Source organism: Callospermophilus lateralis, chromosome 4, assembly GCF_048772815.1.
Source record: "Callospermophilus lateralis isolate mCalLat2 chromosome 4, mCalLat2.hap1, whole genome shotgun sequence".
Classification (NCBI taxonomy): domain Eukaryota; kingdom Metazoa; phylum Chordata; class Mammalia; order Rodentia; family Sciuridae; genus Callospermophilus; species Callospermophilus lateralis.
In genome coordinates, this window is record NC_135308.1 from 108227016 (window position 1) to 108371194 (window position 144179).

General features: G+C 33.5%; 4 protein-coding genes, 1 non-coding gene and 5 pseudogenes across 5 annotated transcripts; 9 read left to right on the forward strand and 1 right to left on the reverse strand.

Annotated features, from left to right (window-relative positions):
* Nucleotides 1–22319: 22319 nt before the first annotated feature.
* On the forward strand, nucleotides 22320–23261 carry LOC143396953 (olfactory receptor 6C2-like). Its single transcript, XM_076852960.1, has one exon. It carries the CDS (start codon nucleotides 22320–22322, stop codon nucleotides 23259–23261), a length of 942 nt encoding a protein of 313 aa, XP_076709075.1.
* A 24210-nt stretch (nucleotides 23262–47471) lies between these two features.
* On the forward strand, nucleotides 47472–48408 carry LOC143398468 (olfactory receptor 6C2-like; annotated as a pseudogene).
* Nucleotides 48409–64994: 16586 nt separating this feature from the next.
* Nucleotides 64995–65957, forward strand: LOC143396954 (olfactory receptor 6C6-like). The gene has a single exon (XM_076852961.1). The coding sequence runs from the start codon at nucleotides 65001–65003 to the stop codon at nucleotides 65955–65957; it is 957 nt and encodes a 318-aa protein (XP_076709076.1). The 5' UTR covers nucleotides 64995–65000.
* Nucleotides 65958–86736: 20779 nt separating this feature from the next.
* Nucleotides 86737–87535, forward strand: LOC143398470 (olfactory receptor 6C1-like; annotated as a pseudogene).
* A 6029-nt stretch (nucleotides 87536–93564) lies between these two features.
* LOC143396955 (olfactory receptor 6C3-like) lies at nucleotides 93565–94493 on the forward strand (annotated as a pseudogene).
* A 2287-nt stretch (nucleotides 94494–96780) lies between these two features.
* On the reverse strand, nucleotides 96781–110196 carry LOC143398471 (ubiquitin carboxyl-terminal hydrolase isozyme L5-like; annotated as a pseudogene).
* LOC143396956 (olfactory receptor 6C3-like) lies at nucleotides 97895–99034 on the forward strand (annotated as a pseudogene).
* LOC143398688 (U6 spliceosomal RNA) lies at nucleotides 110144–110252 on the forward strand. The gene has a single exon (XR_013091295.1). It is a non-coding gene; the product is annotated as a U6 spliceosomal RNA (small nuclear RNA).
* Nucleotides 110253–111622: 1370 nt separating this feature from the next.
* LOC143396957 (olfactory receptor 9K2-like) lies at nucleotides 111623–112597 on the forward strand. The gene has a single exon (XM_076852962.1). The coding sequence runs from the start codon at nucleotides 111653–111655 to the stop codon at nucleotides 112595–112597; it is 945 nt and encodes a 314-aa protein (XP_076709077.1). The 5' UTR covers nucleotides 111623–111652.
* Nucleotides 112598–131292: 18695 nt separating this feature from the next.
* On the forward strand, nucleotides 131293–132249 carry LOC143398472 (olfactory receptor 6C1-like). Its single transcript, XM_076855385.1, has one exon. It carries the CDS (start codon nucleotides 131293–131295, stop codon nucleotides 132247–132249), a length of 957 nt encoding a protein of 318 aa, XP_076711500.1.
* Nucleotides 132250–144179: the final 11930 nt, after the last annotated feature.

A 144179-nucleotide genomic window follows, 5' to 3' on the forward strand; every position in this document is an offset into this window, starting at 1 on the left:
GCATTGAAGGTTTTTGGGACTCGTGGTTGCCATAGGATTGTGTGATTTGATTATAGTGTTTAATTAGTGTGCATTAGATGCTTGTTGGTGTGCTTCAGTATACCCAACACTTTTGCTTTAATTGTTTATATTTGATGATTGATGTGAACAGACATATATTTGCATTTAAAGATAAACTACCTCTGAGTAATTATGAATAATGCTGCTCATGACATTTTGTAAACCACAATTTAACTGTATTTCCAAATCAGCAAATTGTCCCATCCCAGTCAACATCTCTAAAGTAATTTGAAGTCCATGTCTTCTGTTAGTTTCTTCCTGCTCAGACCAAAAATCCATCCAACGATATTTCCAACCAATATTCACCTCCTGAAAGAGAAGCCTTAGCAAGTGTAATCCAATCATAAGTTGGCAGGGCTTCATTATCTATAGATTCCATCAAGTTTTGAGCAAAAGGCAAGTTTGGGCCATAGGTGGAGCAAGCAAATGTTAATTCTTCTAATGTTTTAAAAGGAATAGCTGCATGAACTCTTACATTTTGGTTTTGATGGTCTAACTGCTCAAATATTGGAAATAATTTAAACTCTGATATATCTTCTCCTAGGTTCAGATAGATCTGAGACTTCATAGGACTGGAGAAATACTTGTAGCAGCTATATTTAGGACTCTGAGTCTTAGACATTCTCAAGAGACAGAATGGATCCCTGGAAAAGGACCATTTAAATGCTAATTACAGAGGTCTGTTGCCAATTTAATGTCTTCCTCAGAGTGAAAGTTTTTATCCTCCAACAGAGAATATTCCAGAGTGAACCTTCCTGCATCTTCTTGTTTCTCTCTTTCTGATGAAGTGCAATCTGGGCTGTTTCCCTACCTTTTATGCACTATAAATTAGAATCATGTTCTGGATCTGCCTCCAGGCTTTTTCCCTCTCACTTGCTATGAATGAAATATGCTTTGGTTGTGTTCTTAGATCATCTCTTTGGTTTTCATGAACTACAAATGGGTCCTGCTGCAGTTCCACCCTTGACTCTTCTCTTTGTCTTTCATGTGTTTCCTGCAAACAGAGAAGTCCTAGAACTGGGCAGCCCTGTTATCTGGGTTTAAGACTTTTGACCACATTTCTGAGGCCCATGATTAAATCTCCTAAGAACCATCATCCAATATCTTGGTCTGAATATAAGCAAGTCTCTATTACCATGCATATTCTTCTCAATAGTATCCTTAGTCTTGTTAGCTGAAATACAGACAGCATGCAGCTCCCTGTCAAGTTTTCCCCAAGTATAAAAACCAAGGGATTTCTCCTCACAAAACTGTGGACAAACTTCCCTAATCACCTCTAGGAACTGAGAGAGTTGAGCTCTTTACATAGGCTTTCCCTTTTGCCTCATGATATCCTTGAGAATAGAAAATTAAATTTCTCTCTCTGTAGATAGTGAGTTCTTTATGCTTAACATCATGCTATAAAGAAACTTTCTCTTTTCTTTCTCTCAACCAGCAAGTTGTCCACAAGCTTCCTGCAAGAGAGGGCCCATGTACTCACCTGACACCTTTCTCTTTCAGTTTCCTCAGGAAGGTGTTCCTGTTCTGGGTGCCAATTCTCACCCATGTCCTGTGTGGGCAAAGGAAAGCATTTCTCTATAGAGGAATGGGCTGGCTGAGAAATAAAAGCTAAGAAAATAGAACTATGAAATAATCACAGGACATAGAAGTATAATTTCAGAGACAGGGCAGCAATAGGCCAAGCTGACAAGATGGGTGCAGCTTCTAACAAAGAAAAGAGCCTGCACCTGGTTTATTTATATCAGCACAGATCAAAGGGATTCAATGGAAAGTTGTTCACAAAAATGATGAACCCTGCCTAATTCCATATTAAGACTGGAAGCATTCTTGTCACAAAGTCATGAAAAGTTCATTTCTGATTTACTGTAAAATACTAAGATTTCTATTTTTTCTGACCATATATTGATGTTTAAGCTTGTTTAAATTTCTGCCCATGCTCTGAACTCACCCATTCCTGGCTATCCCTGACCAGATAACAATCTCTCTGAAACTTCAGTGGCCCCTCATAAATTCTGACTCACCTTGACCAGGTAAAACCCTACCTAAAACCTCAATGGCCCCTCATAAATTCTGGCTCTCCTTTACCAAATAACAACCCTCCCTGAAACTTCAGTGGCTCCTTATAAATTCTAATGTTGAAATCTAAATTTAATCTCTACCTTAAAATGTTAAGCCATGTAGATCATTTACCTTCTATCTGCCCTTGTACTACTCTTGCTAAAACCCTGTTCGTTGTAAGTTCCCAAGACACCCACCTTTGTAATATTTTGTGTTATAAAAACCTTTTCTGATTTTTTGGATAAGGCAGCCACTGTTCAGCTCTCTTGAGTACACATTATAAGCTTATTTTACTTTGGTTTAAAATTGGAGTTTGTGATCTTTTTTATTTTTTTAATTTTTTTGTAATGTAGGTTCAACAAAAAACAGGATACAGGTGGGGGCATGTAGGCTGTTAAGTTCCTTGTGGGTCACACCCATCTATGGATTTGCAGGGGACCTTTGGCAGAGCTGGGTAAGAGTTCACAATGTATTGGACCATCTCAAAAACTGTAGTAGAGGTCAGACTGGCCAGGACACTGAAGATAGCAAGAAGCAGTTTTATATGACTGCAGTCAGGTTCAGAGGGTATAGCTTTCACCATAGTCATTTAGTCTGCCTGAACTCCAAGTTCAGGCAGTTTCAGAACCTTTTTTTTTTTCAGAACAATTTGTAAGGAGAGGGCTCCAAATTTTACAGACTGCAGAAGTTCATACAAAAAATGCTTTTTATTTCAATGTTCTGGGCAAGTTCACCTCTCAAGGTCAGTGCATGAGAAGGGGAGAGTTTCTTCTCCCCTTTTTTCCCTCCCCCTGCCATAAGGTACCATGGAGCCCAATTAATCACTTCTTCTCTTTATCTTTGAAATATAATCTTCTCCATGAAGCCCTAGCCCAAGGCCATAGGCCTAGTTAAAATAATTTGTTTTTCTTATCACACTCTGCATTTTTAGACATAGTTCCCTTGAAAACATTTACAAATTACTTATAATTTTAGACATAGTTCCCATTACAAATTACTTGTAATTTTAGACATATAATAGACAAATAATTTGTAAATGTTTTCAAGGGAACTATGTCTAAAATTACAGAGTGTGATAAGAAAAACACACACACATAAACACACACACACACACGCACACACGCACACACGCACTTACTAGACAGTTCATAAATGTTTGTGAAAAGCCTAGCAAAGAGGAGTTCAGCACTCCAGGTACTGATCTCTTTCAAGACCATGGCCAAATTTAATTATTGTAATATTCAGCAACAGGAAATAGAAAGCTCAACTACATTAAACTCATATGTAGAGATTCTTCTGCTCATAATTCTAAGATTAGTTATGGTGAAGATTTCTAAAACTGCTTAATTAAGTTTTCTATGGAGAAAGAGTGCAATGACAAAACAAGCAGGGGTGCCAGTTGGAGTTTCCAGATATCAGATCTTCCCAGTCAATGGCTTTCATGCCAACCTGGTCCACACACATTTCATGTGTGACTTCCTGCAATTTCCTTTGCTTAGAAGAAGTTTTTTGTTTGAGGCTTTCCCACTCATTAATTCTTGATTTTACTTTTTGTGCTTTAGGAGTCTTGTTAAGGAAGTTAGATCCTAGGCTGACATGATGAAGATTTGGCCTACTATTTCTTCTATTAGGCATAGGGTCTCTGTTCTAGTGCCTAATTCTTTGGTACATGTTGAGCTGAGTTTCATGCTGGGTGAGAAAGAGGGGTTCAGACACTTAACACACACACACACAATACAATCAATCAACAAATATATGAAAAAAATGTTCAACATCTCTTGTAATTAAAGAAATGCAAATCAACACTACTCTATGATTTCATCTCACTTCATTCAGAATGGCAATTATCAAGAATACAAGCAACAACAAATATTGGCAAGGATGAGGGGGGAAAGATACATTCATACATTTCTGGTGGGAATGCAAATTGGTGCAATCTTTATTGGACCATCTCAAAACTGTAGAAGGGACAGATGAGGAATTTATGGGAGTTTCTCAGAAAATTTGGAATGGAATCACCATTTGACCCAGCTATCCCACTTCTTGGTTTATATTCAAAGGATTTACTTTCAGCATATTACAGTGACACAGACACATCAATGTTTAAAGCTGTTCAACTCATAATAGATAAAACATGTAACCTACCTAGGTGTCCTTCAATGGATGAATGGATAAATAAAATGTAGCATATATACACAATGAAAAATTACTCAGTCTTAGAAAAGAACAAAATTATTACATTATAAGGTAAATGGATATAGCTGGAGAATACCATGATAAGCAAAACAAGCCAATTCCAAAGAAAAAAAGCTGCATATTTTCTCTGATATGCAGATGCTAATTCACAATCAGAGGAGGGGGGCTTGCTAAGAACAGAGTTCTTTAGAGAGAGGAAAGTGAAGGGAGGGGTGAAGGTACAGGGGTAGGAAGAATAGTAGAATGAATCAGACATTATTACACTATGTACATCTATGATTTCAAGACCAGTGGGATTCTTGTATCAGGTACAACCAGAAGAATGAGAAATTATGCTTCAAATATGTGTGATGTGTCAAAGTGCATTCTACTCTCATATATAACTAATTAGAACAAATTTTAAAAATAAAATGTTAAAAAGTAAAAACAAACAAACAAACAAAAAAACAGTGCACTTGCCAGTGAAACAAAAAGGAAAGAAAACTTCAATTATATGGTAACTGTAAGAGGCACACCACTGAGGCAAAAAAAAAATTTCATAGGCTAAAATTAAAAGACAGAAAATGATATTCCATAGAAATGAGGTAAGAGTAGCTCCTCTGGTATCCAACAAGCAGATATCAAGTCAACATTAATCAGAAGAGACAAAGAAGTTACCTTCACACTATAAACAAAGAAATCCAACCAGAAGATGTCATAATACTAAATATTTATGCCCCAAGAAATTTCTTATAGTAATTAATGAGCCTCTAGATTTCACTGATGTCCTTCTTCATCTCTAAGCGTATCTTTTATCTGTCTTTTTAAAAAGTTTACCTAAAGTTCTATTAATCTTTTTTATCTTTATAAAGAACTCAATCTTTATTACATTTTTTGTACGTTTTTATATTCCATTTCATTAATTTTATCTCAGAGCTTAATTATTTCCTTACTTACACTAGCTTTAAAATTGGTTTATTCTTATATTTCTAGGACCTTAAAGCATCTTTAGATTGTTTATTTGGGATCTTGCTGAGTTTTGTTTTGTTTGGGTTGTTGTTGTTTGTTTATAGGCAATCATAGCTATACACTTCCTCTTAATGTCCCAGAGATTCTGGTATGTTCTATATCTATTCTCACTGGATTCGAAGGATTTATTTGTTTGGTTTTTTTTAGAGAAAAAGCATTATAGTAACACCCACATGGCTCTGTCATGATAATCATGGCAACTTCTCATACTAAGAACATTTTTTAAAAATTTAATTTATTTTCTTCCTGCTTTTAAATTATCATGACTTCATTTGTTCATATTTTGTTTGAACAAATGTAGTCATGATATTATTCTTTTTAAGTCAATAGTCATCTGTCACATAATAAGTAACACAGTTCTCTGCTGACCCAAATTCACTCACTTAAAAAAAAATAATTCATTACTTTTTTTAAAAAATTTGTTTTAGCAGCTTTATTGACATATGCTTTATATAAAGGAACTGCACATATATAAGGAACAAAATCTGATTTGTGTTTACATTTCATATACATCCATAAAATCATCTCCATATTAAAGACATCCAAGATAATAAACATATTTATAACCTCCAAAAATTTCTTCCTACCTCTCTATTCTGAGTTTTCAGTTTTTAACTTAGTAAGAGCACATTACATGAAGTTCTATCGTCTTCACAAAATTTTAAGTGCAAAATACAGTATTGTTAACTACAAACACTTTGTTATTTATTAGATATCTAGCACTTATCCATCCTACATAATTGAAACTTTTTATTCATTGAAAAGTAACTGCCCATTTCCTCAACTCCCCAAACCTGACAACTTTCATTACTTTCTGCTTCTGAGTTTGACTATTTTCAGTTCCTGAAAAATGTGACCCTATTTTCAGTTCCATAAACATATCATTCTGTGACTGGATTTTATCTTAGTATAATGTCTTTCAAATTCATGTATATTGTGGCATATGGCAAAAATTCTTTCTTAATTAGAACTGAATAATATCCTAATATATATATATATATAAACACACTTTCTTTGGTCACTAATCTATAGATGGATATTTAAAAGAATGCTTTCATATCCTGGATATTGTGAATAATTAAGTAACATGCATAAATATTAAAAAATCTCTAGAAGATCTGCCACAGTCCAGTTGCAGCAAAATAACCGGGGGTTGGGGGTGACGAACAACTTGTGTAGATAGATACAGCAGGAGTAGGAGCCGTTTATTGTAGTAATGGAGTGATATTTATATATTCCATACAGCTTATCTAATTAGCATAAACTAGATACAGCAGTCAACCAATAAGGAATCTCCACACTTAATGGCTCGCTGGTGTTACTTCATAAATTACTCCCTCTGGCATTTTGGCAGGCCACATCCAGACTTGTTTACAGACTCTAACAAGATCCTGGTTTCAATACTTTTAGATACATATCTAAAAATTGGATTTCTTTCTCACAGGGTAGTTCTAGTGTAATTGTTTTGAGGAAAAATTGTACTGTTTTCTGAAATGGCTGTATCATTTTACATCCCCATAAACAATGTACATGAGTATCAATTTCTCCTTCTCTGGGAAAAATTTTTCATGTTTAGTTTTGGGGTTTGTTGTTTTGTTTTTGCTCATATAATAGCCCTCATAACAGGTGTAATGCTCTACTCTTTTTTCTCAGGACTGATTGAATATTCAGAGTCTTTGGATATTCCATTGCAATTTGATGTGTTTTATTTGTTGTTGTTGTTTTCAGTAAAAAACTGTTCTCAAAATCTTGACACAGATTGTGTTGAATGTGTAGATAACTTTGTGCACAGAAATATTTAATATTATTAAATCTCCCAATATATAAACATGATATCTTTTTATTTATTTGTGTTACTTATGTCATTCATCAATGTTTTATAGTTTTCAGCATGAAAGTAATTTCTCCATTTAGTTAAGTTTATTTTAAGAGTTTTATTCTCAGTTACACTATTATAAATTAATTCATTTTCTTACAAACTTTTCTATCTTTTTTTTGTTAATGTACAGATACAAGAGATTTTTGTATATTGGTTTGGTATTTTGCAACTTTACTGGTTCATTTGTTCTAACAGTTTTTTGATGTTTGTGTGCATGAGTATGTGTTTCTCTGTGTGTTCTTCAGCATTTCTTCATGAAAGACCATGCTATTAACAAACAGATAATTTGTCTTTTTTTTCAATTGAATGCCTTTTATTTCTTATTCTTTTATTATTGCCCTAGCTGTCTTTTTTAGTCTTATATATAATGAAAGTGGTGGGTATGAGAAAATTTGTCTTGATTTTCATCATTAAGAATCAAGTTTTCCATCACTGAATATTTTAGTGTGGTAGGCTTTTTAAACACTGTCTTATTATGTTGGGATTAAATCCTTCTGAACTTAGTTTGTTCAGAGATTCATTTTAATCATAAAAAGGTGATTGGACTGGGGACTTGGGTTAAGTGGTAACGTGCTCGCCTGGCATGCGTGGGACGCTGGGTTTGATCCTCAGCACCACATAAAATAAAGATGTTGTGTCCATGGGAAACTGAAAAATAAATATTAAAAAATTCTCTCTCTCTCTCTCTCTCTCTCTCTCTCTCTCTCTCTCTTAAAAAAAAGGTGATTTATCATCCATCCACACCAACCTGTGCAGGTCCCAGGCACAAGGCATGCTTGGTCCACCACTCCCCCTGCAGGGCAGACACAACAGAGCAACACAGCAACATAGCTGTCAAAAGACTGCCCCTTCTGGCCAGCAGACCACTGAGGTAGGTCAAGCCCGGTGGCTGAGATCCACCCACACCAACTTGTGCAAGACCCAGATCCAGGATGAAGTAATATTTATTGAAGGAAACCAGCAGGGTCTGGAAGCCCAACATCAAGGTGAGGTACAGCCAATCTGCATGGGTACTACAAGGATTTAGGAAAGAAACTGTAATATCTCAGATCCACATTGCAAGAAAGGAAGACACATAGACAACATGAAAAAAACAAGGGAGGAAAGTGACCCAAACAAACCAGGACACTATAATAAGAGAACCCATGGACAGCGAAGTTGATAAAATGTCAGAGGAGTCAGAAGGTTCATAATTAAAATGATCTGTGAATTAAAGAATGGCCTAAATGAGCAAATACAGGCAAAAATTGATCACTCCAACAACAAGATAAGAGAGCAAATACAGGTAGCAAAAGATTACTTCAAGAGAGAGATAGAGACTCTGAAAAAAAAGTCAGATACTTTTTTTATCCTTGAAATGAAGGATACAATATATCAAATTAAAAACTCAATACAAAGCATAACCAACAGACTAGATCACTTGGAAGAAAAAACATCAGATAATGAAGAAAAATATACAAGATGGAAAACAAAGTTGATCACACAGTGAAGATAGTTAGAAACCATGAACAGAACATCCAAGAATTATGGGACAGCATCAAAAGACCAAATCTTAGAGTTACTGGGATAGAGAAAGGCACAGAGTTTCAAACCAAAGGAATGCACCGTCTCTTCAATGAGATAATATTAGAAAATTTCCCAAGCATAAAGAACAAATTGGAAAACCAAATACCAGGGGCTTACAGGAGACCAAATGTACAAAATTACAACAGATCCACACCAAGGCACATTATAATGAAAATGCCTAGCATACTTAATAACAATATAATCTTAAAAGCTGCAAGAGAGGGAAATCAGATCACATATAGGGAGAGACTAATTCATATCTCAACAGATTTTTCAACCCAGGCCCTCAAAGCCAGGAGATCATGAAACAACATATACCAAGCTCTGAAAGAAAATGAATTCCAACCAAGAATCTTATATCCAGCAAAACTAAGCTTTAGATTTGATGATGAAATTAAAACCTTCCATGATAAACAAAAGTTAAAAGAATTTACAACTAGAAAGCCTGCATTACAGAACATCCTTAGCAAAACATTCCAAGAAGAGAAAATGAAAAATAATGATGAAAATTAGCAGAGAGAGATATTACACTAAAGGAAAATCTAATTAGAGGAGAAACCAAGTTGAATACCAAAAAATAAACAAAATGGCTGGAAATACAAATCATATCTCAATAATAACTCTGAATATTAATGGCCTAAACTCACTATCAAAAGACATATACTAGCAGGTTAGATTAAAAAAAGAAGACCCAACAGTATGCTGCCCCCACAAAACTCAACTCATAGAAAAAGACATCCATAGACTGCAAGTGAAGGGTTGGGAAAAATCATACCATTCACAGGGACTGTGGAAGCAAGCAGGGTTTCCATCTTCATATCAAATAAAGCAGACTTCAAACTAAAGTCAATCAAAAAGGATAAAGAAAGACACTACATACTGCCCAAGGGAACCATACACCAACAAGACTTAACAATTATAAATATATATACCTCAAATAATAGAGCCTCTATGTTCATCAAACAATCTCTTTTCAAGTTCAAGAGTCAAATAGACCACAACACAATAATTTTGGGTGACTTTAACACATCTCTTTTATCACTAGATAGATCTTCCAAACAAAAGCTGAACAAAGAAACTATAGAACTCAATGATACAATAAATAACTTAGACTTAACTGACATATATATTTCATCCTTCAAGGAGAGAATACAGTTTCTTCTCAGAACACATGGATCCTTCTCTAAAATAAACCATATACTATGCCACAAAGCAACTCTTAGCAAACATAAAAAAGTAGAGATACTACCCTGCATTCTATTAGATCATAATGAAATGAAATTAGAAATCAATGATAAAATAAGAAATAAAGTCTACTCCAACACCTGGAGACTGAATTATATGCTTCTTAATTAACAATGGGTTTCAGAAGACATCAAGGAGGAGATTAAAACTTTTTAGAGGTGAATGAGAACACAGATACAACATATCAAAATCTCTGGGACACTATGAAAGCAGTTCTATGAGGAAAGTTCATTGCATGGAATTTATTCCTTAAAAGAAGAAAAAGTCAACAAATAAATGACTTAACATTACATCTCAAACCCCTAAAAAAAGAAAAACAAATCAACACCAAAATAGCAGAAGACAGGATATAATTAAAATCAAAGCTGAAATCAGTGAAATTGAAACAAAAGAAACAATTGAAAAAATTGACAGAATAAAAAGTTGTTTTTCTGAAAATAAACAAATAAAATTTATAGACCCTTAGCCATGCTAATGAAGAAAAGGAGAGAGAAAACTCAAATCACTAACATACGTGATGAAAAAGGAACTATCACAGCAGACACTACAGAAATACAGAGGATAATTAGAAATTATTTTGAAAGCCTGCACTCCAGTAAAATAGAAAATATTGAAGGCATAAACAAATTTCTAGAGTCCTATAACTTGCTCAAATTGATGATATACAGAATATACAGAATTTAAACAGATTAATTTTAAGTGATAAAATAGCAGATGCCATCAAAAGCCTACCAAACAAGAAAAGCCCAGGACTGGATGGATACACAGCCACGAACTAATACCAATACTCTCCATTTTTTTTTCAGGACATAGAAAAAGAGGCAGCACTTCTCTTCTAAACTCATTCTATGAGGCCAATATCACTCTGAGTCTAAAAGCAGGCAAAGACACATCAATGAATGAAAACTTCAGATTAATTTCTCTAATGAACATACATGCAAAAATTCTCAATAAAATTCTGGCAAATTGAATACAAAAACATATAAAAGATTGTGTACCACAATCAAGTGGGATTCATCCCAGGGATGCATGGTTGGCTCAACATATGGAAATCAATAAATGTAATTCATCACATCAATAGGTTGAAAGATAAAAATTATATGATCATCTCAATAGACACAGGAAAAGCATTTGACAAAATACATCACCCCTTCATGTTCAAAACACTAGAAAACTGGGGATAACAGGAACATATCTCAATATCATAAAGGCTATCTATGCTAAGCCCCAGGCCTACATCATTCTAATTGGAGAAAAATTGAAGGCATTCCCTTTAATAATTAAGACAAGACAAGAATGTCCTCTTTCACCACTTCTATTTAACATAGTTCTTGAAATACTAGTCAGAGCAATTAGAGAGATCAAAGAAATTAAAGGGATGCACATAGGAAAAAAAAAAACCCAAATTGTCACTATTTGCTGATGGTATGATTCTACACCTGGAAGACCCTGAAAGTTTCACCATAAAACTCCTAGAACTAGTAAATGAATTTAGCAAAGTAGCAGGATATAAAATCAACACCCATAAATGATCAGCATTTCTGTATATCAGTGATAAATCCTCAGAAAGGTAAATGAGGAAAACCACCCCATTTTCAATAGCCTCAAAAAAATAAAATAAAATAAAATAAAGTACTAGGGAATTAACTTAATGAAAGAGATGAAAGATCTATTTAATGAAAATTAAAGAATACTAAAGAAATAAATCAAAGAAGACTTTAGAAAATGGAAAGATCTACTTGCTTTTAGATGGGCAAAATTAATATTATCAAAATGACCATACTTCCAATACTATACTATACAAATTGACCATACTTCCATAATATACAGATTTAATGCAATTCTGATCAAAATTCCAATGACATTCCTTATAGAAATAGAAAAAGCAATCATGAAATTTATTTGGAAAAATAAGAGACCCAGAATAGCTAAAGCAATCCTTAGCAGGAAGAGTGAAGCAGGTAGCATCACTATACCAGAGCTTAAACTACACTACAGAGCAATAGTAACAAAAACAGCATAGTATTAGCACCAAAACAGACTGGTAGAGCAATGGTACAGAATAGAGAATACAGAGACTAACCCACAAAACTACAATTATCTTATATTAGACAAAGGTGCCAATAATATACATTGGAGAAAAAATAGCCTCTTCAACAAATGGTGCTGGGAAAACTGGAAATCCATATGCAACAAAATGAAATTAAACCCCCATCTCTTACCATGCACAAAACTCAACTCAAAATGGATCAAGGACTGAGGAATAAAACCAGAGACCCTGTGTCTAACAGAAGAAAAAGTAGGACCTAATCCTTATCATGTGGGATTAGGCTTTAACTTCCTTAATGAGACTCTTGTAGCACAAGAATTAAAATCAAGAATCAATAATTAGGATGGACTCAAACTAAAAACTTTCTTCTGAGCAAAAGAAACAATGTGAGAGGTGAATAGAGAGCCTATATCTTGGGAACAAATCTTTATCCCTTACACATCAGACAGAGCACAAATCTCTAGGGTATATAAAGAACTCAAAAAGCTAAGCACCAAAAAACAAATAACCCAATCAATAAGTGGACCAAGGACCTGAACAGACACTTCTCAGAAGATGATATATAATCATTCAATAAATATATGAAAAAAGTGTTCATCATCACTAGCAATTAGAGAAATGCAAATCAAAATCACTCTAAGATTTCAACTCACTCCAGTCAGAATGGAAGCTATTACGTATACAAACAACAATAATGGTTGGCGAGGGTATGGGGGAAAAGGTACACTGCTGGTGGGACTGCCAATTGTTGCAGCCAATATGGAAAGCAGTATGGAGATTTCTTGGAAAATTTAGAATGGAACCACCATTTGACCCAGCTATACCTCTCCTTGGTCTACACCCAAAGGACTTAAAAATAGCATACTATAGGGATACAGCCACATCAATGTTTATAGTAGCACAATTCACAATAGCTAAACTGTGGAACCAACCTAGATGCCTTCAATAGATGAATGTATAAAAAAAGTGGCATATATACACAATGGAATATTACTGAGCAATAAAAGAGGAAAAAAAATGGCATTTGCAGGTAAATAGATGGAGTTGGAGAAGATAATGCTAAGTAAAGTTAGCTAATCCCCAAAAAACAAATGCTGAATGTTTTCTTTGATATAATAGGCTGATTCATAATGGGGTAAGGAGTGGGAGCATGGGAGGAATAGACAACCTCTAGATAGGGCAAAGGGTTTGGAGGGGATGGGAGGGGTATGGGGTAATTAATGATGGTGGAATTTGATGATAATTATTATCCAAAGTACAGGTATGAAGACACAAATTAGTGTGAATATACTTTGTATACAGAGATATAAAAAATTATGCTTTATATGTATAATAAGAATTGTAATGCATTCTGCTGTCATATATAAATAAAGAAAAAAAAGTAATTTATCCCTGGGTTTGAAGGATGGCTCAGCATGGGCAAATCAATTAATTAGATAATCCACATTAACAGGATGAAGAATTAAATCACATCATCATCTCAATAGATTCAGAAAAAAAATTAACAAATTGGAATACTGTTTTTTCATATTAAATACAATTCATTATTTTTGATTTCTTATAGAAAGGCAAGAGATTCACCACCATCAATTTCAATTAAAATGATAATTAGATGGTGTTGATTGACATTCTTTGAGTAGGTAGCAGTCACTGAACTATCACTTAGATCCAGGAGGCTCAGTTATGTTTCATAGCCATAATGTGCTGCTTAAGAGTATGAGTGCTTGGATTAGGTTGCCAGGGTGTGTACTTGGCTTTGTCATTTACAAGCTGATGCTTTGAAAAACAAATTATCTTCTCTGGATTTCAGATTTGTTCATTTGTTGTAAAGGAGAAAAACTAATTGTACTTAATTCACAGATTTTTTTAATGATTTTGTGTAGATTAACATGTAAAACACTTCAAGTAAAGAAGTAAGTTCTCACCAATGTTAATATTCATTATTTTAATTGTTCTATTTCATGGCAGCACTGGTCTCATCAGGCTGAAGAATCAAGCACACATCGACTGAAACTCCTAAAAACAAGCCACATTTTGCTGAACAACACCTAAATTTACGCTGACCAACACAACTGCAGATTTGGGACAGATAGTATATGAATCGCCATTTAGTGCTGAACCAATGAACACATCAATAGCAAACATGCAGCAAATCTGGACTTAGGACACTTTCTATTGCCGAAATAGCAGAAGTGACTATAGACTCACAGGAAAAAAAAAAAAAATCAGGCCACTTAAAATTTCTAGAAAGGAAGGCATAATCAAGATAGTTTATGAAGATTGGAATAAACACCCATTTCTTCAATATTATTGTACAGCAACAAGATAAGCATCAAGAACTTTCAGGGAACTACAATAAGGTATAGGAAGAAAACCAGGTAATAACCACAATGGATGTGAACTCTTGAATGAAGAATTTAAAAGAATCATTTTTAAAAACTTGATAAACATCAAGAAAATATTTGGAAATAATCAACTCTAATAAAGAAATAACAGAAATTGAACCAATTGAAAATGAAAAAAATGACCAGAAATCCTTGCAGCACAAAAATACAATAAGCAATATTTTAAAATATGAAAGAAGGCATTATAGCAATATTGATTAGACAGAAAAGTGAATTAATGAGCTGAAAGATTTTTAGAAAATGCACCGTTGGAGAAGAAAGAAGAAAAAGAGGAATAAAGAAAGCCTTTGGGAATTTTGAGACACCATTAAAAGAGCAAATAATTGAGTTATTGGGGTTCAATAGGGACTTGGTAATTCCTAAGGGATAGAAAGCTTATTCAAAGAAGTAATAATGGAAAACTCTCCAAACATAGAGAAGAATACATATATTCAGGTATAGGAAAACTCAGTAACCACCAGAGAGATTTAACTTGACCATATCTATTCTAAGACATACTATAATAAAGTTATCAAAATGAAAGTTAAAGTGAAAGTTCTCAAACTGGCAGGAGAAAAGAAACATATAACACACAAGGGTGTCTCAATTCACCTGACAGCAGTCCCTTTAGCTGAAATCTTATAAAGTAAGAGAAAGCAGCATGAGACTTTTATAACAGTGAAGGAAAAAAGGAATTATCAGCAAAATAATTGTAGCCATCAAAGTTATTCTTTGAAATAAAAAGATGAATGTATGTTTAACTAAATCCTGGGAGAATTTGTCCCCACCATAACTGAATGCCAAGATGTGCTAGAGGGAGTTATTTAAATAATGATGTGGGATGTGATGATCATTATTATCCAAAATACAAGTATGAAGACACAAATTTATGTGAATATACTATGTATACGACCAGAGATATGAAAAATTGTGCTCTATATGTGTAATAAGAATGGTAATAACATTCCGCTATCATATATGAATAAAAATAAAAATAAAATAGAAACAAAATGAAAGAAAGTGATGTTGAAGATTAAGAAGGAAAGATGAGAAGATTTGAAACTCAAGACTAAGGGTAACCATACAGACAAATTCACAATGCCTTAGTGTTCCAAGGTGGTATGTAGATCATTTATGTCTTTAGTATGAAGATGACGAACAAAACAAGCCTAAACCCAATAGCTACATTTATATGTTTACTTGAAAGATGTGAGGCGGGATATTAAAATTTGAAAATATGGAGAGGAGTGGAGTGTGAATGTAATATTTTTATTAGTATAGTTTCTTTTTCCTATATTTTCTTTTTCTTACCTTTATAATCATGGTATGCTGTAAACACTTAAAAATAACTTGTTATAATCAAAGATGTGTTTGTTACCCTCAGAGTAAACACAAAAAAATTCTGTAAGCCAAAAATAATAAGCAAGAAATCAAAACACAATCTCAAAATAAACCACTTAATCACAAAAGAAGACTGTAAGAAAGGGGAAAGGAAAAAAAAAAAAAGAAATGCAGTAAAACCAGAAAGAATTTCCAAAATGGCTATAGTAAGCCTTTGTCTATTGATAATTCATTTAAATGTAAGCATGTTAAATTCTTCAATTAAAGTTGCAAAGTAGCTAAAAGAATAAAAAATAAAGTCCAACTATAAGTTTATGACAAGAAGTTCAACTCACCTCTAAGACCCACATAGACTGAAAGTGAGTGTATATAATAAGTTTTTCCATTAAAATAGAATAAAATAAAGTGAGAGTAGCCACAGTCACATCACAAAACACTATACCCTAAATTTTAAAAAAAAGTAGGCCAGAAGTGTAGCTCAATGCTAAAGTGCTTGCCTAGAATGCAGGAGGCCCTGAATTGAATTCCCAGAACCACCAACCACAAAAAGAGAAATAAAAAAAAATACAAGGGATGTAATTAAATAGTGATGAAGAGTTAATTCCCTGATAGGAAAGAATAGTTTTAAATGAATTCAATATTGGAGCACACAAATATATATAAATGAAATATTAATAGATTTAAAGGAAGAGATAGACTCGATAGCAATAGTAGTATGGGACTTGAACACTGCACTTTCAGTAATGGGCAGAATTATTCAGGAAGAAAATCAACAAAGAAATAGCAGAGTTAAATTGCACCTAACAGACATCTATGGAATACTTCCTCCAACAACTGAAGAATATACATTCCTGTAAAAACGTGGAATAATTTTCAAGAGAGATCATATGACAGGCTACAAAACAAATCTCAATGAGTCTTTCAAAAAATGATATGATATTAATTTATCTTTTCAAAACATATCATGACACAATTAAACTAGAAATCAACAAAAAGAAAACTTTGGATATTATATAAATCAATGGAAATTAAACAAACTCAATCTTGAACAACCAATAGGTAATGAAAGAAATCAAGAATAAAGTTAAAAAAAGGCTTGAAACAATTGGAATTGGAAACACAACATACTAAAACCTATGGTATACAAAAGAAGCACTACTAATAAGAAAGTTTATAGCAATCAACAGCTGCATCAAAAAAGTAAAGTCTTTTCCCTATTGCAGAGTCATGTCCCTTCAATAAACAGGTATCTTGAGGCACAAGAAAAAAAAATAGAAAAGTCTTTAAATAAAGAACCTATCTCTGCATTTCAAGACACTAGAAAAATAAGAACAAAAAAAATTCAAAATTAGTAAAAGGAAAGAAATAATGATCTAAGCCAAAATGAGTAAAATAGTGAATTTTAAAAACAATACAAAATGACAAGTTAAATAAAGAGCTGGTCCTTCAAAAAATAAAGAAAATTGAAAATTCCCTAGCAAGACTAACAAAAAAAAAAGAATATCCAAACAAATAAAATCAGAGAGAAAATGAAATTATTAAAATTGGCACTGAAGAAATATAGAGAAAGATTAAAAATTATTATGAGTGATTATATTCTCCAAAATTCATAACCTAGAAGAAAGAAAAAAGTACCTGGAAACATACACCTTGCCAAGATTTAATCATGAAGAGATAGAAAAACTGAAGAGGCCAAGAATGAATAATGAGATTGATTCAGTAAATGAAAGTCTCCCTTCAAAGAAAAACCCAGGACTAGATGGCTTCATTACAAAGTTCTACCAAATATGTAAGAAATATTAATTCTGTTTTTTTATGTGGCTTTATAAAGTTGAAGAAGAAGAAATTCTTGCAAATTTATTTGATGAGTCTAGCATTAATATTCCTGATACCCAAACCAGAAAAAGACATAATTAAAAAGAATACTACAGACCAATGTCCATGATGGACATAAATGCAAAAATTCACAACAAAAGCTAGCAAACTAAATGCAATGATACATTAAAAAGATTATTCACCATTCTTAAGTGGGAATCGTGCCAGGGATGCAAGGACGGTTCAAAATATGCAAATCAATAAACAAGGTATACAGCATCAACAAAATGAAGGACAAAAACATGATCACCTGAATAGATGTAGAAGAGTCATTTGATAACAAACTCAACAACCCTTTATGATAAAAACAGAACACATTAAGTACAAAACTAATGTATCTCAACATAATAAAATCTATATATGATAAGTCAACAGTTGCTATCACACCGTATGGAGAAAAGCTGGAAGCTTTCTCTCTAACATCTAGAACAAGAATGCCATTTCTAACACTTTCATTCTAGCAGGAACAATCAGGCAAAAGAAAAAAAAAACATTTAATTTGGTAAAGAGTAAATCATATTGTCATTGTTTGTAAGACAATATGTTCTTATATACAGAAAATCCCCAAAACTTTAATAAAAAGCTATTGGAACTAAAATTAATTCAGCAAAGTTGAATGATTCACAACCAATGTACAAAAATCAGTAGTGTCTCTGTGCATTAATAGTCTATGATGTGAACTAGAATTTGAGAGAGATTATTCAGCCGTAAAAGTAATGATATCATGTGCCACAAGATGGCTATAACTAGAGAACAATACGTTAAGTAAAATAAGTCACATGGAGACAGACAAATATTATCTATTTTTTCTTTTATATGGATGATAAAAATTAAGTTCATCAGATTGTAAAATAGTGATTTCTAGAAATGATAATGAGGAGATAATAGGGGTAAGAAAAATGGTACCCAAACATATTAAGATAAGAGTCTATAGAAAAGGGGGGGCTATAGTTGACAATAACTTATTTTATGTTTTATGAATAACTTAAAAGAAAGAAGCTGGAAGTTTCCAAGCACAAAGTAATAAGGAGATGCATTGTTTGTATATAGAACAAATAATGCCAATTTACACATGTTCTCCTGTTTTAAAATGTAAATTCTGAATAACAAAATGATTGTTTTTATAATATATCTGTATAAATAATATTTGTCAATTAGAATTTTCACATGTAGCAGATATTTTACAGAACATATTATCATGAAGGATTCAATAAAATATTTTATTAACATACATAGTTATATCCTTAGAAACTATAATGGTGAGCTGAATCAGGCTTGTGCTTTTTTTTTTGTTTGTTTTCTCCCATTAAGTTGAGCAACTGCTGTCTAAATGATTTTGGTGTTGATATCTTACTGTCTCAAAGGAAAGTGTCTCTGTTGCTGCCTATTAGTTGCTTTGCCAAGGCTAATTACACAGAAGTTTCAGTAAGTGATGTTTGAACATGGACACTGAGTATACTTGACTATTATCTCAGGTAATCCCAGTATGCCTCCTGGATACAGAGCAAAAACATAAATATCATTATTTTAGGAGTAGAAATATTAACTGCCTGTTCAGAAAATCAGAACACCACTCTTCTCAATCCAAATAAAATTTCTTTTTTTCTTCTCCCTCTTAGATTTTCTTACCAGCTGAAGGAGATCAAAGAAAATATTTCCAATATTCAAAGTAAGAAAGTTTCTAATGATATAAATATACAGTGTGAAAATGTGAAACTACGAAAACTCAATATTCTCCAAAACATGTCTACAGATCAAATTTAGATGATGGTGCTAGCCCTGGACAAGTCACATCTTCCATAACACAAACAATTAAATCCACTAAGGAGCTGCCAACCAAAATTATCACGAGTAAGTAATGTAAGATAGACGTGAGAACTGCTTTCTCTTTTGAGAGATAAGGGAAAGAAATGTTTGTTGATATTTTCCTGTAATTTTATTAAGTTTTGCTTAAACTTTTTACTATGAAAAATTCTAATATACATGTTACAATCACCTAAATGTATATTAAATTATTTCTTCAAAAATTATTGAACTTGGGTTATGCACTAGATTCTATTTTTGTAGCCACAAAGAATATAACAGAAAAAGAACAAACTCCTGGTTTTTAGAGTAGATTTTGTATTGCCCCCAGAAATCTAATAATCTTGAGAATATTCAGGTACTCTTTGGCTTCTTCAATGCATTTGTTCATATTATCTATGTGGATCATTATTGATTTTTTTAAGAAAATACAAAGTCTCTTTGGCTGGGTGGTGGCTCAGCGGTAGAGTGTTCGCCTAGCACATGCCCGGCCTTGAGTTTGATCCTCAGCACCATATAAAAATAAATAAATAAAATAAAGGTATTGTGTCCAACTACAACTAAAAAATAAAATATATTTAATTAAAGAAAATACAAAGTCTCTCTTATCAGATTAAGTTTTTATACATGCAGTAGGCAGTTTTATAATCAATAAAAAATAAAAACAGAATGTGAAACTATTACAGTCCCAAAAAATGATATATGGGAAGCAATTGTGTAAAATAGAGGCAAATCCTAACTAAGTACCTAAAAAGGAAGAGATCAGGAAAAAGGTTATCAGAAAGAAGAAAGCAAATATCAGCTGAAGAGAGGGAAATAATTAATAAGGGTAAGGAAGGAGTAGTTCACAGGCAGTGGAAAATCCTGGAAAAGGAGAAGCTTTACAGTTTAGAACTGGGCATATTCAGGCCTTTTGTTTTAAAAAGTATTCAAAATAAAAGAGTAATTGAAGCACATATGAAAATAAGAACTTAAAAGCAACTGAGCAGAATAGGCATTAAGAAATATAAATTTCCCCAGTATACAGATAACATTGTTTTGTTTTGTACCTAAATTTTACTATATAACTCCAAATATAAAGATATTTAAGAGCATATAAAATATTATTTTTACTTTAGATAAATTTACAGAAAAGAAAAGGAGAAATGTAATTACAGTGCACAGCATAATACAATGTGATATAGTCCATGACTGAATAAACAACAGGGACTTGGAAATACCACAGGAGCACAATTTCATGTGCTTTAGGTTCATGAGTAAAGATTTCCTGAAAGAACTGATACATAAAGGGATCCCTGAAGGACTAATAGGTATTATTCAAAAGATTAGCCTGTGCGGAGGAGAAAGCATGCGGAAAATATGAAGAATTTCAAGTAGTCAGTGTTAGTGGAACTCAAGCCCTAAGGAAGACAGGTAAAACAATGAGAAGTGTTGAAGTGAGAAAAATCAAAGAAACTACTTTCCATAAAGAGCCTTGCAGGTTAAACAAAAAGATAATTCATTCTATATCAAAAAGTAGTTAACACTAGAAGAAGATAAGAGCATATGGAAACTGAGATATGGACACACAACTTGTAATGTTTAGAGCATTCTCAGATTTGGCATCCTTGGAGGGTCTAGGAAACAACCCAGAAATAACGTAGTTAATGATGTTTTCATAGAGGATAGATCTCATCTTTGGAGTACATCATATAAATGATAAAGCATATAAATTGATGAAATTACTCATGGAGAGCATAGATAAAGAATAACAAACAGAACATAAAAAAGTGAGAGATCTGAAAATAGAATATTGGGAAGAACCAATATTTCACACGTGAAGAGAAGACTAAAAAGAGAGATACTAAAAATAACAATCTAAAGCTAGGAGGAAAATGAAAAAGTTGGCATGGGACTCATTTCAAGAATGATCAAATTTTGCTTTTTAATGCTGTGGTAGTTTCAGGAAACTTAGGAACTAAAATGTGTCATTGGCTTCAACAAAAATGAACTTGTTGGGGTGTTAGGAAAGCTATAGGGAGTTGCAAGTGAAGTCCCAAAATAACTATTTAAAACCTCAATGGAATGAAGATGAGCTGAGGAGAAATTAATGTCTTTTAAATGAATTTAAAGTATCATGGAAAAAAAAGACACATCCTAGAAGACTATATTTATTGATGTTAAATTAAAAAATTAACTTATGGGTTTTGAGAGAAAAGGGAGAACAATCAAATAATTGGTCAAAAGTCAATGCATAATAAAATACTTTATAATTATAATTATAATTTATTACAATTATATTTTCTTGGACATAACATTTATTCACATTATACATAAAGTAGTTATACACTCAACCATCTTTTAGTCTCCACTATAAGAAATCCTGTTGTGGTCATTATCCTTTATTTGTTTTCTAGGAGAAATATATCTTACCCTTAAAAAAATCCCCAAGTAATAACAGTAAAGAGAATCCATGTTCCTAGTTACCTCGATATGTATTGTATACAAAGGGTTTGCCCGGACAAAGAACGATTAGGCACCCAACAGACGACATCTTTCTGTAACCAATATGGAAATCTAGTTCACCTAATGATTTGTATGTGACCAATCAACTACAGTTTTAAATTCTGAGGGGAACAAATGATTAAAGAAAAAGTGGATGTTTGACAATAACAAATCTCCACTACTCATACACATAAAATACAAGAAGGCTATTGTAATAGTAAAAATATTGATTATGATATAAAAAGGGAAAATAAACATACGTTGATTTGTTTGACTTCTATATGCATAGTCTTCTGCTATAGAATTTGAATATCTGTCTCTTCATAAAATCTTGATTTTTACACAAGGATTAGATAAATATCAATATTCAATGAAGAGGAACCACACAACAATAACCACTTTCTTCCTCCTGGGACTGACTGATGACCCAAAACTGCAAGTTCTGCTTTTTATCTTTCTGTTGCTCACCTACATGTTGAGTGTAACAGGGAACCTGACTATTATCACCCTCACACTGGTGGATCCCCATCTTAAAACACCTATGTACTTCTTCCTCAGAAACTTTTCCTTCCTAGAAGTTTCATTTACTACTGTCTGCATCCCTCGATTCCTGTACAGTTTATCAACTGGAGACAATGCTGTTACCTACAATGCTTGTGCAACTCAGATATTTTTTGGTTTTCTCTTTGGAACAACAGAATTTTTCCTCCTGGCAGCCATGTCCTATGATCGCTATGTGGCCATCTGTAAACCCCTTCATTATATGACCATCATGAACAACAGAGTGTGCACCTTATTAGTCCTCTCCTGCTGGGTAGCTGGCTTGATGATTATTGTCCCGCCCCTTTGCTTAGGCCTCCAGCTTGAATTCTGTGATTCTAATGCCATTGATCATTTCAGTTGTGATGCAAGTCCCCTCCTAAAGATCTCATGCTCAGACACATGGATATTAGAACAGATGGTTATCATTGTGGCTGTATTTGCCCTCATTATTACCTTAGTCTGTGTGGTTCTGTCCTACACATACATCATCAGGACCATTCTGAGATTCCCCTCTGTTCAGCAAAGGAAAAAGGCCTTTTCCACCTGCTCCTCCCACATGATTGTGGTTTCCATCACCTATGGCAGTTGCATCTTCATCTACATCAAGCCTTCAGCAAAGGAAGAGGTGTCCATAAATAAAGGAGTTTCAGTTCTCACCACTTCTGTAGCACCCTTGCTGAACCCTTTCATTTACACCTTGAGGAACAAGCAAGTGAAACATGCTTTCAATGACTCCATAAAGAAGATTGTGTTTCTCTCAAAGAAGTAGAAGTTGTGACAAATAAAATAAAACATTCTGTAATTCTTTTATTACTGCTTCTAAATTACTTCATTGTTTCCTTTCTACATTTTGTCTGATTAGCTTTCTCAATGACATTTAATATTTCTCAATGACATTTAAGCTAATCAAACAAAATCTTTATTAAACTCTCTATTACTTCAAATCAAATTCATACTTTGTGTTGCCTTCATTGTGAAACTAAAATATATAATTTCTAAGCAATTACATTTTTCTCTACTTCTGAGCTAGAGATGTGGCAAAAATAATATTGCTCTAGGGAATATTGCTCTAGGAAGTAAAAAAATATTTAAAATGTATAAATTATCTATGTGTAAATTATATGGCAATAGTGGTAGTTACATCTTTCCTGTAATACAAGGTACAAAATGAATATCACAAATGCAAAAATCAAAATTAAAAAATTAAAAAACAAAGACATGCTAAAATACATTACCAAATAAGGCATTCAGGCCCATTAAAATATTTGGAAAAAACGATATCAACAGGAGTTAATGATTATTCAAAATTGAAGAAATGGAGAAATCTTCAACATCACTGATAAGACTTATTTGCTATCTCCTTATATACAAAACCAACATCAATTATAAATATATATTTAATGTAAAACAATATAAACATAAAATCACCTATTATGGGTTTCTAATTTGGAATAGATGCATGAAAGTGAATTGGAACACTAAATTCTACATTCCCACAAATAGGAATTCTAGTTAAATCAACACAAACAAATATGAACACTCAGAAAAATGAGAAATTATACCCCATTTGATTCAAATGTATGATATGTCAAGATCATTGTACTGTCATTTGTAACTAATAAAAAAAAAGAATTAGGAAATTGGAAGAAAAAACACAAATATGAAAGATTTTTAAACGATATTAAGATTAAGGGGTGATAATAAGAGGAAAAAATAATGAAATACATATTCTAATATAAATTGAAATTAAGATCAAGGGAATAATATAGAAAATACTCAAAAATTAAAGAGCTTAGAGTTGAAGCTCTTAGAAATGTACTTGTTGAGTTCATTAGTCCATTTATTGACTGGGTAATTTTTTGGGTTTTTTTGGTGTTAAATTTTTGTGTTCCTTATATAACCTGTAAATTAATTCTCTATCTGTGGTGAATACAATAAACACTTTTTTCCCATTCTGTATGCTCTCTCTTCATGTTTTTGATTATTTTCTGTTGCACACATAGCATAAGGGCGAAGGAAAGTTTTTCCTTCAGAGGGAAAACACAAGCATGTTTTCTACCCCACATTATCACTGTATATGGTTCATTCCACTGTCCTGTTTTAAGTGTTTCCACCAAACTAGGCCCAATGGATCTGCTGCAGTGGATGACGTGTGTATCTCCACAGCAGTGTGACCTATAGAGTCACAGTTTTTAAAAAATTTAGAAAAACAAATATGATTAATGGTATTTTATTGGTCTTACTTCCCCTTTTTTGTTTAAGTAATTGTTGCTTAATAGAAAAATGAGTTCATTCTACTAGGGCATGACCTTGATGTTATAGGGAATACTTTTTTTTTTAGATCAATACAAAATTTGTGCAACATTGTTGAAAAGAATAACTAGTATAAGCTGGGGTTTTATCAGTTGTCAGTCTGTAAAGGACAGCCTAATATTGTACAAGCAGGTGGGCAATGGCAAAGATAAATTGAGAATAAGTATCAACAAAAACATGAACATAACAATTTTTGCCAATATGAGGGACGTGAGTTACATCCATTTGCTATAACTGATTTGGTGATAAACCATGGGGACTAACCCCAGTTGGTAAACATGGAAAATGTAGAACACATTGTGGACATAGGTGAACAATTTGATGAGCTTTCTCCCTGGTAGTATGAAATTTTTTATGTAAACTAGAAACATTCTGATGATGTAACTAATGTGAGCTTTATGTGCAATCATATAAAGAAATTTGTTGACAGACAACAACAAGTATCAATCTTATCAGTACCTGATACTAAAGAACCTGGAAGATTAGAATGTGCTCTGGTATGATGAATGAAACAGGATATTGATAAATTTGAATTGCCTTATGTAAATGTGGCACAAATGGAGCAACTCCTTTGATGGTGTATTTCCAATAGCAACTGTTTCAATATGTTTTCCAACTCCAACCATATAGGCACTGTCACTACAGACATTAATTGGCTCATTAGTAATGTGAAATAAAATGCAAAGGAAAGCATGAAATTCTGCTCATTATGCAGAAATATATGATGTCTGTTTTATCTCAGTATGAGCGTGGCTCTAGAAGCCTGCTTTTCCTGAATTGAACCATCAGTAAACACTGTTATTGCTCTATTAGTTGAGCACATACAATTTTGGGAAAAATAAATGAACTTACAAGAGCAAATTGAATAACCTTATCCTAAGTATGGTGACGTTCTACTTGACCAGAAAAGTTACCAAAATCCATAGGCCACATATTGGAAGATTGCCAGAACCAACTATGGTTTTGAGTAGATAAAGGGGTTACAATAATAGAAGGATCTACTAATCTCTAGGATATATAAAGAACTCAAAAAGCTAAGCACCGATAAAAAACAAATAACCCAATCAACAAATGGGTCAAGGACCTGAACAGACACTTCTCAGAAGAGGATATACAATCAATCAACAAGTATATGAAAAAATGGTCATCATCTCTAGCAATCAGAGAAATGCAAACCAAAACTACTCTAAAATATATCATCTCACTCCAGTCAGAATGGCAGCTCTTATGCATACAAACAACAATAAGTGTTGGTGAGGATGTGGGGAAAAACTACACTCATACATTGCAGATGGAACTGCAAATTGGTGCAGCCAATATGGAAAACAGTATGGAGATTCCTTGGAAATCTGGGAATGAAACCATCATTTGACCCAGCTATCCCTTTCCTCAGACAATACCCAAAGGGCTTAAAAAGAGCATACTACAGGGACACAGCCACATCAATGTTTATAGCAGTATAATTCACAATAGCCAAACTGTGGAGCCAAACTAGATGCCCTTTAGTGGATGAGTGGATAAAAAAATGTAACATATATACACAATGGAATTTTACCCAGCATTAAAAGAGAATAAAATCATGGCATTTGCAGGTAAATGAAAGGAGTTGGAGAAGTTAATGCTAAGTGAAGTCAGCCAATCCCCCCAAAAAAACAAATGCTGAATGTTTTCTCTGAGATAAGGAGGCTGATTCATAGTGGGGTAGGGAGGGGGAGCATGGGAGGAACAGATGAATTCTAGATAGGAGAGAGGGATGGGAGGGAAAGGGAGGGGGCAGGGGATTAGCAAGGATGGTGGAATGTAATGGACTTCATTATCCAAAGTACATATATGAAGACACGAATTGGGTGCCAACATACTTTATATACAGAGATATGAAAATTTGTGGTATATATTCGTAATAAGAATTAAACTGTAAAAAAAAAATGGCAAAGTACATGTATAAAGACATGAGTTGGTGTGAACATACTTTATATACAAAGGACAGAAATCCACAGTAGTTTATTTTAAACTTGGTTGCAGTCAGTTAATATCACCTAGTAATTTCTGAAAGTCATTAAGAGTTCATGAACTATCAACTCTGATTTGTAGATTTTGTGAACAAATTGTTCTTCCTTTGATTAAATTGCCTAAATATTGAAAAGGAGAAGCCTTTTGCACCTTTTCCAGGTGCTATGCATAAACCCATTGCAGTAAGTGAAGTGTCTAATTGAGCAAAATATTTCAAAGCACATCTGAACTAGTGTGACCAAAAAGAATATCATCCAGGGGAGAGCCAACATGGCGGCGGCCGCGGAGAGCTCAAGTCTCTGACCTCTTCAACTGCGCGGGCATAGGGAGTTGTAAACTGTCTAAATGCTGTTTGCTCAGGATCACTAGGCAATGCTGAGCTGATGTGGATCTGGGGCGAACAGTCTGGGCCTCTCAGAACACACACCGAGCCCGGATCGGATGCATTCAAGCTCCGGTTCGCCTGCTCCTTGCAGCCATACTACTGTGACTCAGCACTAACGATCCCGCTGAAACAACTGCTCGGCCCTTCTGAACTTCCGAGGTAAAAGCCAACCGAGCCTTCATAGGCAGTGGCCACAGGATTGAAACGGGGCTTGGGAGAGACAGTCAGGACCCACCCGTTGCCTTGGTAACCCGGCAAAGGGAACTAACTGTCACCATTTGCATGGGATACCACCATGGCAGAGAACTGACGTCACCAAAATGCGGCGAGGAGATAACTTCATTGAAACCAGTGGCGACAGGTGTGTAATCCCCTAGCCTTCCCTCTCCACACAGTGGGGAAACCTTAAGGGCCCCTCCCAGCTCTCCCGTGAATGCAATAGCCAGACTGAGGGAATCAGGAGTGGCACAGGACCCGCTGCTTGGAACTCCCGGCTACCGCTCCCACCAGTGCTGACAACTGAGGTCTCTTGCACCAGATACTGGGGGCGTGGCTACCGGAGGGCAAGCAAACTCGCTGGGGGTTCTCAGCCCCAAGCTCTACAAACTTAGGGTCTGAGGGGATAGCAAACAGGGAGAGTGCGCCCAGGAGTTCATGAAAACAGGGCTCCCAGGAGCAGCAGACCTGGCGTGTAGCCAGTATTGTGGTGAGCGTCACTGGTGAGCAGGGCCTGGCTTGAGGAAAAGTGGGGAAGTGACTAGACACAAGAGAAGGCCCTAGGCACTCAGATTGGAGACCCGCCCAGTCTAGGAGGAGGAGCTGCTGCACAGGGATTGGTTCCCGCCTATTGAGAGAAGAAGCTTGGCCCAGTGGGCACAGCTCCACCTACTGGAAGAGAAGTTAATCAAACTCTAAGACTGCATTTATTAATTTTTTTTAAATCTGTTTTTTTTCTTTTCATTTTCATTTTTTTGTTGTTGTTTTTTAATTTTTTTTACAATTTTTTAAAAATTTTAGCTTTCATTTTTTATTATTATTATTTTTTTAAAATTTTTATTTTTATTTTTTTCTTTTCTATTTTTTCTTTTGTCTTTTCATTTCTTTTCACTTTTCTTATTCCCCCTTCCTTGAATTCTACCTTCTTACTCTCATTCTCTTTAGTGACTTCTTCCCTTCCCTTCTAATATCTTTCCTCCCAAGCATCAAATAAATTTATAAGAATAAACAGTAACTCAGCAGTCAAACAGAACAAGAAGTAACATGAGCAGCATGAAAAAGCAAGGAAGAAAAGGAATACAAACAATGCAGGACAGCCTAAATATTCAGGAGGACCTAGAGTCATCAGAAAAATGGTCATATAAAGAACACAAGGAATACCTTAGACAGATGGAATGGAACCTTAAAGAGGATATGAGACAGCAAATTCAAACAGTGAAAGAACTCATTGAAAATGAATACATAAACAGATAAAAGAAGAAGTTAAGCATCTTTATCAGGAGATAGAGATTATTTAAAAAATCAAACAATAATTCTAGAAATGAAGGAAACTATAAACCAAATTAAAAACTCAAATGAGAGTATCACTAACAGAGTGGAGCAAGTAGAAGCCAGAACGTCAGATAATGAAAACAAAATATATCATCTTGAAAAGAGTCTAGCCAACTCAGAAAGGCTGATAAAAAATCATGAGAAAAGCATCCAAGAGATATGGGATAACATAAAAAAAAACAAACTTATGAGTCATCGGGATAGAGGAAGGTATAGAGATTCAAACCAAGGGAATGAGTAACCTGCTGAATGAAATAATTACAGAAAACTTTCCAGAAATAAAAAAGGAAATGGATATACAAATTGTAGATGCATACAGGACATCGAGCACACAAAATCACAGTAGACCAACGCCAAGACACATTGTTATGAAGATATCCAATATACAGAATAAAGAGTAAATATTAAAAGCTACAAGAGAAAGGAGGCAGATTACATTCAGGGGTAAACCAATAAGGTTAAAAACGGATTTTTCATCACAGAAGCTGAAAGCGAGAACAACGTATTTCAAACACTGAAAGACCATGGATGCCAACCAAGAATTCTGTATCCAGCAAAATTAAGCTTCAGGTACGACAATGAAATAAAAGTCTTTCATGATAAACAAAAGCTAAAAGAATTTGCAGCCAGAAAACCAGCATTGCAAAGTGTCTTGAGCAAAACCCTACACGAGGAAGAAATGAAAAACAATAACCAAAACCATCAGTGGGAAGTGCCTCGGTAAAGACAGAGGGCGGGGGGAAAGCTAATCATGGAGAAACAAACTAAATTTAAAAAAAAAAAGATAAATAATCAAACATGGCTGGAAGTACAAAACATATATCAATAGTAACTCTAAACGTTAATGGCTTAAACTCTCCAATAAAGCGACATAGGCTGGTAACATGGATTAAAAAAACAAATCCAACATTATGCTGCCTCCAGGAGACACATCTGATTGGAAAAGACATACACAGGCTGAAGGTGAAAGTTTGCGAAAAAATATAAAGCTCCTATTGGTTCCATAGTTCAATTAATAGCTCTGAGATCTTGTAACTATCTCCATTTGCCAGATTTTTTTCTTTACCATAAAATCTGGAGTATTCCAAGGACTTAGAGTACCCTCAATATGACCATCTTGAAGCTGTTCTTGAAGAAAATTATGGGCTACTTGGAGCTTTTCCCATGTAAGGGGCCATTGGTCCACCTGACATGATCATCAGACAAGTAATTTTTTTCTGCTGTTTACTGGGCTGGTACACAGATCAATGCCTCTGTTAAGATTTTTGATTAGATGAATTCAATAATTTAAATTGTCTTTGTTGAGAAGACTGAGGAATAGGTAAATACCTTTCCTGTTAATTTCCTTTTAATACTTTAGTGGAAATAGATCCTTGATTAAACATCTGAGATGTCACCATGGAATTAGGTTTTTAACAAAACTCCTAGGCTGCTCAAAATATCTCACCCCCATAAATGTACTGACAAAGTATTGAAGACATAAGTTATAAAGAGTCCTGAATTGCTATCTTTATTTTCCCATTGAAGGTATTGAGCACTTTGAGCAGGCTAAGAGATCCAATGCCTTCTCCGTGGGCAGGTGCTGTGTGTAAAGCCCAATCTCAGGTCCAGAATTTACTGGAGGTTATAAAAGACATCTGCAGCAGTATATTTAACTCCGTTGAAAATTTTGTAATTAATTTTAGGATCCAAGAGAGGGCTCTATTTCTTAACGAATTGAACCATGAATGTTGTGTCTGGGGACCCAGAAATCTGGATGTCATGGGGTCCATCTGATAACTCTTTCCCTGTGGAATAACAAGGCAAGAAAATAATTTACACTATGGTGTACTTTTGAGAAAGCTGAATAATGGAATTTGTTTGAATAGCAGCTTTAATTTCCCCATTAAAATTTACATCAAGAACACCTGGTAGTACATGAATTCTTTTTTGAGTTAAGTTGTTTTTATCTGATATTAAACCTATTGTATCTCATGGTAGAGTTCCGAAAATGCCTGTCAAAATCATTTTTGAACCCATCTCTGGTGTTAGTATGATTTTTGAGGTGGAACAGAGCTCTCAGCTCCCTATTCCTGAGTGGAAATTATCTTGGATGTAATGTGAGACTGGTCCTGTACATAAGGAGGCTGGGATAGAGTGAGTGATGGTTGACCCACAGCCAATAGCTGCTCTTGAGCAAATTGTGATGCCCCCGTTATTTGGCTGAGCTGGGGCTGCCCCTACCTCCAGTTTCCCTGATGTATAAGCAGAGGTGTTCCCTTTACAACCTTCTGGGCATGGCATGCCCGTACCCAGGGGTTACCTTTCTGTCATTGCAGACAAAGACCTGTTACACTCCTTTGTACTTGTGACTGGTTTGCAATTTGTTGTCATGTGCCCTGTCTTGCCCTGTCTTGTCTAAGCATTTCCTCTTAGAATTGATCTCCTTTAATGGAGTTTGTAAAATTTGTTTTAATGCAGTCACCATGGATACACCCTGGAAATAGGCTGGTCCCAATACTGAAAAAAGATGTATGCAATCTGATATCATTCCCTTTTTGGGTTGGGGCCAAATGATCTCTTCCCAAACTTTATTAGCATTTTCAAAAACTAGCTGTTTAACTAACATCTCAGAGGCCTTCAAATCTCTGATCATACAGTTCACAACTTGATAGAAATATGCTACAAAATCTGAGAAATATTTCCTCAGGCCCCTACCTGGTTTGAAAGAAATCTAGTTTTTCTCTCCCTCAGTATGTAATTATCTCCATGTCCTTCTCACACATATATTAATCTGAGCTTAAGTTTGTAAGTCATAATCTAACTGTTGCTCCAAATCAGCAAATTGTCATGTCCCAATCAACATTTGTAAAGTAATTTAAACTCCATGCCTTCTGTTAGTTTCTGCCTATTCAGAGCAAAAATCCATGCAACTTTATTTCTACAACAAATATTCAGCTTTTGAAAGCCAATCCTTAGCAGAGCTAATCCAATCATGAAGCTGCAGGGCCTCATTATACACCAGTTTTATCAAACTTTGCACAAAAGGAAAGTTTGGGCCATACATGAAGCAAGCAAATCTTAATGTTTTTAATATTTTAAAAGGAATAGCTGTATGAAATATAACATTTTGGTTTTGTTGGTCTAACTGTTGGGAAATGTTTTAAATTCCAATATATCTTCTCTCATCACTTGGATGTCTCTGAGACCCCACTGGAGTGGAGAATTTTGAGGTGGTCATATTTGGGAGTCTGAGTCTTAGTCTTTCCTGAGGGACAGGTCTTATTGCTGGAGCAGGACCATTCAAATGAAAATTATGGAGGATGCTCCCAAGTCAACCTCTTCCTTAGACTGAGAATTCAACCTCTTCCTTAGACTGAGAATACTGCAGAGCAAACCCACCTCCCCATCCCCATCTTCTTGTTTTCTCTCTCTAATGAAATGTGATCTGGGCTGTTGCCCTGCCCATCAAGAGCTACAAACAACAAATCCTGCTCTGGTTGTGTTCTTAGATCGCCTTTCTGATTTTCAAGAGCTACATACAGATGGGGCAAGCTCTAGTTCCCCAACTTGAATCTTCTCTTTGTCTTTCATGTTTTAAGTTTACTGCATACAGAGAAGTCCTAGAAGCTGGGCAGGCCTGTTTACTGGGTCTAAGACTTTGAACCACATGTCTAAGGCCCATGACTAAATCTCCTGAGGACCATCATCCTGATGAACCCAGCCTAATTCTCTTTTAAGAATGGAAGCCATCTTGTCACAAAATCATGAAAAGTTAATTTCTGTTTTACTATAAATTACTGCAATTTCTAAACTTGCTTGGAATTCCTGCCCATGACTTGAACTCACCCATGCCTGGCTTTCCATGACCAGGTAACAACCCCCTTTAAAACCTTAGTGGTGCCTCATAAATTCTGGTGTTGAGATCTAAATTTACTCCCTAACTTGAAATGTTAAACCATGTAGATCATCAACCTCCTATCTGCTTTTGTATTATGCTTGTCAAAATCCTGTTATCTGTTATTTCTCAAGACACCCCCCTTTTGAAACTTTTTGTGCTATAAAACCATGCTGCTAGAGAGCTGTGGGATGATTCTCTAACCCAAGGATTTTGGAAGAGACAGTCCCGGCTGGTCAGAATTAGAAGCTTGCTTTAATTTGATTTAAAATTGGAGTTGGTGGTCTTTTCTTTGCCTCTCCTCTTCTGGCCAAAACTTGCTACTTTTAGTTTGAGGGTTTGTTGTTTCTGCTTTTGTTTATATACCAGTCATCATAACAGGTGTGATGCCTCACTGTGGCTTTAATTTGCACTCCTCTGATAATTAGTGATGTTGAAAACTTTGTACATTTGTAGGTTCTCTTTTGAAAAATAAATATTCAGGTCCTTTTCTCATTTTTTTTCAAATACATAGTTCATTTTCTGTCAAGTCTACAGTTTCTTATATTTTGGATATTAATCCTTTAATATGTTTATGGTATATAAATTATTTTTCTTTCCATGAGATGCCTTTTAATTCTGCTGTTTTCTTTGCTGTGCAGAAGATTCTCAATTTGATGTGTTCCCACTTGTCTATGTCTGTTTTTTTTTTTATCACCTGAGATTTTGATGTCATTGCCAAGATCACGGCCATGAATCTTTTGGCATGTACTTCTTCCTAGGAGTTTTACTGTCTCAGCTCTGTGTGTGTGTGTGTGTGTGTGTGTGCACGTGTGCGCGCATGTGTGTACATCCATTGTCTCAGATCTTATGTTTAGTTTTTAGTACTTTTTCAGTTTGTGTATAATGGAAACTAAGGCTCCAGTTTTGGTATTTTGCATGTGAATATGCCATTTCCCCAATTCTATTTATTGTATAAATTTTCATTCCTATTGTGAATTTTTAGACTTGTAAAAGATCAGTTTTCTGTACCTGCATGAGAGTATTATTGAGCTCTCTATTCTGACTTGTTTGGCTATTCAAAGTCTTTGATTATTCCATTCCAATTTTAGACATTTTTATTTTTCTGTAAAAAAAAGTTCTTGAAATCTTGAAACAGATTGCATTGAATGTGTAGATAACTTTGTACAAAGAAAACTTTAACAATATTAAATTTTCCAATCCATAAACATGGAATTTTATTTATTTATTTGTGTCCCTAAAGTCATCCATCAGTATTTTATTGTTTTCAGAGTGGAAGTATTTTCTCTATTTAGTTACATTTATTTTAAGTATTTTATTCTGTTATGGTTTCGTAAAATAAATTGTTTTCTTACAAACTTTTCAAATAGTTTGTTGTTAGCACATACAATGCAGCGGATTGTTGTACATTGGTATGGTATCTTGCAACTTTACTGGTTCATTGGTTCTGACAGTCATTGTGTGTGTACCTTCATTGTGTTCTTCATTGAAGACTATGTTATCTACAAAGAAAATTTGACTTTCTTTTTTCAAATTAAATGCCTTTCACTTCCATATTCTTGTCTAATTGATCTAGCTCTATCTTTCAGTCTTATATTGAATGAAAATGGTAAGTATTGGAAAATGTATCTTGATTTTGATTATTACGTAACAAGTTTTCCATCACTGAATATGATGTTAGTGGTGAGCTTGTTATACACTGACTTATTAGGTTGATACTAATTCCTTCTGAATCTAGTTTGTTTTTACTTTTTTTATTATAAAAGATTGATTATCCTTACGGTGCATGGATGGCTCAATATGGGCAAATCAATTAATTAAAGAATCCACATTAATAGTATGAATGATAAAATTATATCACCATCCCAATAGCTTGAGAAAAAAAATTGGCAAAATGCAATACCTTCTCATAATATAAAAAATACAATTCCTTATTTTTGATTTCTTATAGAAAAGCAAGACATTCACCACCATCAATTTCAATTAAAGGGCTAATTGGAGGTTTTCATTGACATTTCTTTGATTAGGTATCAGTTACTGACTTATCTTGTGGATCCAAGAGGATCAGTCTTGCGTTTCATAGCCATAACGTGTTCAAGTGTATGAGTGCTGGGATTAGGTTGCCAGGGTTTGTACTCTGGATTTGTCATTTACAAGTTGACACTTTGAAAAAAAAATTACCTTCTCTGGAATTCAGATTTGTTCATTTGTTGTAACAGAGAAAAAATAATTGTACTCAATTCATAGATTTCTTTGTTATGATTTTGTGTAGGTTAGTATCTAAAATAGTACAAGTAAACAAGTAAATACTCACCAATATTAACAATTATCCTTCTAATTGGCTCATTCCAGTGAAAGTCTTGTTTCAGCAGGCTCTGGGATCAAGTAACCATAGCCTGAAACCTCTAAAACCAAGCCAATTTATACTGCCCAACACAACTTCAGATTTGGAACAAACTGTGCTTGTACTGCCCTCTAGCGCTGACACAATGAGCACATTAAGCAAATGTGTAGCAAACCTGGACTTAGAACACTATCTAGAGCTGAAATAGCAGAAATGACTACAGACTCAGAGAAATGAAGCAGGCCACTTAAAATTACTAGAAATAAAGGCATAAACAAAGATAGGTTATAAATATTGGAATAAACACCCAACGCTTTAATGATATTGTACACCAAAAAGCATCAAGAACTTTCATGGAACTACTAACTGTCCAAATAAGGTACACAAAGACAACTGGATAGTAACCCACCTGGGTGTGAACTCTTGAATGAAGACTCTAAAAGAATAATTTTAAGGAACTTAATAAGCTTCAAGAAAATATAGGGAAATGATCAACTGTAACAAAGAATTAGCAGAAAATTTGAAGCAATTGAAAATGAAAAAATGACCAGAAGTCCTTACACCACAAAAATACACTAAGCAAAATTTTAAAATATGAAAGAAGGCATTATAGAAATATTAATTAAACAGCAAAGAGATTTAATGAATTCAAAGCTTATTTGAAAATGCACCGTTGGAGAAGAAAGAAGACAAGAGGAATAAAGAAAGCCTTTGGGGATTTTGGGACACCATTAAAATAGCAAATAATTGTGTTATTGGGCTCCAATAGGGACTTGAGAATGCCTAAGCGATAGAAAAATTATTGTCAGAAATAATAACAGAAAACTCCCCAAACTTATGGAAGAATACAAATATCCAGGTATAGGAAACTCAAGGTTCACCAGACAGGTTTAACTTGACCAAGTCTATTCCAAGACATATTTTAATGAAGTTATCAAAGTGAAAGATATAGAGAAGATTCTCAAGATGGCAGAAGAAGAGAAACAGACGGCACATAAGGCTATCTCAATTTACCTAACAGCAGACTTTTTAGAAAAATCTTATAGGGTGAGAGAGAGGGGCATGAGATTTTTAGAAAAAAGAAAAGCAAATTATTAGCAAAAAACACTGTACCCATCAAAGCTATTCTTTGAAATGAAAAAGAGGTAAATGTATGTTTAGCTAAAAGCTGAAAGAATTGGTCCCCACCAGAACTAAGTGCCAAAAAATGCTAGAGGGAGTTATTTAAAATGAAAGAAACTGATGTTGAAGAGTAAGAAGAAAAGATGAGAAGATTTAAAACTCAAGAGTAAGAGTAACCAAACAGAAAAAATTCACAATGCCTTAATCTTCTAAAGTGGTACATAGATCATTTATGTCTTTAGTATGAAAATGATGAACAAAAGGAGCCTAAACCCAGTAACTACATCGGTACGTTTACGGAATATGTGAGGTGGGATTCTAAACATTGAATATGTGGGGAGGAGTGGAGTGCAAATGTAATGTTTTTATTAGTATAGTTTCTTTTTCCTTTGTCTTCTTTTTTTTTACCTTCATAATAATGCTATGTTGTAAATATTTTAAAATAACTTGTTACATCAAAGATGTCTTTGGAACCCTCAGAGAAAACACAAAAAAAAAATCTGTAAGCCAAAAATAATAAGAAATAAATCAAAACACATTCACAAAGGAAGTAAATAACTTAATCACAAAAGAAGTCTTGTAAGAAAGAAGAAAAGGAAGAAAAGAAATATAAATAAAACCAAGAAAGAGTTTCCAAAATGGCTGTAGTAAGTATTTGCCTATTGAAAATATATTTAAATGTAAGCATGTTAAATTCCCCAACTAAAAGATGCAAAGGTAAATGAATAAAAAATAAAGACCCAACTGTCTGTTACTGACAAGAAGCTCAACTCTCCACTGAGATCCACATAGGCTGGAAGTGAGAGTATGTAATAAGGTGTTCCATAAAAAGAATAAAATGAAGCAAGAATAGCCACAGTCACATCACAAAATATTAGACCCTCTATAAAAACTGTAGGGCCAAGGGTGTAGCTCAGTGATAAAGTCCTTTTCTAGAATTCATGAGTCCCCAAGTTGAATCCTCAGCACTGCCAACAACAAAAAAGGAAATAAAAAAATTTAAAAAATATACAAAGGATATAATTAAATAGTGATGAACCGTCAATTCCATGAGAGGAAATAAAAGTTCTATGTGCATCCGATATTGGAGCATACAAATATATAAAGAAAATATTAATAGATGTAAAGGGAGAGATAAACTCCAAAGCAATAATAGTATGGAACTTGAATACTGCACTTTCAGTAATAGACAGAATTAGGCCATAAAACAAATCTCAATAAGTATTTAAAAATTGTGATTATATTAATTTATCTTGTCAAAACAAACCATGACACAATTAGAAATCAATCAAAATTAAAACTTTGGAAATTACATAAATCCAGGGAAATTAAACAAATTCAGTCTTGAACAACCAATAAATAATGAAAGAAATCAAGAATGAAGTTAAAGAAATGCTTGAAACAATTGAAATTGGAAACACAACGTACCAAAATCAATGGTATACAACAGAAGCAGTTCTTAGAAGAAAGTTCATAGCAATCAACACCTGCATCAGAAAAGTAAAGACTTTAAATAAAGATTTTATCTCTGCATCTCAAGGCATTAGAAAAATAAGAACAAACAAAATTCAAAATTAGTAAAAGGAAAGAAAAATAATCTAAACCAAAAGGAGTCAAATGGAGAATTAAAACAACAACAACAACTACAACAAAGGCAAGTTAAATAAAGAGCTGGTCCTTCAAAAAATAAAGAAAATTGACAATTCTCTAGCAAGACTTACAAAAAGAAAGAATATGCAAACAAAATCAGAAATAAAAATAAAATTATTAAAATTGGCACTGAAGAAATACAGAGAAACAGCAAAGATTATTATGAATAGCTATACCTAAAAAGTAAACCTAAGAGAAAAGAAAAAAATACCTGGAAATGTACACCTTGCCAAGATTTAATCATGAAGAGATAGAAAAACTGAACAGCCAATAGTTAACAATGAGGTTGATTTAGTAAATGAAAGTCTCCCTTCAAAGAAAAACCCAGGACTAGATGGCTTCACTACAAAGTCCTACCAAATATGTAAGAAATATTAATTCCATTTTTTATTTGGCTCCACAAAGTTGAAAAGAAGGAAATTCTTGCAAATTTATTCCATGAGGGTAACATTAATTTCCCTGATACCCAAACCAGAAAAGGATATAATTAAAAAGAATACTACAGGCAATGTTCTTGATGAACATAGATGCAAAAATTTACAACAAAAGCTAGCAAACTATATGCAATGACACATTAAAAAGATTATTCACCATTCTTAAGTGGGAATCATACCAGGGATGCAAGGATGGTTCAAAATATGCAAATCAATAAACAAGATATACAGAATCAACAAAACGAAAGACAAAAATATGATCAACTGAATAGATGTAGAACAGCTATTTGTAGATGTAGAATAGCGAACTCAATAAGACTTTATGATAAAAACAGAACACATTAAGTATAAAACTAATGTATCTCAACATAATAAAATCTTTATATGATAAGTCAACAGTTGCAATCAGTCTATATGGAGAAAAGCTGGAAGCTTTCCCTCTAACATCTGGAACAAGAATGCCATTGCTAACACTTTCATTCTAGCAAGAACAATCAGGCAAAAGTAAAAACATCTAATTTGGAAAAGAGGAAATCATATTGTCATTGTTTGTACAGATAATCCCCCAAATTTTAATAAAATTCTACTGGAACTAAAATTAATTCAAAAAAGTTAAATGATACAAAACCAACATACAAAACTCATTAGTATTTCTGTGCACTAATATTCAATTATCTGACTTAAAAATTGAGATTATTCAGCTATAAAATAATGATATCATATGCCCCATGATGAATATAAACTAGAGAACAATATGCAAAGTAAAATAAGTCACATGCAGACAGACAAATATTATCTATTCTTTTTCATATGTGGATATTAAACAAATTAAGCTGATAAGATTGTGTAATAGTGGTTACTAGAACTGGTAATGGGGAGGATAATGGGGGTAAGAAAAGTGGTACCCGAACACAGTAAGATAATATTTTATAGAACAGGGAGGGGTATGCAGTTCACAATAACATTTTATGTTTTATGAATAACTAGAAGAAAGAAGTTGGAAGGCTCCAAACACAAAGTAATAAGGAGATGCATTATTTGCATATAGAACAAATAATATCCAATGTATACAAGTTCTCCTGTTTTAAAATGTAAATGCTGATTAATAAAATGATTGTTTTTATAATATATCTGTATACATAATAATATTTGTCAATTAGAATTTTCACATGTAGCAGATACTTTACAGATCATTTCATCATGAAGAATTCAATAAAATAACCCACATAATTATATCCTTAGAAACTATAATGGTGAGCTGAATCAGGCTTGTGCTTTCTATCCCCCTCATTAAGATGAGCAACTACTCTCTAAATTATTTTGGTTTGCTATCTTACTGACTCAAAGGAAAGTGTCTCTGCAGCTGCCTATTTTAGTTGCTTTGCCAAGGCTAATTACACAGAAGGTTTAGTAAGTGATGTTTGAACCTGGGCACTAAGGATACCTGACTATTAATTTGGAAAATCCCAGTGTGTCTCTTGGAAACAGAGCAGAAAACATAAATATCATTATTTGGGGAGTAGAAATATTTACTGCCTGCTCAGAAAAAAAAATCATAACATCACTTTTATCAACCCAAAGAAAATTCTTTTTTTCTTCTCCCTCTCAGTGTTTTTTTTTTTTTTTTTTTTTACCAGCATGATGGATAGCAAAGAAAATGTTTGCAATGTGGAAAGTAAGAAAGAGTTTTCTAAAGATATAAACATACTGTGCGAAAATGGGAAACTAGGAATACTCAAGCCTCTCCAAAATATGTCTACAGAGTAATTTAGATGATGGTGCTAGCCCTGGGCAAGTCACATCTTCCTTAACACAACACAGTTAAACTCAAAAAGGAGCTGCCAGCCAAAATGATAAAAAAATAATTAAGAGTAAGTAATGTAAGGTAGACGTGAGAACTGCTTTCTGTTTTAAGAGATAAGGGAAAGAAATATATGTTAGTGTATTTTTCTGTAATTTTATTAAACTTTGCTTCAACTTTTTAATATGGAAAAGTGTAATGAACATGTTTTTAAATTATTGAACAGATCCTTGACAAGACTAAGGACTTGGTCAGGGCATATTTAAGCATCAATCTGTAGTCACCAATCCAGTAATTTGTTATTCACGTTATTTAATTTAAAAGACACGCTGAGGTATGCCTTCCAAATTCTTGGAAAATATACCACAAAGAACATTACATTGCTGAAAATTTCAACATTTTCTAAATTGTAAACATTGTTTTACTGTGAAATATCGCCTATTAGTTTAAATTGTTTCCTTAAAGCTAAGTGAGACAAATCACTCTCTACTGAGAGAACTTTTAGATGTCCACCATTCACCGCACAAGATCATCAAGGCTAAGATTTTCACCAAGATGGTTTTTGCCCAGTATGTGTTCAGAGGGGGAATATGAAGAATGAGATGACAGAAAGCTTGTCAACTTTTAGTTACTTCATAGCTTATTGCACTTTTTTATTGCCCTGAAATAGTTGAGAGACAATTAGTTCTTAGATAAACTAAAATCCAAAAGGAAGTTATATTGAAGTATTAGCATATGATTTACCTGTATAAAAGAGAAACCATTAATGTATTGATTTTTGTCTATCAAAGACAAAATAGAATTTGCATTTAAAAAGATTGAGGGTGAAGTAGAAAACCCCAGCAAATTTAAAAACAAAAACCTTTTTTCTTTTCCTTGAATAAGCTGTTGGTTAGCCTGAGAGGCTTTCAAAGAGATCAATCTTGAGGTGGGGGTGGTATATCATTAAGTGTAACAGATTTGGTTTTACGGATTTCTTTGAAAACCTGAAGTCTCACTCAGAAGTAAATGTATGTGACAGACTGTCATTGTACAATATTGTCAGTGTGTTTTGTTAGCATCTCCATCCAAGTTATACCAGATCTGCACCATTTCTCTTAGTTTTCTGCTTATTTTCCTTTGATGATACTCTGAAAGTAAAGTGAGTCTTACCATATATACCACATGGGATTTTCTAAGGCACATGGTCATAGGAAGAAAAAATTCATTTTTCCAGACCCATAGGACACATGTTATTTACAAAAATTTGTAAAAAGCAAACTGAGTTATTTTTTTTCCTAAAACGGTTATCTCCTGGGGAAATATCAATGATAGAAAATAGAAAACTCCAAGAGATTGTGTTTTCAGATAATGCATGTGTTCATTGTTAGCATTATAAATAATTATTGCTGGCTGACTAGGGGAAGTTATTGCTCCTTGAACAGAAGCACAGTCTGTTCCTCTATATGAAGACTACACATAATGATCAGAGATTACATCAACAAAAGAAAGGCTGTAAGGCAGGTAAAAGATCTCTATTAATGTTTTCGTCATCCTTCATTTGTGTCTAAATTATAATGCAAATATATAAATTAAGTGATGATTTATGGCATAAAGAACAGAGTATGTAGATGACAATGTCAGTGTTGAACACTGTCACTTAATTGCCTGGTTGATTCTTAAATTTTAACATGTATATGAAAACTCTTAATCATTATACTAAAATTATTTTAGCTTCTAATTTCTCCACTAATGTCTAACCTTACTCCCCTACTTCCTGGTGAAAACTTTTTATCTTTGCCTAATTCCCATGAATCTATATTTGAGAAAAATCTTTGATAATTTTAATTCAGAAGATGCATGTAACAGATTACAGAAAATGACAGTGAGAGTTTTAGTACAAATTAAATGAGTTTCATCATATGGAATGTATCCTGGTGCCTGGGAAATGGCAGATGCTACATGTCATAAATTTATTTTAAATAACTTGCTTCATGTATACCAACAGCCAGGTTCAATCAATCCCTGAAACAAAATTAATAAGAGCAAAGGGGATGAAAATATCCAGAACACTTAATTCATTGGGAAGACTAGGGCCAAGAGGATGTCAGAGTGGCGCACTCTGGCAGAAGGACATTGGGAGTTTGGGAAGATGAGTATGGAGAATGGACGCTTTGGAACAATCATTACCTTAACACAACGTCCCCTAGCCTGCACTGGTGGAAAGATTTATGAAAAGGTAAAACTCAAAAATATTAGGAGAATTAAAAGAATTCTTATGAAAAAGGAGAAAAAAAATATTTACTCCTTCTCAATAAAATATAAAGACTGAAAAGAGAAATGAAAGTGATGTTGTGTTCTGAGGAGAAAAATAGATGAAATTGAAAGTTTGGGTAGGGGATCACATGAGAGGCTATAAAAGTATACATGGAAAAACTACATGTCAAATAATTAAGGAGGCAAATTTTTACTTTAAAATAGTCCAAATAAACATGTTAGGTCTTTTCCAAATGATACACTTGACCAAATAACTTTAGATGTGATTCACCAATAGCCTACCCACAAAGAGTAAAGATCAGTTCGAAACTACTGCCAGATGCCATTTGGCAGAGTATGCCACAACCTGTTCATAATTATGGAAGTGACACTTCATTTAGATATTGTAATGATCTCCAGCATATGCTTCTTTTTGACAGCTTTATAGAGGTATAATTTATAACATAAATTGCATATACTTGAAATATTCAATTTGATGTGATAGGATATATGCATACCATGAAGACATTATCAGAACAGAGGTAATGAACAGATCCATCAGCTCCCAAAATTTGTTTCCCTTTTAGCTTTTGGTTTTCTTTGTTTGTTTGTTGTGTTTAGTCCTTTGTTTTAGTAAAAACACTTAACAAGACATATATCCTCTTTAATTTTTTCAGTGCTCAAATTAGCAGTGCTAATAATGGCACCATGTTGCACAGCACATCTCTAGACTTACTTATCTTCCATACTGAAATTTTATAGCATCAGAACAACTCTCCATTTCCCCTTCCTCTACTTCTGACAACCACCCTTCTGAATCTCTATTTCTTTCAATCTGACTATGTTAAATACTTCACGGAAGTGGAATCATGTAACATTTGCCCTTCTGTAACTCATTTCACTTTGATAATATCTTCCAGGTTATTTATGGTGTTGCATATTGCAGGGTTTCCTTCTTTTTAAAGTTGAATAATATTGCATTGTGTGTGTGTGTGTGTGTGTGTGTGTGTGCGCGTATGTGTGTGTGTGTGTGTGTGCCTGACACATTTTCTTTTTTCTTTTTTTTTTTTCTAGCATCAGTTACCTTTATTTCTCCTAGTAAATTTGAATCATACTCCATTATTGATATTTGTGGAATCCGAGGACAGACTGGATTGGACCACAATTGTGAGGCAATTTTTAAAGAACTATTGAAAGATTCACTATGATTTCAAATCTATAATATGCTTGTTTTAAAGTCTATCATTAATGCATTTTAAATATTCATTTGTGTTTTATTTTCCCTCCATGAATTACTTTACATATATTTATCATATAAAAATCAACCATTTTAATCAAGAGTGTAGGGATTTTTTTAATGTTAAATGGACTCTTTTTTTCTTTATATCATATTTTATACATGTATTAATTATATGCAGTTTTGTGAACATTTCATTTGTATTTGAAAAGCACTTTGATAACTGGTAAAATAAGATACGACTAATTTCCATTTTAATGATTAGTAACCTGAAGTTTATTTTATTTTTTTTATTTTTATTGGTTGTTCAAAACATTACAAAGCTCATGATATATTATCTTTCACACATTTTCTTTTAATCCACTTATGTGTTGACATAAATCTGGGTTGTTTCAATGTCTTTGCTGTTTTCAGTTTTGCTACAATGAACACAGGGATGCAGATTTTTTGGGGGGATACTTATTTTTATTTTTTATGAAATATGACAAAAAGTGGGATTCCTAGATTACAGCTATTCTATTACTAGTTTTCTGAGGAAACATCATAATATTTTCTATAGTAACTATACCAGGTTACATTCCCACCAAAAAGGGGCACAGATTCCAATTTCTCCACATACTCATCAAAACATATCTTAGTTGTTGGTAATAGATATCATAAGAGATATAAGGTGACATCTGATTGTAGTTCACAAGTTATTATTAGTTGTTAGAATTACTTTTTTTACTGTGTGACTCCAAATACCCACAATTCCCAGGGTAACAAAGATTTTAAATGAGGATCACACCTCTTGGAGGATAGAGAGCAAAATCACCAGAAAAGAGAAGTCTAAGAAAAACTTTAACTTTTCCCACTCACTCAGCCTTTATGTCATCCTGTATGTAGTTTCTGTTCACTGCAAAAAAAAAAAAAAATCAACTTCTATTGTAGTATTGTGTTCCTTATCTCAAAAATGTTGGATCCTAAGAAATTTATAATTTAATAACATTTTAGGTGACTTGATGGACTGGAAGAATGGAGAAAAGAGAAGGAAACCTGGCCAGGCAAAGAAAAGTTGAATAAGAGTTTTTTAGACTGTGAATGTTGTGAGCCATAGAAATGTGATGACATTTTTTTTTCTCTCTTACAAAAGGTAGGTAGGTTTATTTATTTATCTCTATAGTAAACATTTTTTTTTCTCTAGTAACACTACCACTAAATTTTATTTTAAAAAATACAGAAAACTAGGCAGCTACAGGAACATTCTAATATGGATATATAGAGATGTGTAGAATCAATACATGATCACGAAAAGTCTGTAACACTAGTTGCATTCTGGTTATATCAGCAAATGTACTTGGAGTGTCATTATCAGAGAAATGGTTTGGGATATAGATAGGAAAGTAAATTAAACAAAGAAAAATAATTCCATTGGTTATAGTCACAGGATTTTATAGAAATTCTAATCTTACAAATGGAAGATATAAGAGAGCCTTTTAGATATGTGTTATCTGAAACATTCTCTACTTTTTGAAAAATTAAAATACAAGTTACAGTTACATAAAGGTATATTAAATTATTTCTTCAAAAATTATTAAACATGAGTTATGTATCAGGCACTCTTTTATTTAGCCATGAATGACATAACAGAAAAAGAACAAACTTCCTATTTTTAGAGTACATTTCCTATTGACCCTAAAAATCAAATAATCTTGATAATATTCAGGTAGTCTTCAGCTTCTTGAATGTATCTGTTCATTTTATATAAGTGGATCAATATTGATTCTAGTAAAAAAAAATACAAGGTCTATTTTAGGAGATTAAATCTTTAGACATGCAGTAGGTGGTTTCAGAAAAAAAAAAAACATCAAGAAGTGAAACTATTGCAGTCTCAAAAAATGATATATGGGAAGCAATTCTGTAAAAAGGTGGCAAATCCTAATTAAGTACCTAACAAGGAGAGGTCAGGAAAGAAGTTATCAGACACAGGAAAGCAAAAAGCAGCTGCAGAGAGGGAATTAGTTACTAAGAGTAAAGGTAGAGTCGTTCACAGGCTGAGAAAACCCTGGGAAAGGAGAATCTTTACAGTTTAAAACTGGGCATAATCAGGCCTTTGTTTTAAAAAGTATTCAAAATGAAAGAGTAGTTTGAAGCACATATGAAAATAAAAACACTGAATCAAGTGATCAGAATAGGCATTAAGGAGTACAAGTTTCCCCAGTATGTAGACAATGCTGCTTTGTTTTGTCCCTAAATTTATTATATAAGCCAAAATATAAGGAAATTTAATAGTTTATGCCATATGGTTTCTACTTTAGATAAATTTACAGAAACATACAGGAGAAATGTAATTACATGCACAGCAAAATACAGTGTGATGTATTCCATGACTGGATAAACAACACATACTTGGAAATACCACAATTTCACATGCTTTGGGTTCATGAATGAAGATTTCCTGAAAGAACTAATACCTATGGGGAATGTGGAAGGACTAATAGGTATTAATCAAAAGATTAGCCTGTGCAGAGGAGAAAGCATATAGAACGAAGACTTTCAAGTAGTCAGTGTTAATGGAACTCAAGCCCTAAGGAAGACAGGTAAGAAAATGACAAGTGTTGAAATGAAAAAAAAACAAAGAAGGTACTTTCCATAAGAGCCTTGCAGGGTAAATAAAAAAAGATAATTTTTTATATATTAAAACTTAGTTAACACTGGAAGAAGATATTGTAAATCATTTAGAGAATATGGTAATTGAGATGTGGACACACAACTTGTAATGTTTAGAGCATCCTCAGATTTGGTACCCACAGAGGGTCCTAATACAACCCAGAAATGACCTATATGTTTAATATTTTTATAGAGAATAGATCTCATCTTTGGGGTAGGTCATATAAGGATAAAACAAATGAGTTGATGAAATCATTTGTAGAAAGCATAGAGAAAGAAGAATAACAAACAGAACATAAGAATTGAGAGGTCTGAAAACAGAGTATTGGAGAGAACCAATATTTCACATGTGAATAGAAAAAAGAGAGACATTAAAAGTAGCAATCTAATGCTAGGAGGAAAATCAGAAAGATGATATAGGAACCACTTAAAGAATGACCAAACTTTGCTTTTTAATTGCTGCTGCAATTTCAGGCAAGATAAAAACTAAAATGTGTCATTGTCTAACAGAAATAAACTCATTGGGGTGTTCGGAAAGCTATAGGCAGTTGCAAGTGAAAGTCCCAATATAACTGTTTAAAGCCTCAACGGAATGAAGATGAACTGAGGAGACACTAATGTCTTTTCAAAGGAATTAAAAGCATCATGAAAAAAAGACAAATCCTAGAAGGCTATATTTATTGATGTTAAATAAAAATTAAATTCTAGGTTTCGAGAGAAAAGGGGGAACATTCAATAACTAATCACAAATGAATGCATAAGAAAATACTTGTTTTGTAAATACCTTGGACATTTCCTTGCAGTATGTGTAAATTAGTTTTATATCAAACCATCCATATGTTCTAGAATTTCCACTATAAGGAATCCTGTTGTTGTCATTATCATTTGTTTGTTTTTTAGAAGAAATATATCTTATCCTTAAAACAATCCCCAGATAATAACAGTGAAAAGAATCCATGCTCTTTGTTACCTGGATATGCCCTGTATCCAGAGTTTGCTTGGACAAAGAACTATTAGCCTTCCATGAAATGACATCTTTGTGTACCCATCTGGAAATCCAGTCAATGTAATAAGTTGTTTGTGACAAATAAACCACATATGTAAATTCTGCAGAAACAAATGATAAAAGAAAAAGTTGAATGTTTTACCATAATGTGAATCCTTAAGGAAATCTCCACTGCTCATACACATATAATTCAGGAAGGCTATTGGAAAAGTAAAAACATTAATTATGATGTGAAAACAGAAAATAAACAGGCTGATTTGCTTGGCTTCTATATGCACAGTCTTTTGCTGTAGAATTTAAATGTCTGTTTCTTCATAAAATTTTTATTTTCTTTTACACAAAGATTAGATAATTGTCAAATTTCTGTGATGAGGAACCACACAGCAATAACCACTTTCATTCTGCTGGGACCCAAAACTGCAAGTTCTGCTTTTTATCTTCCTGTTGCTCACCTACATGTTGAGTGTAACAGGGAACCTGATTATTATCACCCTCACATTGGTGGATCCTCATCTTAAGACACCTATGTACTTCTTCCTCAGAAACTTTTCCTTCCTAGAAGTTTCATTTACTACTGTCTGTATCCCTAGATTCCTGTACAGTTTATCAACTGGAGACAATACTGTTACCTACAATGCTTGTGCAAGTCAGATATTTTTTGGTTTTCTCTTTGGAGCAACAGAATTTTTTCTCCTGGCAGCCATGTCCTGTGATTGCTATGTGGCCATCTATAAACCCCTTCATTATATGACCATCATGAACAACAGAGTGTGCACCTTATTAGTCCTCTCCTGCAGGGTAGCTGGCTTGATGATTATTGTCCAACCCCTTAGCTTAGGTCTCCAGCTTGAATTCTGTGATTCGAATGCCATTGATCATTTCAGCTGTGATGCAAGTCCCCTCCTAAAGATCTCCTGCTCAGACACATGGATACTAGAACAGATGGTTATCATTGTGGCTGTATTTGCCCTCATTATTACCCTAGTCTGTGTGGTTCTGTCCTACACGTACATCATCAGGACCATTCTGAGATTCCCCTCTGTTCAGCAAAGGAAAAAGGCCTTTTCCACCTGCTCCTCCCACATGATTGTGGTTTCCATCACATATGGCACCTGCATCTTCATCTACATCAAGCCTTCAGCAAAGGAAGAGGTGTCCATAAATAAAGGAGTTTCAGTTCTCACCACTTCTGTAGCACCCTTGCTGAACCCTTTCATTTACACCTTGAGGAACAAGCAAGTGAAACATGCTTTCAATGACTCCATAAAGAAGATTGTGTTTCTCTCAAAGAAGCAGAAGTTTTGATGAATCAAAGGAAAATAAAACATTCTGCAACTGTTTTACTGCTGCTTCTCACTTACTTCATGGTTTCCTTTCTACATTTCAGTCAGATTAGCCTTCTCAATAATATTTAATATTTCATACTGACCACACCTTTATTAAACTCTTTGTAACTTCAAATCAAATTCACACATCTTGTTTACCTTTATTGTGAAATTGAAATACATAATTTCCAAGGAATTCTGTTTTTCTCCACTTATAAGGTAGGGAAGTACAGAAAATAACATTTCTCTAGGGAAGGAAAATAATATTAAAAATTTGTATAAATTTTCTATGGGTTAAATTATATTGCAATAGTGCTAGTCACTTTCTTTCTGTAATAAAAGTTACAAAATGAACAATACAAATGCAACCATCAAAACAAAACAAAACAACCCAGCAGAGACATGCTGAAAATAATAAACCAAATAAGACATTCCAGGTTCATTAAACTAGTTGGGAAAAAAGATGTCTACAGTAGTTTATGATTAATCAGAATTGAAGAAGTAGACATATTGTTATAATTACTGACAAGATTTACTTGATATTTCCTTATATAAAAGAGCAATATCACTTAAAAGATAAATACTTAATTTAAAGCAATATAAACATAAAATAACCTATTATGGGTTACTAACGCACAATAGTTGCATAAAAGGTAATTGGGACACCAAACTTTAAGTTCCCACACATAGGAAAACTAGATAAATCAACACAAAAAATATATAAAATGGTGTGTGTGTGTGTGTGTGTGTGTGTGTGTGTGTTTTCCTGAGTGGAGGGTATACCAGGGATTGAATTCAGGGGCACTTGACCACTGAACCACCTCCCCAGCCCTATTTTGTATTTTATTTAGATACAGGGTCTCTCAAGTTGCTTAGCACCTCACTTTTGCTGATGCTGGTTTTGAACTCACTATTCTCCTGGCTCAGCCTCCCCAGCCACTGGGATTACAGGTGTACACCACCACAACTGGGTTAAAAGTTTTTTATAACGATATTAAGGATATAACATGAGAAAAATAGGAAAAAAACTAGGAGATACAAATGTTAATATAGATTAGAATTAAGATCTAGGGAACAATGAAGAAAATACTCAAAAATTAGAGAACTAATTTAACTAGTTTTGGAGCTATTAACAGTATACTCACCATTGAAAGAAAAAGGAAAAAAAATCCCAACAATATGTTACTGTCAAGAGGCACACCTCTGAGGCAAAGACATCCTCAGGCTAAAGTAAAAGGACAGAAAATTATATTCCATGGAAATGGAGACTGAAAGCAAGCAGAAGTAGCTCCTTTAATAGCCAACAAAGCAGATTTCAAGCTGAAATTAATGAGAAGAGACAAAAAGTTTCCCTTCACACTATAAAGGAAGAAGCCCAACAAGAATATATCATAACACTAAATATTTATGCCCCCAGAACTTTTCAAAATAGCATCTAATGAGCCTCTGGATTTCACTGATGTCTGTGGTGATACGTCCTTTTCATCTCTAATTGCTTCTCTTCTTTCATCTTTCATTTTATCGCATCTCTCTCTTTCTTTTACTTAGTTTGGCTAAAAGTCTATCAATCTTGTTTATCTTTATAAAAAAATCTTTATTACATTTTTCTTTGTACTTTATAATTTTCTATTAATTTTATCTTAGATCTTACTTATTCTTTTCTTCCATTAGTTTTAGAATTGGTTTGTTCTTGTCTTTCTCAGACCTTCTGATGCATCATTAGATTGTTTCTTTGGGATCTCTCTGCATTTGGAGTTTTTGTTGTTGTTTCTGTAGTTGTTCATGTAGGCACTTATAGCTGTAAACTTTCCTCTTAGAACAACCTTCAAAGTGTCCCAGAATTTCTGGTATGTTTTATGTCTATTCTCAGTTGATTCTAAGAATTTTTTAAAAGTTTATTTAAAGAAAGAACATTGGAGTGACAATCCACATGGCCCCTACCTAATGTTTTTGCCCCATAATTCTGTCATAATAATGCAACTTGCATCACCCAGTTGGATTTGACTGGCATAGCCTCGGGGTTTTAATCTGGACACAAGGTAGATACTATTGTTTAAGTGTGTTTCCCCAAAGCCCAAGTGTTGGAAACTTAATTCCTCAATTTAGCAGTGTTGAAAGGTTGGGTCTAGTGGGAGGGATTTGGGACAACTGGTCAGAGTCTTCATGAATACCTGAATACCTTTATCACGTTAATGGACTTCTTTTTTAAAAATTATTTATTTATTCTAATTTGTTATACATGACAGCAGAATGCATTGCAATTCATAGTACACAGGTAGAGCACAATTTTTCATTTCTCTGGTTGTACACAATGTAGCATCACACCATTCATGTCTTCATACATGTACCTAGGGTAATGATGTCCATCTCATTCCACCATCTTTCCTATCTCCATACCCCCTCTCTTTTGCCCTTTGTCCTAACTAAAGTTCCTCCTTTCCTTCCATGCTCCCCCTAACCCCATTATGGATCAACATCCATATATCATAGAAAACAAGGAATGGGCTTCTTATGGTGGGAACTTAATTCTCTTTCCTCCTTCCTGCATAGAACCATTTGCTTTTCTTCTATTTTGAATTTAATGAGTATGAGTTCCTCCCCTCAGGCAGCTATTTGATGTTGGAACTCCCTTACTCCAGAATCATGAGACAAAATAAACCTCTTTAAAAATTTTCCAGTCTTCAGATACTCTGTTACAGCATTAGAAAATGGACTGAGAGAGGTCCATTTAAGCATAAATATAAAAATATAATATCTTTTTCTTTATTCATATCCCATCTCTAAGAATCCTGATCTGTCTTGGTTTCCACACAACAATGTCTTCCTGTCCCACAACAATGTCTTCCTGTACCACCACATACAACTTCTTAATTCCAATTTCTTTTATTTCTCTTTGCCTCTACATTCATGTATCTTATTATTCACTTTACCTGGCTGATCTAACACTGACTTTTATCAGAGTGCTTCTACTGATTTTATATTGAGGTACAGGATAGGAATAATGGAATTGCCAACAGAGACTATTCCAAAGACACTGGCATAGTAAGAAGAAGAGTAAATGAAATTATTTCCTATGTATCATTTCTCTCTTTAGAAATTGAGTTTCAGCCATGAAAATAAATGAGAAATGAATAAAGATTATGAGTACATTGTAAAGCCCTAAACCTTGAGGAGGGCTAGGGGTGTGTGTGTGTATGTGTGTGTGTGTCTGTGTGTGTGTCTATGCAAAAATTCAAAATAAAATGATGTATTGAAAATAACAAGAATCACATCGTTTACACAAAGTGATGGAAATTTTATTCAATTAAACTTTAAATGAGGGGCTGGGGTTGTGGCTCAGTGTTAGAGTGCTCGCCTAGCACAGGCAAGGCCCTGGGTTTGATCCTCATCACCACATAAAAATAAATAAAGAAAATTATGCTTAAAAAAACCCCTTTAAATGTCTAGTGAAATTATGTCCCAAAACTTATGTATTATCAAGAAAGAAAAAGTACTTTTTAGTCTTTAACTTCCTATAATTTTCCTCTAATTTATTCATAAAACAGAACAAACAATTGCTACACTAATATAGATTATTCTCCAGTAGAATTGCAAACTAATTTATTAGTTCTCTGACTAGATAGCCTGACCAAAAAAAGAATGTTTTTTGCTGGCATAATCATTTTTAAGGCATAAATGAGGATTCTGTAGCTTTTTTTTTTTTTTTTTGGGTATATTGCTTTGTTAATGTTAGCTCAAACCTAGTTACCACTGTTATTTTTGGAAGAGATAAGGAGGATAGAAGGAGGAGGATTGTTTTTGCATTCAGACTTGGTGAAAGTAAGAGCACCATAATGCAAAACCACACAAGACTGACAGTGTTCATCCTGGCAGGTTGACTGATGACCCAGAATTAAAAGTTGTGCTATTTGTCTTCCTGCTTCTTACCTACTTGCTGAGTGTCACTGGCAATCTGACCATCATCACACTTACCCTGGTAGATACGGACCTGAAGACTCCCATGTACTTTTTCCTTCAGAATTTCTCTCTTAGAAATTTCCTATACTATTAAATTGCTGGCTATTATGGCAACTGGGGACATGACCATTTCCTATGCCGTTGTGCTACCCAAGTGTTTTTTGCCGTCCTACTTGGAGCATCAGAATTTTACTTGTTGGCAGCTATGTCCTATGACCACTATGTGGCCATCTGTAAGCCCCTTCATTACATGACCATCATGAACAGCAAAATCTGCATCCAGCTGGTCTTCAGTTGTTGGCTTGCTGGCTTGTCATCTTCCCACCACTCGTCTTAGGTCTAAATATTGACTTCTGTGCCTCCAACATTGTTGATCATTTCTACTGTGACACTACACCCCTCATGCAGATATCCTGCACAGACAAAATGGCTCCTGGAGATGATGGGATTCATCTCAGCTTTGGTGACGCTCTTGGTCTCTATGGTCATGATGATAGTATCCTATACCTATGTCGCTCTGATCATTCTAAGAATCCCTTCAACTAATCAGAGGAAAAAAGGCTTTTTCCACATGTTCTTCTCACATGATCCTGATATCCCTTTCCTATGGCAGCTGCATCTTCATGTATCTTAAACCTTCAATCAAACAAAGAATATCTTTTTCCAAGGGAATCGCTGTCCTCAATATATCAGTAGCTCCACTTTTGAACCCTTTCATCTATACCTTATGGAATCAACAAGTGAAAAAGCCTTTGTTAATCTGATACACAGGATTGTCTCTTTCTCAAAGAAATTAATGTTTTACTTTGTTATACAAAGGATATGAACAAGGAAGGCCCAGGTAGTATCAGCAGCTTCCAAGAGATAGTTTCCTCCTTTACTTTTTATTTCATTGTTCTGATATTTAATTTTATATCCTTTGAAAAATATTTTTTTCTAAAAACTTTGGTCTGAAATGCTAATTTTTCTTTTAATCTCCATTAAAGCTGACTTTTATTTTTGACTTTATTTCCTCCCTTCTCTTAGTTTTCTTTCTATGGACATATAAAAATGTTGAGCTTCCACTTTCAATATGTCTCTTTTTGTTCCTTAAGAATTGCAATTAGGTAAGACTAAAAAGTTTATCTCATTTAAAATTGCATTTGATGTATGTATGACCCATCAAACTAATTTAGAATTAATATTTATTTTTATGGTTTCAATTAACTGATGTATATTGTATTTAAGTAGATTAAAAGAAAATTATAGCAGAGCGTTTCATGGTTGCCTTTGAGCACTATTTATCTTTCACGTGTATATTTAAATGTTTTATATGTGCCTGTCTCTGAGTGTATATTCACACATATCTTTGTATATGTGCATATGCTCTAAAATAACAAATCACTTAATTTTTAGATGAAAGAAGTTACATTTACAAATGATTTTTATCATGGTTAAAAGAAAATGTGACAATATTACTGGTTCATTTTGAAAATCAATAATAAATATAATACTTATTTGATGGTCTCAAACTCCCCCAAATTCCTCTGATTAACTTGAGATAATCCTAAAGTAAATTCTAAATGATTTGTGAATCTTTGTGAAATAAGGGCAATGCTAATTCTATTTTGTTTTCAAATTTCATTTGTCTGACCTAGGTATATATTAGTACAGATATGCAGATTGATATAGTTATAGATATACTTCCTACCAGTGATACCAAGATAGTAAAAGATTCAATTTCTAGCTTACTGAATTGCTAGCTTAGGACTGAATCTATTAGGAGACTCTGAAATTTAAATTCTGTGCAATAAACAGAACTTCAAAAGAATTAAATATAATAATATTTTTAAAGATACACATCTAATTTCATGAACATTTTCCCATAAACATCTGTATTAGATCGGATTTCCTTTTTTCATTTCATTGTTTAAAAGTGAGAATCTTAGTTGGAAAAAATATATATTTGAAAATATCACCCAAAGGGATGGGATTAAATATAACCAGGGAGAAAAATAAACAAAGCATACAATTAGACAATTATACAAGTTTCTGTACAATTTGTAGAACAAATTGGATATTAGAAGATACTTAGGTTATAAACATGATTTCAGTAAAAAACATATTTAAACAATTGATTATAAATTATTTATAGTTTTTCTTTTCATCTATGTATATATATTTTTTTCTAAATTGTCCATTTACACCTGATGATCGTAGAGCATTATATAAGGTTTAGAAATATGAGAGAACACAAAATTATATGTGTGCACACCTGTATGTACATATATACACACACATATGTATAAATATCTTGTGACAGTGTAATCAAAGTCAAGCCTAAAGAACTCTCAATAGATTCATTAATTTTGATTCTGTTATGAATCATTGAGAACCAGTTTGCTTAAAACAATACCATTCAAGTTAAACTACCTGTCATTTATTCTAAAATATTTTATGTATTAGTTTTTCTGAGCCTTCTAAGTATCTAGTTCAAATATCACTTTTCTTAAGTATCTCTGTTTTCATTTCAATGCATAGTTATCAATCAGTTCTCTGTGTTACTTATTTCATAACTTTTTTTTAGTAACTCAGTGACCTACCCCACAAGTCATTCTAATTTGCCAGTTAATTTACCCATAAAATTAACTATTTAAATTAATTTCTTTCAACATAGATTGTAATAGTTATACAATTCCATTCTGACTATGCATACAGCCATGTTTTTTTTTACTCATCAAATTAATCTTCCTCAACTGAAATAAAGTATTTAAAGTGAAAGACCTTTATTTATTATTCAAAACAAAACTGTCAAATAGAGGTAGTTGGATTAGGCAGAGTGGGGTGAAGAAGGATAGGTGGAAGGATCATAGGAAGGATAGTAGAATGGATTGGATATCCTTACCCTGTATGCATTTATGACTACGCAGTTGATGTAGTTCTACATCATGAGAAGTTATACTGCATTTATGTATGATATGTTAAATGCATTCTAATGTCATGTAACTAACGAGAACAAATAAAAAATATGTATAAATGAGTGAAAAATGGAAAAATAGGTAAAATTTTGTAGCAAAGTTTAAATATATATGATGTAACAACTGAAAAAAGAAAACTGTCAGAATGTTTATTATTATATCAAAACAAATATCTCAAAAATGCGATCAGTTAAATAGTAATATAAAATCCCTTATCTTTTAAATAAATAATTTTATTTGTACATTTTAATGTAAATATTTCTTCAATAATTTTAGTAAGTGAATAAGTAATTTAAGGTGTTGGGGATGTGGCTCAAGCGGTAGCACGCTCGCCTGGTATGCGTGCAGCCAGGGTTTGATCCTCAGCACCACATACAAACAAAGATGTTGTGTCCGCCAAAAACTAAAAAATAAATATTAAAAAATTCTCTCTCTCTCTTTAAAAAAAATAAGTAATTTAATATTATTAATCTATGATTAGATTTCTTAAAAGCTCTATGTCATTTACACATGAAATAAATTCTCAGAATTTTGAAGTTTTCTTTTGAATAATACAAAATATAATTTTCTAATTTTTAATTTGTTATCTTTATTGCTCTCTATCTCCAAACATGTTATAATCACCATATTCAGACAAATTATATTCATTTTCTAAAGCTGGTCATAACTTGAAATTTTTAGTAACAGATTCTCTGTTTGCTAACTTACTTATTAAGCTAATTTTACATTCCATTGACAATATTTTAAAATTAAAGCTGAGTTGGGATTTTTATTGTGATCAAAATACTTGAGATATTCTGGCTTTTGTATCACAGTGATCTCTCATGAATTTGTAAGTATTCCCTGTACTTGTATTTTTTTCAAAGAGTTGAAGAATTGGTATTAATACTTCCTTGAACGTTAGTGGAATTCATCTTTAAAACTATTTTATCTTGGGCTTTACTTTTTGGAGGGAAGTTTGGTTATGACTTCAATTTCTTTATTTTTACTTAGTGTTTTCAGGCTATTCTTGATTGAGTCTTGGTAGGTATATATTTCTAGGAATCTGTTCATTAGCTCTGGTTTATGCAATTTTGGGGACATAAAATTTTTCATAATAGTCCATTATGATTCTTTTATTTTTGAGGCATCTATAGTAATGTTTCTCTTTTTCATTTTTGATTTTACTAATTTTACTTTTCTCTCGTTTTATTTTTAATTAGAGTGGCCTGGGATTTATTGATTTTGTACTTTGAAGAAAATAACTCTTGTTTAGAAAAAGTAAAACATTATGCACAATTCCTGAAGTTAGAAAGAAACAAACAAATCCTTTTTTGTGATTCAATAGAATAATTAATTACAAAATGAAAAAAAGTTCTCAATTATTTTACTAAAAGTTCAATAAAAATACCAACAAGGTTTTTCTTATGATTGTAGGTAAAATTAATTATATATGAAAAACAATAGTAAAGTAACTATTGCCTAAAAAATTTGTTAAGAAAGAAAATCTACAAAGAACAACAATTATCAGGAATTGAATATTTAATAAATTATCAAGTTGTAGGTGTATTAATAAATAGGTAAATTGGAATAGAATGAAAAGATTGATATATACTATATTATATATGAAATTTTGCATATAATAAAGATAGAAGATTACAGGAAATGTATGAACTTTTAAATACATATTATAGGGCAAATTGATAAATAATTTGGATATAAAGGTCACTCATTTCTTAAAATATAAATAAAAACTGAGTTCAAATAGCTTAGGGATCTAAATGTAAAAAATGAAACTAAACATAATTAAAAGAAAATGTGGGTAAATTTCTTTTTGAATTTTTAACTGATGCATAGAACACAAAATTATATTCATGGAATATGATTTAAGTTTTTATGTGTACCTTATAAATTATTTAAATAAGGGTAAACACATATATCTCCCCAAATATTTTTTATTTCTTCATGGTGAAAACATATACTTTGCTTTCTCTTAGCTTTTGAAATATATAGTGTCTTTATATTCACCCTACTGTGCAATAGCAAAGAACTTCATACTCCTATCTAAATGTGTCTTAATTCCCAGTAATATACCAGTTCTCATCCCTCCTTCTTCCTTGTTCTGCCCAGTTCTGTTAACTATCATTATATTCTTATATTTTTTGAAGTAAAGATTTTCAGATCATTGTAGTACTTGTCTTTCTGTGCCTAGCTTTTTACGTTTAACATAATGATCTCCAATTCCACTCATGCTTTTTCAAATGGCAAGATTTCATTTTTCCTCCAGGTGTTGGTTCTAGTGCATGACTGTACCATGTTATCATTTATTAGTTGATGAACATTTAGGTTGTTTCATTTCTTGTATAATTTGAATAGTCTACGATAAACATAGGAGTACAGCTGTTTCTTTGACATACTGATTTCATTTCCTCTGAATATGTGCCTAGTACTGGGATTGTTGGAACATATGGTAGTTATATTTCTAATTTTTGAGGGAGTTTTATGCAGTTTTCCATGATTGTCCTAGTTCACATTCCCACCAATATGTGCAAGGGTTCTATTTTTTCCACATCTTCACTAGCACTTGGTATCTTTTGCCTTTTTGATAATAGTCACTCTTATTTGAATGACATAATGTTGTGGTTTTGATTTGCAATTCTCTAATAACTAGTCATCCTGAGGATTTTCTCATGTTTGTGTTGGTCATTTTTTTTTTATAAATATTTGTTTAGGTTTATTGCCCATGTTTAAATAAGATTATTGTTTTTTGTTTGCCTGTTTTTGTATTTATTTTCTTCTTTCACTCTCTTTTTTGCTATCAAATTCTTTGAGTTCCTTATATAATCTGGGTATTAATCCCTTGTCACATGTAAACTTTACAAAATCTCCCATTAATGAAAAACCAAAGACAAGAGGGTTTCTCTTCTGAGTTCCACCAAACATTTAATGATAAACTAATACTAATTTTTCTAAATTATTCCAAAAAAATAAAGAAAAAGAAATTCTCACCAATTTATTCTAATATCAAATCTAGGCAAGGACACACACACACACACACACACACACACACACACACACACACCACAAAGAGAAAGCTATATTCTAATGTCATCAGTAAATATAGATTCAAAATTCTTGACAAAATACTAAAATCTGAATACAATGGTACACTAAAAATTTATTCTGCATAATCAAATGTTATTCATCATAAAAATGAAAGAATCATTCAACATGTAAATTGATAAATGAGATACACTATGTCATCAGAATGAAGGACAAAAAATGATAATTTTAATACATACATAAGAGGCATTTGATACAATTTATTATCCCTTTGTGATGGAAACTCTGAACAAATTAGATTTTGAAGGAAAGTATCCCAATATAATAAAGACTACATCATACTGAATGGGGAAAAGATGAAAGATTTCTAAGATCTGGAACAAAATGATGATGCCTATTTGACTAATTTTATTCAACCTACTACTGGAAGTCCTAGTCAGAACATTCTGGCAAGAAAAGAAATAAAAAGCATCCAAATTAAAAATGAGGAAGTAAAATTTGTCCATGTTTACAGATGACATGATCTTCCTAAAGATTTCACCAGGCAACAATTTGAAGTAATAAATGAATTCAGCAAAATTATGGGATACAAAATCAATATATAATATCAGTTGCATTTCTATAAGTTACTGGTGAATTATCTAAAAATCAAGAAAGACATCCTTTTATAATAGTTAGAAAAATATAAAGTGTGTAGGAATAATCTCACAATGAAAAAAAAGGATTAAAGAAGGAAATCAAAGATGAAAGTCACAAAACATAAGAAGACATTCCATGTTTTTCTATTAGAAGTATCAAAAGTTAAGGTGTCTAAATTACACAAAGTGGTCTACACACTCAATGCAAGCTCTATCAAAATACCAGTGGCATGCTTCACAGAACCAGGAAAAAAATCCTAAAACTCATATAAAACCACAGAAGACCCTAAATGTAAGGGTTCTGTGTTGAGGTCTCTGATACCTTCATGACTGGGGCATGCTTGGTGGCTAGGAAGCTTCTGTACAAAGAACAGAATGCCTGGCTGCTATGAAAACTTCTGTGCAAAGACATGGAATGCCTAGCTGCTGCAACAATGCCTGCATGCTCTATGCTAGATTTTATCAGCCTTGACCTTGATCTCAGGCACACAGCTCTGAAACTCTCTTGTTAGACAACAACAATATTTCACCAAGCTCCACTATGCCTGAACATGCCCACATAACAGTAACTTTAAACTATAGACTTTCTTGAGAGCTAAACAAAGCTCCTAACATTGTACATTGCAACTATAGTAGGTAACTGAGGAATAAACTGCATAATGTTGCTAACTCTATAACCTTCCTAATGAAACAATGAACAATAGTGTACTACCAATGCCAGTGACCTAATGTAACCTATTAATATAAATAAAGCTGGTTGCTTGGCCATTCTGCCATTCTGTCTTTTTTCTGCTTCTGAATCTTGCATATGTGTTTCTTTTTTTATTTTCTTTACAACACCTAAATAACCAAAACACTCTAGAGTAAAAAGAATATAGCAGGAGGCATTACACTTCCTGCCTTCAAATTATACTGAAAAATTATAGTAATCAAAAGGGCATGGTATTGGGATAAAAACAGATACATGGACTAGTGGAGCAGAATAGAAAGCCTAGAAGCAACTCACACACCTATAGCCACTGACTCAAGACAAAGATGCTAACAAAAAGCATTGGAGAAAAGATAGTCTTTTCAATAAACAGTGCTGGTGAATTTCAACATACAAATGCTAAGTAATGAAACTAGATCCTATCTCTCACCAGTTCCAAAAACTAACTCAACGAGAAGGAAATAGTTAAATGTGAAACCTGAAATTATGAAGCTACCAGAAGAAAATAGAGAGAGCATTTTTAAGTCCTTGGAATGGGCAAAGATTTTTGGATAAGACCCCAAAACCACAGACATCAAAGCAAAACAAAACAAAACAACAATAACAACAACAAAAATGAATGGAATTATATTAAACAAAAAGCTATACAAGAAAGAAAACAGTCAATATGATGGATTATTTTACATATTTGATGTAAGAAAAAGATTTCTAGCTGTTATAATCAAATATAAGTACAATAAAAATGATTGACACATTTGAAGACACAAAAAATAAAGATCTTTTCCCCCTACATCTACTTAGACACAAACTCATAAAAAAAATCAAGTCATGGTCAAATAGGAGGAAATATCTATCACACAGCAAAGATGAAAAGATGATATTAATGATTTATAAACAACTCTTAAAAGGTATGAGAAAATAAAAACTTGATAGAGAAAATTAGCTAAAGACATATATAGACAATTCATAATTATATAGGAAATGGCAGCTTGATTTGTGAAATGGTATTCAATCTAACATATAATTAGAGAAATGCAAAGTAAAATGATGCTCAACTACCATGTCTAAGACATAGGATAGCTGACATTTTGTAACTATATAAATTTACTCTGTTGTTAAGGTTAATGACAAACAAGAACCCTAATAATACAATATTAATGGGAATTAAAATACTGTGTGTAGAAAATGATTTAACATTGCTAACTGAAAGTGAATGGGGTTTGCTTTTGATTCAGAAATCCCAATTTTAATAATTTATATTAGATTATGTAATTTAAATTTTATTAAAGAAACTTATGAAAATATATATGCACAATTTTATTCATTTGTGCTCTCTACTTGTCAAAATTGTAAACAATCTATTAGCCAAATATGAGAGGAATTAAATCAACTGTGACACATCCTTACAAAGAAGGACTGTGCATCCATTAATAAATTTGAAATATCTCCATGTGTTGATGTGTGTGTTTGAAAGGATATTCTTGTTTAGTGAATAAACCAAAAGGAAACAGGGTATAAGTCATATAACTTATTTAGCCTGAGCTTAATTAGTCTATAAGAGGCTATATTTTTATATCTTATATTCTCACTTCTCATATCAGCCTAAAAATATTATTATTTCTGTCTACTTCTAAACGCCTAACTATGTATCTGGGACTGGATGTGTGGTAGGCAATCAACTAGTATAGCAACATATACAGAATTCATTGAAAGCATAGTTAGAACATATAAAAGTGTGTGTGTGTGTGTGTGTGTGTGTGTGTGTGTGTGTGTTTGTAGAAAACAATTTGGCCATCCCTTAGGAAATGATATTCTGGGATGTCAGTTATCCTGAGAATTCTTTGTTCTTATTAGATATTTTCCTGTAAAACAGAAGACATAAATCCTTCACAGTATCAAGTGATAATTAATTTTCATATTGTATAGCACATCACATTTAGCAAGTGATATAATACTTCAGATAAGTGGGTTATAGTAAAATTTAGAAAGAAGTTAGTTTGATAAATTTTCTAAGAACATATAATAAATTAGTCAAAATTAATATTTCTTAAAATAACATTCAAATCAGTCATGTTTATGCAGAATTAAGTGCTTAGGGAGAAAAATGAATCCTCAGTGCTTTCTGCTCACCAGGATGATGAGTTAAATATGGAAATGCAGAAGGTTGGCCCAAAGAAGCAGATACAAATCTGTGTTAAACTATTAAAGGTTAGTGTTTTAACTATTATCTGTACTTCAGCTTGTAGATATAGGTGAAAGGTAATTGATAAGATAATAAAATGATTTAAAAATGACTAGCATTTTAAGTTTCAATTTTTATGTTATATTTACTATTTCAACAAAAGTGCATATAATTGTACTTACTTGCCCATGTTCATATGATGTTATATTATTTTCCCTCAAAAGATGCATTGTACAGGTACCTGGTATGTGTGATTGTTGAATAAGGAAAAATCCACCATTTGATATGAGAAAATTGTAGTTTACTATATAATTAAACATTTATATTAGTGTTGCCTTTGGGATGGTTTGTGTATATGAGATAAATTTATAATATACAATTTACATTCATTCTAATGTGGTAAAGAACTCTGGACATGGGACACTACTCTTTCCACTGGTTTATACTTTTATTAAAGATGATTAAACAGGGGAACTCTAAATACTATTTTCAACCAAGCTATGTTGAAGCCATTGATTTTCTTTGGCTTACCCTGCTTCATCTGTCTAGCACATCTTGTCTCATCTTTTTATCTCCTCCTAAGGCCCATCTAAAGATCCAAATACTCAAATATCTACTTCTTTAAATTCCTGTACAGAACACTGGTAAGACCTTTATTTTTTGGTTCACCTTTGGTTCTTTTATGTTTATTTTTATATGTATTCTGCTGTCTTAAAGATAAATTATGCATTTTAGGTTGAAAGTAATTCTGTTAATATCCTCAATGCAAAACACAAGATTTTACATAGCGACCATTTAAAATAGGTTTAAATATTTTGTGATGATCATAAAACACCTAAGAAAGAATTTTTACATAGGGGTATCACTAATTCTTTTTAGAAGTATTGTACTATAATTCAGCTTCTAGTTAAAACTTTAAAACAAAAAGCTTGCATCAAATCTTTTAGAAACCTGTGCAATTATAAAGCTAGGACTTCTGAAAATAACCTCTGACCCTTTGCTCTAAATTTAAACCTGAGCACATTTCTGTAATATTTAATCTCATTTGTCCCACATAGCACATGCAGAGCATTAAGAAAGTAATTGTTTTATATATAGTTCTCAGTGGGCACCAGATTATAGCCATAGACTTAGTAGCTTGTTTGCCTGACATATGAATATCATTATGTTGGGAAGGCTCTACATGCTATCCAAAATTTGTCTGAACTACAGTCCAACCACCCAGTGTAAGTTTAAAACTTATCACTAACTTTTCTTCTCCTTCTAAATTATGCTGACTTAAAGTATACTCATGATTGTAGTCTACACTTTGTGGAATCAACAAAGTAGTATGTTATTATAAAGAAGCATATTCTGTTTTAAATTTTCTTCCCTTATTACATATATATCTTCCTGTATTTTAATCATTCAATTTTTTCTTAAGCTAATCCCCTAACTTTTAGAACTATAATTTTTTCTTTAGGTTACTATGACCCTTTCTTTCTCCTCACATTATACTTCCCTTCTCATAGCACATCCCAAACACATTTTTATATTTCTGTGCTTCTGAAAATCATTACTGTACATTTCACATTATTGGATCTTATCAAGCTTCAAACTATAACTAGAAGAAAAACATTTTTTGTTATATATAACAGCATTACCAAATTGTTCATAATGAAAGTGTTTTAGGAAGTGTGTGGCATCTGGAATAGATGTTATCGGAGATGAGGAGATAGAAATTGTCACAAGAAAAGCAAATAGATTGTACCTTGGTTGTTTGGAAATAGTTGAGGACCAGTGGTATAATTAGCCATAAAAGTCATTTAATAATCAGGCATAATAAACTTTCATACATCAGAGATGGCCACACTCTGGTTACTTGTCTAGACTAGATTTGTTTCTCTGTGTATGTTAAATGGCAAATATAGATTGTTGTGTATATGGTTCTACTTTACAAACTAATCAAGAACTGATATGCCATCTCAACTCTTGTGTATTAATCAAAAAGGTGCATTCTCCAAGATTTATGGGTCTTCTAACTATTCATATAAATAACCAACACTCTTTACATTTATAGAATCATAATATTGCTAAAATATATAAAATTTTAATTTTCTGTCAAAGTATTCTGGAAATTCAAATTATTTTTCTTACCAGCAAATTACCTGTGCATTATGAATGAGCATTGCATTACTCTACCTGAAACATAATTTTGGTAATTGTAACTTAAGCACTAACTATTGCTGTTATTTGATAGAGCTTCTTCCCTAACCCCCACCATTCAGACTTAATAAAAGTAAGAAAGTGGTAATGGGAAACCATACAGTAGTGGCTGTGTTTATCATAGTGGGTTCAAATGATGACCCACATTTGAAAGTTGCGTTATTTGTTTTCCTGCTTCTCAGTTATATGCTAAGCATTATTTTGATCTGATCATTTCCACACTCACCCTGCTGGATACTCACTAGATCCTCATATATATTTCTCTCCCTTAGAAATCCTATACTGGTATATGTATCTTCAAATTTTAGTTATTATGGCTACAGGAAAAAACCACTATTTCCTATCACAATTGTATCACTTGAATGAAAATTTGTTTGAAATATTAGCTAAATTCAGAAATTTAAAAAATTTAAAAATATCAATCCAGGCATGGTGGTGCATGGTTGTATTTCTAGGGGCTTCGAGGCTGAGACAAGAGGATCTGGAGTTCAAAACCAGCTTCAGTAACTTAGTGAGACCCTAAGCAACTCAATGAGACCCTGTTTCTAAATAAAATACAGAAAGGGGTTGGGAACATGGCTCAGTGCCCCTGAATTCAATACTTGGTTCAAAAGAATAATCAAATATTTGCATAGCTTATCATAATAGCCTATTGTAGTAAAGCCTTTGAAAGACTGGTCATAGAAGGATCTCTCAGTGTTCTTACAAAGATGATGATTGAAGTGAAGGATATGTTCATTGTGATGAACTCTCAGATGATTTGATAAATATTTGTGAATTGGTAAGTTTTTGAAAATGAAACTTTATATAGATGAAAAGGAAGAAATAACTTCTTGTAATATTAATTTTTATTTTATGTCAATTAGATAGAACAAAAGAAAAATGAAGAATCAATCAGTGGAGATAGAGTTCATTTTGCTTGGACTCACAGATGACCCTCTGCTACAAATTGTGATTTTCCTCTTTCTATTTTTCAATTATATCTTGAGCCTGATGGGGAACTTAATCATCATCCTCCTCACCCTGCTGGATCCCCGCCTCAAGACTCCAATGTATTTCTTCCTCCGAAATTTTTCCTTCATGGAAATTTTGTTCACAACAGTCTGCATTCCACGGTTCTTGATAAGCATTCTCAGTGGAGACAAAACAATTTCCTACAATGGTTGTACAACTCAGTTATTCTTTTTTTTCCTAGTAGGGGCTACAGAGTTTTACCTCCTGGCTGCTATGTCCTATGACCGCTATGTCGCCATCTGCAAACCTCTGCATTACCCAGTCATTATGAACAGCAGAGTGTGCTACCTACTGGTGCTCAGCTCCTGGGCAGCTGGATTCTTAATCATCTTTCCCCCTTTGCTTTTGCTACTCAAACTGGATTTCTGTGCTTCCAAAGTGATTGATCACTTCCTGTGTGAATCTTCTGTCCTTCAGATCTCTTGCACTGATACACATTTCATAGAATTGATGGCTTTTGTCTTAGCTGTGATGACACTTGACATCACATTGTTATTAGTGATCCTCTCCTATACATTCATCATCATAACTATTCTCAAATTCCCTTCTGGTCAACAACGAAGGAAGGCCTTTTCCACCTGCTCCTCACACATGGTAGTTGTCTCTATCACTTATGGAAGTTGTATCTTTATGTATATGAAGCCATCAGCAAAAGAAAGGGTGGCTTTAATTAAAGATGTAGCTGTGCTCAATACCTCTGTTGCCCCTTTGCTCAACCCTTTCATTTACACTCTGAGGAACCAGCAGGTGAAAGAATCTCTTAAGCATATGCTCCAAAGGTTTTGTTCTTTTAAAAAGGACAAGTCAGTGGTTAGACATAAATAATATGTTGTTGAAACTTGAATAAGAAAATTCAATATGATTATTTATTACATTAGTTTGTATGTATAATATTTCACCCCTTGAATATTTATATCTTATTAGGTTTCATATGTCTATCTACACTTCTCTGTTCTTTCTGAGTAGATTTTCCTAATTTCTATGAATAGATTGTCTTCTTCAATCCAGAATATTAAATTCTATCTTGACCTAGAAATGTGTATTCTCTTAAAGGGTAGTTTTATACATTGAAAACTTTTGCAAGTGAACCTTGCTAGACATACTTAGTTCAATATTTTGATAAATGTGTTAATTGCTAAGCATTGCATCTGCTCTTAAGTACTTTGCATTGCTAAAGTTGTCAGAGACACAAAACATGATCATTTATTATGTAATGTAATTGCTGTTGTGATAGAAAAGTAGTAGAAAATCTAAGAAATTTTAAAGTTCAAGGTAAACTTCTAAGAATCAGTATTTATGTTGAATATTGAAAGATGGATAAGGAAAATAAAAATGTAAGGATGTTGTGATGAGAGCTATAACATATGAAAGGAATGGATATTCTACTGAAAACTTTTCTCCTGTGGAATTGTAATAATTAAGAATAAGTTAAACATAAACATGAATAGTTGTCCTTTGAGATAAAAAAATTAAACTCCAGGCTTTGGTTCTAACTTTACAGTTTCTGAACACTACAGGTGATACTATTTGATGAAAGAAATTCAACCTACAATTCTTTTATATCTTGGTTTGGAAAAAATATTTATATATTTAAAGCATGTGTATAAAATCACCTCCATCAGCCACTGAAAGAAACGATACACTGATGATTTTTAGTCACTGTAGATTAGGACCTGTTCTGAAATTTCATATAAATGAAACTATGGTTTGAATTTCATGTCTGACTTCTTTTGCTCAATATAACAAAGTTCACCCATGCTATTGGAAGCATTCATATCTTCTTCTTTATGCTGATGTGATTTAGCAACATGTCTCTTGTTCTTTTGAAATTGCCAGTTTTTCCTCACTTGATCCAATAGTTTGGAGTTTCATTGTCTGAGGAATCTCTCCACAAAAGTAAATCATTTCCTTGATTAGTATGAAAAGTGAGTAAATTGAAATGCCAATCCCTGAAAATTTCTATCCTTACATATGTCCTTTTGAAATAAAATCTGTCAAAGTGGAATTAATAAGAATAGACTTCTTATTTTTGGATGATTCCACTCTCCAATTCCTATCATTCAGGCAGAGAAGCTTAAGAAATTGTCTCTCGAGGAAAAGAAGAAGTAGCTGTAAAGGAACACATTCCATGTTTTGTTGCTCTCTCCATGGGCCCACTTCACCTGAAAATAAACTTGATAACTTGTTTTTATAATTCAACATACTCCAAGACTCAACTTGGAGCCAAAAGCCAAAGTATGAGTATTGATGACAGGATGTTGAGCAAACTAATGCTTAAGATTTCAGGATGGAGGTCTGCAAAGAAGGTGAGGCAGGTGTGAATGGGAAATGGGAATGCATTTCATAATTTCTGAGGCAGTGTTTAGGGAAAGCCTTAGCAGTACAGTAGGTAATTCCCAAACACTTAGTGAGAAGATCCTCTGGATGTCACATTGGCTCAGCTGCCTGACTACAAACACCTCTGGGGAACAATAAACTTTGCTTTTTTTTTTCCCACTTGCAAGTTTTTCACAAAGTCCTCTCCTGGTTTTAACTTACCATAGTGAGAAGGAAACACTGGGGAATGGCCTCCCAGTTGGTCCTCTGCTCTCAGAGAACAGCTAGAAAGGTCATGTGTGATGTTGACTCAGCAATATATAGCTCAATGGAGATTCTATAAAACCAAAGCCATGGTATTAGAGAGGGCAAATCATTGCTTTTATTGCTGACTCTGCTCAAAGAATGATGTCCCTGTTGTGGACAGGCTGGAAGGAATGAGATGCATTTTTCATCTTCTTGTTCAATTTAAACCAATTATATAGGACTGTTTGAAGTTTCTGACCATAATGAATGCTTACATCCATGAAATCTACTCATGCTATATCAGATGCCTTTGATGTTGGTGAGTGTAATTTTAGAGGACTTAGTAGATGATTTCTGATGCAGGGAAGAATCAGAAAAAAGATCAACAATCATAAGGATATATATTACTATTAAAGCAATTTAATTTTTCCAAGCTAAAATAGGTCTAGATTTTAAGATCTATACGTGTTCCTTGTAGAACAATATCTCAACTCCAAGCTCTTCTGGGACAAATTCTTCTCAGTCATCAAATCACAAATCCTGGGAACCAAACTATGTTCATTCTTTTATTCATAACCTCACCAAATAGCTATCTAAGAACTTATATCATTCTAGACAAAATAGGCATGCTCCTGGAAATTGAATGTTGATAGTTTCATTGACAGTAGATTGAGATATATAAAATAAAATGTCATAGTACAAGATATATATTTGGATGCTAAAACACATGATATCTCTATCATTATCTCTATTCTAAGTAGTTAGAGAGTTAGGAGTGTTTTTTGTTTTTTAAACAAATTTTCTTCTGCTTATTCCTTAACTACAGAAGTTGCACTCCTCTAACCATAAGGAATTTACATTTCAGTTAAAGATGCTCCCTAGTCCAGTAAGGCATAGTCAGTGATGGATAGGATAAATAGGGATAGCAGGAATAATGGGAGGTCACAAGGACATAGTCACAGAGGGAGATAAAATCAGCTTTCTCAAGCAGACAGTATGTTCAGTCAGCTCTTCCTAGAGAACAAAATATCTTAGCCCTGATAACAAGGTAGGATTACCAACCACGAGGGCAGAACAAGGACTGTCTCCTTTTCCAGATGGAATTCAGGCCTTGAAACATAAACCAATTAGTAAATATGCCCATGCAATCTGAGCACTTAAAAAGGGACCTATCAACATACCACCATGGTTGTTCTTTGTTCAGTCTGACAAAACCAGTAATTAAATGTGTATGTGGACAGGACTTCCAGGGAACATGGGGCTATTCTGTCTACAGATGGTCCATTCAGTGTCTACACAGCATATACGTTTGCTTTCAATAAACCTTGGACGTATGCAGCCATGTGAGAGAGAAAGTTCAGGCCATCACTAATCTTGACTGGTCAGGACACAGGAAACAAGCGACTCACTTCCTTCTGTGATATTCTTGGCCTTCCCATGACATTAGGACCATGTTGTCTTTGCACTCAGGCAAATGCTTCTCGTCTGTGCTCTATGGTTCATAAACTCTAGACAGACATCTGTAATATTCTCTGTAGTTACACTAATTTCAATAATTTATACTTATAAATGAATGAAATGGGTCAACTCAGTGTTATTTTGTAATGCTCTTCATAATAATCTTGTTTTCTATGAAATCAAAGTAACCAAAGATGAACCTTTCAGAAGAAATTGAAAATAAAACCCCAGGAGTCAGTGGATGGTACTCAAAATTTAACAGTCTGAGAAGATTCTCAGAATTATTCAATAATGGTAATGTCAATCAGATTTTACTAATAAATAAAACTTTATAAATATGAATACTAAATAGGAACTTCCTGTTCCTCCAGAGTTGTTTAAGAATCCAAAATACAGGGCATAACTTTTCAGATTCTAAAGGTTGTCATCAAAGAGGTCGAAGTATTGACCTTATAAACAAATAAAGAATGTCGGTTGAAACAATTATGTGGTTTTATTACCTTCCTGAAGTCAAGTTAAAAGCCAAGTTAATGAATAAAGTATCTGTACAAAAAAATCTGTATGTTTTCTGGCTGAAATCTGGCTGAAATATTGAATGTTCAGACCTACAGTCTGCTACCCGAGAAGAGTCTGTATGTTATACCCCCAGGGTAGATTTATTAAATACAGTTTTTTTAAATGTATTTTTTTAGTTGTAGGTAGACACAATACCCTTATTTTATTTTTTATGTGTTGCTGAGTCTCAAACCCAGTGCCTCACGTGTTCCAGGGCTGAGCCACAGCCCCACTTTTTTTTTTTTTTTTTTTTTTTTGGTACAAAAGGGACCATGACTGAGAAGATGACTTTGTTTTTTGAGAAAAAAAATCATTGTATCTGCTAATTGACACTGTCCTGATGTGAAACAATATTATATTTTTTTTGTTAATAGTACGATTTTAGAAAAGTGGATAGATTGTATCGGCAAAAGTCATACATTTATATGCAGTATTCTTTCAACATGATGGTTCAGTTTTTGTCAATACATTTTTTTAGAGAGAGAGAGAGAGAGAATTTTTGAATATTTATTTTTCAGTTTTTGGTGGACACAACATCTGTATTTTATTTTAATTTTTTTATGTGGTGCTGAGGACAGAACCCAGAGCCCCACACATGCCAGGAGAGTGCGTTATCGCTTAAGCCACATCCCCGGCCCTTTGTCAATACATTTTTAAAAGCTTTATCAAGTTATACTTTTATTTTTCCAGAGTAAATATTCATGACTATAATGGCTTGGTTATATGGTAGGTAAATGTTTGGTTATTTAAGAAAGTGACAAACTATTTTCTGAAATGGTGATATAATTTTATATTCCTTCAGCGTGTGTGAGGTTTTCAGTGATTCCACATTCTTGCCAACAGTTGTTTTGACAAATATGCTTATATATATATCTTTAATCATTCCGAAGTGTATATAGTTGTATGTCATTGTAATTATAATTTCAATTCTATAGAGATTAATGATGCTGATCATTCTCTTTATGCTTTCCTGCTATTGAATAATTCCTTTGATAAAATGAGTGCTTAAATATATGCCCATTTTATTTTTATTTTTTATCACTCTTATTATCATTTGGGATTCTTTGTGTATTGCAGATACAAGTTCTTTTCCAGATATGCAATTTTCATATATATTTTCTATGTTGTATCTTGTATTTCCATTCACAAATAATGTGTTTTGAAAAGCATAACATTGATTATTTATATTTATCAATTATTTTTTTCTTTATGCTTAATGTTTCAATTTAGCTCAAGATAACATCTACTGTCAGTTTTGTGTTTATCTAGAAATTTTATACCTTTATTTTTATAGCTATGACTTATTTGAGTTTTATATATGATATGAGTTACTGATCATGTGGATAGCCATTTTTTCAAATATTATTTGTTTAAAGATACTCATAGAAAAAATATTTATCATGTTGGAAATGTAAATAGTTCCAAGATTAAAAATGCTAATCTATACAAACACACATGATTGAGAGAAAATTACAAGACATGATTTATCAAATACCATCTTATACATGCCTCATTATCATAAATAGTGTTTCATAATGTGCTAAAAATTTAGCTTAAACTGAGCTTTATGCAATTGAACATAAATTAAAATTTAAGGAAGTCCTATGGTAAACAATTAGAGGATTTTTCTGCTATTGTCCATAATTCGTAAAATTAGAGAATGAACAGAGAGAGGTGATGATAACCTTTGTGTGTCAAAAACTCAGATCAGTTTTGTTATGCATTCATTTATCTTTGAAATGTGATCATGACAATGAAGAAGATAAACATGATGATAAAATGAAGATATGTAGATGGTCCTAATAATACAAGCACACTTACAAAGGGTGAAGAAAGTAAAGAGATCATGGGACATGAGCAAAGACAAACACATGAAAGAGTGTTTTTACACTGAAAATCAAATGATGTTATAATTTAAATTAGGAATGTGTAATACAGTTATACCAGACAAAATCACCAAAACCACACACTGAGAAAAGATAGCCTCTTCAACCAATGTCTGGGGAAACTGGAAATCCATATGAAATAGAATGAAAATTAACTCCCATCTCTCACTCTGCACAAAAATCAGCTCTAAGTGGATCAAGGACCTAGGAATCAGAACAGAAATACTGCACATACTAGAGGAAAATGTAGGCCCACCAGTTCAACATTTTGGCACAGGAACTGACTTCTTTAACAAGAGTCCTAAAGCACAATAAATAAAGAATCAATACATGGGTTGGCATCCAACTAACAGACTTCTTTATAGCAAAGGAAACAATCAAGAGCATGAAGAGAGGGCCTATAGAGTGAGAGAACATCTTTGCTACCTGCACCTCACATGGAGTATTAATTCCTAGGATATGTAAAAAAAACTCAAAAATCTTAAGGGCAAACGAACTAAGCAGACACTTCTCAAAAGAAGAAATGTGAATGATCAACAAATATATAAAAACATGTTTAACATCTCTATCAATCAGAAAAATGCCAATGAAAACTACAGAGATTCCATCACACTCCAGAAAGAATGGCAATTATCAAGAATATAAGTAACAACAAATGATTGGGAGGATGTGGGGAAAAGGGAACAATCATGCATTGTTGTTGGAACTGAAGATTTGTGCAACCCTTCTGGACAGCAGTATGGAGATTCCTCCAAAAACTAGAAATGGAACCACCATTGACCCACTCCATGGCATATATCCAAAGTATTTTAAATCAGTGTACTACAATAACACAGCCACATCAATGTTTATAGCAGCACAATTCACAATAGCTAAGTTATGTAAGCAACCTAGATGCCCATCAACAGATGAATGGGTAAAGGAAATGATGGAGTATTACTCAACTGTAAAGAATGACTTTATGTCTTTTGCTGGTAAATGTATGGATCTGGAGACTATCATGCTAAGTGAAACATTCCAATCCCCCGCAAAAAACGAAAGTTGAATGTTTTTGTTGATATGTAGAAGCTGAATCACAATAAATGTGTGGGAAGGGAATCAGAGAAGTTCAGTAGATTATACAAAGGAGGATGAAAGGAAGGGAGTTGGGAAAGGAATATGGAAGAAGGTAGAATCAATCTAACATAATTTTTCTAAGTACACATATTAAAATACCTAAGTAAACCCCACCATAGACCCCCTACACAAGAATGGGGTCTTAATTAGAATAAGATATATTCCATCCTTATATAATTTTATAAAAATAGAGTCTACTCTCATTTTTAACTAAGAAGACCCAATTTAAAACAGATACATACTGGGCTTTTAGAAAGTGGAGAGAAGATTTATATAAAATTAGAATTTAATGACAAATACGTTTCTAGATGACATGAAAAAAAAATGTCATAATTGAAAAATGAAATAGTCCTTGACAGATTTGGTGTGTACTATGGAGTAAAAGGACTGAGGCACAAGTAATTATTGATCTGAGTTCACATACATTTCTACTTTCACACTTGGAAGGCCCTCCTGGAGACCCAATTAAAAATGCACAATAAGAAGTAAATTTACCAAGGACACAGGAATATAATTCTCAAATTTTCTGGGGATATTCCTGATGCAGTTACAGGGAATGTGAGTGAGTTATGCCCCAGGGCCTGATATGGGAGCACAGTGGCACATTCATTCCTGCATCACTCTCTCTAAACAGAGTGAGGATTCTGTCCTGTGAAGAGAAAATTTCAAAGTCTAGGGATACTAGGACAGGAGCTTTGTGATTTTATTATAGACACAAGTTAATAAAATATTCCAAATGAATAAGCTAGACTTTTTGTAATTAGTTATGATTTTAAATCTGTAGCATAATTCCTAAAACTCAGCTAAAAGTTAGGTTTTTTTGTCTGTTTATTTTTACTTTATGAGACACTCATGTACTGTGACTGTCTCATATAAATTTATACATGTGTTTAAAAATATACATGTTTAAATATATAATTTAAGTATATACATGTGTTTAAAATTAGGCAAATATTTCTAAAGTATTGCTTCCATAGTTGTATATTACAGTAAATCATGACCCCCTTATTGCCCTCTGTCCCCCAACCTTTCATTTCGAACTTCAGTAGTAATGTGTATTATATTTATATTCCTTTGAGTTTTCTTTACATTCTTCTTCTGGCAGTCTTCACTGAATTGGTCCCTTGAATCAGTGACAGAGAAAATGGATAAAAATATTAAGTAGCTCATGATATATAAAATTTTTATAGAAACCACATCAAACCATTTTAAATCACTTCTGACTTTGTTTCTATTTTATATTTTTGCTTCTTTCTCACGATTTATAGTCAAAGAGATATATATGCTCTGGATAAAATGGAAAACATAAGACAAAAATTTTGACAATATAAAAATTGACTTTTATTTTAAGTGGTACATAACCTGAAACAATTAAAATAAGCATACTGGTTCAGTAGAAGAAAGAGGGAATGTTTTTAGGAATATTGGTTTCCCTGGATTACAACAAAGCCATTGTCTATTTTTTTTTATTCCAGTCATTCTGGTTATTAATGAAACTGTATAAAAGCCAGAGGTAAGTTGGATATACAGAGAGTGGAGGAAGACCCTCAAATCTCAGCATTAATTCAATTCTTAACAGCTCAACTTTTTAATCAAGGTTAAATAGAACTTGGCATATTAAAAGTCATAAAATGGTTATGTTTTTGCATGTTTTGCTTTACTTAATCTATTCATTTTCTATTTATTAAAAACAGAAAATTACTATTCGTATCTCTGTATTTTAAACTGAATACCGACTTGTAGTACTGTGTTAAAGGAATAGACTTGAGTTGTGCGTAGTCTGAGAGTGTATTCCACATTTGCTAGCTGTGTGGATTAATGGAAATTTTACAATTTTGAGTCTCAATGCTTCTTTAGGAATAGGTGGAAAAATTTTACACTGTGTTATGATAACTGAGATAAAATTAAAATTTGTAAGTCACTGGAATAAACTTCTGTTTAGTAAACCACAGTTACTATTAGTACTCTTCCAAGAGTTGAGAATGAATTCCAACCAAAAGAAAAATCATCAACACAGCTATTTTTAGAACCTAAGAGCCACATGATTTATGGAGTATATTTGTTTACATGATTATATTTAATTCTCAAAAATAGTCTTGAAATTCCTCTTGCATTTTAAGCAGAGATTGAAGCTTAATGAATTTAAGTAAGTATCCAAAGTCACCAATCCATTGCATGAAACATCTGTATTTTTGATCTACATCTAAAACCTAAGCTCATACCTAATGTAATAAAGAATAATCTAATCATATTTTGAGATGATTATTTCCTCTTCTTTTCTTGTTTAAATTATAGATAACTAGGTAATGAAATGAAAATATAAACACTGACAAGAGTGTTAGTATTTATGAAATGATCATCAATTGTAATTTGATGATCTCTCTTTTCCCTTGATTTCTTTCTCTGTAAGCTGGTATGATTACAGAGAATTGAATCTGCCCATCATTACTGAAATTAATAAATATAAATTATTCTTATTTCTATTACTTTTTAGGTAAAAGTTTTCTAAAATAATTGAAAGAAACAGTAAAAATAAATTCTCATAAACAAGTGTTTTAACTACTTGGTTGGTTTTCCTAAGGAGTCTTTGCTTTATTCATGCTGACAGACTTTTTCAGGAACCATCATCTCCCATGTCCTGGCTCAGAGCCTGAAATACCTAAGAACTGTAAAAGTGTATTTTAGTGTGGTTACAGAGCTGAGCTAGAGATTGCCCACGTGTTGAATTCAATAATTAGCTTTTTCTGTAATGTACTAACCTAGACAATGAACAGATCCTGAAATTTATAAAGTAGAAATAAAGAGTGTAACCGGATCAGATGCTCTATGAAACTTTACTAATGATTTCCACTGGGGTTTAAGTGAAGAAAAGAGATTTGAGCAAACGAAATATTGAAAGGCTAGAGTCTCAAAGTTATTGCATGACTAAAGAAGATTTCAACCCAGTGCTATATGAGTGTGTGTGTGTGTGTGTGTGTGTATAACAAACAACCAAAAGAGAGAGAGAAAGCAGGGTGGAGATCAGAAATCAAATGGAACCAAAGTTTTTTATCTCATTCTCTAAAGAACATCCTTTGATCCTTCACACCTAATATATATTTTATTATAGTGTTTCTAATTAAATATATTGTCCATATCATATTGGCTTTATTTATATGGTCATTATTAATATTCATTGGATAGTAGAGATTTGGAAAGTGCAAATTTTATTTAACAAGTTATAAACATTACTATTAAATTTCATTTTGAATGATTCAAATAATCTATCTCAGATTCTTTGGAAAGAAAATAAGAAGTAATTTTGATGTAATGTGTAAAATGAAATGAGAACTAAATAACGAAAGACATGTTCTTTCAGGAGAAAATATAGAGTTTACATTCATAAATAATAAACTAAAATGATGAGTTAGATCTCTGCAGATACCCATCATCCTCCATATAAACACATCCTTAGTTTAAGGATCTGGAATCATATATATTTTATTAAGTATTTAATTAATTTTCTTTCAAAGGAATAGAAATACTCATAATTTTTTCATGCTCATTTTATATTAACAGATGAAAACAATCCATTGAATATTTACAAATTTTTATAGAAAAGCACAGTATACCACACTTAATTATAGATGTTCAATCTCCTACTGCTAGAGTTTCTTTAAGTCTGTTTCTTTGGTATTTGGAAACTTTCTATACAAATGTTCATTTTGTGTGATGTGCTCATAAAGCCTTCTTGTGTTTATTTACATCATCCTTCACAGCTCCTCCTACATTTCTTCAGAATTTTAATTAGTAGCAAAAAAATAGTGACTAATGATAATATTAATATTCACAAAAATGTTAAAATTAACAAAGATTGGGCTTCGGCAACGGAGCCGGCGGCAGAGGCGGCTGCGGCGAGGGAGCCGGCGGCAGCGGCGGCTGCGGCGAGGGAGACGGCGGCAGCGGCGGCTGCGGTGAGGGAGCCGGCGGGAGCTGGGACTGCGGCGAGGGAGCCGGTGGCAGCCGGGGCAGCGGCACGGGAGCCGGCCGGAACCCGCGGGAGCCGCAGCAGCGGCGTGGGAGCCAGTGGGAGCCGCGGCGGTGCTGGCACAGGAGCCGGCGGGAACCGCGCGGCGCGGGACTCCCAGCTACCGCTCCCACCAGTGCTGACAACTGAGGTCTCTTGCACCGACTCGCCTTGGCATGGGACTCACGGCTACAGCTCCCACCGGTGCTGACAACTGAGGTCTCTTGCATCAGATACGGGGGCGTGGCTACCAGAAGGTAAGCAAGTTTGCTGGGGGTGCTCAGCACCAAGCTCTACAAACTAAGGGCCTGAGGGAGGCAAACAAGGAGAGTGTGCCCAGGCACTAATGAAACAGCTGCTCCACGTGTGTGCAAGGTAGGCAGAACTGTGACCACCGACAAAACAGGTCCAGTGGACTGCCAGACACATCGCTCAGGTTGGGGGAGGGGCAGAGCCGCCGGGCGCCTGCAAGTTACGCAGACCTGCGAATCACCAGCTGATCAGACCCAGCAACCGCGGAGCAGCAGAGCCACCCCGGGCCTGCAAGGTAGGGGCACTTGCCACCCACTGGCAGGTCAGGCCCAACAAATTGCGGAGGGGCACAGCTGCCCCACGAGCCTGCTAGGTAGGCAGAACCCTGACTACCAAGAGAACAGGCCCAGAGGCCGGCCAGACACATCGCCCCGCCCCAGTTGGGGGAGGGGCAGAGCCGCTGGGCGCCTGCAAGTTACACAGACCTGCGACTCACCAACAGATCAGGCCCAGCAACCGCGGAGCGGCAGAGCCACCCCCGGGCCTGCAAGGAAGGCGCACTTGCCACACACCAGCAGGTCAGGCCCAACAAACTGCGGAGGGGCACAACTGCCCCACGAGCCTGCTAGGTAGGCAGTACCCTGACCACCAACAGAACAGGCTCAGAGGACGGCCAGACACATCGCCCCGCCCCGGTTGGGGGAGGGGCAGAGCCGCCAGGTGCCTGCAAGGTAGGCAAACCTGCGTCTCACCAGCATATCAGGCCCAGCAACCAGCGGAGCGGCAGAGCTACCCCCGGGCCTGCAAGGTAGGTGCACTTGACACCCATTGGCAGGTTAGGCCCAGCAACTCTCGGAGGGACACAGCTGCTCCACGCACGTGCAAGGTAGGCGGAACCGTGACCACTGACAAAACAGGCCCAGTGGCCCGCCAGATACATTGCCCCAGTTGGGGGAGGGGCAGAGCCGCCAACAGCGCCTTTTAGGTAGACAGACCTGCAACCAACAGACAGAACAGGCCTAGTGGCCAGCGGAGGGGCAAAGCCACTGCTCACGCCTGCAAGGTAGACGGACCTGTGACCACCGAAAGAACAGGCCCATCGAAAGTACAGGCACAGCGGCCTCCCGGCGTGGTAGGCACATTGCCTCAATTGGAGGAGGGGAAGAACCACCGCCAAAGCCTGCGAGGGAGACTTTGCAGCTATACAAGAGCAATATAAATATATAGGGGGAAAAAATCAATAACACAACAGTTTCACCAAGCAGAAAGAAACGCGATCAATATGAAAAGACAAGGAAAGAAAGGACCACAAGCAATGCAGGTCAACTCAACTTTAGAAGAGGTAATTTCTGCAGCAGATGGGATGTCAGATAAAGAATTCAGGATATACATGCTTCAGATGATCTGGAGTCTCAAGGAAGACATTAGACAGCAAAATCAGTCAATGAAAGACCACTTCGACCACTTTGACAATCAATTACATAAACAAATCCAAGAAGTAAAAGATCAGTTATACAGGGAGATAGAGGTTATAAAAAACAAACAAACAGAAATCCTGGAAATGCAGGAAACAATAAACCAACTTAAAAACTCAATTGAGAATACTACCAGCAGAGTAGAACACTTAGAAGATAGAACATCAGACAATGAAGACAAAGTATTTCAACTGGAGAAGAACATAGACAGCTCAGCAAAGCTGTTAAGAAACCATGAGCAGAACATTCAAGAAATATGGGATAACATAAAGAGACCAAACTTAAGAGTCATTGGGATACAGGAAGGTACTGAGGTCCATACCAAAGGAATGAGCAATCTATTCAACGAAATAATACGAGAAAACTTCCCAGACTTGAAGAATGAGTCAGAATCCCAAATCCTAGAAGCCTACAGGACGCCGAATGTGCAAAATCATAAGAGATCCACACCTAGACACATTATAATGAAGATGCCCAACATACAGAATAAGGAGAGAATTTTAAAAGCTACAAGAGAAAGGAAGCAGATTACATTTAGGGGTAAACCAATCAGGATAACAGCTGATCTTTCAACACAGACTCTCAAAGCTAGAAGATCCTGGAATAACATATTTCAAACACTGAAAGAAAAGGGGTTCCAACCAAGAATTGTGTATCCCGCGAAATTAAGCTTCAGGATGGAAGATGAAATTAAAACCTTCCATGATAAACAAAAGTTAAAAGAATTTGCAGCTAGAAAACCATCTCTTCAAAACATCCTTGGCAAAATATTACAGGAAGAGGAAATGGAAAATATCAATGAAAACCAACAGCGGGAGGTAGTACAGTAAAGGGGGGGGGGAATAATCAAAGAGGAAACAAACCATGTTTAGTAACATAAATAAACAAATATGGCTGGAAGAACAACCCATATCTCAATAATAACCCTAAATGTTAATGGCTTAAACTCACCAATTAAGAGACACAGGCTAGTAGAATGGATCACAAAACAAGACCCAACAATATGCTGCCTTCAGGAGACACATTTGATAGGAAAAGACATACATAGACTGAAGGTGAAAGGTTGGGAAAAATCATATCACTCATATGGACTTCGGAAACAAGCAGGAGTGTCCATACTCATATCAAATAAAATAGATTTCAAGCCAAAGTTAATCAAAAGGGATGAAGAGGGACACTACATACTTCTTAAGGGAACCATACACCAACAAGACATAACAATCATAAATATATATGCCCCAAACAATGGTGCAGCTATGTTCATCAAACAAACTCTTCTCAAGTTCAAGAGTCTAATAGACCACCATACAATAATCATGGGAGACTTCAACACACCTCTCTCACCACTGGACAGATCTTCCAAACAAAAGTTGAATAAGGAAACTGTAGAGCTCAATAACACAATTAATAACCTAGACTTAATTGACATATATAGAATATACCACCCAACATCAAGCAGTTACACTTTTTTCTCAGCAGCACATGGATCCTTCTCAAAAATAGATCATATATTATGTCACAGGACAACTCTTAGACAATATAAAGGAGTAGAGATAATACCATGCATCTTATCTGACCATAATGGAATGAAATTGAAAATTAACGATAAAAGAAGTAAGGAAAAATCATGCATCACCTGGAGAATGAACAATAGGTTACTGAATGATCAATGGGTTATAGAAGACATCAAGGAGGAAATTAAAAAATTCTTAGAGATAAATGAAAACACAGACACAACATATCGGAATCTATGGGACACATTGAAAGCAGTTCTAAGGGGAAAATTTATTGCTTGGAGTTCATTCCTTAGAAAAAGAAAAAACCAACAAATAAATGATCTAATACTTCAACTCAGAATCCTAGAAAAAGAAGAGCAAAACAACAGCAAAAGAAGTAGAAGACAAGAAATAATTAAAATCAGAGCTGAAATTAATGAAATTGAAACAAAAGAAACAATTGAAAAAATTGACAAAACTAAAAGTTGGTTCTTTGAAAAAATAAATAAAATCGACAGACCCTTAGCCGCGTTAACGAAGAGAAGAAGAGAGAGAACTCAAATTACCAGCATACGGGATGAAAAAGGCAATATCACAACAGACACTTCAGAAATACAGAAGATTATCAGAAACTATTTTGAATCCTTATACTCCAATAAAATAGAAGATAGTGAAGGCATCGATAAATTTCTTAAGTCATATGATTTGCCCAGATTGAGTCAGGAGGATATTGACAACCTAAACAGACCAATATCAATTGAGGAAATAGAAGATACCATCAAAAGACTACCAACTAAGAAAAGCCCAGGACCGGATGGGTATACAGCAGAGTTTTACAAAACCTTTAAAGAGGAACTAATACCAATACTTCTCAAGCTATTTCAGGAAATAGAAAAAGAGGGAGAACTACCAAATTCATTCTATGAGGCCAACATCACCCTGATTCCTAAACCAGACAAAGACACTACAAAGAAAGAAAACTACAGACCAATATCTCTAATGAACCTAGATGCAAAAATCCTCAATAAACTTCTGGCGAACCGGATACAAAAACATATCAAAAAAATTGTGCACCATGATCAGGTAGGATTTATCCCAGGGATGCAAGGCTGGTTCAATATACGGAAATCAATAAATGTTATTCACCACATCAATAGGCTTAAAAATAAGAACCATATGATCATCTCGATAGATGCGGAAAAAGCATTCGACAAAGTACAGCATCCCTTTATGTTCAAAACTCTAGAAAAAATAGGGATAACGGGAACATACCTCAATATTGTAAAAGCAATCTATGCCAAGCCTCAGGCTAGCATCATTCTGAATGGAGAAAAACTGAAGGCATTCCCTCTAAAATCTGGAACAAGACAGGGATGCCCTCTCTCACCACTTCTGTTCAACATAGTTCTCGAATCACTGGCCAGAGCAATTAGACAGACGAAAGAAATTAAAGGCATAAAAATAGGAAAAGAAGAACTCAAATTATCACTATTTGCAGATGACATGATTCTATACCTAGCAGACCCAAAAGGGTCTACAAAGAAACTATTAGAGCTAATAAATGAATTCAGCAAAGTGGCAGGCTATAAAATCAACATGCATAAATCAAAGGCATTCCTGTATATCAGTGACAAATCCTCTGAAATGGAAATGAGGACAACCACCCCATTTACAATATCCTCAAAAAAAATAAAATACTTGGGAATCAACCTAACAAAAGAGGTGAAAGACTTATACAATGAAAACTACAGAACCCTAAAGAGAGAAATAGAAGAAGATCTTAGAAGATGGAAAAATATACCCTGTTCATGGATAGGTAGAAGTAACATCATCAAAATGGCGATATTACCAAAAGTTCTCTATAGGTTTAATGCAATGCCAATCAAAATCCCAACGGCATTTCTTGTAGAAATAGAGAAAGCAATCATGAAATTCATATGGAAAAATAAAAGACCCAGAATAGCAAAAACAATGCTAAGCAGGAAGTGTGAATCAGGCGGTATAGCTATACCAGACTTCAAACTATACTACAGAGCAATAGTAACAAAAACAGCATGGTACTGGTACCAAAACAGGCGGGTGGACCAATGGTACAGAATAGAGGACACAGAAACCAATCCACAAAACTACAACTATCTTATATTCGATAAAGGGGCTAAAAGCATGCAATGGAAGAAGGATAGCATCTTCAACAAATGGTGTTGGGAAAACTGGAAATCCATTTGCAACAAAATGAAACTGAATCCCTTTCTCTCGCCATGCACAAAAGTTAACTCAAAGTGGATCAAGGAACTTGATATCAAATCAGAGACATGGCGTCTGATAGAAGAAAAAGTTGGCTATGATCTACATACTGTGGGGTCGGGCTCCAAATTCCTCAATAGGACACCCATAGCACAACAGTTAATAACTAGAATCAACAAATGGGACTTACTCAAACTAAAAAGTTTTTTCTCAGCAAAAGAAACAATAAGAGAGGTAAATAGGGAGCCTACGTCCTGGGAACAAATCTTTACTCCTCACACTTCAGACAGAGCCCTAATATCCAGAATATACAAAGAACTAAAAAAATTAGACAATGAGATAACGAATAACCCAATCAACAAATGGGCCAAGGACCTGAACAGAAATTTCTCAGAGGAGGACATACAATCAATCAACAAGTATATGAAAAAATGCTCACCATCTCTAGCAGTCAGAGAAATGCAAATCAAAACCACCCTAAGATACCATCTCACTCCAGTAAGATTGGCAGCCATTAGGAAATCAAACAGCAACAAGTGCTGGCGAGGATGTGGGGAAAAGGGTACTCTTGTACATTGCTGGTGGGACTGCAAATTGGTGCGGCCAATTTGGAAAGCAGTATGGAGATTTCTTGGAAAGCTCGGAATGGAACCACCATTTGATCCAGCTATTCCCCTACTCGGTCTATTCCCTAAAGACCTAAAAAGAGCACACTATAGGGACACTGCTACATCCATGTTCATAGCAGCACAATTCACAATAGCAAGACTGTGGAACCAACCTAGATGCCCTTCAATAGACGAATGGATAAAAAAAATGTGGCATTTATACACAATGGAGTATTACTCTGCATTAAGAAATGACAAAATCATAGAATTTGGAGGGAAATGGATGGCATTAGAGCAGATTATGCTAAGTGAAGCCAGCCAATCCCTTAAAAACAAATGCCAAATGTCTTCTTTGATATAAGGAGAGTAGCTAAGAACAGAGTAGGGACAAAGAGCATGAGAAGAAGATTAACATTAAACAGGGATGAGAGGTGGGAGGGAAAGGGAGAGAGAAGGGAAAATGCATGTAAATGGAAGGAGACCCTCAGGGGTATACAAAATTACATACAAGAGGAAGTGAGGGGAAAGGAGGAAAAATATAAGGGGGAGAAATGAATTACAGTAGAGGGGGTAGAGAGAGAAGAGGGGAGGGGAGGGGGGAGGGGGGATAGTAGAGGATAGGAAAGGCAGCAGAATACAACAGACACCAGAATGGCAATATGTAAATCAATGGTTGTGCAAATGATGTGATTCTGCAATCTGTATATGGGGTAAAAATGGGAGCGCATATCCCACTTGAATCAAAGTGTGAAATATGATATATCAAGAACTATGTAATGTTTTGAACAACCTACAATAAAAATTAATTTAAAAAAAAAAAAAAAAAAAAATTAACAAAGATTAGAAAGATATATAGATATTCAATAAAGTTGGAAACAAGGATAAATAGAGTGCATTCATATATTTTACTGTGGAATAGTAATAATGTAAATATATTTTTAAAAGTATGAGTTTCCCATATCAGTAAGTTATTATAAGAACTTTAAAATTGAGACTGTCACCAAATCTTGTCTATTTGATGGGAAGGTAGTTTATTACTTCAAAGTATTATGAAAAACTCTTCATTTCAATAAAAACAAACACAAAGGAAAAGTAGTATTTCTGGAGGAGGCATAAAGAGAATTGAAAGAAATGTTACAAAAGTAATTTAGAAATAATGTTTAATGAAGCTTTTAAAAATTTATGTATTGGGCTGGGAATGTGGCTCAAGCGGTAGCGCGCTCACCTGGCCTGGCATGCGTGCGGCCCGGGTTCGATCCTCAGCACCACATACAAACAAAAATGATGTGTCTGCCGAGAACTAAAAAATAAATAAATAAATAAATAAAAAAGAAAATAGGTAATCCTGATTTAAAAAAAAGAAATTTATGTATTAATAAAATGTGATTTCTCTTACTTTTTTTTGTTTTAAATCCATTCCATATAGGGACATTGGGCTAAGTGTTTAAGTTTATCTTGTAAGGTAATGTGGGAAAATACATCTTATAAGAGAAAAATAAGACATAAGTACTGCCCAGGCTAGAATAGAGCATAAAATAGGGAGCCTGATGGCAGCATTTGTTTCAACAACAAACTCAGCATTAACTGGATGAATCTTTCTTTTAGCTTTGAAGATAAGATCTTGTCCTTTCAAGAGTGAGTAGGGTAAGGACAGAGCTCGCAGGAGACTTCAGCATAGTAAAGGTGTGGTGCGTTGGGAGGAAGGACTAGGGGTTCTTATAACATTATACAATGGGTACTCCTCCTGTGATGGAAAGAGGTGATTTGGGATGTCATTACAGTGAGCCACTCACAATGCTAGTTATAGCTTACTGAAAACCTCACAATCACTTCCAGAAAGATTATTACTAATGAGTATCAGAAAAACAAACTAGCCATGGATAACGTTGATAAGCTGTGAATACATAATTTTCTCAGGTACAATGATCAAATCCTGCTAGGGATGGGAGTAGAGTGTGTGTACAATCAGGTAATTCCTAATCTATTGTTGTTATTCTTGTGTAATTCTCTTGGGATTAAATGTGTTTGTTCCTATTTATCTAAGATAGCCTTTGACTCAGAACATCATCCTACTCCCAAGGTATTCTTCTCAGTGGTTAGAGAATATTTTATGCATATAAAATGTCTATACAACTTCCATTAAATGTTAAGCATATTTACAAATGCTTCACATATATTAACTTATTTAAATCTTACAATTATCAAATGAGATTGATTTGTATTGTAGATAAGGAAACTGAGCACAGAGGAGTGATTTTAAGACCTAGAAAGTAAATTGGATTTACAACCAGACATTCTCATTCTTTCATATGGAAATATCTTTGGTAATAACATTAAACTTTGCCTCTAAAAAAGCATTAGAACTTATTATTTTTAAAATAAAAATAAAAAATGTTAAATCAAGTTTTCTTGGGGTATGCTTATCTATTTATCTGAGGCCATCCTCAAATATTAATAACAATAATAAGGATATATTGCTTCAATTAGAAAACAAAATAAGTTGACTTGTAATAAACAACATAAAAGTGACACAAGTAGACTAAAATGTCATAAAATCTTGCAAGAGCTTTACATTCAATAAAACTCAGTTTCAAACCTTCCAGTGTTCATTGTTTCCTGCTCCTTTCTCCCCTCTATCCTTCATTTCTAGGCTGCTTATTGCAATGGCATCAGGATTTCCAACTTCCAATGAGATAGGAGGAAGAATTGGAAAGTTTATTAGCATTAGTAAATGTTAGTAGATGGCTAAGGATAAAAAAATCACTTTAAATAATTATATGTCTTTTCCATTTTTGGTAATTTTTTAGTGAAACTAAACTATTACATAAGGGAAAATATCTATAGAGATTGGAGCATTGTCCTAAAAGGAAGATGTTTTGCAGACTCAGTTATGAAAGATAAGAGATAACATTTGGAATCAGAAAAGTCTGGCTAAAACCTTAGTTAGCCCTACCATTTTAAGCTGTATAATACCAAATTATTTTCTTATTATCTTTAAACTTATTTTATGCACACATATTAACTATTCATTTTAATGAAAATAAATGTGATATTTCTGTAGATGTATACCACATTCATTGATCATATTCAATGACCCTTCTTCCACTGTCCTATCAACCCATCCCTGCATCCTTCCTAATTGCTACTAATTACTATTCTACTTGGTTGTTTATTTTGTTTTGTTTTTTAGATTCCGCATGTGAGAGAGTACAGTGATACTTGTCTTCCTGGGTCTAGCATATTTCACTAAAAATAATGCACTTCATTCCATTCATTTTGCTGCAAATGATTTCATTCCTCTTTGTGGTTGTATAATACTATTTGAGTAGACATACTACATTTTGTACATCCATTCCTCTGTTGAAGAGAACCTAGGCCCTTAATATTTTACAATTGTGAGTTATGCCACTATAAACATGGGCATCCAGATATATCTTTAGTATAATGACTTCATTTCTTTTTTATATATACCCTGTAGTAGCATGGCTGGATCATTTGGTAGTTCTATTTTCAGTTTTTTTGCACCTATGTGCTATCCTTCATAGTGGCTGTACTAATTTACATTTTTACCAACAGTTTATAAGAATTCTTTCTCCACATATTATCCTCAGTATTTCCTTGTGTGTGTGTGTGTGTGTGTGTGTGTGTGTGTGTTTGACAATAACCATTCTAACAGTGGTGAGAGGACACCTCACTGGAATATTGATACTAAAGCAGTTTTTAATCTACCTTAACTAAAAAGTTTTTCACTGTAAAAGAGTGGAAATTAAAGGAATTGTTGTCATTATCAGGTGGCTTTCCATTTCCCTTGAAGGTGGAAATGGCGTAATATTTCAGCAAAATTCCAGCTTCACACGGGGATATTTATTAATCATCAACCCAAGTTTTTTGTGTGCACTTTCTCCTATAGGTTTGACAAGAGCAAACATAAACAAGTGAAAACCAGATGAGAAACCACACAGAAATAAGAGCATTTATCCTCCTGGGACTGTCAGATGAGCCCAGGCTCCAGGTGGTAATATTCATCTTTCTCTTCCTCACCTACATGCTCAGCATCACTGGGAACCTGACCATCATCACCCTTACTCTGCTGGATCCCCATCTTCAGACTCCCATGTATTTCTTCCTCAGGAATTTCTCTCTATTGGAAGTTTCATTCACAACCGTCAGTATACCCAAGTTCCTAAGTACCATTATTTCGGGAGATAAAACCATTTCTTTTAACAACTGTATAGCTCAGTTGTTTTTTTTTTCATTCTCTTGGGAGTCACTGAATTTTACCTTCTGGCTGCCATGTCCTATGATCGCTACATTGCCATCTGCAAACCTCTGCACTACATGACCATCATGAATCGCAAAGTCTGCACAATGCTTGTCTTTGCTTCCTGGCTGGCCTCGTTTTTAATTATCTTCCCTTTGCTCATGATGCTGCTACACCTTGATTACTGTAGGTCCAATATCATTGACCATTTTACCGTGATTACTTCCCCCTACTCCAACTTTCTTGTTCTGACACTAAATTTCTAGAGATAATGGGGTTTTCCTGTGCTGTGTTTACTCTGATGGTCACTTTGGCCTTAATAATTCTGTCCTACATATATATCATCAGAACGATTTTGAAGATTCCTTCTACTAGTCAGAGGATAAAGGCCTTTTCTACATGTTCTTCCCACATGATTGTCATCTCCAGCTCTTATGGCAGCTTCATTGGAAAGAAAAATATTTCATTATATATAAAGTCATGATTTCATTTGTTAAAATTTCTATTCCACACATTATGGTTAAAATACTTAAAAAGTATTTAATATAGATGTGGGTGTGTCTGTGTGTATGAAAAACTTGAAAATATGGATACTGAGAAGTATTTTAACATGTGAGAAAACCTACTGTAATTCTCATCAATGGAGGTACATTTTTAATGTTATAATCAATTGAGAGATTGAGTATGAAATTTGCTGAAAGTGATAAAAAGGGATTCCAAAAAAGGAAAATTGTACATGATTTGTAAATTAAATTTCTTCCAAATGAATTGCAATTTTTATGTTAGGAAGTAAATATTTGAAAAACCTATCTTTCTGTAACTTCAAAGTACATATTTCCCCACAAATAAATAAGGAATATTATCAAATAAATGAAGCATAAATAACATTATGAGGATGAAAACAAATCTGTATGTAGATTACATAGAATAATTACCTATATTAATGACTATCAGCAATTATTATAATTTTCTCTAGACACAGTGAGATAGTTTTGAACACTTTCAGATAAAATTTGTTATTGGAATGAGAAAACTTAATGTAAGATCTAATCACAATGGCAAATTTTAAAATCACAATACAGCATGATTAAATAGAGGCACAATACTGTACAGCAGAGCTCTAGAATTTATTCATCTTGGAAATTCTATACACCCCTTGAATAGAAACTCCTATTTCATTTTCTGCCAGTCCTATAGCATTCTATTTTATGCTTCTATGAGTCTGCTTAGATACTTCATATAGGTAAACTTATTCAGTGTTTGTACTACAATGATTGGCTTATGTAACTAAGCATATTTTCCTTCAGGTCCATTCTCATTGAACATTATGGTAAGATTAAGTTTTCAAAAAATAGTGTGTATATGTGTGTGTGTGTGTGTGTGTGTGTATATATATATATATATATATATATATATATATATATATATATATAAAACATATATATGAAAAAACCTTATGCCAGTTACGTTGGGATCCCCACCACATCCTTTTCCCCAATTATTTTGCTTTTCCTGCTATATAAGACAGCAATCATTTGACCATTGACTTTCTGAATATGGATTATTTCACTAAGCATGATGTTCTCCATTCAACTCATTTACCAGCAAATCCATTCTTCTTTCTGACTGGTAACAACTTAAATGGGCCTATATATCACATTTTCTTAATCTATTCATCTGTTGACAGGCACCTAGGCTTGTTTTATAACTTGGGTAATGTGATTTGCACTACTATTAATATTGGTATGCATACATCACTCTCTTGGGATGATTTTAGTTCTTTAAGATAAATTCTGCAGAGTGGAAAAGCTGGGTCTTATACGTCCCATTCTTAATCATTTTAGGAATCTGCATACTACTTTGCAGAGTCCTTGAATAAATTTGCAGTCCTACCTACTACCAAAGAGTGTACCTTTTTCTGCACATCCTCACCAGAATTATTATTATTTGTACTCTTGATGATTTCCATTCTAGTAGAAGTGAGCTGAAATCTCAATATAATTTGATTGTGTTTCTGTCATCTCTAGAGATGTTCATTTTTGTGTGTGTAATTGTTGACCATTTGTATTTCATCTTTTGAAAAGTGTATGTTTACTTCTTTTGCCCATTTATTAATTAAGGTATTTGTTTTACTGGTGCTAAGTGTTTGAGTTCTTTGCATATTCTTGGTATTAATCCCCTGTCAGAGGAGTTGCAGGCAACAATTTTCTCCCATTCTGTAGGCTCTTCTCTTCATGCTCTTAACTCTTCCCTTTATTGTTTGGAAGCTATTCAGTTTTGATTCCTTCTTACTCATTTATCTGGGTTTTATTTTGTGAGTTTTATAGGCCTTCTTAAGGAAGTTGGTGCCTGCACCAATATATTGAGTTATTGACCCTATGTTTTCTTCTAACAGTTGCAAAGTTTATGGTCTAATTCCTAGGTCTTTGGTTCACTTTGAGATTATTTTTTGTGCAAGAGGAGAGATCAGGATCTCATTTCATTATTCTACATATGGCTGAGCAGTTTTCCTACCACCATTTTTTAAAGAGGCTATCTTTTCTCCAACATATATTTTTGACACCTTTGTGAAGTATCAGATGATTCTGTCTTTGTGGGTTTGTCTCTGTGATTTTATTCTATTCCATTGGTCTTTATGTCAATTTTGATGCTAACAACATGTTGTTTCTGTTACTATAACTCCATAGTATAATTTGAGATAAGGTATTATGATTTGTTCACCCATGCTCTTCTTTTCTCAGGATTTCTTTTGCTATTCTGGGTCTCTTAGTCTTCCAAATGAATTTCTGGAATGTTTTTTTCTAGTTCTGTGAATAATTTTATTGGTATTCTGATGGAGGTTGCATTAAGTCTGTATGTTGCTTTTGATAGTATGGCCACTTTGACAATATTAATTAGTCTATCCAAGAACATAGGAGGCCTTTCTACCTTCTAAGATCGTCTTCATTTTTTTCAGAGTTCTATAATTTTCATCATAGAGCTCCTTCTTTCTCAACAACATCACCATTGGAGTATAGAAAAGCTATTGATTTATTAATGTTGGTCTTCAATTCTGATATTTTGCTGAATTATTTATCAGCTCTGTGAGTTTTCTGGTGGACTTCCTTCCTTCCTTCCTTCCTTCCTTTCTTTCTTTCTTTCTTTCTTTCTTTCTTTCTTTCTTTCTTTCTTTCTTTCTTTCTTTCTTTCTTTCTTTCTTTCCCAGGGCAACTCTTATAGATTTAGGATCATATCAACAGCAAATAGAAATAATTAGACTTCTTCCTATATATATTTTTAAAATTTCCTTCTCTTGCCTGATTGTTCTGGTTGGCTCAACATACATAAAACAACAAATGTGATTTACCACATAAATAGAATTATAATAACATTTAAACAGATGTAGAAAAATTAGGACAAAATCCAGCACCCATTTATGTTGAAAATGCTGAAGCAACTAGGGACAGAAGAAATTTACCTTAACATTTTAAAGGATGTATATGACAAAATTAAGGACAGAGTCTTATCTCAGATAACCATTCCCAATTGTGTAAGAAGACAGCAGGAAAGTGCTGTATTATGAATCTGGAAAATGTAGTAGATTAGAAGAAAGCCATCAAAATTTAAAATGTATGTTCAAAAAACATCAACAAAACAAAACAAAAGCATAACAAACAAAAAACACTTTGCTCATAACTGAAGCACTCCAAAGAGGTCAGATTGCTAATTTTAATTTTCTGTGATATGTTTATGTCAAATACTAATGTGATCTTATAGAATTTCAAAGTTATAAGTTCATATTTCAATATGATTCAACATAATATACTTGAGAACCAACTCAGAATACTGAATAGACAACAGAGAAAGCATTTATCTGATCTTTTCTCTAAGAGTTGTAATAATAATAAGCAAATGGTAAATGATACAATGGAAATATTACAATTTTGTAGCATATAATGAACTAGTGGAGTCAACTGTTCATCACAAATGGGCTGCTCAGAAAATTTTGAAAACTTTGTTAAGCATGTATTTCCTTTCTGAAACAGTTTTAAAAGAACAAAGTGAAAAATGCTATTAACCTGAATTAAATATCTAAATCTAACTATTTACTATGGGAGATTTATATATATTGAATGATTTTTATTACATAATAGGTTATTAGTTTGTGTAATTATATATTAAATATACGTGCTATTATCTAATGTTATGATTTGGATATGAAGGGTCCCATTAAATTCATATAAAAGAAAATAAAGGAATGTTCAGAGGTTAAATGAGTAGATGATGATAGCTGGAAAGTCATCAGTGGATTAATACATTTGATGGATGAATAATTTGAATATAATACTGAGTGGTCACTACAGGCTGGTAGGATTGGAGTGGAGGAAGTATATCACAGGAGTCATGCCTTGAGGACTTTATCTTGTTTCCTCAGATCCTCTCCTGCCCCTTCTCTGTCTCCTTTCTCTCTTGCTCTTTCTTCTCCTCCTCCTCTGTCTTGGCTTCCATGAGGTCAGAAGTTCTACTCCACTAGGGCTCTTTCACCATGACATTCTGCCTCACTGGGGCCCAGAGTAATGAAGTTTGCTGACCATGAACTGAACTTCTAAAACCATGAAGCCCAAATCACATTCCTCCTTTAAGTTAGTGTTGTCAGATATATGAACCACAGCACTGAAAAACTAACACATCTGATATTATATTTTCATTGTAGAAATATTTGAGAAGCATTAAGAACATGAAAGAGAATAATATGTGTAATCCACTAGCCAGAATGTCATATAAATGAAGGTTAATCATTTTGTGGTTATTTCTTATTAAAATATTGAAGTGATGACAAATAAAGGTAAAGCCAAGATGAGTAGTAAGATGAGGAAATTTGACAAAGCAATTAAATATTGAAGTCTGCAATGAATATGAAATTAGTTAAAGTATGTAATAACATTTTGTTAATTATGAAAAAATATGTACTTCATAATAGTTATTTTTAAACTGACCACTATAGAATAACCTTTAGTTTACTGGGGACCAACATCTAACAAAGTATTAACAATCAAAAAGGATTATGTAGACATTTTTTATATTTTAAAATATGATTAAATATTTAGATTTAGAATTCAGGTTTTGTAACAAAGTATGCTTCATAGTTATTTTTATTGCTTATGAAATATTACATAATAAAATATTAAGTAATCACAATAAATGGAAATACATAGTTTGTCTAAGACAGCATTGTAGATTCTCTGTGGAATACAAAAATACCATTCTCAAGGGAGATCCACAATAGAGAAGAGTTATGAGGTTTCTGAGAAACTGAAGGATGGCTAACAAAAATCCCTTGAGGTTGATAAGATAGCAGAGATGTGGCCTGGCCTTTGTCTTGTTCCCAGGAGATTAAACCTTTGGAAAACAAACCAAGTAGAGTTAAACTATTTGAGATAAAAAGTACAATCAGTTGGAAGTAGTATTGTTATTTAATAATCTAAACTCATAATACCCAATTTTATCATATGTTTTTCTGTTCTTTCTTTAAATATTACTTTTTAAACTTCTAGATAAAATTAGTGGAGGGGAACATAGTGTATTGTCACATTTTCTGAAAGTTTTGACATTGCATCTTTATTTCCTAAAATACTTCCCTTCCATCCTCATAAAATAGAGAAAATATAAAATAAAATTTCATTAGTGTGAACATTGCTAGTGTCTGACAAAACAGCAATGATTTTACATTCTGTCCTTCACAGCAGAAATTTGAACATCTACAATATGGAAAAGACAGCTATCAGGACTTAGCAGACTAAATCCACAGAATAGCATACCTCTCCTGTGTTTGAAGAGCTGGGGGCTAACTGAATGGGTTAAGGTGAATTGAAGATGTTTTCCTGTACACTTCTAGACATCCTTGTGGATGAGTGAATCAGTGGAATGAATGGCTCATGTAAGACAAAAAGACAAATCAAGAAAACACTTTTCCATAAAACTTATTAGATAAGTAAGGATGATGTTCAAATTGAAAATATAATGTGCTATAACCCAAGTGACAGAGCTGCTAAAATCTAAGGCAAGTACTTTTGAAATTATGATTCAAAGCAAAGTGAAAAATAAATAACATGTTCTGTTAAGCTCAAAATGAAAAAAAAAAAGTTTGTATACTGTGTGCCTGCATGTATACACACACACACACACACACACACACACACACACTTCTAACAAATCATCAAAGACATCAAACTTTACAGATTTTGAGAGAATTATAATATAAATCAGTAAGTGAACATGTTTCCTGGTTACTACATTAAATAGTCATATTATTACAAATAATATTATTACAAATATGTATTAAAATATAATGAAAAGAAGATAATCAAAATTGTTACAGATTGTGGAACATATTTTAGAATTATATCAATAAGGACTGTACTGATCATAATAAATTATATCTTTCTTCTCTATTTAATTCTGTTGTACCACAAATAGCTTTAAAAGAGGAAAAAGGAGAGACTAAGAAACAGGAACAAAGAGAAAGAGAGAGAGATGAACCACACAGAGATCACAGAATGTGCTTCTAAGCCTTTCTAATTATCCTGAGCTTCATATTGGAATTTTTATCTTTTTATTTATCACTTACATATTAAATGTCACTGGGAATCTGACTATCATCACTCTAATCTTGGTGGAATCCCCTCTACAGACTACCATGCATTTCTTCCTCCAGATCTTCTCTTTCTTAGAGATCTCATTTACAACTCTATCTATGCCTAGTTTTCTAAGTGCTATTCTCACCCAGGATAAGACCATTTCCTATAACAATTGTGAAGCACAACTCTTTTTCTTTACTTTCATGGGAGTGACAGAATTTTACATTCTCACTGCCATGTCCCATGACCATTATGTTGCCATCTGCAAGCCCCTTCATTACACAACCATTATGAGCAGGAAACTCTGCACCCTGCTTGTGCTGTGTGCCTGGGTGGGTGTGTTTCTGACCATTTTCCCACCCCTGATGCTTCTGCTCCAGCTGGATTACTGTACTTCCAATGTCATTGATCACTTTGCATGTGATTATTTTCCCCTCTTACAACTGTCTTGCTCAGATACATGGCTCCTAGAAACATTGGTTTCTACTTTGCTCTGGTTACTTTGCTATTCACTTTGGCATTAGTGGTTTTATCTTACATGTACCTTTCCGGGACAATTTTGAGAATTCCCTCTGCCAGAGAAAAAAGGCTTTCTCCACCTGTTCCTCTCACATGATTGTCATTTCTATTTCTTATGGAAGTTGTATATTCATGTATGTTAATTCGTCTGCCAAAGAAAAGGCATCATTGACTAAAGGAGTAGCTATTCTCAACACCTCTGTTGCCCCCAAGCTGAACCCTTTCATCTACACCCTGAGGAACCAGCAAGTAAAGAAAGCCTTCAAGGATGTGCTCCACAGGGTAGGGTATTCTACAAATAAATAAAGAAAATTTGTCAAAAGTAAGGGACACTGTAAGAAACAACTTAGTAAAATCTCAAAATGCATAAATATCTTTATTAAGTATCCTTGTTCTCTAATGATTTCTTTATATGCCACATTATATTTGACTGGAAATTTCCCCAGTCCATTTTTCCACACCCACACCCAAGTATATCCAACATATTGTTTACTGAGTATTTAAAAATATGCTGAAATTTTCCCCTACAGAATTTTCTTGAAATGGTATGTATTTATATAAAACATAATCTATGATATGGTAAAGAGTTTTAATTCTGTGTATATCACTCAGGCACATGTGTCTCTATGTTGTACTTCAGATGCATAACTTTAAATTCTGTGTAATTTCTCTCATGTTTTTAAAGTGAATATTGATAATGTCATAATGTTTTTAGATTCTACATGGTCTATATCTTGGTTTATTAAATATAATGTAATTTTCTATTACATTATATCTTAAATATTGGGTTGTAAACTTTGTGAAATTGAAGGGCACCACTTTCATTTTCTCTTTAAATTGATTTCCTCATTAAATACACAAAATAAATTTAGGATTCACTATAATTATGTTAGTCATATGAACATCAACTCAAAAATTAAATTTTTGTCATGAGTTATCAGTTAATAGTTAGACCATAGGATAATTTCAACTTCAATTGTTCCTCTTTTAAAATTTTTTTTTCAAATAATATTGATTAGAAAACTTTAAGACTAATACACTTTATTTCTAAATTTTTGGACTACTGTAATTTACAAAGTAAATATAAAAATTGTTTTAATTATTTATAAAATAAAAATCATTACATGAATTCTAATACATTCCAAAGGATTCTTAGTCTTTATATTTCAACAGTCTGCTAAAATCTGGAAATCAAAGAATTCCAATACAAGAAATTAAAATGGTAATGCCTCTCTGAGAAATTAAACCTTTAGGAATTTTTGTGATTTAAAGATGAACGCATGCCATCAGTCATAAATTCAACACAACTCAGTGCTATTTTATTTTTCTATGAGTTAACTAGTTGCTTACTCAACTTTTCCTATTCTCTCTCTTTTATCCCACTTTCAAATACTGTCAAATTTTAATCTATCAGTGATTGCACTTTTGAAATTTTATATCCCATGCTTGGCATACTTGTGATATTCGTGTTAAATATGAAAAATAAGAAGAAATTGCTAAATGGAAAATGTGTGTTACATATATACTTATGTATGATATATGAATGTTATACTTTTCTAGTCATAAAACTTATATCTCTCAGTGTAGAACAATTTTAAATACATAAGTTTAAGTATTTAATACCAGATTTCTAACTGTTTATTTTCTTGGCTCACAACTATTCCTGCAGTAAGAGGTTGTCATATTATAAGTATAAGCAACAATTCAATGAAAGTATATGATACAGTGAAAGGAAGTAAATGTAACTTTTAGCAAATATTGCTATAACATTAGCTATGAGCATAAGAATTCTCTCCCTAAATGTAAATGATGATAGAAGGATAACTCTCATCAGAGATCCTTAACACTGGTCATTTCGGAAGACACTTACGTCAGACTAGAAACTCAAGCAGCATTTTCTAACATATCCCTATGTTATTGTGAGGAAGATCTGAAGAGGTTGCCAAAATTTAAGGAATGCAAATATGCTAACGTTCTTAAAGATCCAGAATTTCTCAAAGAAAAAAGGATAAGTTCAAATAACCATAGGAGAATCAAATTCTAAATCAAACTTTTATACATCCAATACCACATGTTATTTATATACTTACTTTATTAACATCAATACAGGTACTGACTTACCAATGTTTTTTTAAATATTTTTTTTAGTTGTCAATGAACTTTCTTTTATTTATTTATACGTGGTGCTGAGAATTGAACCGAGTGCCTCACACATGTTAGGAAAGCACTCTACCACTGAGCCCCTGGTCTTTTTTATTAATATTGATAAGACAGATGAGGCTGGGGTTGTGAGTTCAATTCTCAGCACTACATATAAATAAATAAAATAAAGTTGCTTTGACGACTAAAAATAAAATTTAAAAAAGATTTATATCAATGGTTCATTTATATCTTTTAGTGATGAGTTTCCTTGGCAATCTTTGTTTACTTAATGAATTCCCAAAGTTATAAGAGACAGATAAAAATAAGCCAGCTCCATTTGTATAGCATACATAGATAGAAATAGTTCTTATTTTATATTGTTCAAATCAACATTTGCCAGAAAATGTAAAATCATCAAGACAGACCAGAAAGTTAGCTTGTTATTATTCAATTATTTAATTTTTAATATTACGAGGGTTCTAAACCTGCAATTGTATATGCAAACTGTATTTTGAAAGGTACAAATGAAATGGAATATGTATTAAATTAAAGAATAAGAAACTTACTTGTTATTTATTACTGGAAATATCATCAATAGCATCCCAAGACAAGAACACAGCAACAGGCCTGTTTTTTTTTTTTTTTAATTTTTCCTTATGTTTCAATGTTATGCTGTGATAGAAATGGGATCCTCTATCTGAAAGTGGGCATTCTCTATATGAAAGAATATCTTCTTCCCAGCAGATTTTAATTTGATCATCCACTTGTTCATTTGCTACAGCAATATTGAAAAAATAACGAAACCATGTATTTTATAAATGAAAAATTTTCTAGGCAATGATTTGTTTGGGGAAAAGAAGTTTCCCTTTCTTGTCCTTTTAGTCTTTTTACTAGAAAAGTAAATGAGGCACAGAGGGTAATTACATTAGCCAAACCTTAAAATAGGAAATTTAGGAAATAATATTAACACATTTTCCAAATAAACGTGTAGTTTCTAAAGTAGATGATTATTACAGTGACAGGTTGTTAAACCTGTGAAAGTTGCCTAAAGTACATGGGCTTGAGTTTCTCAAAATATAATATCTGAAAGTAAGCTGAAATAAACTTTGAAGACTTTTCAAACTCTTCTTTCAATTGTACTGTATTCTAGACTAGCTTTGTAAGATTGAGGAAAGAAAAACATCAATTACAATATTTTCAACAGTTTTATAAATTAAACATTTTTTGTAAATAACTATAAACTAAATTTTAAAGACATACTGGAAGATATAGCTTCTATTTAAATATTATCACCATAAACTTTTACCTATGGTCTGTAACAATATATTTTCAATGAAGAGAGTTCAATATTTAACTTCTGCTAATACAAGTTATTTGGATGTGAGATACAATGGAAATGGGAGGGGGTTACTGTGAACACAAGGTTTTATTTTATTTCACATAAAACTCATCTTTATGAATCTTTTTAAAGTGTTATGCTCTATCTTCAATCTCATGCTAATATTTTTACATTATAGGGGAACTTATATTTTTATGTTCTAAAGAGGAGAAAAAAAGGATTGATAATGAAAAACCACACTATACCCACAGAATTCATTCTACCAGGGCTAACAGGTGACCCTGAGTTCCAGGTTGTGATTTTTATCTGTTTAATTATCACATATATATTGAGTGTCACTGGAAATATGACAATCATCACTCTCACCTTGGTGGACTCCCATCTACAGACTCCTATGTATTTCTTTTCAGGAACTTCTCTGTATTAGAAATCATCTTTACAACTATCTGTATCCCTGGATTCCTGGGCACAATTATTACTAAGGAAAAATCAATTTCATATAATAATTGCACAGCTCAAAAAAAATTGCACAGCTCAGTTGTTTATCTCCATCTTCTTGAGTATAACTGTATTTTACCTTCTAATGGCCATGCCCTATGATGGCTATGTAGCCATCTGCAAACCCCTGCATTATACCACCATCATGAACAAGAGAGTCTGCATATTGCTTGTCTTTTGTGCTTGGTTGGTAGAATTCCTAACCATCTTCCCACCAGTTATTTTTTTTTTCCAATTAGATTACTGTAGTTCCAATAACATTGATCACTTTTTTTTCTAAGAGAGAGTGAGAGAGGGGAGAGAGAGAGAATTTTTTTTTAATATTTATTTTTTAGTTATCGGCGGACACAACATCTTTGTTTGTACATGGTGCTGAGAATCGAACCCAGGCCACACGCATGCCAGGCGAGCATGCTACCACTTGAGCCACATCCCCAGCCCACATTGATCACTTTGCTTGTGACCATTTCTTTCTATTGCAATTATCCTGCTCAGACAAATGGCTCTAGAAGTGATTGAATTTTCCTCTGCAGTAGTGATTCTGCTTTTCACTTTGGCATTAATAAATCTATCCTACATGTTCATCATGAGGACAATACTGATATTCCCTTTTGCCAGTCAGAGAAAAAAGGCATTTTCTACATGTTCCTCTCACATGATTGTCATTTCCATCTCTTATGGAAGTTGCATATTTATTTATCTTAATCCCTCTGCAAAAGAAAGAGCATCATTGACCAAAGGGGTTGCTATTCTAAATACCTCTTTTGCTCCCATGATTAATCCATTTATATACACACTGAGGAATCAGCAAGTGAAGCAAGCCTCTAAGGCCACCATCCAGAAAGTGATGCTTCTCTCTGGTAAATGAAAGTATTAGTAATGTTAGGAAAAATAAATATCTTGTAAATGTTTTCTGTTATGTACAACCTCCCCAAACTTTCCTTCATTTATGGTTGTTAGGGTTTTTCTTCCCCATGTCCTTCTTAAAATTTCCCCCATATTGTTCTTAATAAATTCTATAAAGCTAAATATTGCTTCAGAATTTTCTAATATTTCAAATATTTTATTCAAATGTATTTGGGCAAAGGAGAAAAACTGGATTAATGACTGTAATTTTAAATAGAAGTAGTTTGCTTTGGAACAGACAAAGGACATTTAGTTTGATGGAAAGTGGGTCAAGATAAATGTGGACTTCAGAAATTTTCATTCTTACCTGGTAATAAAAATAAATTTTAATGCTAAAAGTAATTATGACAATAACGAGAAGAAGTAGTAAGAGGATGAGAGGAGAAGATGAAATAAAATTTTTCAGTAGTATTATATGGTTGACTAATTGTTTTTTTTAAACAAGTCATACTTCTTCATTCACAAGGAGGAAAAAATAATTGATGTAACAATGCATTTGCAATCATCAATGAGGAAGAAGATATACCATGGTAAACTATGGAAAATAAAAGGAGACGCAAAAACAAGATGCAGAGACAGGAAAAGAAGTGGGAGAATGACAGAGAGGCCAACCTATCAAGCTTTATTTATATCAATAGGTTACTTTAGGTCATTGGCATCATTAGTACATATTGTTCATTGTGCCATTAGGCAGGTTATAGAGTTAGCAACACTATGCAACTCATTCCTGAGTTACGTACAAAGGTGGAATATACAATGTTAGGAGTTTTGTGTAGCTCTCAAGAAAGTCCATTGTATAAAGTTACTGTTATGAGGACAGGTTTAGTCTCAGTGAAACATTGTGGTTGTCTAACAAGAGAGTTTTTTTTATTCCCGGGAGTTGTGTGCCTGAGATCAAGGGCAAGGCTGATAAGACTCTAGTGGCATTGCCACAGCCGCTAGATATAGCACATGTATTAGTTCCTAGGAGAAACAGAAGGGTGTTCTAAAGATGGGAAACAGAGCCAGTTGCCCAGCAGGAGTTAGCTCACAAGAGGAACACTTCCCTGTATATTCTCATGGTCAGATTCCCTACAAAACACTTGAAGAAACTTTGCTAAAATAAAATTACAATATATAACCATATCTTTTCTACTAGCAGCAATGGAAATTACTAGAAACTGCAGTCATGCTCTTTTCAAACGAACTTCATTAAAATCAAATAAGTGGTTTAAGAGGAAAAATTCAGTTTTAAGATCCTCAAAACATATATCAAAGATGGAAATATTGATTTTTTCCATTAATGATAAGAAGAAACAGAATACCCTGTTTAATTAATATCTGACATTTAAAAATCAAAAGTATTTATGCTAAAAAAATCAAAAGTTGAATTATAACAATTACTGGGAAAAAATATCATTTGTGCATTTTCTAGTTTCATTAGTGTAGTTCTATATCCAGAATACCAACAAGAGTTCTCAGATTCAGAGCCAAATAATGGAATCTGGGCAAGCACTCTCAGTATCACTTATATTTAATATGCACTGTATATGTATGATTCAGGTAAGGATAAAGTTTATTAATCATGCATTAAAGACAAGGCAGACTGGTACTATTGCCAAACATACACTGAGTCAAATAGGATGTTGCTCAAAGTTCCTCATACTTAATGTTGCCATAAAATAATAAGTGTAAAAGCAGAAATATGTAAACATCCCAAAGTATTCTCTTCTTTTGCTTTCCTGAGCTTTCTCTGCATTCTATTTTTCTTTTGCCTTTTCTACAAGAGGTATTAACTGCTGGTATTCTGCTAAAGTCTTGAACAATTCCATAATGAAAGGCAGATAATTATTCTTTTGATATTTTCTATCTTCTATCTTTTTAATTTTCATACTTCTTCTTCAATAAGCATCTGATTTTTGGCAACTTCTGATTGAATAGCACTTAACATATTACTACCCTGATCTGTGTCCATAGGTTCCTCTGCAAGTTGTCTTTGTAACTCTGCTACCTTCTGCTGATGCATCATTTTTTCTGTTAGAAACATGGCCATTAAGTTAAATCGAATTTCACCTTCACTGTACTTTTGTATTCTTTTTTCTATGATTGGTGGTATTAAACTCATCTGGTCATCTTGATTGTATGCAACTACATCAATTGGTTCTTCTCTTAATCCATCCAGTTCATACAGTCTTCCATCAACAGGAACATAACTAAAAAAGTGAAAAGCATCTTCTTCTTTGGCTGATGTCTTTGCATCAAATTCAAATGTTTGCTTTCTGAAAAAACTGTGGTGTATCTGTCGAATCATATCCGAATTGCTGAAGGCCAAACCCTTCATAACTGCATCAAAACTTTGTGAAAATTCTTTAAACTCTGATAATGTCTCTCCTAAATGGACATCTTGATGGGTACAGTTCAATACACACTTACAATGGCTTGAGTTGCACATGCATTTTTAATTACTGGCTTCACGAAATATATTGTGTCAAGTCTGAACTCCTTAACACAGTGCATCCTGGTCGTTCTGGCTGCCACTTGAGAAGAAAAATTAACTTTAACTTTTCAAAATTTAACTTTTTTCCAAAATTTAACTTTAACTTTTCAAAATTCTCAGGTTCTAAACTCAGTATTTCTTCTACTTGGGCCCCTTGGTAACCGAATCCTTGAATGAGCTCGGTAAAGACCCAGGACAGACTTTCCATGAGGCACCACTCCCGGGGCTTGCAGGGTTCACTGGCCTTCTCTGCTGCCCCCAGAACCAGCTGCAGTGGGTCACGGATCTCAGCAAAATCTCAGCAAACCCGCAGGGGAGCACTAATTCTTGAAACAGTTGACATTACCTACGAATCTAGAGTGTAGTTTTTGGTATAATTTTTTCAATAAAACCTAGGGGCTCATTTAATTCTTTCAACAATTTTATGAGGTATATATAATTTATATTTTTTTCATTACTCCAAGGTATTTTTCTTTAGATATATTAAATAACTACAAAATTATATACATATGAGAGAACATAAAATGTAAGACTTAACAAGAAAAATAAAATCAATCAGATTAAATCATGTTATAAGCAGGTATAAAATACCATAATGAATCCCATCATTCTGTATAATTAATATGCAGTAATAAAGAAAACCTGCACATGAAAAAATGACTGGAATTATGATAAATTGGTTAACGTTTAACTTAACTTACTGAAGAACTGAAATTGAGAGTCTAGAAATGACTTTAGAGTTTTTAATAATAGGGGTAAGAAATAACATCTCTTGTAATAATATTCTATTTTCTCTATTTTTGTATTAAGCAAATCATATGCAGGATTTATTTTATAAATTTTATAAATTCCCTTAGAAAATAAGTAGTGATATTTGTAATTTATAGCAAATGAACAAAGTGAAGTAGATGTTGAGAATTCAATATTTCAGAGATTACAACTTGCAATTATGGGATAAGTCTACTTCTCTAATATCACAAACCAGATTTATAAATTTCCAATATACTGATTTTCATTTGAAATATTGTATTAAAAATTTCTGATAAATACCAGAATTTTTAGAGAAATTTCCATTACTTCTATTATTATTAACTCAGGTAATCATTAATTATCTTATGACAGGATTGGTGGATATTGTGAGGAAAAAGAGTGATTCTGTCTTAAATGTTCTAAAATTTTCATGGGGAGAAATAGTCCAGGCAATGTTATCATTGATGATGATAGAAGGTTGGATATTCAGCTTTTTACCCTACCAGAGTTATGATCAATTCTATAATAATTGCTAAATGTGAGCACATTATTTTCATAAGTCTATGATAAATCTTCTCTTCTTTTGTTGTCCCTTTAGTTAGTTAATTCTTACCATATTATATTTTGTGTTTTAAAGAATCACATAATTTACTTATTAAAAATATTTACCAGACATTATCTCAGATTATTTAACATGCATAAATTGTACAGTTTTCCTGATTGCTTTGTGCATGGACTTAAATCAGAAAATAAACCACAGTGTTTCCTGCATATAAAATGAGAATCTGATCATAGGAATCCAATGGGTAGTAGTGAAGAATCCAGTTGTGACAATTGTGACCCTCTGAGCTGATATGGGCAAGTATTTCCTTGCTGTGATTAGCTACTAATAATAAAATGGGCCTGCAACTTATGCAGGCTCTACACTTCAGAAGAAACAGAAATTCTGGTTTTATTTCAAACTCTGTTTCCAATACTACAATAAGCCCTTTGGGATTCTCCCAGGTACCACACTTTAGTTGTTTTATTAACTTGAAATGTTTCCTTACACAAAATGGTGAACTATTATAATGACACTCAACAATATGATTAGCTTGGGGAAGTCCTGCCTCATTCCTGGATCATTATATGTGATCTTACTCTCAATCATCCATTCTCACACATGAAAATAAGGAACAGTAATTTTCTCAGAGGGCATTTGTGAATATTTATTAAGATGAGGCTTAAAAAGTTCTTAGAAACATGCCACTACTTTCCAAGTGCTTAATAAAATGTTACTATTAACATTATCTTAAACAACATAGCATACAACCATTTACATACAATTTGCTCAAAAATAATTCACTTGTATGAAGCCCAGTAGTGTTAACAGGACAACTGTCCTTACGTGGTACCAAATGTGGTTCCCTTAATCACAATTGCAACATTTCAGCTTAGTCATTTATAAATTAGAGATTATAAAAATGCATTTATTATATTTGTATAATACTTTTATATTAAATTATATTTACATTAAATATAAATTTATATTTCATATGTATTATGATAAATTTTATTCAATTTAATTATGTGAATTGCATTTCTTTTTATTTATTTATTTTTATTTATATATAACAGCAGAATGCATTACAATTCTTATTACATATATAGAGCTCAATTTTTCATATCTCTGGTTGTATACATAGTATACTCACACAAATTCGTGTCTTCATACATGTACTTTGGATAATAATGAGCATCACATTGAATCATCATTAATTACCCCAAAATCATCATTAATTACCCCCTTCCTTCCTCTCCAACCCCTCTGCCCTATCTAGAGTTTGTCTATTCCTCTTGTCATTTGTTTTTTTGGGATTGGCTAACTTCACTTAGCATTATCTTCTCTAACTCCATCCATTTACCTGGAAATGACATTATTTTATTCTCTTTTACTGCCAAGTAATATTCCATTGTGTATATATGCCACATTTTTTTTTTATCCACTCACTCATCTATTGAAGGGCATCTAGGTTGGTTCCACAGTTTAGCTATTGTGAATTGTGCTGCGATAAACATTGATTTGGCTGTTTCCCTGTAGTATGCTGTTTTTAAGTTCTTTAGGTAAAGACTGAGGAGAGGGATAGCTGGGTCAAATGGTTGTTCCATTCCCAATTTTCCAAGAAATCTCCATACTGCTTTCCATATTGGCTGCACCAATTTGTAGTTCCACCAGCAGTATATGAGTGTACCTTTTTTCTCACATCCTCGCCAACCATTATTGTTGTTTGTCTTCATAATAGCTGCCATTCGGACTGGAGTGAGATGAAATCTTAAAGTAGTTTTGATTTGCATTTCTCTACTTGCTAGAGATAATGAACATTTTCATGTATTTGTTAATTGATTCTATATCATCTTTGAGAAGTGTCTCTTCAGGTCCTTGGCCTGTTTATTGATTGGGTTATTTGTTGTTGTTTTTTTTTTTTTTTTTTTTTTTTTGCTGCTTAGCTTTATGAGTTCTTTATATACTCTACAGATTAGTGCTCTATCTGATACGTGAGGGGTAAAGATTTGCTCTCTATTCACCTCACAGATAGTTTCTTTTGCTGAGAAGAAGCTTTTTTAGTTTGAATCCACTACACTTATTGATTCTTGATTTTAATTCTTGTGCCAAAGGAGTTTATTAAGGAAATAGGGGCCTAATATCACGTGATGGAGATTAGGGCCTAATTTTTCTTCTATTAGACTCAGGGTCTCAGGCTTTATTCCTAGGTCCTTGATCCATTTTGAGATAAGTTTTTGGCATGGTGAGTGATAGAACTTTAATTTCATTTTGTTGCATATGGATATCCAGTTTTCCCAGCACCATTTATTGAAGAGGCTATCTTTTCTCCAGTGTATGTTTTTGGCACCTTTGTCTAATATAAGATAATTGTAATTTTGTGGGTTAGTCTCTGTGTCCTCCTCTGTAACATTAGTCTACCAGTCTGCTTTGATCCCAATACCATGCTGTTTTTGTTACTACTGATCTGTAGTACAGTTTAAGGTCTTGTATAGTGATGCCATCAACTTTACTCTTCCTGCTAAAGATTGCTTTAGCTATTCTGGGTCTCTTATTTTTCCAGATGAATTTCATGACTTTTTTTTCTATTTTTATGAGAAATGTCATTGGGATTTTGATTGAAATTGCATTAAATCTGTATAGTGTTTTTGGTGGTATGGTCATTTTGATAATATTAATTCTGCCTTTCCAAGAGCAAGGTAGATCTTGCCATCTTCTAAGGTCTTCTTTGACTTTTTTCTTTAGGGTTCTGTAATTTTCATTATGTATATCTTTCACCTCTTTCTGTAAGTTGATTCCCAAGTTGTTGTTTTTTGTTTTTGAGGCTACTGAGCATGGGGTAGTTTTCCTCATTTCCTTTTCAGAGGATTTGTCACTGACATACAGAAATGCCTTTGATTTAGGGATGTTGATTTTATATCCTGCTACTTTGCTGAATTCATTTACTAGTTCCACATGTAAAAAGTGAAACTTTTACATTCTTCTAGATATAGAATCATGTCATCAGCAAATAGTGCCATTTTGAGTTCCTTTATTTTTTCTATGTGCATCCCTTTGATTTCTTTTGTCTGTCTAATAGCCCTGGCCAGTGTTTCAAAAACTATGTTACATAGAAGTTGTAAAAGAGGGCATCTCTGTCTTGTTCTAATTTTTTAGAGGGAATGCTTTCAATTTTTCTACATTTAGAATGATGTTGTCCTGGGGCTTAGCATAGATAGCCTTTATGATGTTGAGAAATGTTCCTGTTATCCCTAAATTTTTTAGGGTTTAAACATGAAGGGTTGCTGTATTTTGTCCAATGCTTTTTCTGCATCTGTTGAGATGATCATATGATTCTTATATTTAAGTCTATTGATGTGATCAATTACATTTATTGATTTCCCTATGTTGAAGCTACCTTGCATCCCTGGGATAAATCCCACTTGATCATGGTGCACAATCTTTTTGATATGTTTTTGTATTCAATTTGCCAGAATTTTATTCATAATTTTTTGTATCTATGTTCATTAGAGACATCGATATGAAGTTTTCTTTCTTTGATATGTCTTTGCCTGATTTGGGAATCAGAGTGATATTGGCCTCATAGAATGAGTTTGGAAGTGCTGCCTATTTTTCTATTTCCTTAAATAAATTGAAGAGTATTGATATTAGTTCTTCTTTAAAGGTCTTGCAGAACTCACCTTGTATCCTTCAGTCTGGGGTTTTTCTTGATTGGTAGACTTTTGATGGCATCTTCTATTTCGTTGATTGAAATTTATCTGTTTAAATTGTGTATATCATTGGGATTCAATTTGGGAAAATTATATGACTCTAGAAATTTTTTGATGCCTTTGATATTTTCTATTTTATTGGAGTACAAGTTTTCAAAATAATTTCTAATTATGTTCTGTGTTTCTGTAGTAATATTTACTTTTTCATCATGTATGTTAGTAATTTGAGTTTTCTCTCTCCTTCTCTTGGTTGGCGTTGCTAAGAATTTGCCAATTTTATTTATTTTTGCAAAGAACCAACTTTTTGTTCTGTCAATTTTTTTAAATTTTTTTTTGTTTTAATTTCATTGTTCTCAGCTCTGATTTTAATTATTTCCTGTGTTCTACTGCTATTGGTATTGACTTGTTCATCCTTTTCTATGGCTTTGAGATGTGTTGTTAACTCATATATTTGTTGACTTTTTCTCCTTTTAAGGAATGAACTCCATGCAATGAACTTTTCTCTTAGAACTGCTTTCTGAGTGTCCTGGATATTTTGATATGTTGTATATGTATTCTCATTCACCTCTAAAATTATTTAAATCTCCTCCTTGATGTTTTTTGCAATCTATTGATCATTCAGTAGTATATTATTTAGCCTCCAGGTGTTGGAGTATCTTTTGTTTCTTATTTTACCATTGATTTCTAATTTCATTCCATAATGATCTGATAGAATGCAGGGTAGTATCTCTACCTTTTTATATTTGTAAGAGTTGCTTTGTGGTATAATATATGGTCTATTTTAGAATATGTTCCATGTGATGCTGAGAAGAAAATGTATTCTCTAGTTGAAGGATGAAATATTCTATATATGTCAGTGAAGACTAAGCTATTGGTTGTATTATTGAGTTCTATAGTTTCTTTGTTCAGCTTTGGTTTGGAAGACCCTAATCTACTGATGAAAGAGGTGTGTTAAAGACACCCAAAATTATTGAATTGTGGTTTATTTGACTCTTAAACTTGAGAAGAGTTTGTTTAATGAATGTAGATACTCCATTGTTTTGAGCATATATATTTACAATTATATTTGTAATGGTTAATTCTTGTTGGCATATGGTTCCCTTGAGCAATATGTAAAATCCTTCTTTATCCTTTTTGATTGATTTTACCTTGAAGTCTAGTTTATTTGATATGAGGATGGAAACCTCTACTTGCTTTCACCATCCATGTGAGTGGTATGATTTTTTTCCCAACCCTTCACCTTCAGACTGTGGATGGATGTTTTTTCTTATGAGATGAGTCTCTTGGAGACAGCATATTGTTGAGTCTCTCTTTTTTTTTTTTTTTTTTTTTGGATCCAAACTGCTAGTCTGTATCTTTTCATTGATGACTTTAGGTCATTAATATTCAGGTTTATTATTGAGACATGATTTGTATTCCCAGCCATTCTTTTTTTATTTTTGGTATTTAATATGACTTGGTTTCTCCTGTGATTAGATTTTCCTTTAGTGTAATACCTACCTCTGCTGATTTTCATCATTGTTCTTTATTTCCTCTTTATGAAATATTTTGCTGAGGTTGTTCTGCAGTCCAGGCTTTCTAGTTGTAAAATTTTAACTTTTGTTTATCATGGAAGGTTTTTATTTCATCATCAAATCTAAAGCTTAGCTTTGCTGGATGTCAGATTCTTGGTTGGAATTCATTTTCTTTCAGAGCTTGGTATATGTTGTTTCATGATCTCCTGGCTTTGAGGGTCTGGGTTGAAAAATCTGCTGAGATACAAATTGATCTCTCCCTGTTGTGATCGGGTTCCTCTCTCGTGGCTTTTAAGATTCTTTCCTTATTGTATATGCTAGGCATTTTCATTATAAGGTGCCTTTGTGTAAATATGTTGTAACTTTGTATATTTGGTGTCCGACAAGCCTCTTGTATTTTGTTTTTGCAATTTGTTCTTCATGCTTGGGAAATTTTCTGATATTATCTCTTTGAAGAGATGTTCATTCCTTTGGTTTCAAACTCTGTGCCTTCTCTACCCCAATAACTCTTTGATTTGGTCTTTTGATGCTGTCCCATAATTCTTGGATGTTCTGTTCATGGTTTCTTACTATATTCACTGTGTAATCCACTTTATTTTCCAGATTATATACGTTGTCTTTATTATCAGACATTCTTTCTTTAACATGATCTAGACTGTTGGTTATGCTTTCTATTGAGTTTTTTATTTGGTTTCTTGTATACTTCATTTCAAGAATTTCTGAGGTTTTTTTTCAGAATCTCTATCACTCTTTTGAAGTAATCTTTTGCTATCTGTATTTGCTTTCTTATCTCTATTGGAGTGATCCATTTTTGTCTGTATTTTCTCATTTAGATAGTTCTTTAATTCACAGATAATGGTTATTTTAATTATGAACCTTCTTAACTCCTTTTCTGACATTTCATCAACTTCGCTGTCCATAGGTTCTGTTATTACAGTATCCTGGTTTGTTTGGGACACTTTACTCCCTTGTTGTCTATGTGTCTTCCTTTCTTGCAGTGTGGATCTGAGATATTACAGTTTCTTCCCTATATTCTTGTAGTACCCATGCAAATTGTCTGTACCTCAACTCTATGTTGGGCTTCCAGACCCTGCTGGTGTCCCTCAATCTATATTACTGCATCTGAAGTTGGTGGTGGCAATAGCAGAGGTAACTCGAGATAATAGTTAAGGTGTCCCAAGATGGAAGCAATGTCTTACAGAGATAGGGATGAAAGGGTGGGCCTCACACTCTCTTTTGGATGCCTGCTCTGAGAATCAGCTGCTTCTAGGCCCTTTCTGCTGTCAAAAGTTAGGATTTACTGTGTGGGGAAGTTAATGGCAATTAATGCAGTGTCTCAAGATGGAAGTGAGTTAGTCTTAGGCTCCCAGGGGAAGAACTCAGACCTACTCTGGACTTGGGTCCTACACAAGTCGGTGGGGGTGGAAGTGGGCTGGGTCTGGCCTCCTGCAGTAGTCTACTGTTTGGAAGAGGTGGTCCTGTGCTGGAGTCTGGGCTCAGGTGGGTGTCTGCCCCCAGCGGAGGGGATGGCCCCGATTGTACTGTGAGCCTGGGACCCACCAGGGTGCTGTGGGCAGATCTGGGCTGGGTCTGGGCTCCTGGGGTAGTCTGCTGGTCAGAAGGGGCTGTCCTATGCCAGAGGCTGGGCTCCTGTGGGTCAATATCCTTCTCTTCACACTGAAAAATTTTCAGGGATTTGAAGAAATATTTTTAATTAAAAATAATTTTCTAAAATAGCCTTGCAATTAACTTATGGGAATATTTATGGGGAAAAGATATACTTAGACTATTGGACTCATTAAAACTAATATGACTTGTGATTTTAATCCAGGTCTCAGTTACCCAGTATTTTCTAAGGAATTTTTACACATAGATTCTGATCTCTTAGACATATTTTTACTGGGGAATTTTTTTATGACTATATTGATAGCTATCATATCTTTCATTTTATTTTTGAATTACTTAGTATTAAAGTAAAGAAAAGCATGAATTAGCAAAACATCTGATTTTGAGTTTGTGATTTAAAAGGCATTTGCCATATCAAGAAATAGATGGGTCAATGAGAAATATTAAAGAGTTTCTGCTTTGGCAGCACATATATTAAAATTGGAATGATACAGAGAATGTTGTCATGATCCAAGTGCAATGATGACATGCCAATTTGTGAAACATTCAATTAAAAAATATTTCAAAAATTCAGGGAGAATAATGGGCTTTTAAATTATATTCAAAAGTAGTTTGCCACAAAATTTAAATAATTTTTAAATAATACAAACTCTTTAATCTATTTCTTTTTGTTTATCAAATATTTGCTGTGAAAATAACCAGAAAGATTTTCTTTTCAATAAAGTCCAGAGAGAATTCTCAAAGGGTACATGCAACCAGACATGGAAAAAAAACTTTGTATTTTAATTATTATTAGGCTATTTTATTTATATCTTAGACTCTTTGTTTATATCTGAGGCTTCTGCAGTCCTCATGGACAATAGCCCAAGAGCCTGCACGTAAGTGACTTTATGATCATCCCTCTCTCAGTGGACTCCATCAGAGATGAGCAAAACCTCTAGGATGAAATACTCTGTAAAAAAGTTTTATAGAATAAAAATAACTAAAGCCTTCAAAGACAACCTCTATTCTGGCAGATAATCATGGAACCTGGATGACACAAGATTGGAAAGGTCCTTAAATATCCATGGTTATTCCATTTTTCTCATTTTAAGATGCATAAATATACCAGAATTCCAAAAAAAATTGTTTTTTTAGATTTTTGACTTTGCCTTCTTTGACTACAGAGTGAGATCCCTTTAACTTAATAGACTCAGTCTTGTTAGAAATACATCTCTTGCAGTGGAAGAACTAAATTGTTTGCCAGTTTATTGAGCCACTTTAAAAAGAGAGCCAAGAGATTATGAAATTTTTAAATTAATCAAATACTAATGAAAATGAATACTTCTTAAGGAGAAAATAAAATGTATTTATTTAGGAAATTCATTCATTTATTTTTAAAATATCTCTACATTATTTAGCTTTACTAGCTTTAAATTTTGTTTGATGCAACAAAATTGAATATGTTAATAAATCATTTTTTATACTTCCAAAGATTGCTGCATGATCAAGGAAACTAGATGGATCAAAGTAAAACAATGTAAAAATATCTTTTAAATTGTTTGTTACTGTAATGTGATGATTCAAATACTGACATTGTTATAAAATAGTGGCTAAAGACAACATGGTATGATTATAATATATAATATTCCTAATTTAGAATATATGTAATACTGCTATGTTAGATAGAGATAATTCTTTAGCTGTAAATTATGACAAAATTAAGGAGGTGCAAAAATGAAATGATCAAAATCTGCTTCTTCCTAAAATGCCTTATACATTTTGATTTAAATACAAAGACCAATGTGCTTGATAGAATTATAATTTCAGCAGCCTAGGTATATTGAATGCAAACTCTTGTTTGTTGATATGAAAACAGTTTCATGTGCAGTATTTCACCTGTAAATATTCTATTTCTGCACTTAAAATACTATAATCAAAAAGAGAATTTGTTTTGCCTTATGCCTCTCCTTAGATTTCTGCCATGGTTGACCAGGGAAGAAACAACCACACAGAAGTTATTGACTTCATTCTCATAGGCTTTGAGGTCAGCCCAGAACTCCATCTTCTCCTCTTCCTGATATTTCTGCTTGTCTATGTCATGATCCTTCTAGGGAACATTGGAATGATGACCATTATCATAACTGACCCCCGGCTGAACACACCAATGTATTTCTTCCTAGGCAACCTGTCTTTTGTTGATCTCTTCTATTCATCTGTTATTGCACCCAAGGCCATGACCAACTTCTGGTCTGAAAGCAAGTCCATCTCCTTTGCAGGCTGTGTGGCCCAGCTCTTTCTATTTGCACTCTTCATTGTGACAGAGGGATTTCTCCTGGCAGCCATGGCTTATGATCGCTTCATTGCCATCTGCAACCCACTCCTCTATTCTGTTCAGATGTCAGCACGTCTTTGCACTCAGTTGGTGGCTGGCTCCTATTTTTTTGGCTGTGTAAGCTCAGTTCTTCTAACTAGCACAACATTTAATTTGTCCTTTTGTGCTTCTCGGGCCATTGACAACTTTTATTGTGACAGTCGCCCACTTCAGAGATTATCTTGTTCTGACCCTTTTGTCCAGAAAATGGTAACTTTTACCTTATCCACCATCATTATCTTGCCAACCATCATAGTCATTATTGTTTCTTACATGTATATTGTGTCCACAGTTCTAAAGATTCGCTCCACCGAGGGTCGCAAGAAAGCCTTCTCCACTTGCAGCTCCCACCTAGGAGTCGTGAGTGTGCTGTATGGGGCTGTCATCTTCATGTACCTCACCCCTGCTGACAGGTTTCCTGAACTGAGCAAAGTGGCCTCCTTATGTTACTCCCTAGTCACACCTATGTTGAACCCTTTGATTTACTCCCTGAGAAACAAAGATGTCAAAGAGGCTCTTAAAAAACTTCTAGGAAAGAAAAATGGTATTCTATGATTGTTATTTCTGCTCAAACAGTTGTATTGTGGCTATTTGTTTCATACCTCTTGTGACCACTAATGTTATTTTCTCCTTAAAATGACAAAAGTACTGTTAGTAGCATTTTCCAGGTGATGTACCCTTGCCCAAGGGTCCTTCTTCCGGCTCTTGGACATCATTAATCCTGAAAATCCTGGATATGAGAGATGCTCTGGAAGTTAGGTAATTATTTTCAGGATAAACCCTCTCAATGAACTCTAATTACATTTTATTTCATAGAATTAATGTGTATGCCATACTGTTGAACAATGTTGTCATATTTTATTATACTGTTCAAACAAATCTTTAACTAGTATGTGTCTTTGGGCTTGTCCTTCCTTGTATCTGCAATTATGGGTAATTTACAGATGCCTATTTTTTAAATACTATATTTTTTCAACCGTATAGCTAGTTCCATTAATATATGTAGTGGTAATTAAATTTTTACCTTGATTAAATATTTTATATGTGTTACACACCAAGGAAATAATAATAGTAATGATCCAACTATAGATAGCTTCACTACGTACATTAACTTGGAAAGTTTGATTTCTAGCATGCCAGGAATTTTGGATACTTTGAAGCACTTAGTTACTGGATCCTAATACAAAAACTGAAAGGGAAATAAAAACTTAAAATACTTTTGAGCACTCATTCCCTTATTCAGATATTTATAATTTTGTCTGTGTTAATTATTGCCAAGGAACAATTGAAAGGGGAATGAAGGGAGTTATCAAAACAGAATGTGGCCTCCATATTATATATGCTGATCATTCCCATATTAATCTTTTTATTTATTCTGTAAGAAATAAAGATACTAATAAAGCTCTAAGAAATATCCTTGGGGAAATATTTTTCCACTAGTGTATATTAATTTTACAGAAGAGTAGGTTTGAGTGTGGCACATCTGTACATACCTATAACATCATTTTATCAATTTCATTATACATTATTTTCCTTACCTTACCCTGCTCAAATTCTTCCCTCTTTTGTAATAGTCTCCTTCTGTCCTGTTATTTTCTTCTATCTTCTGAATGTGAGAAAAATATTTGATACTTGTCTTTCTGAGTTTGGCCTATTTTGCTTAATTTGCTGTCTTCCAGTTTCATCTATTTTCCTGAAAATGAGTTCATTTCATTCTTTATGGCTGATTAAAACCCCATTGTGCATATATACCACATTTTCTTTATGTATTCAAGCATAGATGGACACCTAGGGATACATTTTTTGTGTATTATAAACTCATTAATCTCCAGTAACATTTTATGTCAAAAAATCAGTGTGTATGTCATAGTATTAAACAGTGCTTTTATATTTTATTATACTGTTCTAACAAATCTTTTTTCAAGTGTTTAAGTTAGCTATTGAGAATTATACTGTGAAAAATATGTTAAAGGTACTCTGACATTAATTCTTTGGATAAATATCGAGCAGTGGTACAGCTGGATCATGAGTACTTTAATCTTATATTTTTGAGGAACTTCCATACTTATTTCCATAGTGGCTATACTAATTTATATTCAAACCAATCTTTTGTACAGCTTCCTTTTCCCTGTATCCTCACCAGCAACTATTGTTGTTTGTATTCTTTTTAAAACTTTTATTTATTTATTCTGATTTCTTATACATGACAGAAGAATCCATTTCAATTCATAAAATACACATAGAACACAATTTTTCATATTTCTAGTTGTACACAAAGTAGAGTCACACCATTCATGTTTTCATACATGTACTTAGGGTAATGATGTCCATATCATTCTACCATCTTTTCTACTCCCATACCTCCTTCCTTCCCCTGTCTCCTCTTTTCTCTAGTCAAAGTTCCTCTATTATTCCCATTATCCCACCCATTCCCATTATAGATTGGCATCCACATATCAGAGAATACATCTAGCCTTTGGTTTTTTGGTATTGGCTTACTTCACTTAGCATTCTCCAACTCCCTCCATTTACCTGAAAATGCCATGATTTCATTCTGTTTTAATGCTGAATAATATTCCATTGTGCATATATATCACAGTTTCTTTATCCATTTAGCTATTGAAGGGCATCTAGGTTGCTTCCACATTTAGCTATTATGAATTGTGCTGCAATAAAGATTGATGTGGCTATGTCACTATAGTATGCTGTTTTGAAATCCTCTAGATATAAACTGAGTGGATTGCTGGGTCAAATGGTGGCTCCATTATGAGTTTTCCAAGGAATCTCCATACTGCTTTCCAGATTTGTTGCACCAATTTTCAGTCCCACCAGCAATGTATGAGGGTGCCTTTTCCCCCACATCCTGGCCAAAACTTATTGTTGTTTGTATTCTTAATAGCTGCCATTCTAATTAGAATGGGATGAAATCTTAGAGTAGTTTTGATTTGCATTTCTGTATTTGCTAGAATGTTGAATATTTTTTTCATATATTTGTTCATCGATTGTATATCATCTTCTGAAAAGTGTGTGTTCACTTCTTTGGCCCATTTATTGATTGGGTTATTTGTTTTTTTTGGTGTTAAGTTTTTTGAGTTCTTCATATATCCTAGAGATTAGTGCTCTATCTGATGTGCTTGTGGTAAAGATTTACTCTCATTCTGTAGGCTCTCTCTTTCACCTCACTGATTGTTTCTTTTGCTGAGAAGAAGATTTTTAGTTTGAATCCATCCCATTTATTGATTCTTGGTTTTAATTCTTGTGCTATAGGAGTCTTATTAATAAAGTCAGAACCTAATCCCACATGATGAAGATTTGGGCCTACTTTTTCTTCTACTAGGCTCAGGGTCTCTGGTCTAATTCCTAGGTCCCTGATTCACTTTGAGTTGAATTTTGTGCATGTTGAGAGATAGGGGCTTAATTTTATTTTGCTGCATATGGATTTCCAGTTTTCCCAGCATCATTTGTTGAAGAGGTTATCTTTTCTCTAATAGATGTTTTTGGCACCTTTGTCTAATCTGAGATAACTGTATTTATGTGGGTTTGTCTCTGTGTCTTCTATTCTGTATTATTGGTCTACATGTCTATTTTGGTGACAATATCAAGTTGTGTTAGTATTGCTCTGTAGTATAGTTTAAGTCCTAGTATAGTGATGCCACCTGCTTCACTCTTAGTGCTAAGCATTGCTTTGGCTATTCTGGATTGTGTTTGTATTCTTGATGATTCCAATTCTGATTTAAGTGAGATCAAATCTTAATGTAGTTTTGGTTTGCATTTCCCTGATGGATAAAAATGTTAAGAATTCTTCATAAAATTATTGGCCATATGTACTATTTATTTAAAAAAATGTCTCTGTAGTTAATTTGCTCACTTAATAGGTGATTTGCAAAATTTTTGTTGTTTCTGGTTTTTTTTTTTTTGAGTCATATGTTTATTCTGTGAATACTCTTTCCAGAGAATAGTGAGCATTTTTTTCTCAATTGCATAGGCTGTCTCTTCACTCTGTTGTTTCATTTGATGTGCAGAAGATTTTTAATTTGGTGTCACTGCATTTATCAATCTTTGATATTTTCTGAGTTATAGGAGTCCTATTCAGGAGTCTTACCTTTGCTTATATTTTGGAGCTTTCCTCTATTTTTTAAATAGCATTTGAAAATTTGGGAGTAATACTCCATACACCTATGCTTTCATCCACTTTGATAGTTTTCTTCTGTGTGTGTGCAGGTGAGTAGTGAGGATCCAGTTTCATTCTTCTGCATGTGTATATCCATTTTTCCCAGCCCCATTTGCTAAAGAGTCTATCTTTTCCATAATGTATCTTTTTGGCATCTTCTCTCTCTGTCTTGTATTCTATTCCACTGGTCTATATGCCTGCTGGTTTTTTTTTCAGTTTCAGTTTCATATATTTGTATTATTATTAAGTCCCTATATTATTTAATAATTTTACAAGAGAAATTAGAGGTGAGAAATAAATAAAAGGAACACAGATAAGAAAGAAAGAATTTGAATTTTCCCTATTTTCAGATGATATATCTTTATTCACTTTTCCCAGCATCAGTTGTTTAAAAGGCTAACTTCTCTCCAACATATGATTTGGCAACTTTGCCAAATATCAGATACCTATATCTATGTGGGTTTATCTCTGTTCTATTCTTTTTTTTCCCATTTGTCTTTATGTTTCACTTCCAATACTATACTGTTTTTGTTTTTGTTTTATCAGGAATTGAGATGAATCCATCACCACTGTTCTTTGTCAACATTATTTTGGCTATGCTGGATCTTTTATTTTTCCAAATAAATTTTAGGACTGTTTGTTGTAGGTCTATGAAGAATTTCAATGGTATTTTAAAAGGGATTGCATTGAATATGTCCAGTGATTTTGGTAATATGGCCATTTTGAAAATATTAATTCTGCCTATCCAAAACACATGGAAGGTATTTCATGAGATCTTCTTCAATTTCTTTCTTCAATGTTCTATAGTTTTGATTGTAAAGGTTGGTCTTTCACCTCCTTCATTTGATTTATTACCAGATATTGTGTGTGTGTGTGTGTGTGTGTGTGGTTATTGTGAGTGGAATAGTTTTCTTGACTATTTTTTCCATATAAGATTCATTGTTGGAATATAAGAAAACTATTGATTTTTGTATGTTGACCATATACTTTGCTGATTTTGTGTATCAATTATAGAAATCTTCTTCTGAATTTTTTAGAGTCTTCTACATATAGGATCATGTCATTAATAAACTGATAATTTGACTTTGTTTTTTCTGTTTATATCCCCTTAGTTTCCTTCTCTCACATGATTGCCCTGATTAGAATTTCAACAACTATATTGAATAGCAGTATTGAGAGTGAAATATTGAGAGTTCCTGATTTTAGATGAAATGCATTGTTTTCCTATGTTCAGTATATTATTGGCTTTGGTTTGGTCATATATAGCCTTTATAATGTTAAGGTAAGTCTTGCTATTCCTCGTTTCTACAATATTTTTAGCACAAATCAGTACTGGATTTTGTCTGAAATGTTTTCTATTTCTATTGAGATTGTTCTGTGATTCTTGTCCTCAGTTCTATTTATGTGGTGAATTACATTTATTGATTTGCATATGTTGAACAAAACTTGCATCCTGGGAATAAAAACCTTTTGATCATTGACTACTATATTCTTAATGCATTTTTAATTCACATGCTAATATTTTATTAAGAATTTTTACATTGTTTTTCAGCAAGAATTTGGTGTGTGAGTTTTATTCCTTGACGTGTTTTTGTCTGGTTATGGTATCAGAGTGATACTGTTATCATAGAATAAATTTGGAAGTGTTCCCTCCATTTCTATTTCTTGGAAAATTTTGAAAAACATTGTCATCAGGTTCTCTTCAGAGGTCTAGCAGAACTTGGCTGAGAATCAATCTGGGCCTGTGCTTTTCTGTTGTTGTTGTTGTTGGAAGGGTTTTAAATACTGTTCAATGTCATTGCTTGATATTGGTCTGTTTAGGTTTTCTATATCCCCATGTATTAATTTGGGAATGTCATATATCTAGAAATTCCCATATCTACTACATTTTCTAGTTGTTTGGAATATAAGTTTTAAAATAGTTTCTAAAGATCCTCTAGGTTTCTGAAGTATCTTTGGTGATACCTCCATTTTTAATCTAATTTCATTGATTTGGATCTTTTCTGCCTTTCTTTTGGTAAGTTTAGCTAAGGCTTTTTCAATTACATTTATCTTTTCAAATAACCAACATTTTTTGCACCTATATTTTGTATTTTTTTAAAAATTTTATTAATTTCAGATCTTTCAATTATTTCCTCTTTTCTACTGATTTTGGAATTACTATCTTCTTGCTTTTCTAGGGATTTAAGGTGTACCACTCAGTTATTTAGTGGAATCTTTCTGGTTTTTATCTAAATACTCAGTGACATAACTTTACTCTTAAAATTTCTTGCATATTATCTCTAAGATTTTGATATACTCTATTTCTGTTCTCATTTGTTACCAAGAATTTCTTTTTCTTATCTCATTGCTTTTATATGTTTTTCTCACTTAAAGGAGTACAGTTCAATCTCCACGTTTTTATGTAGTTTCTCTCTATATATTTTTTTGCTGTTAGATTCTAATTTCATTCTATAAGGATCTGATGCGATATGGGGTTATACCATTTTTTTATTTGATAAAATTCACATTGTGACTTAGAATGTGGTCCATTTTGGATAATGCTACACTGGCTGCTAAGAAGAAAATAAATTAAGCTGTCTTTCTGTGAAATATTCTGTAGGTATCTGTTGAGTCCATTTGATTGATAGTGTTATTTAGGTCAGACTATCTTTATTAATTTTATGTCTGGAGGACGTGTCTATTATTGAAAGGGGGTATTGAAATTACCCAGTGTTTTCATATTATGGTCCATCTGGGAATTAATATCAAGTATATTTGTTTTATATTATTAGGTGCACTGACATTTATGAAATAGTTATTTACTATTATGATATCTTCTGGTTGAATTGTTTCCTTTACCAATATGAAATGGCTTTCTTTGTCTCTTCTGATTATTTGTTTCTTTCTTTATTTGCTTTATCAGGTATAAGTGTAACTACTACTATTTATTTTGAGACTCCATTTGTATGGATTTCTTTTTCTTTTTTTATTTTATTTTCAACTTGTGGATGTCTTGGCCTATAAGATGAGTCTCTTGCAAACAATTAGTTAATGTCTTCTTTTCTGGTCTTATCTGCCAATTACTTTTAACTGGGGAATTTAGACCATTTACATTCAATATTATTACAGCTAGATGTATATTTTTCCCTGTCATTTTGGTCAGTTTTCATAATTAATTTGGTCTTAATTTTTATCTGGTTAGTTGCTTTTCTGGAGCAGTTCATCCATTTGGGAGTTTGTTTTTTAATTTCTGAGTGTAGTATATCTACATGTGCTTTGGTAGTGCTGGATTACTGGTTATGAATTTGTTTAGTTTATTTTCATCATGAAAAGTTTTCATGTCTTATTCAATTCTAAAAAGCAGTTTTGCTAGATTTAGAAGTCTTTGATGACAGTTGTTTTCTTTTAGAGCTTAGAATATCTCAATTTAGGCCCTCCTTGATTTCAGAGTCTGAATTGAGATGTCAGAAATGAGTTTTATTGGTTTGCCTCTAAATGTGAGCAGATGTTTTAATTTTTTCTTTATATTCCATATTCTGCATTAGAATTATGCTGTGTTTTGGAAAAGTCCTGTTTTGATCTTTTCTATGTAGGGTTCTATATGCCTACTATGTGTGGATGACCATTTCTTTTCTCAATTTAAAACTTTTTTTTTCACTAATATTTCACTTAAAGTTTCTTAATGCCATTAGCATGTATCTTTATATTCTTTGCTATCAAGTAACTTCAAAATTTGGTCTGGATGATTTGTACCAGATGTTGTACCAGAGTTCTTGTCTGTTCTTTTTTCCTTTATTGCATGCTGAGTGTTCAAATTTACTTACCTTTTCTTCAAGGTCTGATTTTCTGTCTTAAAGGATGAAATTTTATTTTCTAAGTAATCTAATCTGTTGGTGACAGGGCAAAGTGAATTTGTTATTTGATTCATTGTGTTTTCATTTCCAGTTCTAATTAGTTTATTTTCAGTATTTCTATTTCTTTATTGAAATGATCCATTATCTCCTGTATTTGCTTTCTGAGTTTATTCCTTAGATCTTTTTCTAGCTCTCTGACATTTTAGTAATCAAATTTCTATCTTTTTCTGTAATGGCATCCACTTTTATATTCATGGATTCCTTTCTTGGAAGATTGTACATTTGGTGGGGGAGGGAGACTTGTTTGTCTCTTTCTCCATGTTTTTAGGGGTTTGGGACTTGTGAATCTGTTGAGATGGATTCCTATTTCTTTTTATGCATGCATAATTTTGCATAATTTTGGTATACAGTTTCATTTATATTCTTGAGAATTCTTTCTGTTTTTGCTGTTTGAATACATGTGAAGAAGTAGGATGGAGTTCTCTCTAGCTATTCCTACTTAAGGTCTGGTCATCGATTTGTGTTTTTTATTCTATGTGGTGAATTATTGTTAGAACTTAAGCAGAGATAGTTTATGAATGGAATGAAATATATTGTTACTTGATTCAGTTGTGAGTGTATCTCAGCAGTAGGATCTCTATGCCATGAACATTTAGCATCCCAATTACATCCGAGCTCTTCTTATAAAAACATGAAACAAAGAATAGCAATAAGGGTAACAACCAATAAACAGATTAAAATAAATGTCTAATGTTTACTATGACATCTTTATCACAATTGTCATATGAAAATGGTGGGCTTAGCTTTAACATCAGCATTAACAATAAACAGCTATGAACTAGATCTAACATTAAACAGAAGTTGTCAACTATGAAGTTCACCATATAAATAACCACCACAACATGAATGATGAGAGACAGGAATTATATAAATTAAACAATTCAGTAAAATTATAGTCCCTTAAGTGCAGAGAAAATGAGGTAGGAAGGCAAAATAAAATTTGAAATATTTGAAAAGTCAACAGAAGTTTAAAAGTATACTGAAAATTGAAGTTTTACCTGGATGAAATATATCAACAAAGTCCTAAATCATGAATCATTTAGGGCTCTAAATGGGAAATTCCAATAGGTGGGATTTAATTCTGGCCAGCATTTGGAACTTTGTCAGAAGATATATGAGATAGATTCACATGCACTATTGCTGGGCAGAGAACAATCTTTGCCAGATGTCTGGGGCTCAGGAATCTTGTTAAAATGCCACTCTCAGAGTAACCCTCCACAACTCTCACTTACTCCACTGCCATGAATGTGAATTTTCCCAAGATCAGGCCTGGACTGCAAGTATGGCTGTTTGTCCAGTTTTCTGGTCTCTTCCCAGCTGGTTGCATTGGCCTCCAGCAACATCAGAAACTTAGCTTCTGTCTCTTCCATATCTCAAGCCTGAATTTCTCTGGATATATTCCTCTTGTAAAGTGTTTTAGTCACACTGGTCCAGGCACATTCTGGATCCTGCAACAGCGTGTGTTGGGACATACTCTTTCCACCCTTTATGAACTCCTAATCTCCCACCTCTGAAAACTCCTATCTGGCCATTTGTAGATGGTTCTCAACATGACTCTCCACTCAAAAGTCAAGACATTCTAATCACATTTGAATTATCAATTTGATAACTATCTCTGGGTTGGTTAAGATCCCTCTCTATTCCAAAGGTTCTCCTCTGTTTTTGACTGGGTTATCCCTCCCTTCTGCAGTGAACTATGGCACTGATGCTAATACTAAAAAAGCTAGCATATCTCTAATGTATTATTTATTTCTCTACATTCAAAACTTCTGAATATCTTTGTTCCTATGATTGTTTTCCTGTCCAAGGTTGAATTTCAGTAAATTCCCTCTGGTATTCACTTCACCAAAAAGCAATACTGCTGCTGGAATCTCAAACTGAGGAGCAACTGGAGAGTGCACCCTTACTCTAATCCACCATCAGTCCTCCCTTAAGTTATATCTTATTGTGAATTGTGTAGTTAATCTCAATTTACTTCTTTAAATTACTTATATTCTGTCCAACTTTATGCATGTCCCTATAATCCATTATGGAAAATGTCAAAATAATGGAAGATTCTGCTAAAAAATTTTGAAAGCACATAAATTGTTATATTCTCAAGAGATATAAGCTATTTCTTAAACTTGTTATGATATGTGTGATATTGGAATCTGAACTGGTTTAGTAATACCCTTTGGCAGTCAGGCCCTCCTGAAAACTGTGGAGATGATCTTGGGAAACAGGAACTTTGCAGATAAAATCAAGTTAAGATATAAACAGCCATATATATTTGCCGCAGTCTCTGGCTGGGCACAAATCACGAGCCACCACACAGCTTGTAGATTCAAACAGCAATTCTTTATTCCCGAACTCACACCGGCTGTCTACAAACACGCTCTGGGGGAATCCACGTTCTCTGCCCAAATCCACTCCCAAATCCACTACTCTGCCCAAATCCACTCCGCATGGGCTTCTGTCTCCCAAAATATACTGTCTGACCCTAAGCACTCAAGAGGAACTCAGCAGCAGGATACGCCCTATTCTAAAGGGGGAACACCCTAAACACGGATCCTGCCCTGGTCCTTGAGCAAGGTCACCTTTCAGAAGTCCTTCCACTAGACAGCATGGGAGTAAGCTGGCAAGGAAATTGTCATACCTACTTGGCTGATGGCTCCCAGCATATATTATAGCAAGTTTTCTACTTGTCTTTATTTAACAGGTCCCCTATACTGTATGACTACAAATGATTTAGGCCTATGGACAAGTATCATATATTCTTGCAATAATAATTGTAATTAAATATCAGCATTTTTGTGGCATATTACTCAAGTTCTGGATTTTTATCTTTGATAAATTATTTTGATGTACATAGAATTTAATATAGGTTTTGTGTTTTTTTTTAATCAAGCACTCTGTATTTTTTCACTTTTTATTGTCATAGTAATCTTATGTTTTGAATAAGAAACAATAATTAATCCAAATTTTCATTGAGTTTGAAATATATGGGGCTCTGAGTTAAATACCAACTAAATAAAAGTCTCAAAATAATAATGTGAATGGAGACTTTTCAGGTCAAACCAATGAGTAATAAGATAACCTATGGAGAAATATTATAGGTATTGAAGTTAGGGAAGTCAATCTGAGATTTAAAAACAATGTAAAATTCTCACTACTTTTAATAAGAGTAAAAAGTTACAAACTAAGATTAAATCCAACACATAAGAAGTATTCCAAAAGAATTATTGAATGAATAAATGGTAGTTATTATAATCATAACTAAATTTTCTATGTTATCAGTCAGGGGAAATATAAAACCTTAAAGTTAAATCTTACATCTTTTGTAAGGTAGACTAATGGAAATTGTTTTAGGCCATTCTAAATGATCAGAATGAATTCTTAATTTTTCCCTAAAATAGAAAAAATTTGCCCATTCACTGTTTTGTGTGTTGCTCTTTAGAGAATGTTAATCTCCGTTACTTTGTACTTTTGTTTCTTCTCCTTGTGAAGTCATAGATTATAATGAAACATACAATTTTCTAAGGCAATATGAGCACTTTCAGTTTACAAAAATGAAATTAGGAATCATTAATGTAAATATTGGTTCATGTTTTGGCATATTTCCTCATGATATGTAGGGAGCAAGAAAAAGCAGATTCAAGAAGAGTATATTTGCAGCCTTACAAAACGCAATTTTAGGGGCTGCGACTGGGGTTTAGTGGTAGAGCTCTCTCCTGACACATGTGAGACACTGGTTTTGATCCTTAGCACCACATAAAACCAAAATAAAAGTATTGTGCCCACCTACAAAAAAATTTATTTTTTAAAAAAGGCAATTATAACAGAAATGGTCTGAAATAATAAGAGGCCAAGCTAACAGTGTTAGGAAAATTGGTTATCTATTGGAAAAGAAAAAAAGAAAGTAGAAGTATGTCTCACATACAAATGTGTACTGAGTTCTATGGCTGGATATTTAAATCAACTAATGGATGGTTGCTTAGCATGTGTGAAGATCTATCTGTGGGTTCGATGTAATTGTTAATTTATAATTCTGAATAGAAAACCAGCAACTGTAGATTTTACATAACTTTGCTAGTTATTCTTTTTTTTCTATTTTTTATTAGTTATTGATGGACCTTTATTTATTTACTTGTTTATATATGGTGGTGAGAATCGAACTCAGTGCCTCACACATGCAGGTCAAGTGCTCTATCACTGAGCTACAGCCTCAGCCCCACTAGTTATTCTTATAATGAAAATATATTTTACTTCAATGGTGTTTTAAAATCTTAAAATTTCTTTTTTTTCTGTCACAAGCATACAATTTCCTTTTTAAAATTACATGAACTATGAAATAAATGTCTGCCACAAACAATTTCCATGCTGTTTTCTGCATCTGTCGAATTCTTTGCAGACACTGATGGACTTGGGCATTTGTTTTTCCCCTTAGAAGTAATTGGAAAATATTTTGTATTTCCTAGTTATGCTGATAATATATGTTCTATGCAGTTTTATATGTTCTCCTTTATATATTTGTTCTTCAAAACTGTATATAAAAAATGAATGTTTAGGTTGCCACCATTGCTCTTATGCAACATGCAAATATGATAGAAATTTATTTATTTTTTATTGTTGTTCCTTTTAGATAAGATAGAAATTCCTTTAAAAAAAGAATTGCTATTTTGCAAAACACAACATTTTCCATATTTTTTATCAAAATATTGTTTCATAATGTGCTAAAAATTTAGCTTAAAACTGAGCATTATGACATTGAACATAAACTAAAACTTAATGAAATATTAGGGTAAACAATTAGAGGATTTTTTTTTCTGCTATTGTCCATAGTTCGTAAAATTAGAGAATGAACAGAGAGAAGTGGTGATAATCTTTGTGTGTCAATAAAAACTCAGATCAGTTTTGTTCATGCATACATATGTCTTTGAAGTGTGATCATGACAATGAAGAATATAAACATGATGATAAAAATAAAGATATGCAGATGGTCCAAATAATACAAACACACTTACAACAGGTGAAGAAAGTTAAGAGATCATGGGACATGAGCAAAGATGAACACATGAAAGAGTATTTTCATGCTGAAAATCAAATGATGTTATAATTTAAATTACGAATTTGTAATACAGTTATACCAGACAAAAGCAACAAAATCACACACTGGAGAAAAAATAGCCTCTTCAACAAATGACTGGGTAAACTGGAAATCCATATGTAATAGAATGAAAGTTAACTCCCATCTCTCACCCTTTACAAAAATCATCTCTAAGTGGATCAAGGACCCAGGAATCAGAACAGAAACATTGCACATACTAGAGGAAAATGTAGGCCCACCAGTTCAACATTTTGGCACAGGAACTGACTTCTTTAACAAGAGTCCTAAAGCACAATAAATAAAAAAATCAATACATGGGTTTGCATCAAACTAACAAACTTCTTTATAGCAAAGGAAACAATCAAGAGCATGAAGAGAGGGCCTATAGAGTGAGAGAAAATATTTGCTACCTGCACCTCACATAGAGTATTAATTCCCAGGATATGTAAAAAAAAAAAAAAAAAAAAAAAAAACTCAAAAAGCTTAACACCAAATGAACAAACAGAACAAAACAAAACTAGAAAAGAAAAAAATGACCCAATTAACAAATGGGTAAAAATACTAAGCAGACACTTCTCAAAAGAAGAAATGTGAATGATAAACAAATATATAAAAACATGTTTAACATCTCTATCAATCAGAAAAATGCCAATGAAAACTACAGAGACTCCATCACACTCCAGAAAGAATGACAATTAATTAAGAATATAAGTAACAACAAATGATGGTGAGGATGTGGGACAAAGGGAACAGTCATGCATTGTTGTTGGGACTGAAAATTGGTGCAACCTTTCTGGAGAGCACTATGGAGATTCCTCCAAAAACTAGAAATGGAACCACCATTGACCCACTCCATGGCATATATCCAAAGTATTTTAAATCAGTGTACTACAATAACACAGCCACATCAATGTTTATAGCAGCACAATTCACAATAGCTAAGTTATGTAAGCAACCTAGATGCCTATCAACAGAAGAATGGATAAAGAAAATGATGGAGTATTACCCAGCTGTAAAGAATGACTTTATGTCTTTTGCTGGTAAATGTATGGATCTGGAGACTATCATGCTAAGTGAAATGGTCCAATCCCCCAAAATATAATGTTTGAATGTTTTTGCTGATATGTAGAAGCTAAATCATAATAAAGGTGGGGAAGGGAATCAGAGAAGTTCAGTAGATTATACAAAGGGGGATGAAAGGAACGGAGTTGGGAAAGGAATAAGGAAGACAGTAGAATCAATCTAACATAATTTTTCTAACTACACATATTAAAATACCTAAGTGAACCCCACCATTGTCCCCCTACACAAGAATGGGGTCTTAATTAAAATAAGATATATTCCATCCTTACGTAATTTTATCAAAATGGTCTACTCTCATTTTTAACTAAGAAGACCCAATTTAAAAAAGATGTATACTGGGCTTTCAGAAAGTGAAGAGGAGATTTATATAAAATTAGAATTTGATGACAAATCACTTTTCTAGATGACATGAAAAAAAATTGTCAAAATTGAAAAATGAAATAGTCCTTGTCAGAATTGCATTGTACTATGAAATAAAGGGACTGAGGCACAAGTAATTATTGATCTGAGTTCACATACACTTCTACTTTCACACTTGGAAGGCTCTCCTGGGAGACCCAATTGAAAATGCTCAATACAAAGTAAATTTTCTAAGGACACAGGAATATAATTCTCAAATTTTCTGGGGCTATTCCTGATACAGTTACAGGGAATGTGAGTGAGTTATGCCCCAGGGCCTGATATGGGAGCACAGTGGCACATTCATTCCTGCATCACTCTCTCTAACCAGAGTGAGGATTCTGTCCTGTGGAGAGAAACCTTCAAAGTCTAGGGATATTAGAAGAGGAAGCCTTATGATTTTATTATAGATATAAGTTAATAAAATATTCCAAATGAATAAACTAGACCTTTGGTAATTAGTTATGATTTTAAATCTGTAGCATAATTCCTAAAGCTCAGCAAAATTTGTTGTTTTTGTTTGTTTATTTTTTGCTTTATGAGACAGTCCCGTACATGAGAAAACATTATATGTGTGTGTGTGTGTGTGTGTGTGTGTGTGTTTAAAATTAGGCAAATATTTCTAATGTATTGCTTCCATAGTTGTATATTACAGTAAATCAGGACCCCCTTATTGCACACTATCTCCCAAGCTTCCTTTTCGAACTTCAAAAGTAATTTGTATTATGTTTTTATTCCTTTGAGTTTTGTTTACATTCTTCTTCTGGCAGTCTTCACTGAATTGGTCCCTTGAGTCAGTGACAGAGAAAATGGATAAAACATATTAAGTAGCTCATGATATATAAAATTTTTATAGAAACCACATAAAACCATTTTAAAGCACTTCTGATACCGTTTCTATTTTATATTTTTGCTTCTTTCTCACGATTTATAGTCAAAGAAATATATCTGCTCTGGATAAAATGGAAAAAAATAAAACAAAGATTTTGACAATATAAAAAATGACTTGTATTTTAAGTGGTGCAAAATCTGCAACAATTAAAATAAGCATACTGGTTCAGTAGAAGAAAGAGGGAATGTTTTTAGGAATACTGGTTTTCCTGGATTACAACAAAGCCATTGTCTAATTTTTTTATTATTCCAGTCATTCTGGTTATTAGTTAAACTGGATAAAAACTAAAGGTAAGTTGGATATACAGAGAGTGGAGGAACACTCTCAAATCTCAGCATTGATTCAATACTTAACAGCTCAACTTTTAATTAAGGTTAAATAGAATATACTCTGGTGTATTTTGAAACTTGACATATTAAAAGTCATAAAATGGTTAGCATGTTTTGCTTCAGTTAATCTATTTGTTTTCTATTGATTAAAAGCAGAAAATTACTATTTGTATCTGTGTATTGTAAATTGAATACCGACTTGTAGTACTATGTCAAATGAATAGACTTTGTACATAGTCTGAGAGTGTATTCCACATTTGCTAGCAGTGTGAATTAATGGAAATTTTACAATTTTTGAGTCTCAATGCTTCTTTAGGAATAGGTGGAATAATTTCACCCTTGTGTTTTGATAACTGAGATAAAATAAAAATAAACTTTATTTGGAATAAACTTTTGTTTAGTAAACCACAAAATTACTATTAGTACCCTTCCAAGAGTTGAGAATTAATTCCAGTCAAAAGAAAAATCATCCACACAGCTATTTTTAGAACCTAAGATCCACATGATTTATGAAGTACATTTGTTTACATGATTATATTTAATTCTCAAAAACACTCTTGAAATTCCTTTTGCATTTTAAGCAGAGACTGAAGCTTAATGAATTTACGTAATGCATCCAAAATCACCAATCCATTGCATGAAGCATTTGCATTTTTTATCTACATCTAAAACCTAAGCTCATACCTAATGTAATAAAGAATAATCTAATCATGTTTTGAGATGATTATTTCCTCTTCCTTTCTTGTTTAAATTATAGATAACTAGGTAATGAAATGAAAGTATAAACACAGACACAGAGTGTTAGTATTTATGAAATGATCATCAATTGTGATTCAATGATCTCTCTTTTCCCTTGATTTCTTTCTCTGTAAGGTAGTATGATTACAGAGAATTGAATCTGCTCATCATTACTGAAATTAATAAATATAAATTATTCTTATTTCTATTATTCTTTAGGCAAAAGTTTTCTAAAATAATTGAAAGAAACAGTAAAAATAAATTCTCGTAAACAAGTGTTTCAACCACTCAGTTGGTGTTCCTAAGGAGTCTTTGCTTTATTCATGCTGACAGACTTTTTCAGGAACCATCATCTCCCATGTCCTGGCTCAGAGCCTGGAATGCCTGAGAAGTGTAAAAGTGCATTTTAGTGTGGTTACAAAGCTGAGCTAGAGATTGCCCACATGTTGAATTCAATAATTACCCTGTTCTCTAATGTACTAACATAGACTCTGAACAGACCCTGAAATTTATAAAGTAGAAAGAAAGAGTGTGACAGGATCAGATGCTCTGTGAAATTTTACTAATGATTTCCACTGGGGTTTAAGTGAAGAAAATAGAATTGAACAATAAAAATGTTGAAAAATTATATTCTCAAAGTTATTGCATTACTAAGAAAGATTTCATCCCAGTGCAACATATTTTTTTTTAAGAAACAACCAAAAGAGAGAGAGAAAGGTGAGTGGAAATCAGAAATCAAATGGAACCAAAGTTTTTTATCTCAATCTCTAAGAACATCCTTTGATCCTTCACACCTAATATATATTTTAGTATAGTGTTTCTAATCAAATATATTGCCCATATCATATTGCTTTATTAATATTCATTTGATAGTAGAGATTTGGAAAGTGGAAATTTTATTTAACAAGTTATAAATATAACTATTATTCATTTTGAATGATTCAAAGAATCTATCTCAGATTCTTTGGAAAGAAAATAAGAAATAATTTTAATGTAATATGTAAAATGAAATGAGAAAGAAATAAACAAAAACGTATTCTTTCAGGAGAAAATAGGGTCTACATTCATAAATAATAAACTAAAATGCTGAGTTAGATCTCTGCAGCTACCCATCATGTTCCACATAAAAACATCCTTAGAATAGTTTAAGGATCAGGAATCATATATATTTTATTCAGTATTTAATTATTCTTTCAAAGGTATAAGAATACTCATAATTTTATCATGCTCATTTTATATTAAAAATGAAAACAATTCATTGAATATTTACAAATTTTTACAGAAAAGAACAGTATACCACACCCAGTTATTGGTGTTTGATCTCCTACTGCTAGAGTTTCTTTAAGTCTGTTTCTTTGGTTTGTTTCTTTAGAAACTTGCTATACAAATATTCATTTTTGTGTGATGTACTCATAAAGTCTTCCTCTGTTTATTTATATCATACTTCACAGCCCGTCCTACATTTCTTCCAAACTTTAGTCACAAAAAAAATAGTGACTCATGTTATTAATATTCACAAAATGTTAAAATTAACAAAGATTTAAAGAAATATAGATATTCAATAAAGTTGGAAACAAGGATAAATAGAGTGCATTTATACATTGAACTATGGAATAGTAATAATGTAGATATGTTTTTAAAAGTATGAGTTTCTCATATCAGTAAGTTAATTATAAGAACTTCAAAATTGAGACTGTCACCAAATCTTGTCTATTTGATGGGAAGGTAGTGTGTTACTTCAAGGTATTATGAAAAGCACTTGATTTCAATAAAAACAAACACAAAGTAAAAGTAATATTACTGGAAGAGGAATAAAGAGAATTGAAAGGATGGAGTATAAAGAAATGTTACAAAAGTAATTTAGAAATAATGTTTAATGGAGTTTTTAAAAAATTATGTATCAATAAAATGTGATTTTTTCTTACATATTTTTTGTTTGAAATTAATTCAATATAGGGACCCTGGGACAAGAGTTTAAGCATGTCTTGTAAGGTAATATGGGAAAATGCATCTTGTAAGAGAAAAATAAGACATATGTACCGTCCAGGCTAGAATAGAGTATAAAATTGGGAACTGTGCCTGATGGCAGCATTTGTTTCAACAATAAACTCAGCATTAACTAGATGAATCTTTCTTTTAGCTCTGAGGATAAGATCCTGTCCTTTCAAGAATGAGTAGGGTAAGGACAGAGTTCACAGGAGACTTCAGCACAGTCCAGGTGTGGTGCGTTGGGAGGAAGGACTAGGGGTTCTTATAACATTATACAATGGGTACTTCATAGTGGCTGTACCAATAGTTTATAAGAATTCTTTCTCCACATATTATCCTCAGTATTTCCTTGTGTGTGTGTGTGTGTGTGTGTGTTTGACAATAACCATTCTAACAGTGGTGAGAGGACACCTCACTGGAATATTGATACTAAAGCAGTTTTTAATCTACCTTAACTAAAAAGTTTTTCACTGTAAAAGAGTGGAAATTAAAGGAATCGTTGTCATTATCAGGTGGCTTTCCATTTCCCTTGAAGGTGGAAATGGCGTAATATTTCAGCAAAATTCCAGCTTCACACGGGGATATTTATTAATCATCAACCCAAGTTTTTTGTGTGCACTTTCTCCTATAGGTTTGACAAGAGCAAACATAAACAACTGAAAACCAGATGAGAAACCACACAGAAATAAGAGCATTTATCCTCCTGGGACTGTCAGATGAGCCCAGGCTCCAGGTGGTAATATTCATCTTTCTCTTCCTCACCTACATGCTCAGCATCACTGGGAACCTGACCATCATCACCCTTACTCTGCTGGATCCCCATCTTCAGACTCCCATGTATTTCTTCCTCAGGAATTTCTCTCTATTGGAAGTTTCATTCACAACCGTCAGTATACCCAAGTTCCTAAGTACCATTATTTCGGGAGATAAAACCATTTCTTTTAACAACTGTATAGCGCAGTTGTTTTTTTTCATTCTCTTGGGAGTCACTGAATTTTACCTTCTGGCTGCCATGTCCTATGATCGCTACATTGCCATCTGCAAACCTCTGCACTACATGACCCTCATGAATCGCAAAGTCTGCACAATGCTTGTCTTTGCTTCCTGGCTGGCCTCATTTTTAATCATCTTCCCTTTGCTCATGATGCTGCTAGAGCTTGATTACTGTAGGTCCAATATCATTGACCATTTTACCTGTGATTACTTCCCCCTGCTCCAACTTTCTTGTTCTGACACTAAATTCCTAGAGATAATGGGGTTTTCCTGTGCTGTGTTTACTCTGATGGTCACTTTGGCCTTAATAATTCTGTCCTACATATATATCATCAGAACGATTTTGAAGATTCCTTCTACTACTCAGAGGACAAAGGCCTTTTCTACATGTTCTTCCCACATGATTGTCATCTCCATCTCTTATGGCAGCTGCATTTTTATGTACATTAAACCCTCAGCAAGAGAGAGAGTGTCTCTGAGCAAGGGAGTGGCTGTGCTAAACACCTCAGTGGCTCCTATGCTCAACCCCTTTATTTACAGCCTGAGGAATCAGCAGGTCAAGCAAGCCTTCATGAACATGGCAAGGAAGATTGTGTTTTTTACAAGTACAAGGAAAGACGTGGTGTCTTGAGGTAAAGGCACATTGATGAATAATTAAAAGCACAAAAGAATGAAATTTCAGTAGCCAATTCAAATCAGCATTTGCCTTTTTGTCCTTCTTGTTCATTCACTCTTTTTTCCTAACAAGTTTACTGTCACATTTGTTTAATATATGTCTCACCAAATTTAAATTATTTTTGTATACCTTTCTGACACCATGTTTTTCTTGTGCTTGTTTACTACAACTTCTCAAGCAATAATTATTTTACAAAGAAAACTGCAATTTGAGTTGTGGTCAGGACAAGAAGATATACATATACAAGTGACACAAATTTCAAATATTTATATATTTTATTTAATACACACCAAAATATAAATTGTAATTTTATTTATATTCTACAGAAATTTCCTTGAATTTTCTAGGAAACATCTTAAATGCTACATAAGTGAATGAAAACTGTAAATTTTATTCATTAAAAAACAAGAAATGATCTAGGGTTGGAGCTGAATGGTAAAGGACTTGCATAACATGTGCAAGGTCCAACTTTTGTCCCCAGCACCCAAAAATAATGATAATAATAACAATAGTTAAAAATAAATAAAGAAAGAAAAATGCTGCTTGTCTATTCACAAAATAGCATTGACCATTAATAATACATCTCTAGATTTAGATGCTAAATAGACTTTCATATTTCCAAACCCTACAATCTCTCAGTAGATGCATAGGTAGAAAAACATAAAAACATATACGTACATATGTATACATACACACACAAGGACATAATAAACAGATACTATATAAATAATGAAGGACTAAGCATTGGATACACGGGATAAATTTATTTTCTGAAATTCCATTGTGATTAAACTCTTTTCTGAATATGACCATGCCTGTGTTTGCACATATATGTGTATATGTGTTTTTATATTTATGTCTATATATGATATATGTATATATATATAAGTAGATACATGCTGCAGTCTGGCTGTGCTCAATTCACGAGCCACTTAGCCAATCAGTTGGCAGCTAGAAGTTTGCTGGGGCCTCTGTGAGCCAATCATCAGCTGGCAGCTTGAAGTTTGCTGGGGCCCCTTCGCTGTGGCTCTCAACATCTCCCCCTCTCTGTTTAAACAACAAGCATTTGGCTTAGGGACCGTGCCTGCCTTAGGTTGTCCAATACTACATATGGTCCTTACCCGTCATACCTCAAGGCATCAGCCTCCTGTCTTAGGTTGGTACCATTGCAATTGAATCTTTCCCATCATTGACTACCGGTCCAGCATACAGCCACACCCGTGGATAGGTCTTTGTACCAGCAGGGGGGTGAGGTTAAGCCTCACCTCTGTTGGCCCCCAAATTTTAGCTGAACGACCATCACAAGCAGAAGGGAGGAGGATACACAAAGCCAATTGATGGCTCCTTTTGGAAAAATTGTACCACCGATGACACCATCAGCAAAAATACCCCAACACTACCACAAGTCGCTGCACCAACAGATAGTTCACAATGCATACAAGTGATACATAGTCCAGGCAAGTTCTACAAGCAGTGCAGTGATAGCTATTGCAGAAGCTGTAGATCGGTTTTATCTTTGTCTTCACTGGCACTGGGGTGAAGATAGGAATTCTGGCAATAATGGCTAAAGAAAAAATTATGTAACATTCCAGAAGGCACTAAGCAAACAAGATAGGAACGTCCACAATGGCAATGTGCCAACTGGCAGAGTCCCTGGGCTTTTCTTGTCTATTCTTTTTAAGTCTTCACCATGATGGTTCCATTGTGATATATTTAACAACTCCTCCTTAAAAAGCCATGGGCTACATATTTGTATTGTATCAACGTATGCCCTGACTGCTTTTGATTTTACTGGGATGCCTCCTTCCTCTAAGAATTTACTTAACACTCTTTTGGTTTGTTTTTTTACTAATTTCTGATCCCATATTTCTACTATAATACAACCCAACAAGATGAAGCCAAACAAAACAGAAACAGAATGAAACAAGAGTGGAACAACAAAAAATCATATAGTAGCCTTTCTATCCTCCTGAAATGTCCATCCATTCTTTCTCCCTATCTGTTCCTCAGACGCAAATAGTTTTTCCTCAGATGTGAGCGGTTTTTCTTCCATCTTACACATCTCCAGGGACAGGCAACTTAAAACAAAAGCAAAACAAAACAAAAGAAAAATCTTAAAATGGCTTCCCATCCTCTCGCCCTGCCCTCAGGGGTGAGCAGTTTACCTTATCACTTACCCTCAGTCGTTCCCCATTCCCCATACCGGCCACCAAATGCTGCAGTCTGGCTGGGCACAATTCAGGAGCCACTTATCAAGCAGAAAGAAACTTTATTTTTAGAACACGTGCGCGCGCGCGCACACACACACACACACACACACACATGCCACACCACACAAACTCTTCAGGAATTCCCTCAGAGCCCAACTGCCACCACCGGCTTCCCACAAGCCTCTCAATGCCCCCACTCCTCCGATTGGCTGGGTGGTGTGGGTGGAGCCAAAAAAGTCCCCCAATGAGCAGCTCCATGGTCTGAAAGGGCGGGGAAACAGCCCAATGAGCATTACCGCAGAGGAGCCAATCAGCTGGCAGCTAGAAGTTTGCTGGGGCCCCTTTGGCTATGGCTCTCAACAGATACATATACTCCTTGAAAATAATCAAAAACATGACATATAAGTGTACATATGCATATAAACGAAATCTCTTAAAAATATAGATCTTTCGAACATATTATATATGTGAAAAAATATATATAGATATGGGTATAGATAAGCTCATGTTCTGGACTCAGAAACAGGGCATATAATCAAATTAGTAGATACTTAAGTAAGAATTTAAAAATTTCTGTCTTGTAAAAAATAAAAGCTTCATTCAAAGAAAAATATTCCATTATATATAAGGTTATGATTTCATTTGTTAAAATTTCTATTCCACACATTATGCTTAAAATACATAAAAGTATTTAATAAAGATGTGAGTGTCTGTGTGTATAAAAAATTTAAGAATATGGATACTGAGAAGTATTCTAACACGTGAGAAAACCTACTATAATTCTCATCAATGGGGGTACATTTTTAAAGTTATCAATTGAGAGATTGAATATGAAATTTGCTGAAAGAGATAAAAAGGGATTCAAATTTTTGGAGAAAAATTGTACATGACTTGTAAATTACATTTCTTCCAAATGATTTATAATTTTTATGTTAAGTGCCGGGGTCTGGCTGCAGCAAACTAACTGGGGGGGTGATGAGCAACTTTGTGTAGCCATTTATTGTAGGACAGCAGAGGTATTTATACATTTTACACAGCTTATCTTAATTAGCATAAACTAGATACACCAGTCAACCAATAAGGAATCTCCACATTTAATGGCTCGCTGGCCTTACTTCACAAACCACTCCCTCTGGCATTTTGCCAGGTGCCATCCAGACTTGTTTACAGACTCTAACAGTTAAGAAGTAAATAATTGAAAAACCTATCTTTCTATAACCTCAAAGTACATATTTCCCCACAAATAAATAAGGAATATTATCAAACAAATGAAGCATAAATAACTTATTATGAGGATGAAAATGAATCTGTAGATCACATAGAATAATTATCTATATTAATGACTACCAGCAATTATTATAATTTTCTCTAGATACAATAAAATAGTTTTGAACAGTTGCAGATAAAATTTGTCATTGGAATAAGAAAACTTAATGTAAGATCTAATCACATTGGCAAATTTTAAAATCACAACACAGCATGATTAAATAGAGGCACATATTGTACAGCAGATCTCTAGAATTTATTCATCTTGGAAATTCTATACACCCCTGAATAGAAACTCCTATTTCCTTTTCTGCCAGTCCTATAGCATTCTATTTTATGCTTCTATGAGTCTGCTTTAGTTATTTCATATAGGTAGAATCATTCAGTGTTTGTACTACAATGATTGGCTTATGTAACTAAGTATATTGTCCTTCAGGTCCATTCTCATTGAACATTATGGTAAGATTAAGTTTTCAAAAAATAGTGTGTGTGTATATATATATATATATATATATATATGTGTGTGTGTGTGTGTGTGTGTGTGTGTGTGTGTGTCATATATATGAAAAACCTTATGCCAATTATCTTGGGATCCCCACTACACCCTTTCCCCCAATTATTTTGCTTTTCCTGCTGTGTAAGACAGAAATCATTTGACCATTGACTTTCTGAATATGGATTATTTCACTAAGCATGATGTTCTCCATTCTACTCATTTACCAGCAAATCCATTCTTCTTTCTGACTGGTAACAACTCAAATGGGCCTATATATCACATTTTCTTAATCCATTCCTCTGTTGACAGGCACCTAGGCTTGTTTTATAACTTGGGTAATGTGATTTACACTGCTATTAACATTGGTATGTATACATCACTCTCTTGGGATGATTTTAGTTCTTTAAGATAAATTCTGCAGAGTGGAATAGCTGGGTCTTATACGTCCCATTCTTAATCATTTTAGGAATCTGCATACTACTTTGCAGAGTCCTTATATAAATTTGCAGTCCCACCTACAACCAAAGAGTGTACCTTTTTCTGCACATCCTCACCAGAATTATTATTATTTGTACTCTTGATGATTTCCATTCTAGTAGAAGTGAGATGAAATCTCAATATAATTTGATTGTGTTTCTGTCATCTCTAGAGATGTTCATTTTTGTGTGTGTATTTGTTGATCATTTGTATTTCATCTTTTGAAAAGTGTATGTTTACTTCTTTTCCCATTTATTAATTAAGGTATTTTACTGGTGCTAAGTGTTTGAGTTCTTTGTATATTCTTGGTATTAATCCCCCGTCAGAGGAGTTGCAGGCAACAATTTTCTCCCATTCTGTGGGCTCTTCTCTTCATGCTCTTAACTGTCCCCTTGTTGTGTGGAAGCTATTCAGTTTTGATTCCTTTTTGCTCATTTATCTGGGTTTTATTTTGTGAGTTTTATAGGCCTTCTTAAGGAAGTTGGTGCCTGCACCAATATATTGAGTTATTGACCCTATGTTTTCTTCTAACAGTTGCAAAGTTTATGGTCTAATTCCTAGGCCTTTGGTTCACTTTGAAATGATGTTTTGTGCAAGAGGAGAGATCAGGATCTCATTTCATTATTCTACATATGGCTGAACAGTTTTCCTACCACCATTTTTTAAAGAGGCTATCTTTTCTCCAACATATATTTTTGACACCTTTGTCAAGCATCAGATGATTCTGTCTTTGTGGTTTGTCTCTGTGCGTTTTAGTCAATTCCATTGGTCTTTATGTCAATTTTAATGCTACAACAAGTTGTTTCTATTACTATAAGTCCATAGTATAATTTGAGATCAGGTATTATGATTTGTTCACCCATGCTCTTCTTTGCTCAGGATTTCTTTTGCTATTCTGGGTCTCTTAGTCTTCCAAATGAATTTCTGGAATTCTTTTTTCTAGTTCTGTGAATAATTTTATTGGTATTCTGATGGAGGTTGCATTAAGTCTGTATGTTGCTTTTGATAGTATGGCCACTTTGACAATATTAATTAGCCTATCCAAGAACATAGGAGGCCTTTCTATCTTGTAAGATCTTCTTCATTTTTTTTCACAGAGTTCTATAATTTTCATCATAGAGCTCCTTCTTTCTCAACAACATCACCATTGGAGTATAGAAAAGCTATTGATTTACTAATGTTGGTCTTCAATTCTGATATTTTGCTTAATTATTTATCAGCTCTCTAGTTTTCTGGTGGAGTTTTCTTTCATTCTTTCTTTTTCAGGGCAAGGCTTATAGATTTAGGATCATATCATCAGCAAATAGAAATAATTAGATTTCTTCCTATATGTATTCTTTTAATTTCCTTCTCTTGCCTGACTGTTCTGGTTGGCTCAACATATATAAAACAACAAATGTGATTTGCCACATAAATATAATTATAATAACATTTCAACAGATGTACAAAAAGCCTTGGACAAAATCCAGCACCCAATTCATGTTAAAAATGCTGAAGCAACTAGGGACAAAAGAAATTTACCTTAACATTTTAAAGGATGTATATGACAAAATTAAGGACAGAGTCTTATCTCAGATAACCATTCTTCATTGTGTAAGAAGACTGGAGAAATTACTAATTACAGGAATAATGCAGGAAAGTGCTGTATTATGAATCTGGAAAATGTAGTAGAGAAAAAGAAAGCCATCAAAATTTAAAATGTATGTTCAAAAAACAACAAACAAAACAAAAGCAAAACAAACAAACAACACTTTGCTCATAACTGAAGCACTTCAAAGAGGTCAGATTGTTTATTTTAATTTTCTGTGATATGTTTATGTCAGATACTAATGTGATCTAAAAGAATTTCAAAGTTTTAAATACATATGTCCTTATGATTCAACATAATAAAATACTTGAGAACCAACTCAAAATACTGAATAGACAACAGAGAAAGCATTTATCTAGTCTTTTCTCTAGGAGTTGTAATAATAATAAGCAAATGGTAAATGATACATTGGAAATATTACAATTTTGTAGTATGTAATGAACAAATGGAGTCAACTGCTCATCACAAATGGGCTGCTCAGAAAATTTTGAAAACTTTGTTAAGCATGTATTTCCTTTCTGAAACAGTTTTAAAAGAACAAAGTGAAAAATGCTATTAACCTGAATTAAATATCTAAATCTGACTATTTACTATGGGAGATTTATATATATTGAATAATTCTTATTACATAATATGTTTTTAGTTTGTGTAATTATATATTAAATATACGTGCTATTATCTAATCTTATGATTAGGATATGATCTAATCTTATGATTAGGATATGAAGGGACCCATTAAATTCATATAAAAGAAAATAAAGGAATGTTCAGAGTTAATTGATTAGATGATGATAGCTGGAAAGTCATCAGTGGATTAATACATTTGATGGATGAATAATTTGAATATAATACTGAGTGGTCACTACAGGCTGGTAGGATTGGAGTGGAGGAAGTATATCACAGGAGTCATGCCTTGAGGACTTTATCTTGTTTCCTCAGATCCTCTCCTGCCCCTTCTCTGTCTCCTTTCTCTCTTGCTCTTTCTTCTCCTCCTCCTCTGTCTTGGCTTCCATGAGGTCAGAAGTTCTACTCCACTAGGGCTCTTTCACCATGACATTCTGCCTCACTGGGGCCCAGAGTAATGAAGTTTGCTGACCATGAACTGAACTTCTAAAACCATGAATCCCAATCACATTCCTCCTTTAAGTTAGTGTTGTCAGGTATATGAACTACAGCAATGAAAAACTAACACATCTGATATTATATTTTTGTTGTAGAAATATTTGGAAGCATGAAGAACGTGAAAGGGAATAATATGTGTAATCCACTAGCCAGAATGTCATATAAATGAAGGTTAATCATTTTGTGGTTATTTTCTATTAAAATATTGAAGTGATGATAAATAAAGGTAAAGCCAAGATGAGTAGTAAGATGAGGAAATTTGACAAAGCAATTAAATATTGAAGTCTGCAATGAAGATGAAATTAGTTAAAGTATGTAATAACATTTTGTTAATTATGAAAAAAAATATGTACTTCATAAGAGTAAACCTTTACTTTTCAGGGGACCAACATCTAACAAAGACAAAGTATTAACAATCAAAAAGAATTATGTAGACATTTTTTATATTTAAAAATGTGATTAAATATTTAGATTTATAATTCAGGTTTTGTAACAAAGTATGCTTCATAGTTATTTTTATTGCTCATGAAATATTACATACTAATAAAATATTAAGTAATCACAATTAGTGGAAATACATAGTTTGTGGAAGACAGCATTGTAGATTCTCTGTGGAATACAAAAATACCATTCTCAAGGGAAATCCACAATAGAGAAGAGTTAGGAGGCTTCTGAGAAACTGAAGGATGGCTAACAAAAATCCCTCAAGGTTGATAAGATAGCAGAGATGTAGCCTGGCCTTTGTCTTGTTCCCAGGAGATTAAACCTTTGGAAAACAAACCAAGTAGAATTAAACTATTTGAGATAAAATGTACAATCAGTTGGAAGCAGTATTGTGATTTAATAATCTATACTCATAATACCCAATTTTATCATATGTTTCTCTGTTCTTTCTTTAAATATTACTTTTTTAAACTTCTAGATCAAATTAGTGGAGGGGAACATAGTGTATTGTCACATTTTCTGAAAGTTTTGACATTACATCTTTATTTCCTAAAATACTTCCCTTTCATCCTCATAAAATAGAGAAAATATAAAATCAAATTTGATTAGTGTGAACATTGCTAGTGTCTGACAAAAAAGCATGACTTTACATTCTGCCCTTCACAGTAGAAATTTGAACATCTACAATATGGAAAAGACAGCTGTCAGAACTTAGCAGACTAAATCCACAGAATAGCATACCTCACCTGTGTTTGAAGAGCTGGGGACTAACTAAATGGGTTAAGTTGAATTGAAGATGTTTTCCTGTACACTTCTAGACATCCTTGTGGATGAGTGAATCAGTGGAACAAATGGCTCATGTGAGACAAAATAACAAATGAAGAAAACACTTTTCCATAAAACTTACCAGATAAGGAAGGATGATGTCCAAGTGGAAAATATACTGTGCTATAACCCAAGTGACAGAGCTGCTAAAATCTAAGGCAAGTACTTTTAAAATTATGATTCAAAGCAAAGTGAAAAATAAATACGTTCTTTAAGCTCAAAAATTTAAAAATGCGGTATACTGTGTGCCTGCCTGTACACACACACACACACACACACACACCACACCACACACATACACACACACTTCTAACAAATCATCAAAGACATCCAACAGATTTTGAGGGAATTATATTATAAATCAGTAAGTTTACATATTCCCTGGTTACTAAATTAAATAGTCATATTATTACAAATAATATTATTATAAATATGTATTAAAACATAATGAAAAGAAGATAATACAAATTGTTACAGATTATGGAACATATTTTAGAATTATATCAATAAGGACTATACTGATCATAATAAATTATATCTTTCTTCTCTATTTAATTCTCTTTTACCCCCAATAGCTTTAAAAGAGGAAAAAGGAGAGAATAAGAGACAGGAACAAAGAGAAAGAGAGAGAGATGAACCACACAGAGATCACAGAATGTGCTTCTAAGCCTTTCTAATTATCCTGAGCTTCATATTGGAATTTTTATCTTTTTATTTATCACTTACATATTAAATGTCACTGGGAATCTGACTATCATCACTCTAATCTTGGTGGAATCCCCTCTACAGACTACCATGCATTTCTTCCTCCAGAGCTTCTCTTTCTTAGAGATCTCATTTACAATTCTATCTATCTCTAGTTTTCTAAGTGCTATTATCACCCAGGATAAGACCATTTCCTATAACAATTGTGAAGCACAACTCTTTTTCTTTACTTTCATGGGAGTGACAGAATTTTACATTCTCACTGCCATGTTGTACGACCGCTATGTTGCCATCTGCAAGCCCCTTCATTACACAACCATTATGAGCAGGAAACTCTGCACCCTGTTTGTGATGTGTGCCTGCGTGTGTGGGTTTTTGACCATTCCCCTCCCCCACATGCTTCAGCTGGATTACTGTGCTTCCAATGTCATCGATCATGTATATGATTATTTTCTCCTCTTACAACTGTCTTGATCACATTCATGGCTCCCTGAAGTCACTGGTTTCTACTTTGCTCTGGTTATTTGCTATTCACTTGGCATTAGTGGGATTTTTTTATCTTACATGTACATTTTCAGGACAATTTTGAGAATTCCCTCTGCCAGTCAGAGAAAAAAGGCTTTCTCCACCTGTTTCTCTCACATGATTGTCATTTCTATTTCTTATGGAAGTTGTATATTCATCTATGCTAATCCGTCTACCAAAGAAAAGGCATCACCAACTAAAGGAGTAGCTATTCTCAACACCTCTGTTGGCCCCAAGCTGAACCTTTCATCTACACCCTGAGAAACCAGCAAGTAAAGCAAGCCTTCAAGGATGTGCTCCACAGGGTTGGGTATTCTACAAATAAATGAAAAAAAAAATGTCAAAAATAAGGGACACTATATGAAACAACTTAGTAAAATCTCAAAATTCATAAATATCTTTATTAAGTATCCTTGTTCTCTAATGGTTTCTTTATATGCCACATTATATTTGATTGGAGATTTCCCCAGTCCATTTTCTCCAACTCCCACACTCAAGTATATCCAATATATTGTTTACTGAGTTTTAAAAATATGCTGAAATTTTCCCTTACAGAATTTTCTTGAAATGGTATGTATTTATATAAAACATAATCTATGATATGGTAAAGAGTTTTAATTCTGTGTATATCACTCCATAAAAGGCACATGTGTCACTATGTTGTACTTCACATGTATAACTTTAAATTTTGCGTGATTTCTCCCATGTTTTCAAGGTGAATATTGATAATGTCATAATGATTTTAGATTCTACGTGGTATATATCTTGGTTCATTAAATTCAGTCCCTATAGGTAATACGTCCTATTACATTATATCTTAAGTATAGGGTTCTATATTTTGTGAAATTGAAGGGCAATACTTTCATTTTCTCTGTAAATTGAGTTCCTCATTAAATACACAAAATAAATTTAGGACTCACTATAATTATGTTAATCATATGAACATCAACTCAATGATTAAATTTTTTGTCTTGAGTTATTAGTTAATAGTTAGAACATAGGAGAATTTCAACTTCAAATGTTACTCTTTAAAAAAAATATCCAAGTAATATTGATTAGAAAACTTTATGACTAAACACTTTATTTCTAAATTTGTGGACTACTGTAATTTACAAAGTGAAACATAAAAATGGTTTTAATTATTTATTTAAAAAACCCATTACATGAATTCTAATACATTCCAAAGAATTCTTAGTCTTTATATCTCAACAGTCTGCTAAAATCTGGAAATTAAAGGATTCCAATACAAGAAACTAAAATGGTAATGCCTCTCTGAGAAATTAAATCTTCAGGAATTTTTGTGATTTAAAGATGAATGCATGCCTTTGAAATAAAGTATTCCAATAGATTTTTGAATTAAATATTTCCAAGGAACTTTCACATATGTATTACATTTATTTATTCAAAAACGTGTCCACTAAGGAAATGATTCAGTGATTGAAAAATTTTGTACTTGCTCTCATGCAAATCTAAGAAAAATAGAAAAAAATATAAGTAAATAGGTGATCACAATGTAATTTTATAAGTGTTGTATATCTATGAAGGATATATTGTACATATTTTAAATTTTTTTTAGTAGTAGATGGACAAAATATCTTTATTTTACTTATTTATTTTTATGTGGTGCTGAGGATTGAACCCAGTGCCTCACAAACAAGGCAAATTCTCCACCATTGAGCTACAGTCCTAGACTTTATATTGTACATATTTACAGACATATTGAGATATAAATTATACCAAGTTTTCTCACAACATTAACAATTTACATAATTTTACCCATAAGCTGGCAACCTGGGTTGTAATCCTGTGGCCTTTTAATCTTGGGCTGCCAAGAGTAGCTCAAAACTGGAATGAAATTCTGTGGCCATTGAACCTGGTCCAGTGTTCCGGGAACCCTAAGCCCACAACTGCAGTGGTCTTTCATGGAAGAGATTTGTTCAGAACCCAAGCTCCCTACAGTTGGCTGGTGGCTTTGAGAATCAGAACATGAGTAAATCTCAAAGGATTTGTGGTTTATCTTGTGCCAGGGTGAGTCTAGAACCCCAGTCCATGAGTACAATCTTAAGTCATTAGCCAAGTCAGTAGTCTATCTAGTGCTGTGTATACTGTGGTGGGTCTGGAATTGAAGTTTAAGGCTAATTCCTATGTTTATTTAACTCTCCTTTCCTCAAGTAGATGGTCTATCTCCACACTGTGCTGCCTGATGTTGGGAAGAGGTCACAAAAAT

Excerpts from the sequence above, each read along its gene's own strand:
- LOC143396953 (XM_076852960.1), top strand. The coding sequence starts at position 22,320 with ATGAAGAGGAACCACACAACAATAACCACTTTCTTCCTCCTGGGACTG.
- LOC143396954 (XM_076852961.1), top strand. The coding sequence starts at position 65,001 with ATGAAGAATCAATCAGTGGAGATAGAGTTCATTTTGCTTGGACTCACA.
- LOC143396957 (XM_076852962.1), top strand. The coding sequence starts at position 111,653 with ATGGTTGACCAGGGAAGAAACAACCACACAGAAGTTATTGACTTCATT.
- LOC143398472 (XM_076855385.1), top strand. The coding sequence starts at position 131,293 with ATGAGAAACCACACAGAAATAAGAGCATTTATCCTCCTGGGACTGTCA.